Genomic DNA, 130,761 nt, shown 5'->3' on the forward strand with positions numbered 1-130,761 from the left:
TAAAGCTTAAGAAAAGACTTGCTGTCTATTTTGGGCCTGTTAAAGGATGTGAATCCTGATTACTTTGAACTTGTGGAGAAGCTGTTAATTATGCTGAGGCCTGTAGCTGTGGAAAAACGATGTGAGGGATATAATGTACATGAATTAATTTGTGACATCTTCAAGAAAATACAGCAGCCTTTGAAAATACATTGTAACACGTTCAGAGAGACTCAATGTTAATTGCATTTTGTTGTTTCATAGGGATTAAAGGATATTTGTGTGCTTATTTTTATACAAATTGTGTGAAATTGTCTTTTTTTAAAACTGTCAGACCAGCATTATTTTAAAATACTATTCTGAAGGACAACTGGAACAATCCTTTCTTTACATATAAAAATGTAGGAAATGTGCTGCACATTGTAGGCAGTGTAAGTAATACAAATGTTTGCCCAGATGACACTGGGCAAATCCCCAGATAATTTTAAGAGACATTTCTACTATTTTATTGAACTCCGTTTTAATGACTTGCAATGCTTATAAAGGCCTGAGCTTTTTATTTCAAATATTTATACCCTACCTTTTTACAACACACACCTTAATGTGGTGAGGGGCTTTGTGTGTGTCAGCAAAGCGGAGAGCAATACCTAAGGAGTTTATACCATGTCAAGAGGCTAATATCCTAGCATAGTTGCTCAAGGTGAAATGGTCACAGCTGAGACACCAGACTCAGATGCATCCACCCCCTTCAAGAATCAAAATCACATCAGCAGAAGAGAACAGTTCCAGTGGTGATGGGGGTAGAGGAATCCTTGAGGGGAAGCTACTGGGCAGCAGCCGTAATGGTAGGTGACAATGGCAGAGGATCTTTCATAGACAACGGCAGTGCCACTTCAGCTAACCCTGGTTAGTACTGTGCAGAAGGCAGCAATGGTAAACCACTTTTGATCATCTCTTACCTCAAAAACCATATGATGAGTCAATCTAAAATGAAAAAAAGATATAGTGATAGAGGATGGAGCCTCTAGGTTGGATAGCACTCAATCAACTACTGGGGAAATGCTGAGGACAACTATGAATAGCGCTATTTTTAATGATGCAAGTGGATTGAAGCGGAAAGGATTTTCAGTTGTTGATGTGAATTGAAGCAAAAGGAAAGTCCAAAGCTGTTCAACATATATAATAGGAACATGGAATGTGAGATGAAACAAGATAAGCACAAAATCATAAAACAAGAAATGGAATGTTTAAATGTTGCAATGCTGGGAGTGAGTGAACTAAAGTGTCTAGATTAGGACATTTACAGTTAGAACATTACAAAGTGTTTTACCCAGGAAATGTCAAACACAGAAGATATGGAGTTGCTCTAATAGTGAGGCGAGATGTGGCACAGGCAGTCAGGGGCTATAATGCAAAGTCTGACCGAATAACATCAATCAGATGTGCTTATAATCATAGGCAACTGGAATGCAAAAATAGGAAACAAGGTAGAATCAAATATTGTTGGAAGATTTGGGCTAGGAGCATGAAATGAAGCAGGAGAGTAACTCATAGAATTCTGTGAAGACAACTTGTTCATTGTGAACACATTTCAGGCAACCAAACAGACAATTTTATACATGGACATCACTGGATAGGCAGTACAGAAATCAAACAGATTACATAATCAGAAGCGGAAGATAGAGAAGCTCTATTCTCTCTGCTAAAACACCAGGAGCTGATTGTAGTACAGACCATGAATTGTTAATAACAAAACGTTCATAGTGCCAAAACACAAACTAAACAACATTCCAAAAGACCATATCAAGAACAGATTTGATTACTAACTTCAACTGAATGAGAACTAGAAGAACTATGGGTTGAAACCAGAGATATCAAGGAAGAATGTGCAAAGACTATTCCTGTAGCAAAAAGAAATTAAAAGCCTCAATGGATGATTGTTGAGACCCTTAAAATAGTTAAAGACAGACGAAAAGCAAAAGTAAAAGGTGACAGAAAGAGAATCAGAAGTCTAAATGCAGCATCCCAGCAACTTGCACATAGAAACAGAGAGAACTATTATACTAGTGTTGTTCTTTGATCTTGGGGGTAAGCAATGCTGTCCTCGGTCAGTTGTTGGCCTTGAACCCTGCTTGTTTTAATATTCTTGAAAAGTAACCCCTTCCTGCACTAAGCAGCCATTTATTATTTACCAAGGGCTCACAAGTTTGCTCCGCATGCCATCCCCATAGCTTATTTCACTTGAAATATTTAGCAGTAGTTTGAATACTTAATGAGCAGTGTCCTACCAGAAATGTGGAAATGATACCTGATAAAGCAACAGCAAGACCAACCATTCTTTTGAATGTGTGTGAAGGTAGCCAAAATCAGATTCATAACAATGTCATACCCTGCCTTTCTCCAAAGCAGCTTACACCAGCCCTACATTTTATCCTCACAACAACCCTGTGAGTTAGTCTGGTTGAGCGAGTACAACTGGCCCAAGGTCCTTCATGGCAGATTGGAGTTTGAAACTGGGTCTCCTTGACCCTAGCTGGACATTCTAACCACTACATCACACTGACTCTAATAGGTTAGGGGAGTTATTAACCCCCCTTTGTTTTGTAAAGGAGGGGATATTTTCCACCCTGCCTGTCTCTGTTGCCTCTACCATCCTGGCTTTTAGCCAGTCAACTGTCCTTTCCATTTCAAATAGTAGAGGGATTTATTTCATTTACACCCCACCCCACCCCACCAAAGCAGCTTACATCATTGTTCTCTCCTCCATTTTATTCTCACAACAAACCTGTGTGGTAGGTTAGGCTGAGTGGCCCAAGGTCACCCTAGCAAGGTTCCCACGGGAGAGTGGGAATTCGAACCCAGGTCTCCTAGATCATAGACAGTCTAACCAGTACACCACACAGGATCTGATAAGGTCAGAGAAGTTGTCAAACCCCCTTTGTTTTGTAATAGAGGAGATATTTTCCACCACCCCTGTCAGTGCGACCTCTGTCTTCCTTGTTTCTTGTAAGTAAAAAATTGCTTCCATTGCAAAAAGCAGAGGGATGTACAAATCTGGGCCAGGCTATTACAATCCCCTTCGTTTTTGGCAATGCAACTCCCATCATCATCCTGAATCTGCTGGCCAGGTCTGAGGCAGTTATGCCTGCCAAAAACAAACAACCTTAGCCTCTATTGCAAAGAGGAGCATGAGGGAAGTGTTCTGAACATAATCTGGGCCAGTAAGTTCTGATTCCCTTCATTTTTGGCTATGCAGCTCCCATAATCATCATGAAGCTCATGGCCAGTTTGGAGACTTGAGTCATAGCTTCATTTTCTGATTTTATGTCTGTCATGGACAGATAAATCCTTTTATTATTATTTTACTTCCTTTATACACTGCCTTTTCCCAATGGGAACCCAAAGCAGCCTGACATAATTCTTGTATCCTCCCAACAACCCTGTGAGGTAGCTTAGACTGTGTGCGTATGACTTCCATGGCAGAGTGGAGATTCAAACCTAACCCTTCTGGATCCTAAGACAGTTTATCACTGCACTACACTGGCTTTTTATGTGGTCACACACCTGTTAATTGTTCCTGAACCCAAATCCATTAAGACCTGTAGATTGATGATTTCATCATTTTTGTGTAAAACTCTTTGATAACATGGAAAGTAGCCTCCAAAGTCCTCCAGGGCACTTAGTTGGCCATGGTGTTATATGAGAAGTCCCACTCTGTTCAAAGGACTCACAAGGAAGGAGCCCAAGGAATGACAAAGCAAGAAAGTGGCAAGTTAGTAGCCCCAAAGGATCACTACTTTGACAGCAAAAAACCTTCTCCTACCCCCCAAGATGTTTTCCCAGTTCATCTTGTTTCAACTGAAAGCAAACCGAAGAGACTGTGGGTCAGAGGTAGATCATCTGTTTTGTATACAGAAGGCTCCAGGTTCAGTCTCCTGCATCTCCAATTAAAAAAAGGATCAGGTAGTAGGTGATGAGAAGGGCCTCCACCAGAGCCCCTGGAGAACCCCTGCTGGTCAGCTCAGACAATATAGACTTTGATAGACTGATTCAGTGCTAAAATATAAGTTCGTGTAACAACTGTGCCCGATTCCAGAGAAATAGCTACCGGTATGTTAGCCCATTGCAGCCAAAACCTTAAGAGTTTTACAGCACCTTAAAGAGCATCCATAGACCAAAGCCCACAACGTCAGATTCTCTACTTCTTACTCACCTTTCACAACAGCCTGGTAATGCAGACTTGCTACTATTCTCACACTTTACAGGTGGGAAAAGTGGAGGCTGCAAAATCCTGAGTGTAGCTGAGACTTCACATATCCACGGTTCAAATATAGCAATAAGCTACTGGACAACACTGACTGTACCAACTTGGAGGGGTTGCCAAATTTCCCCCCAGAAATGCCTTCTCTGCTCTTAATAAATGCATAATGGAAGCCAGCCATAGAAACTTTTCTGAGCATGGAGAGTGTAAGATGTTGCAATCCTCAAATCACACGGTGCGCCGAGTACTACCAATGGGGCTACTCCAGTGTTAATGTGTACATTATTCCCATATTACGAGATGGAGATGATTAGAGTTTAGCCTGCAATTGTTTGCTTTGCACTATTGGTAAAAAATAGGTAAAGGTCCCCTGTGCAAGCACCAGGTCATTCCTGACCCATGGGGTGACGTCACATCCCGACGTTTACTAGGCAGACTGTTTGCGGGGTGGTTTGCCAGTGCCTTCCCAATCATCTTCCCTTTACCCCCAGCAAGCTACTACCTCTTTTTGAAAGAGCCATTCAAGTTAAGAGTTGCCTGCTTTTTTGGACAGGACTCCTGTCCTGAGCCTATGTCTGTAGAAATTAAATAGATGCAGCTATTTCTGAGTGGAGGGAGCAATTAGGAACACTTCACCTGTTGCATTTCTGCTTCTTGAGCTGTTAAATGTGGAGTGGGGGCATAACCCTGAACACCGTGCTAGTTCGTGGTTGTAATAACCAGTTAGTGGGGTGGGGGGGTTGCTGACACCAGTAATATGTGAATGCTTCAAGATGTTAATTAGAGAACAGACAGTATCTAACCCACAAAAGTTGAAGTATAAACCTGGAGGGAGTTTTTAGCTTTCCCCTTTATTCCACATTATTTTTCTTTTCTCCTCCTCTCTGTGCTAACTTGTTCCTTTTCTTGAAAAATAAAGGTCTGCTCTTGTGATTTTAACAACAGCTTAAATGTTCCTGTAATGAAAAAAATAAGTTCTGCTACAAAAAGCTTTATCAGCTACATTTCTATATGCCGGTTGCTATTAAAGGCACAGGAGTAGGGACAGTTAAAAAAAAAATACTTTATTAAAACAAACCAAATAAAAACAAGGGTCTAAAACACATTGACATCAAAATATATAAGCTCAAACTAACTGCACACGGGAGTTTTTTTTTTTTTAAAGAGAATCCTACTTTGCAATTTCACTTCTTCCCACAATGATCTCTCCCTCCTCACCTCTTTTGATGTTTGTTTGATAGAGGCAGTAGACATGGGGAAAGTGAGAAACCTTGTTATTAAAGCCAACTGGGGAATTTCATTTCTGCCTTGAGACTGTGAGCTACCTAGTTAGCCCGCAGCCCAGGAGAGAATGCCACCCTAGGAGAGGAAGCCCTGGCCAAAAGCACCTGCCTGGCGCAGAGTCTCTTCTTGACAAGAGCTAGGAGAAAATCTCCCTTCAGATATGCAATGCATTTGTCTAACTTTCCCAGGATCTTTGTGCAAATTCTTTATTGCACTACAGGTACATGATAAAAGATAACTCTCTAGGGGGAAGCTGCAAATTATTATTTCATTTGCAAAAAACATTAATAATAATAATCTAATTTATCTGTCACTAGAAACTCTGACTGATTTTAACTCTGATTTACTTTTTAAAAGATGCCTGACTTTTTAGGGATGAGATGCTTCAGAAAAAAAGGTAGGCTATTATATACGTTGATTATATACATGTATATATAAAGAAAGATATGTATATAATATATGGGGGGCATCATTTTGTACTTTTGCCCCCCTTTAAAAAAATGCATATCCAGCCCTGAATTCTGGCACTGGTATTCAGAGGTTTTCTGCTTCTGGTAGTGGAAGTTGTCTTTAGTCACCATGACTAGTAGCCACCGATAGACCTCTCTTCCATGAATCGGTTTAACCCCCTTCTAAAGCTGCCTATGCCTGTGCCCATCACTACATCGCACGCAGGATGTTTACAAGACAAAGCCTTATCGTGGCTGAAGACATCTTGTCTGTTGACTGCCTTGTCTTGACTGTTGTGTGTCATTTTTGGTGGCTCTTAATAAACGGTATTATGTGACTTTTGGTTTTAGATTTTGCTCTGCACCAAGGCAGCCGGCTAGTGCAGCCTCTTTCCAGGGTGAGAGTCGTGACCCCCGGCACCAATTCTCCGTTGAAAGAACAGCGGCGACCTCCTCACGAGGCTCGGCGCGGAAGGGGTCGTCCCTGTGGTGCCTTTGCTATTTGCCAGGAAGGGCGACCCACCGCCCAACTTCACCCACCGACCGTTCTCAAGCCCCACACCACCACCACCCCGCCTCCTTCCGCAATCAGCTCGTGCGGGTGCCCGCGAGGGAGGCGGGAGCACGGACGTCATGGCGGCGGCGAAGTGCTTCCGGGTCGGCAGAAGAAGCCGCCAACATGGAGCGCCCGGGGGTTGAGGGGCCTCCGGGAGGCCGTTGAAGGGGGACCCTTTTCCTGCTTGGGCGGAGGCCGGGGGAGGGGGTGCGCGCATGCGCGCAGACAGAGCCTGGCTGAATCTCCAGCAGCAGCAGCAGCGGCCGCTGCTGGGGGGAAGCTGCTCGCCGCCCTCAGCCCTTCGAGGCGCCTCGACTCCTGCGGATCCCCAACTTTTGCCCCTCGTCGTCAGTCCCAGGCCAGGCGTTGGCGGCGGCGTTGGCGCAGGAGCAGCCATGTCTTTGGGCGAGTACGAGAGGCACTGCGACTCCATCAACTCCGACTTCGGGAACGAGTCGTCCAGCCGGAGCGGGCCCGGGCCTGCGCCTCCTGCCTTAGGCGGCGAGCAGGAGGAGCTGCATTACGCTCCCATCCGCGTCCTGGGCCGGGGGGCCTTCGGGGAGGCCACCCTGTATCGGCGGACTGAGGTATTCAACGCGGGCTCCCCCGCAGTCTTCCTCCCCCCTCCCCCTCCCCTTAAAGACGTTCCTCAAGGGTAGTGAGGCTGCAGTCCTGTGCCCCCTTCCGCGGGAGCACGTGAAGAAGTTAGGCTTTAGTTCGTGAAAGTGAGCAGAACTGTAGATCTGAGCCCTTTCTGAACTTCGGCACAGATAGTCCACGAAAGCTTATGCTGGAACAAAATCTGGTTAGACTTTGGAGGTGCCACCGGAGCTCCTCTGTTTGTTTATTTTTTTGCAGCAACGCTGCTGCTCATCCGGAATTAATATGTGAGAGTACACTCTGTTGAATAAAGTGGAGCTCTGCTACAAATATACATTTCACTGTAAACCTCTTTCATAACTTGCCTCCCTGCTACAGTCCTAACTCCAGCCTACCTAGAGTGATGCCTTGAGATGGAGAGAGACAGTGATAGGGTTGCCACTGCTCCCTGCAAAGCTTTTCTCCGATGAGTGGGGAAAGCCGCACCCTTTGAACTTTTGCCTGTCATGTAGTTGATTAAAGTGCAGGTGTTCAGCCAGGAAAAGGATGATGGTATTGAAGTGTAGCAACCGCAATGCCCTTCTCCAGGGACTATTTTCCACTGACCTGACCTGGATAGCCCAAGCTAGTCTGATCTCATCAAATCTTGGAAGCTAAGCAGGGTTGGCCCTGGCTAGTACTTGGATGGGAGACCACCAAGGAAGTCCAGGGTTGCTACTCAGATGGCTAGCCAACTCTGTTCATCTCTTCCTTTGAAAACCCTGCTACTTCCCACAGAAAAGTTGTGGCTGCCTCAAATATTTTGTTAAAACCTTGTTGTTAAAGGGAGATTGGGGCATCGCCATCAAAAGGTTCCTGTTTATGGAGCATTGGAGAACTTCTGCTGTATTTCTTTGTTTGAACTTTATGCGGCTGGCTCCAATCTCAGCCACTTTGCAGTTAGTTTCCAGTTCTAGCTTTGCATTTGGAGAACTGGGGAACATTGGAATTTGGGTGTTTGAAAAAATAAAATGTTGGACAAGAATGCGGGAACATAGTTTCATCTCGTTAACAGCTTTCACTGGCAGAAAAAGAATGACAGGATGACAAAAGAGAGACAAAGAAGGCAGCTGTACAGCTGTATCATATTTCTTCAGGAATTTGCAGGCATATCACTTACCGTTCATAGAGACTAATAACAAAGGGTTCTCAGGCTAATAAAGCACAAGAGTTAAGGAAAAGAATTTCAGACAAGTGTAATAGTGCAGTCTTTTTATGGCATATCCAGATGAGCCTGGATTGTTGGATGTCTAAGAAATTCAGGTACCAACTGGATTTGCTCTACCACAACCTATTCATTGGTTTAACTGGTTTACCCCAGTTAGTTTAAAAGATGCAGCAATATCTAGTGGTGGCTCTCTAAGGTGGAAGTGGTAATATACTGCCAAATCTGTATTTCCAGACTGTCAGCACAAATTAAACAGTTTCCAGGAGAGTTCTCACATTTCTTCTTACTGCTTTTTTCATTCTGTTAAATTTTAATCAACTGTGGTAGGTTATTACTTCAGCACTTTTTATGAAAAAGCATCTTGAAGCATCCCTGCTCAAATATTGGTATCTTTAATATGGTATCAAAGGAAGTTATAGATTACTGATATAGCTCCAGAAACTTGGATAAAATCATAGAATGATGTGAAATCTGAATAACAGGGATGAAATGTGAATATTAAATTTGGAGACATATTGTTCCCCTTGGTCTGTGATGTCTTTTCTATATAAATGTGTGGCTATACTATCTAGCATTTCCCATGGGTCAGGTTTTCTGTTATGGAAAATAAGCTATGTCTGAGTGAAGTTGTGTGTGAAATAACACCATAATCTTTCCCCTGAAAAGCTTATACCATTTGGTGATTTTTCAAAAGAAAGAGAATACCAGTTGCGGATAGTGATTCTTGGCATCAGAAATAGTTTCATCTGAATTCATTATAAATATTTTGCCAAATCCAAACAGAATGTTTTAAAAAGTTTCATGTAAGAAAGATATCCAGCCTTGTGAAGCTGTGCAACAATACATTTAACTAACAAGTTTTATTGTGTTCCAGGATGACTCACTTGTAGTGTGGAAGGAAGTGGACCTGACCAGACTCTCAGAAAAAGAACGGCGTGATGCTTTGAATGAGATTGTTATTCTTGCTCTGCTGCAGCATGACAACATCATTGCCTATTACAATCATTTCATGGATAATACCACACTGCTGATTGAACTAGAATACTGCAATGGTGAGGGCTTTCTCTCATAAACCACAAACACCCTTTCTGTCTTGGTTTCTGCTGGAAAGGTGGAACACAGAAAGGCTGTGTCTTGTTTATAGCTGTAGTGGCAGTGCTAGAAACATAAACCAGATTGATCTTGGAGGACTGCCATTTATGGTTCATGGATAAATAATCTGAAACATACAGTGGGAAGCAGAAATATCTAAAGAAGAGATGTAGTGAAAATTGGACAGTGTCACATACAAATAAGAATATTTGCAGAGTAAATAAAGGAGAGACTGCATTAAGTGAATTATCTACTTTATTTGCTCTGCAAATACTCTTTTGCTTGAAAATAAGCCGACAGTCATTGCCTAACATACTACATGAACTGTTGGGCATTGCTGTGGTTGGATTTGCAGTGCCATATTGCACATACATGCTTTAAGTGATCACAAAATGAAGAGGTTTGGCAGACCTCAAACATCTTTGAGAAAATAAAGCATAGAATATGTGGCACAAGTACTGTTCTTGAGGTTTTCCTGATGAATGTAGATGTTTGTTTGGTTTTGCTCTTTTGAGTTCATGGTTGAGTTGGGCGTTGTTTTTAGCCCACTATAGAACCTTCTAGTCTGCCTTCCTAATGAAGAGTACAAACTGCACTAAATTAAGTATGAACTCTTTTTGCTTTGGATCTGAATTGCATTCAAATTCAGAAGATTTTTTTGTAACATCAGTGAAGCACGTTCACTTCTTCTTAAAGGACTTCCTAGTGAAGACAAATCTGAAAGAGAAGAGGTTACTTTAAAAGCTACACGTGTTTCTTGAAGAGCTGTTGCTGATGTTGGAAGAAACGTTAATTTTTTGAATTTTTGTCCTGCAAAGCCCCTTGTGCTCTGGTTAGGTTACAATCAGCAACAGTTGAAGAACATGAGGGAAGATGGACTAGTTTTTCACACAAAAGAGGTTTGAAGAATACAGTGAATTCTTGGAAGGATTTCTAGTAAATACTGATAGAGCAATTGTAAGCAATAACTAAATATTTCTCTCAATTACAGGGGGAAACCTCTATGATAAGATCCTGCGGCAGAAAGACAAGTTGTTTGAGGAAGAGGTAACTTGAACGGTAGTGGGGTTTATCATGCTGCTTCTGCTGTGGGATCTCCCGCCTTTACACCCTTTCATTTTTTTCTTTTTCCTTGCCCTTCAGCCTGTGTTCTTCTAACAGTGCAGTCCTGTTCAGAGATACACCTTTCTCATTCCATTCACCTCAATGGACTTAGAAGCATGTAACTGTTTTTAGGGTTAAACATAAGCACTGACTTCAGTAGACTGAGAAAGGTGTACCTCTGCATAGGATTGCAGTTTGAATGTGGTGCACAGCAATGAAATAAGTGCATATCTTTATTTTTAGACATAATCATGTAATGTAATGTACTCATTAATTTTCAGTGCATTACATTTTGATGCTTGTATGCTTGTTATTAATCAAACAAAAGAAAAGAGGGTCGCACCAAACCAAACAGAGACAAACAGCAGCAGTTGGTGCAAGGGAAAAGTATTAATAATTAAATTGCCCCTATATGTTTCGCATATGCTTCCTCAGGGAGATTGATTAATAAAAGATACAATAAAATGTATTTCCATATAAGTTCAAACATGTCTATAAAATATCTAAAACAATAATATAAATATAGATCAGTTACTTTATCAGAATACAAGTTACTTATGCATTAAAAAACTATTTGACCTTGCACCAACTGCTCCTTTTTGCCTCCACTTGTATGCTTGTTACCAAGGGATTTATGAATCTCCCTGACTGCGATCACACAGCAAATAAGAAGTATCAGCTGTAATATAGAATTTGGTAATTCCTGCCAGAACCCTAACCTTTCTCTTTTACTTTTTATAAAAAATAACAAAATACCTACACTCTTCAATCCCACCTTGAAAACTAGTAAGCAGACAAATGCATGTATTGTTTGTTTATTTGTCACTTTTACAGTAAGTTGGTACTCAAGGCAACTTGACATTTTGAAAGCCTTCATACGGAAATGGCTAAACACAGCAGAATAAAACAAATGTCTTCAGTTTCCAGCAAAAGCCTCTGCAAATGAAACGTTTTTCCTTTGCTGGTGGGGACTATATAATGAGGAAGAAAAGGAGTTCCACAATTCAGGTGTCACAGCAGAGAAAGATCTGCATTGTACCCTCTCAGATCTAACCATAACAAATGATAGAATACAAAACCAAGCTTCTTCAGAAGCAAGTATAGAAATACACTTCTTAACATATGCAGGATCCAGACTAAGATCAGTAAGGACCTTTTTGCTTTCCAACTATCCTGGAAATTCATCAGCTGTCACTCCTAATTATTATTAAGGTACCAATTTCTTTAGCACTTCTACCCCTGCATCTTGGAGACCACATGAGCAAATTCTTTTGGAAATAATATTCCTGTAAAAAGATCAGAGTTCTGAGATATTCCTAAGGGACCAATGTCCCTACATTCAGTTACTTTTCCTAGGAAAAATGCATATTTTGTTTTGGTCATATGCAAATATTCTTTCTTTGCAGATGGTGGTGTGGTACCTGTTTCAGATTGTATCAGCGGTAAGCTGCATCCACAGGGAAGGAATACTTCACAGGTAGATGTGTTTAATTAAGATAGGGCTAATAGTGACCTAGTTTGTGATAGTAAAACGTGACTGAAAGACTGGTTTTTTTCCTCATGGTGCAGTTCTTCTTTACTTCGGTAAAAGCAAGAAGTGGATTTTTTTCTGTGTTCTTTGAAGGGCTGTCATTTTTTTCAATTTACCCAAGCGTTCAATGCAATTGCTTGAATTTCTTATTCTGCATGCATCTACAACAGATGGGAAGCTCAGCACATCGGCTGCAGCAATGCTAGCACTGCTCAATTGACCAAATTTAATTTATGGAGAAAATGTAGATGCAAAGTAGGTCCTAGTTTTCTGAATGCTTACCAAAAATATAGAAGCAGATGAAACAGCAGCATAGCAGGAAGGAAAGAAAGAATATTATCTGATGGCAGTTTCTCTGTCTGAAGTATGTAAGAGCAATCCTGAGTCTCTTTCTTATGAAACTCTATGTAACAAGACCCTATGATGCTGAGGGAGACTGAACCCTAAGAAAAAGACTGCCCACGCAAGAGCCGGCATGGTGTAGTGGTTAAGAGTGGTGGACTGTAATCTGGAGAACCAGGTTGGTTTCCCCACTCCTAGCTTGGGCTAGTCACAGTTTTCTCAGAACTCTCTCAGCCCCACCTACCTCACAAGGTGCATGTTGTGGGGAGGGAAGAGAAGGCCATTGTAAGCCACTTTGAGACTCCTTACGGTAGAGAAAAGTGAGATATAAAAACCAACTCTTCTTCTATTGTGAGACGTAGATTAACAACAACAACCTATGAAATAATTCTCAGTCCAGGTCCCCGTAGCTATGTTTCACTCTTTAGTATTCTGAGAATGCTCCATTTGCTATGATCAGCCTAGTGGGAAGCAAAATTTCACAGCCCTAATTGGAATACAGGTTTCCTTATAAAGAGGTTGTGGGTATGAGGAAGGAACCGTTTGTGTCTTTTCACAGTAGTAATTCAACTCCAGGCTTAAAGGAACCAAACCTTTAGTTTTAGTTGTCACGGGAATCATCTCCTCTCTGTAAGGAGCTTACCATAACATTAGTATACCATTTAGTTTATATTTAGCTTCTTTATAATAACAAGATAATAATAGCGCTCAACACAGAAAGCCTGCCTCAAACCAAAGGCATACTGTTTGTACTTAGCTCTCTGTTTTGACATTGTGTAAATAGTGCATATTTTAGCCTGTTCCCTTGAAAGAGTCTTACTTTTTTTCTGAAGTCTAAAATCCTGCGTTACTTACTATGAAGCACAGGAACTACATTATTGACAAAAGGCAGGCAGAAGCTCAGACTGCAAATATTCTTGTATCCTGGAGGCTCCTAGTTCTGCTGCTGCCATTTCCTACGGAAGAAATGAAGACGTTACTGTTCAAAAGTGATTTAAAACGTTTTTGATTTCTAAGGGCTGTACTGATCATGGCTTTCAATTAAAATGCATTCTTCTGTTCTGTATGGCTGCAGCAGATATCTTGACAAAATACAAGCAGTATATTTTAGTTGCTGTGAATCCAAGTAGGCCAAAGTAGGATTCCAGTGGCCAGGGAGCAGATCTTTTGTTACATGAGTTGACCTTATTTTTCTACTCAAGCACACTTGTTGCAACTCTAAACAGTTACACTTTTCTAAACCCTTTGACTTCAGTGGACTTAGAAGGGTGTAACTCTTGTTAGGATTGTCCTGTTAATGTTCTTCTTGCTCCCTTTCTGATTTACAAAAAAACATTACTTGTTAAAAAGCTAGGGTAGATTAAATGATGCAAATGATTTGCTCCACATATCTGAGCATGGAAATTGAATTCCCTGATGCAGGTTTCGTATGATAGCCCCCAAGCGGAGGAGTGTAATACAGTTATCCAGTCTGCCCCCTATTCATATGGTGCTCAGTGGTTAGTTTACAGAAGGTCCCAGTTAAAAAGAATCTTGGATAGCAGGTGTTGGGGAGATCCTTTCTCTAGAGGAATATATGAAGCTGCCTTATATGGAGTCAGACCACTGGTCCTTTAGTTCAATATTATCTATTCTGCTTGGCAGCGACTTTCCAGAATTTCAGGTAGAGAACCAACCTGCTTTCCTGTTAATTTTAACAGAAAATAGCAGGGACTGAACCAGCCTCTGGATTGGCCTGCATCTTTAAAAAAACCTGAAAAATGAAACTAAATGGGTATAAAATTACATGTATAGAAACATGAGTTTTATTTTTGTTTCTGTTCACATGATGTCATGCAACGTAACTGTTGGTTATTGCAGTGAAATTTGGAGAAACTCTAAACACGGAGAGGAGTTTAAACTTGTAAGAGTAAAATTCATGAAAGATGAATTGGTAGCATGCAAGCCCTAAGCATGGTGAACTGAGGAATTGCATCAAACTTTTTATTCTTTTCCCCCCTTCTTCTGTAGAGATATAAAGACATTGAATATCTTCCTCACTAAAGCAAACCTCATAAAACTGGGTGATTATGGTCTGGCGAAAAAGTTGAACTCTGAGTATTCCATGGCTGAGACGGTAAGTAAATGCTCTCTGAGTTTAAGAGGATTTTTTCCCATTTCCCATCTGGGATATTATACATGTTGGCAAGATTTGGGAGTCATGAACACCTTGTGCTTTTGTTCTTTTTGTACTTCCATTTTGGATTCTCTCATTAATATTTACATACTGTTCTGTTGCTAAGAAGGTCCTGTTGGAAAATATCATCATCTGCTCAGCAGATTTTTCTTGATATCTGTATCTTATTTCTAAAATTATAACTGGTGTGTCATTCCTGACAGTGAACGGCGACCAGTCCCTGCTCCCCGACAAGTATACTGGTGTATTTGTTTGCCCGTAGCATTTTAGGTGTACTTTTACAAAAAGAAAAATGAAAGAAATGAAGCAGACCCAAAATAATTTATCCTAGAAGGGGAATTTTGTACATGGAATCTTGCAGTTCGTGCCATCTAGTTTACAGCAGGGTCTGTCTCATTTCATTGTCTCTGTGAAACGGAATGCACTTTCTTGGGCATCCCTTGAATGAAACAACTGAAACTGATCAAAGCCCTAGTAGTACATGATGCATCCAAAAGGTTAGATGGGGTCAGGGCTTCTAATGCTTTGTAATATTTCCCTTGGCATCCACACTTGCACTTGCAAATCCCTGCATATATTGCATCTCTGCATAGCTTGCACTATCTGTCCACATCGTGTCACTGGTTTCCTGCCTTTTTTTGTTTGGTTTGACTCATTCCTTATCCATCATTATGTTTCCATTATCATGCATTCAGCCATTTATTTTCATTTTGATATTATTCGCAATGCATTTCCAGTTGGTTGAAAAAATTTGATAACTGAAAGGGAATTTCCCAGCCATTTCCCACTTGTTAACAGGGTGGTAAAACCCAGTAGTTAGTTATAACACCACAATCTGAAAATCTAAGCATCGTGTTTTGGGGTTGGGTGGGGGCTGTATATCAAACAGAAAACTTGCCACTTGCAGGAGTAATGTAACTCCTATAGCCTAAACTATGACTGATGAGGAGCTGGGTAGAATATCTCTAACATCTTTGCTTTTGTGTAGTTGGTAGGAACCCCATACTACATGTCTCCTGAGCTCTGCCAGGGAGTAAAATACAATTTCAAATCTGACATGTGGGCAGTTGGCTGTGTCGCTTTTGAGCTCCTCACTCTGAAGAGAACTTTTGATGCTACCGTAAGTCACAACTGTGATGCTGCATAGTTTTCTACTCGCTTAGTTTTGTCTCATGCTATTTGATTGGAAGAGACTAATCCAGTGTTGAGAATTTATGAAGTGAGAGATCTAGGTATACTGGGCCTCTCCTCCTTAGGGGTGTTGTTGCCTTTTAGTCTGTTCCTGAAGTCCATTGCTGATGTCCTGCTTGCCTACTTGGAATGGTGGGCTATCGCTTGCCTTCAGCTTATTTAGCTATTTCCTTTTTTTAGAATCCATTGAACCTCTGTGTGAAGATTGTGCAAGGCACCCGGGCCATGGAAGTTGATTCCAGTGTTTATTCTCTGGAGCTCATTCAGATGGTGCATTCCTGCCTCGATCAGGTTGGTGAGATAACTGCTGTCTGTCAGCTTTGGTGTCCATAATTCTCGTCTGTAGAGTGAAGTGGAGACCGGTCTTGTAAAGGCATCAAGATTGGACTTCTGTAGGCTTTAAGTAAATTTCTTGGTATTCTGTGCCTCTGAACTCTGAATACCTCCATTTAGTATTCTTGGCTGACTAGGAACCCCAGCAACATGGAAATAGCTACAGCAATGGCCTTGACTTTGGAGAGCTGAATCTACAGTTTAAATATTCCGGTTTAAAGGTTCTTGTAGGTTATCCGGGCTGTGTGACCATGGTCTTGGTATTTTCTTTCCTGACTTTTCGCCAGCAGTTGTGGCAAGCATCTTCAGAGGAGTAACACTGAAGGGCAGTGTCTCTCAGCCCCTTTTAACTTTTCACTTTCTGCCTAATACTTTGATGCTTTAGCTTTTGGGAAAATGGAAAGAGATTACAAGGCTGTGGTTAGCTGTTCTGCCCTAAGACTTAATTGTTAAAAAAACAATCCCTTTCCTTAAGGAGTGACCTGTCCCTCCCCTCTTTCAGGATCCTGAGAAGAGGCCTACTGCGGATGAGGTGCTCGATAGTCCCCTTCTCATCAAATGCAGGAGGTAAACAGTTGTACATTTCTTGAACATGAACGTTGAGTTTATTTTTTATTTAATTCATCTGTGCCCCATATTTCTCCCAAGTGGGCATCCAAAGCACTGTTATACCTTAGAGTCTCATATGCTATTAAAAAAATAAAAATAAAGGAGATTTGTCATAAAAGACTTCCTAGAGACCATTTTTGGAAAAAGACAGGTCTTAACAAGGAAGAGAGGTTGTCTAATGGTGCTAGGAATTTTAAAAAACTAAACACAGTATTTCAACCTCTGTCTTGCATTATAGAAGTACAATAAGCTTTCATAAGGGGATAATACTGACCTACTTTACAGGGGTGTTAAAGTATTTCAGCAAGGAACTGTACATGTGCTTTAGAGTTGTCAAAGCAATAAAATAATGCAAACTCTTACTAGTAATAGGTATGTGTGACCATTTGTGGAGAACACCTTTTCAGGGAGTTAATGGACGTAAATAGTGAAGTGGTACAAAAAAACCTCTCCCCCCACCACTGTAATACCAGAATTCTGTCTGGGAGACTATGCATCTGTTTTAGACTCACAGAACCAAATTATTTACAATACAAATACCTTTATTGGCATAATATGTTTAAAGAACCAAATTATTTACTGTATGATGTATATAAAAATCCACCAAATGCTGGGATACCTGATTGTCAAAGGACAGTTGGGCTGGAGTTATGTGTCGGGCAGAAACCTCAGAATTCTCCACCCAGTGTTTGCTGTCAGTGGGGGTAGAGCATTTGCAGGAGACCAGTTGTGTGTGAATATATAATTTTTCTCATTTGCCACTTCTCCTGTGTTCTCCCCTACTTGTTTTCCCAACTATATTTGCTGGGGTGAAAAATAGATGGGGTAGGGATTACAAAGGAAACGTAGGGGAAGGGTTAACCACGGTTCCCCCCCGGCCATGCACATCTGCTGCACGCACATTGCTGGAGATCCATTGGGAATCTGTTGTTTCCACCTAATGTGTATTTCCACCATTAGCCTACTGAAAGGAGCATCTTGGATGACTTCTGCAAGTTAAGGGGAGCAGCCTCAACATTCACCACATGGTGCATTTTAAAATTTTTGCTCACATATCCACCCACGCCCTTTCTTTTAAAGTGTGAAAACTCAAGACAGCTAAAGTAAGAAGTGTAAATAAATGCTGTGTTGCACTTGCGCAAGATTTCTGCCGCTTCCTTATTTCCACTGCAGGACCCCACTCTGTTTTCACTGACCCCCCCCCCACACACACACACAAGCTGGATTTCAGGGAGCACAGCAGGCTATTGCGGGATGGGGGTGGGGAGAACTGGCACTAAGGTTTGATCGTACTTCACCACTGATGGCGGTGCACCAGTTTGGAGGGAGTGATTTCTCTCTCTGGCTTGCAGTGTTGGTTATGCATATTTTGATCTTCGATGAGAAGTGCTGTAGTAGTAGACGGTTGCTGTTCTTTTTAACATTTATTCTTTCTTCCGGCAGGGAGATGGAAGAGAAAGTTGCATTGCTTAATGGCCCAAACAAGCGACCAAGGTAATGGGGGGGGGTGTTTGTGTGTTGAAGAAAATCAGTCCCTAGACTTTACTCCTCATTTGGATGGAAGTAACAGTGAAACAACGTTAAGTTTAATGACATTTTCAATGTATGATGTTATAGCGTATGATAATTATCATTTCATTGAAATTAAGGATGTTCTATAAATGGATGTCCCTTCACATTAAGCCTGAATTGACTTCCCACCAAATTGCATTTGCCTAGTAATTCAACAGCTGTGTAGTCTTACAATAAATTGTGCTTTAATTCACACACATCCTTTAATTTTTGTTTGTCTTGGGTACAAATGCTGCTGTGGTGTTTGATTCTCTCCCCACTCTGAGGTGACAGTCAGTTACCAGAAGAGAACTCTTCATAATGGAAAGCGATAGATACTTGTTAATATTTAGAAGATGGTAATATTCTGAACTAGGGTGCCAGACTGTGTATTCTATTTCTTATTCATGAAGTTTGTTCGTGTCAATAGTTGCAGAAATTCAAAAACCTTGTATGTGCCATCAGGTTAGATTGCAGTTTTTATCGGAATACATTGGTGATACTTTCTGCAGTATTTACTCACCTGTTCTTGACCGCCCTATGTTGTTCCTGTATCCTTTGAATAAGACTTTTTTTCCCCAATAGGGAAAAGTCATCAGGATTTCTTTGCAGAATCTGGACCCTTATTTCTCTTCTGACATGTCTGCTGTTATGAGACTTGGAAAGGGATTTATGCTGAACAGTCTTGACTGTTCCTTCCTCTCTTGTATTTTATAGATCGAGCACCATGAATGAGGCTCCCATTGCAGTGGTGACCTCACGCAGTAGTGAGGTGTACGTATGGGGGGGTGGAAAGTCCACTCCTCAAAAGCTAGATGTCATCAAGGGTGGCTGCAGTGCACGACAGGTCTGTGCAGGAAACACCCACTTTGCTGTGGTGACAGTAGAGAAGGAGCTCTATACATGGGTGGTAAGTAAAATGGGTTGGAAGAATTTGGGAAGGAGTTGTAGAATGAACTACTGTGTTTGAATTTCCCCCTTCCCCCAGTTCATTAATCTAATAAAATGAGGACAGGGATACATTCGGGTGCATGAAGATGGTGGATGAAAGCATAAGAATATGTGAATTTGTATTTTTATTTCATTTTGACATAGTGCAGTGCCCCACTGTTGATGTTCAGGTATTGTGGCACAAGTCCTGAGTGGGGCTGGCCATTTCATCAGTCAAAAAAGATTTCTTTAACTCACTGAATAAATATTGTCAAATCATTACGTTTATTACAACAACCAAAAAAAGATGCTGTGGGTCGTCAGCAAGGTTGGTGCTTATAGTCATTACAGAAAATGAATTCGTTAACTTATTGTGAAACTTTTAAGAAACGTTGCAATGAATTATTATAATGCCAGCTAGGTGCAGTGGTTAAGAGTGGCAGACTCTAATCTGGAGAACTGGGTTCAATTCCCCACTCCTCCACATGAAGCCTGATGGGTGACCTTGGGCCAATCACAGTTCTTTCAGAACTCTCAGCCCATGCAGATGCAGGCAATGGCAAACTACCTCTGAATGTCTCTTACCTTAGAAACCCTATGGGGTTGCCTTAAGTCAGCTGTGACTTAATGATACTTTCCACCACCACTAATAAAGCTGCTGTAAATGTGAACATAACTATTCTTTTTGCTTTATTTCTGTACTGTTTTCTCTTTAATCAAAATTGTATGGTAGCTTTTTCTGTCCCATATAAAGCCAAAGAAAAAATTGCTACTTTTAAAATTAATGTTTTTCAAAGGCAATTTTGAAGGGGGGGGGGCAATTCTTCCTGTTTAGAGATGGCCATATTTATGAAGGGAGACTGAGAGAGAAGTTATACAATGCTGCTAGGTTTATCTTCTGGTTGCGGAAGAGTTAGGGGTAACAAGTGAAGCCATAATTAAATAAAAGGGTTCAGTGGCATTCTTGGCTTTGTGGAATATTTGGCAATATTTGACTGTAACCCCACAATTGCCCGGTCAGCTAACTGGCATGCCAGCATCAGGAACGGGAGATAAACTAACACGTGGCATGCCCAACCACTCTCTTTCCCCCACTCTTTTTGCAACCTGTTGGCTTATGAGTGACCCTAATAGTGTTACACCCATTCTGAGAGTGCTGCTTTTTTCTGCTTACGAAAAAGGCTTTTTTGTTCCCACCTACCAGTGATAACTTTCAGCTCCTGAAAATGCTCATCTTCAATGGTTGGCCATCTGGAACGGCATCTCATGGGACAAAAGAAGTTTATTCCCCTCATTATACCCCACTATTCTCCCCAGCAGGGACCCAAAGTGGCTTATGTCGTTCTCCTCTCTGCCACTTTATCCTCACAACAACCCAGTGAGATAGGTTAGGCTTAGAGAAAGCAAGTGATTGGTCTGAGGTTGCCCAGCAATATTCCATAGCTGAGTGGGGATTTGAACCTGGGTCTCCCAGATCTTGGTCCAACACTCTGACCACTACACTGGCCATATTCACCTGCAAGTGTGTGCATGGAAGTGCATTGGAAGCATTTGTGGCCCTCTCTGGATCTCACCAAAAGCCTACTTTGTTCTTTAATTTGGTTCTGACTGGGAATTCCAGGTACACATCCTTCAGTATCCTTCACCATACTTCTGTATTTTGCAGAACATGCAAGGGGGCACCAAGTTGCATGGCCAACTGGGGCATGGAGACAGAGCCTCATACAGGCAACCGAAGCATGTGGAAAAACTGCAGGGCAAGGCCATTCGCCAAGTGTCTTGTGGTGATGACTTTACTGTGTGCATCACGGGTGAGAAACAAATATACAGCAAAGTATATAGACCGTGGTAGAATTGAAACTTTGCATTAACTATAAAAGAGAAAAGAACCTTTGCTAGTGAGAGCATGAAACACAATGACAGTGGCAAAACGAGACAATGCACACTGAGTTATAAAGCAGCTTGGAGCTCCTTGGAGAAAAGGCAGGATAAAGATGTGCTACATTAAACACATGAAGTTGCTTTCTATAGAATCAGACCATTGGTCCGTCAAGGTTGGTATTGTCTACTCAGACTGACTGCATCTCTCTAGGGTCCCGGGTGGTGGGCTTTCACATCACCTGCCACCTGATCCTTTTAACTGGAGATGCTGGGGATTTAACTTGGGACCTTCTGTATGCCAAGCAGAGGCTCTACCGTTGGGTCGTTATCTCACCCCATTATAGATATGGAATCCACATAGATATGAAATCCACTAGTCTCATCATGTAGCTGACTTAGTTTGATTTGAATTGTTAGGTTCTTTTAGATAATTATAGAATTAGGTTACATTATATTTTAACTTTGCTGTGTTAAAAATGCAGATAACCTTGGGCAGCCTTTGGCTTTCAGTTTAGCGTACCTACTAAGTAAACTGAGGTACACGTCCTGTCTAATTCAGTTGATCCCTCCTTTTTTGCAGATGAAGGTCAGGTCTTTGCCTTTGGCTCAGACTATTATGGCTGTATAGGTGTTGACAAGGCTTTTGGCTCTGAGGTTCTGGAACCTGAGCAGCTGAACCTCTTTCTCAACAATCCTGTGGAGCAGGTATCTTGTGGAGATAACCATGTGGCTGTGCTGACTCGAAACCGAGAGGTCTACACATGGGGATGTGGAGAATATGGTATGTGATTTCTTTTCTGTTCATCCTTTATTGTTTGGGGGGGGAATGGAACAAAGTAAATAAAAAGAGACTTCAAAAGATACATACCGACTTCTCAAGTTTCAGAATGGGTAGCTACTGTGTAGTTGCATATCAAAATAATTGGAAGATGCTAGTTGCCAGTGACAGGATTATTTTTCCATGGAGCAGAGGTTGTAGAAGATTCAAGAGGAGTCTATTCTGGGAAAAATTGGACATTAGAACCATTTCCCATCAGATGTCTGACTTCAAGAAATGGTTCAGTCCTGTTTCCTCAAAATTGGGCAGTATGCTTGGAATTTAAATACCCACAGTCGTTTCTCCATAGTCATGTAATTTTAGCATGAGAAATTAGGATTCTTTCTGATTGCATCTTTCCAAATACAGGACGCCTAGGGCTGGATTCAGAAGAGGATCATTCCCTCCCACAGAAGGTAACACTGGTTGGTCCTTTGTCATAACTTGCAAACTGTAGGCAGGTTCACTGTATCTGTTTTCCAGAGCATTTTTGCTTTGATGGGACAGCAAAATTGCTGCTTGCTTATTCACGTTGTTCTCTATTAAAAAAAATTGTAAATCTGGAACAGTTATTTCTACAAAAATGGTAGGATTCAGATCGTTAAAAGTGATAAGCAATGGAAGAAATCAATTTTAAGATCAGTTCAATTCAATGCATTATAGGTGTACCTTCTGAAGTATTAAGTGCATCAATCTGTCTCTGAAACAATGATTGTATTCTGGCTGAAAGATTTTATTTCTTTACTGCTGTATAATACCTAGTATTCAGTTGGTGTTTTGATGTTTTGTGTGCCTCTCTTTATGGTGTTTGATGTTGTTCTTCATAGGTGGAAATTCAGAAGACCTCCAATATTGTTTCAGTTCAGTGTGGCAGTGATGGAACTTTTCTGCTCACACAGGCAGGCAAGGTCTTAGCTTGTGGTCTGAATGAATTCAATAAGCTGGGCCTGAACCAGTGCACTTCAGGGATCATTAATCATGATGTGAGTAGCATTTCTGGGATAACACTAAAAATGGGAGATGTTCTCTTTGAGGGGGGTAATGTGGTCAGCTCTGTTCATGTATCTTTGGAGGAAGTATAAGATATAAGTAAATGGAAACGGCAAGGAAGTTAGGGAGTGTCTCTTACTTAGGATCAAGTCAGAACAATAAAGGGAAAAGGGGAGGGGGACAACTGATTTCCCAAATCCAGCAGTACATTTATTTCAGTTGTGCAGTGTTACTGCATGTTTGTGAGGAGGCTATACAAAAAAACTAGAATTTGATCTAAGCAGGAGTTGGAAGGACTGACTTATATGGTACCTATTTATGTATCTGTGTGGCTTACTGCATAAATGTATCTTGACTAAAAATGTATGTGTGTACTGGATCCTGGTATTAGATTTGTCATCCTGACTTCTGTCATCCTTTAGGCTTACCAAGAAATTCCCTACACCACCACCTTCACTTTGGCTAAGAAGCTCTCATTCTACAAGATTCGCACCATTGCCCCAGGAAAGACACACACAGCTGCTGTTGATGGTGAGAACTGCTCCAACTGCATTCAACCCTGCAATAAAGTCCTACTTCTGCATAAGTATGCTAATTTCTTACAGGGCAGAGTCACTGAAATCACTGCAGTCTTAATTAAACACCGTATCTTCAGTCTGCTATTTAACCTAGTTCTATAAACCATTGTTGATAGAATGGTCTAGTTTTCAAAATTGTGTATAGAACCTTAGGGAGGGAAGGCAGCATGGTATAGCCTGATCTTGTCAGATCTCGGAAGCTAAGCAGGGTCAGCCTTGGTTAGTATTTGGATGGGAGACCACCAAGGAATACCAGGCTTGCTATGCAGAGGAAGGCACTGGCAAACCACCTCTGTTAGTCTTTTGCCTTGAAAACCCCATAAGGGGTCGCCATTTGTTGGCTGTGACTTGATGGCACTTGACACACACTGACGTAGAACCCTGAATGGTGAAATTCTTTGCAGTGATGCATATGAGGGGATGCAGTAATAATGTCTGCATCTGACTATGGCTTCTGTGCTCTAGAGTGCTAAGGAATGATGCCTACAGTATTACTTGCTAGTCAGTCAACAGTAAGGGAGCTTCAGAACTTTTCAGGCACAGGCCTATGTATTCATGGGTCAATTACCATGGCATACACTGATGTTCTTGCAGCCCAACTGATTCTCTAACAGTTTAGCAACTTCCTGTCTTGATATCTACAATAGCTCTGTGCTTGTTTTTGTTTTCAGAACGGGGCCGTCTGCTTACTTTTGGCTCCAACAAGTGTGGGCAGCTGGGTGTCGGAGACTATAAGAAACGTTTGGGTATTAATCTGCTTGGAGGACCCCTCGGGGGAAAGCAGGTTATCAGGGTTTCCTGTGGGGATGAGTTCACTATAGCTGCTACTGATGGTGAGTATGGCCACTGGTGGGCTGGTAATGTATTTCTGTGGGCTTGAGTTTGTAGGGTCCTAAAGATGGTTCCTTATTTTCTTGGAATTAGTAGCACAAAATGGGAGGTAATTCCAGGAAGCTTTCTCTGTCAGTGGGAACTTCCTTATACTCAGAATTTGTATAGTCAAAAGTGCATGTACAGTGGACTTGATGATTAGAGTTTCAGAATCTAGTAATTCAAACAAAAGGAGTTTGAGAGACTTTATCAACTGTTGGGCTTTAGACTGATAGATGTCTTCTCTTCTTCAGATAACCATATCTTTGCCTGGGGTAATGGTGGCAACGGTCGCTTAGCAATGACACCAACCGAGAGAGCTCATAGTTCTGATATTTGTACATCGTGGCCTCGCCCCATTTTTGGCTCCCTGCATTATGTTCCCGATCTGTCTTGCCGTGGCTGGCACACCATCATAATTGTCGGTAAGTACAAAAAGCCAAGGGATCAAGAGCTTGTCCATGGATATGTGTCTTCTTTAACTAGAGGTTACTTGGAAGGGTGGTCATATTCTTTCAGAGGAAGCATATCAGCATGTGTCAGCTTTCCCAGCTTCTTCTGAAACCCATTACTTTTAAAATCCTTTTTTTCTCCACAGAAAAAGTGATAAATTCTAAAACTATCCTTCGTTCAAGTAGCAGTGGCCTGTCCATTGGGACTGGTAAGTAATTACTTTTTGTCTCTTTAAAGGTTCTTCTTCAAATTAAGAACTCCAGGCTTTTCTTGACCCCAATCTCCTTCAGCTGACTTTGGATGTTGGACTTCTTGCCGGTTCAAATACAGGCAGGGGTCACCCCACTTCTTCCCTTTGTATCTTGGAATGCATGTCAAGTTAGGCTTTATGTGGGTGCATGTGGAGCACCATAACTCCTTTCATAAAAATAAAAATTCAGAAGGAATGGCATACAGTTTAGTGAAAATCATCAAACTACTACAGAGCGAAAACAAAATAAGCAATAAGTACTATGCTCTCTCTCTCTCCCTAGGTCTAAAACTCTTGTTTTTCTTCAATGTGGTTATTTTAAGATTCTTCTCAACACTTGTTTCATCCTTTTTGTTCTCTAGGCCTTCTCATAAAAACACTTAATTTCACTTAGCAGCCTGATTAGCCCAGTTTGGCCTGAGCTCACCTGGCCTTGGGAGATAAGCAGGGTAGGCCATGGTCAGTACTTGGATGGGAGACCAACAAGGAAGACCGGGGTTCCTGTGTTGAGGAAGGCAATGGCAAAACACCTCCACACATCTTATGCCTGGAACACCCTGTAAAAGGGTCTCCATGAGTCAGCTGTAACTCGACAGCATGTTCTTTTTCTTCATATCTTGATATGTGCCATCCATTCCTGGCATTTTCCCAGCTGAATGTCTTTTAAACCAAAGAAACGTTTCTCATTTAAGCCCGTCAGATCCTTCTACTTATGGGGAGATGCTGATTTCCAGGCTTCAGGATTTGTTGATTAGCTATTTCAATGAGCCGGGCCAGTCACACTCTTTCAGCCCACCTCACAGGTCTGCTGTGAGGATAACATGGAAGAAGGGGTATTGGCGTTGTTTGAAGCGCTATACAGCTCAATAATCGAGTGAACACAGCAGACTCAGCACGTATTAATAAGTGCTCTTTACTCACAGTGACAGAGTGCTCCGCTTGGTCTCCACAATCCACAACTATACAAGTTCTGTACAACATATATACATTTCTGGCCCTGTCCAGCAGACAATCAACAGTTAGCTGCCCAGTGGTCAGATCTCATCCTGCTTAAACCAGTTCAGTCCAGCTTTACTGCTAAGTCATCAGCAGTCATGTGACACCAGCTGTCAACTGGCTGTCACTCAGATTACAGCAATCTACATGCTTGCTATGACCAGTCTGAAATTCCAACAAGGGGTAGCAATGTTGTAAACTGCTTTGGGTCCCCATTGGGGAGAGAATTGGGGCATATTTCTCAATAACATAAAATTTGTGCTGCTCCTAGAGCCACAGGAAACATCTCTGTTGGCTACCTTTTTAACCTTCGAATGGCCATCCTCTCTATCCAGGCAGACTGAATGTTCCTTGCAAAGATTGTATTTACATCCTTTTGCCATACCTTTTGAAGGTGGATTTCGGTTAGTGTCAAGAGTTGTAATTTTTTCACAGTTGTGGTGAAGTGACACTCCAGCCCACAGATAAATGAGATCACCTTTCTTTTTTATATCATGGCTATCTTGAGAATGGAGAGCAATCTGCATTCCCCAGACCAGGAATTTCTGCTGAACGAGTAAGGGAAATAGTTACTGATATTCTAGTGTTTTCTGCTAGTGGCTCAGAGTTCTACAGCTGAAGGAGGAGAAGATGAGGAAAACGAGCGGGAGTCTGAGACCCCTGATCCCAGCAGAGGTTTCAGAGGAACCATGGAAGCAGACCGCGGAATGGGGGATCGGATCAGTGCAACAGAAGACATGGGAGATAGTGCTGCTGCCAGCAGCTCTTGCCCTAGCTGGCTGCGCAAGGTAATCACTTCTAAATTGATTTTTCTGTAGTCTCTGGCTTGAGAGGATGAAGGAAAAGCAACCTTTCCCCACCAAACACCCAGAGGTTCTGGGTGAAAGGCTCATCTCTAGATATGAATGTCTTATGGACAGTTCTTTAAATGATCACAGGAAATCTGTTTCAGAATCTCTTCTTTTTAGTCTTTTTTTTTTTTAAAGGTAGTATACCGTATTTTTCGCTCCTTAAGATGCACAGACATTTCCCCTCACTTTTGAGGAGGAAAAAAGTGCGGGGAAATGTCTGTGCATCTTATGGAGCGAATGTGTGTGAATCCGGCCCCCGGGGAGAAGGGCAAAGCTGCGAGAGGCCCTGGGAGCCACAGCCGACCCCCGGCTGCGGCAGCCCAGCGCAGAGCCGGCATGCCCCGGGAGCCAGCTAGGAAGCCGCCAGCCAGCTGGGAGGTGGCAGCCGGCTGGGACACCGCCAGCCAGCTGGGAGGCGGGAGGCCCTTCCCAGCCGCCCAGCGCAACCTCGTGACTGGGAAGTGCTGGGGGGAGGTTAAAGACCCCCCCCCCCGCTGAGCTTCCAGGGAGTCCCTAGAAGCTGGGCGGGGGGGGGGGGGTCTTGAAAGTGCTCTGTGCAGCCTGGGATGGCAGCACGGAGGAGTTTAAAGATACCCCCCCCCCGCCGGGCTTCTAGGAAGTACCTAGAAGCCGGGCGGGGGGTCTTGAAAGTGCTCTGCGCTGCCTGGGATGGCAGCGCGGAGGAGTTTAAAGACCCCCCCGCCGGGCTTCCAGGGGCAGTACACCATTTGATTCAGAATATATTTTTTCTTGTTTTCCTCCTCTAAAAACTAGGTGCGTCTTATGGAGCGAAAAATACGGTAGTTGGTGCCCTGACCTGGATGGCCCTGTTTAGCCTGATCACGTCAGAGCTCAGAAGCTAAGCAGAGTTGGCCTTGGTTAGTACTTGGATGGGAGACCACCAAGGAAGACTATGCAGAGGAAGACAATGGCAAACCACCTCTGTTAGTCTCTTGCCTTGAAAACCCTACTGGGTCACCATATGTTGGCTGTGACTTGACAGCACTATACACACACAATATAGTTGGAATTGCTCTACAGATGCAGTTCTTTGACTAATGTGTACCAACACAAAGCAGATCTTACTTGGAAAGATGATCCATCTGGAATTTCAACACAGGATCAAGAGGGAGTCCAAAGAAGGAATCCTGCTGCTGCTACTTTTAACAGCTAGTATGTGTTCATAGTAATTTTTCCAACATTAGAGAGAACTCCCTGACTAAATAGATTTCTGTAGTAAGTTAATGGTGCCCTATCTAGGATACTTCCAGTTTGGAAGCTGTGTACCTAATGCTGGGATGAAGAGACAGGACTGGGATTCTGTTGGTGTATCACCCACCCCTTTGCTTAGTAGTCTCCCTGCCTGATCTAACAGAGGTGGCCTCAGAGAGTGGTACTGAAGACTCCTAGTGGACTCTAATCTGGAGAACTGGGTTCGATTCCCCATTCCTCCACATGAAGCCTGCTGGGTGACCCTGGGCCTGTCATAGTTCTCTCAGAACTATCTCAGCCCATGCAGAGGCAGGCAATTGCAAACCACCTCTGAATGTCTCTTTCCTTGAAAACCCTACAGGGTTGCCATAAGTCAGCTGTGACTTAAGAACCATTGAGTGTTCGCCATCAGGACATGGAGACTTTTAGGTTTTTATTTTTCCCAGTATCTCTAGAACGTCATCTCTTAATTTGACTTAATTTGACTAATTTCTTCAGTATTCATTCCTGACAATAGTGGCTGTGGCCTGGGTACCTGCCCCACCCTTTCCACAGTGAACACAGATGCTAAGTCTTCATTTAGCTTCTCTGCCAGTTACCTTTAGCAATCCTTTTATTTCTTGATCCTCCAAAGGACCAGCTGCTTCTATAGCTGGTTTCCTGTACTGGATATATTTTAATAAATAAATGTTTATTATTTCTCTTGATGCTCTTAGCAATCCATTCCTCAGATTCTCTTTTTGCATGACTAATTATTAACTTAAGCTTCTTTTGCCAGACCATGTGCTCCCTTCTGTGCGTTTCATTGTGGCATACCTTCCACTTTTTAAAAAAGAAGGTTTTTCTCTTTCATGGCTTTCTTGTTATGGGTTGTTAACCATGTAGGCATCCTTTCAGATTTAGCCCTACCTTTCCAACCCTGGGAAATGCATTCTACCAGGGCTTCAACTAGTGTGGTTTTAAATAGCTTCCAAGCACCCTCTAGGGATTTTATTCTCTTGTATTCAATTCAATTCAGTATTTACCTATCAGCTTTCTTCTGACTAGTTCCATCATTTTTGCAGATATTTTGAAATCAACTGTTACTGTTTTTGCCTTTGCGGGTAACTTTCAATTGATATGAATGCTGAACTTAATAGCATTGTGGTCAGTGATCCCAATCTGTGCAACAACAACCTCTTGCAATTAGTAGGTGTAGAAAGAGGACTCATGATCCAAAGCTGAACTAAGGCACAATTTACTTTCTATGCTCATTATCTGTTGGTAAATATACTGACTTCCACTATGTTTATACGTAGACGGTGACTGCAGCCCTTTCAGCATTCATGGAAAAGTTTTCCACCTTCTAGTCAGAAATCTTCCTGTATTTCTGGTTCTTATTCTTCAGGTGGTAGGTAACAGTGTAAATAAATGCTGATACAGAATTCTTGCACTTTCTCTGTGAATAGGAGCTGGAGAACGCAGAGTTCATCCCCATGCCTGAAACACCGTCTCTTGTAAGTCTAGCCTCTTCAGGATCTAAGAAGGAGACCCTTCCCTACAAAGAGCTGAAAGGACTCCACTTGGCATCTCCTCCTCCTGCTGATACCAAAAAGTCCACAGCAGAGTCTTGGGTAATGTAAACCTTTGTCATCTTATGGAACCGTTCATAGTGGTTTGGGGCTAGGGGCAGTAATCATGTTCACAGTGATTGGCTTAAAAGAGTGTTTATCTAGAAGGAAAGGGTGAGGGGCATGCTATTGATCACCAGTGTGGTGTAGTGGTTAGGAGCAAACTCTAATCTGGAGAACCGGGATTGATTTCCCAGTCCTCCACATGAGCGGCGGGCTCTAATCTGGTGAACCGGATTGGTTTCCCCACTCCTACACATGAAGCCCACTGGGTGACCTTGGGCTAGTCACAGTTCTCTTCGAGCTCCCTCAGCCTCACCTACTTCACAAGGTGTCTGTTGTGGGGAGAGGAAGGGAAAGAGATTGTAAACTTGTTTGATTCTCCTTAAAAGGTAGAGAAAATTGGCATATAAAAACCAACTCTTCTTCTAAAGTGAGACTACTAAATTGACAAGATTCACACAGTACAGTAAGGTGAGAGAACTCAGACGTGGCTGAACATGGACTGTACATGTGAAAGTGTCTTCTTTAAGGACAGTTAATATGGTTGGTGAAAAATTAACCCCAAGACCATTTGATTGAGCAAAGACCAGACTAATGAGGGTATTTAAGAACATTGTGGTCTGTTCTATCCTACCCAAAGGAAATCTTTATTTTTTTCTCATGTTTATAAGATCAGAGGGAGAGGCCCTCTTGACAATTCAATCAAAGAAGCTCATGTGGTGGACACATGAGAGCAGGCCTTTTCGGTGCAGCCCCACAATTAGGGAACAAACTCCTCAGGGAGGTGCACCTGGCCCCTCATTTTCTATCTTCAGGAGGCAGTTGAAGACAGTTGCATTTAGGACTGCATTTGACTAATTTTTATTCACTGGCTGTCCTAATGGAGATTTTCAATTGTGCTCTTTTATGTGTTTTTTTAAATCATTGTTTTATTTGCATTGTAAGCTGCCTTGAGTTCCACAAAGAAGAATGGTGGTTAATAAATGTTTTCAATAAAATAAATCAAAATTCAATCAAATAAATAAATAGAGACCTAAACAGAGTTGAGGGAGGAAATGAATTTTTTTAAGTTGCAAGAGACAGCAGCAGCTACAAATGAACCCTTGATATTATTCCCAAAGGAGGGTGTGATTCAGGTTTGTGGCTGGAGAGCTGGCGACAGTTTGTCTTTGAGCTAATGTTTTATGGCACCAGTTTTTCAAGAATCTCTGACCTTGTGACCATCAATTTTATTATGCCAGCAAAGGTTATCTGATTCTGATTTTTCAAGAATTCTGATTCCGCTGTTTAGTATTTTGATCTGTGTCTCCTCCGGATCCATGGTGTTTTACTATGACTTGGGCAGTCATTGGCCTTGAAGGTTTCATGCATTTGTACATACTGACAAACTTATCCCTAAATCCTCTTTCCTGTGTAGCAGCAGCTCTTTGATACAGCAGAGGCCTGCAGTGGGGAGAAGACATCTTTGGTACCAACGGCATGCAAGTGCAGCTTGTTGCAGGCTGAACTGCAGCGACTGAATGGTTTGGTATTAAAATGCTTGGCAGACCAGCAGGAGCTGCAGCAGGAAACCACTCGTCTCAGTGCTCAGCTTCAGAGTCTCTCTAGGGAAGGAGGAACACAGCCGGTAAGGATGCCTTCTGAGGAAGATGGCAGATTGCATGTCAGCCGTTAAGTGTTCTTGCAGTCCACTGAAACGGATCTGGATTCATATCTTGACTTCGAACAGACCTCATAGGATAGGATGTAGCAGTCACTGAGTTAAGATTTAATGATAGTCGATTGCTAACAGGCTCCCTAAAAATGTAGTTTCTTCAGACTTGTGCTCTTTACATTTCTCTTGCTTGAAAGGGTTGACTGAGATAAGGCAATCGTGGTTTAACTGGAAGATGGCAGTTTTTCCATCAGTTGTCGTCTGGGGAGCTAATGTTAGCCTGAACTAGAAACAAGCTGGGTCTTCCTTTGTATCATTCCATGTTCGTTTTTCTTTTATGTAATAGCAGTCCTAATTGAGATTTTAAATTGTGTAGGATGTTGTAGATGGACAGTCAGGGAAAAGTTATTATAGTAGAATAACAGTAGCTTTTCTTTTCAGTTCCCTTTCTTATATACAGCTTGAGTTGGGGAATTGTCCTGTTATTTTTTTTTAGGGAATTTTTATGTCCAGTTAATTTATTGATGCAGAGGCAGACTGTCCACCATAAGTCTCTGAGAAGCAGTAGGGTTCTGTAATACTCTATTGACAATCTGGGCAAAACGGTGTTAGTCTTCGCCCTTGAGTATATGTTACTCTGTACATTTTGGTGTACAGCTGTAATTAACATGGATATCCAGTTGATGGAGTTTGTGTTGTAATAGGTCAACTGCAACTTTACTATGTAGAGAATGATTTTCTTGTTTATCTGGACAGTTGGAGGTTCACACCAAAGCCACACAAACATCCAAGGAAGAGATGGAAGCGGATCCAAAGCCTGACCTGGATTCTGACTCCTGGTGTCTCCTGGGAACTGATTCATGCCGCTTCAGTCTCTAGTCTTTTGAGCCCACTGGAATCCATCCAATTTCACAGCACACTAACTGTATGCAAGAGCAGCTTTCCAGACAACATGTCCTTTGTGAACAGGACATTAGATTCTCCAGAACAGCTTCCCTATAGGTGTGTGTGTGCTTGGGGGGACCCTCTTAAGCTATGAGCCTAGGAGGAAATTTAGAGAGTGACAAAGCTCCAAGCTCTAGTCAGGGCACACTTCAGTATCACAACTGCAGCCAGCTCTTGCAGCCTGCCTTCGAGGTCAAGTAGCCGCAGGAATTACCAATTGCTGTAGGCTCTGCATTCTTTCATAACTTCCCAAGGGCAGTATTGAGCCCCTAACATTAGTCACTTCACCTTCAGGCAAGTAAAAGGAGAGAAAACTATGTATTGAAACTGGCTGAGCCCCAACATTGCAGTCTGGCTGAAAATGTCCTGAAAGGTTAAGGGGCAGGCCCCCTGCCTCTGTGGGAAGCCAGGAAAAGAGCTTGCTCTGAACGTAGATGAGAGCTCGCAAAACAGAAATGGCAGCACTTACATCTTTTACTTAGGATGCATTTCTAGCCCTATTTCCTCCAGTCTATACCGAAAGTGTTTTAAAGCTTTAACTTAAAGGGATGTTTGGGAGAGGCTCTCAGGCACCCATTCATAGCACTTCCTGCTAAGCAGAAATAAACAAAAAAACCAGCTGAAGCTTCCTGTTATCCAAGAAGGGGTCTCTAGTTCTAGAGGTCACAACAGCTGTTTTCAAGCCAGAGAAGGAATGTGTGGCATTAGCATTTAGACAGTTGTTTGTTCCATCTGTTCAGCTTGATTTGAGTACCAGAACTTCTCTGTCTGTGTGCCTAGTTTCTTAGAAGAGCTGTTGAAAGTCTTCTATTCCCACCCCAATTTTTGCTTCCTGTTCAGTGTTGTAAGCCCAGAAGGCAGCTGTGCGGGCTTTAACAGAATGCACCTGACCATATTCCTGGCAGTGCTTGGCCACATGTCACTTCAAAGCATTTTGTATACTATCAGTAATAAGCTGTATATGAAGTAACTTTGATGGCGGGATAGTCCATATTCTCGTTAAATAATGAAACTGATACTTTTGCTAATTAGTTTGCCCAATTGATTGAACTTTGGAGTAGACATGACTCCTTGGAGTTTCATCGGTGTTCCTCCCCAGGGTTCCTCAGTCTAACCTAACCTTCTAGAACAAGTCACTGTATCTTCTTGATATTCCTTACTTTTGATCTGGTCATTTTGTATTGTGATCTTAGTCTCCCACACTCCTGTCTCTAAGATCCCTAGGTATCTCTTATCTTCTAAAAATATACTCAAGCTGATTAAATATTTTCTGGCTGGAGATGGCTGCCAGAGCATCCTTCTAGGAATGGCAGATTTTTAAAAGCTTTACCTGGTTCAGTTTCAAAACAGTATATAGAAAAGAATCAGGCAGTCTTTTCCATGTTCAGCCCCAAGAGCAAGGAGGCTTCCCTTCCTTGCTATTGGAAGGAAGAGCTCGAAGAACCTGAAATATAATTAATTCCAAATGGTTCAGCAAATGATTGTGCCATTTGATTGTTCTTTATACATGGGACCTCCTGTCTTCTATAAGTATTGGAGTGGCTTTGTATGAAAGTTATACCCTAGGGACTGAGAGAAAAGAACTAAAACTGGGCTATGTCCATCAAAGATTCGCTGACCTGATGGGGGTAGCTCTCCTGCTGTCTATTTCTCAGTGCTCCGTGTTTGGAGAACAAAGTGCATGGGGTTCCCCTTGGAGCTACTGGAGTCGTGGATTACTAAACGGAGGGTGACTGTACTGCTCAGCAATATGTGCCTTAATAAAGGATTCACGCTGTCCAATATGTGCCTGTTACAGACCACGACTTATGCACCAACTATTTTATGCAACCAAAGAAGCATGTTACAGGCGACCTTGTTCTGGACTTGAGAGTGAAGGACAAGTGGGCCAGGGTGCCTTGGAGCTGTTTTGGACCCACATCCCTTCCCCATCCAGCTGTGCTAACCATGCAGATGTTGGTCTCTTGCTAGCATTGTTGTCAATCTGTTATAGCAGAACATGACTTATATCTGCACTGACACTAGCTGAAAACTAGTTTGTCATTATCTATCTTTGAGACGTTCAATGGTGGAATGGTTTGAAGTTTTCTGTTTTAAATAAACATTGACACTTATTAGCCTACATGTCCTGACTCTTTTTAATAGAAGTGAGATGATGCTTGCCTGCAGCTCCCTGATGGCTATGTCAGCATTGGAGTTCTTATTTTGCTAAGATGGAACAAACTTGCTCCCTCTAAGTTTGCTTGGCTCTACACTTGCCACAGTTAGAAATGCTAACATGAAAGTGCCCATATTCTCCGGTAAGAGTGTACCTCTTTACTGATGTACACTTTAACTGTCACTGAAACATTGGTTCCCTAACACAGTTAACCTCCCCAGTCTACTTTAGTCATGTGAATAGTTTATCAGCATTGTATACCATTAGTATTCACTGCATTAACATGACAGGAGTAACCTATTGGTGAGATGGCACTGCTTTAGTTAACTTGCTTTTGATAGGTTTTTATATCTCAGACATGGAATCGAGAAGGGGTTATTCTTTCTGAAAATACTTGGAGATGGTATATGCCCTTCCTGTTGTGCATGCTTGGTAAAGAGTAAGCAGGTACGGTATATTTACAAGAGATACTAGGAGTACACACTCTTATCTGCTGAAGTTCAATGTGTTGGCCTTAGCCAGTAAACACTCTTGGGAAAAGGCTGTGTTACAATAGAATAAACATGTAGCCCAATAACTGGCACTCAAATTTGGTTGAATTATTTTATTTGTATCATGAGGAAGGACAGGAATTCCTTTGAAGCAGGATACTAAATGTAGACTTCTAGAGACCTGGGTGATGCCAGAGTGTAGACTTATGTATAAGCAAATGAAACTGCCTTATACTGAATCAGACCATTGGTCCACCAAGGTCACTATCTACTCAGATTGGCAGCAGCACTCCAGGGTCTCAGGCAGAGGGCTTTTGCATCACTTATTGCCTGATCCTTTCATGCCGGGGATTGAACCTGGCACCTTCTGCTACTAGAAGTCTGGCTACTCACAGTCCTAATATTACTTATTTTCAGATTTTAATATTTTAATGAACTTTTGTTCCCAGGATTCTACTTAGTAGCAACCGAAAACACCAGGCTTATTGAAAACCACTGTAGAATGTAATCTGTCAAAAGGCTCATTATGAGACAGGAGATTCATAGATTGCCACTCTTGTGTGCAGGTTTTTTTTTAACAATCATCCACATATAGATAAACCGCTGCTATTCCCATTATCAGAGAAAGAAATGCCTGCCAATCTCTGTTCAGTATGTGGCTTGCAAGTTGAACAGGTGAGAAGGAAAATGGCTGCATTATGTCTGGGGACAAGCATTTTTATGAGAGCCAGCATGGTATAGTGGTTAAGGTATCAGGCTAGGACCTAAAGGAAGAAGTGTTGGTTTTTATACCCTTTTCTCAAAGCGGCTTACAATTGCCTTCCCTTCCCCTCCCCATAATAGACACCTTGTGAGGTAGGTGGGGCTGAGAGAGTTATAGAAGAACTGTGACCAGCCCAAGGTCACCCAGCAGGCTTCATGTGAAGGAGTGAGGAAACAAACCCGGTTCACCAGATTAGAGTACACCGCTCATGTGGAGGAATGGGGAATCAAACCCGGTTCTCCAGATTCAAATCCCCACTTGCGCAATGGGAGCTTGCTGGGTGACCCTGGGCCAGTCTTACTGTCAGTGCTGACCCTGGCTAGTATTTGGATGGGAGACCTCCAAGGAATACCAGTGTCCTGACGTGGGGGCAGGCAATGGCAAACCACCTCCCAACATCTCTTGCCTTGAAAACCCTACAGGGTTGCCGTAGGTCAGCTGCAACTTGATGCAACCCTAAACATTTTATTTGGTTTAATCTGAGCCAGAGGTCAGTCATAAATGTAGGGGACCACACTTCTAAGTGTGTAAATCTTCCCTTCATGCATGCAATACTCCACAGAATTGGAATTAAGGGCTAGGTTTTAGAGAGACCAGAAATTTAACTGGCTTTGCTGGGAACAAGGCAGGGGTTAGAACTACATTTTCTGGAATACCACATAACTGCAGAATCCAGCATGGTTGCCGTGGTTTTCACTTTGTACAAAGCATGTTTCTAACTCTTAAAGAACACCTTTATTGAAGAAATCCTTTGATTTATTAAAACATTTATATCCCTCCTTTCCTCTTCAAGGCGGCTTACGATAGTAGTTAAAACATCTCCAGCTCAAACCAAAGATAAAATAACAAGACCCAAATCTCTCCCTCCCCTCCTCTTAAAAGATGTCTGCTCCTCAAAAGCCCTGGCAAACATGTAGGCCTTGCAGCACCTCCTGAAGACCTCCAATGAGGGGGCCCCTCACCTCTTCAGGGAGCCCATTCCACAGAGCCGAAGCCACGATGGAAAAGGCCTAGGCCCTGGTGGATGCCAGATGGGCCACCCTAAGTGGCGGGATAGCCAACACAAGTTCTGGACTATTTTGAAACTGTTTGTGTCATATTCCCAGTACAAAAGTTTCTTCAAGGTGCACACTCCTGAATCATACAGCCTAAGTTTTCTCAAAGTCAAACACTTCAGTGTTCTCTCCAATATACTTATACAACCAGGAAGGTGAGATAAGCTTGTGGACACCACCTCTTTTAAACCTGCCATCTTTAAAGCAATATATCAAAACTACACACTTTGAAAATATGGGTCAGAGAAAATCTTTAGGTATTCTTACCAACCACAAATTCTGTTAAAGTTTTGCATTGCATAAAGTGAGACTGGGAAGGTAGGCATTTGGGTGAGCTATGCTCGTGCCACCAAGTTAGCATTTGAGACATCTGGCCAGCCAGAGAGTGTATGGCAAGCGAGGAGAACAAGTTCAGTAAAAGCTGTGTTGAAGTGTCTGTTTACTAGTATTTGCAGGTGAACCAAAGACCTTGGCTTTAAAACCCAGATGTGAGAGGGATGGCAGGAGTTATTTCAAGGAGGTATTGCCCTTCCCTGTCCTGTTATGCCTGTGACATTCAAGATGGTTAAGGATGCTCCTTACTACAGTGGCCAGCCTAGGTAATTGTAAGGCCATTTCTCAGTTTTGAGAGCTCAGTTGGCTCTGCTCCTGGCAATGCTACTGCATAAAGGAACAAAGAACATTTCTCTTAAACACATGTCTTCAAAGAGCCTAAAATTACTACAAGGATTTAATTAAGTCTGGTGGAATACTGGTCTTCTGAAATTTTTTAGTAGTATCTCTGCCGTAGTACACTGATCCAATGTGTCAAGAGCTGCACCAAAAATTCAAGTGCTTCATCTTAAAGTGAAAGGGATTCTTGTTAAGAAATGACCAGAAGAAAGGACTGGGATGAGTCAGTGATATTAGGGATATGGAAGATACCACCTTACACCTAGTTAAACTCTTCTTAGGATGTATTGACCCTAATATACAACATGAGGGATTTAATAATCTACTCACAGCTTGTAGGTTTACAGACTTCACACACCTGTTTAAAAATAAAATAACGCCACAGCAACTAGCATACTCTCTGCTATTTGTCCTGTCAAACTGAGGGAAATGGCAGGGGGTCCCAACGTAACTACTCCAGTTGAGGTTTTCACCTGGGTCTGTTATTAACAACGTCTCTTTTGCTGTGGGGGTGGGGGTGGTCTATTCTTAATGTTTTTGCACTTTGGAATGTGTCTCTCGGCCACCTTAGGAGCAAACTGACGTGTGCAGTATGGGCACAATTTGTAGTCTGGATTCTCCATGGGAGGTGCTGGAGGAAGGTCTGAGGCCTTTCCCCCTTTGGAGATTACTCGCTGCACCTCACGAGCCCTACGCAGTGTGTTGATGAAAGACTCATGCTTCTGTCTCCAGTTACTTTGCTTAGATTGCATACTGCTTTGCTTGGAAGCATCAGAGCCTTTCGTCGAAGTTCTTTTCTGTAGTGACAAAGAGGAGAAGGAAAGCCATTAGTATAATGTCACTTTAAAGTGTACAATCTTTCCTGCCAGTGTTCTTGATGTAAAACCCAAATCAGTTGTCATATGTCTGAAAGTGGGACATTTCTAATGCAGTAAATTCCCAGATCTTTGAAGCAGTTAAACAAGTGGAGCCCCATGATGCATGTGGATGACAGGTGGCCCCGGCTGGGCTGGAAATGGGACATATATAGACAAAGTGTTTTAAAAAAGTCATGGTAGCTTCCTTGCAGTCCCGTTGCAGGTCTACACTTCCTCTCTAATCCAGTGCCACCACTATTTTTAATATGTGAATATTGTGGTAGGAGTGCAGATGAAATCACTTGACCTGGGAAGAATTTAACAGAATTAACTTTGTGAAATTGCAGACTTTCTGAAAAAGTAAGCTTCCTAGCTCCACTAGTCTGCACTATAATCAAGTGTGAATATTTTCTTCATCCCCACGATCCTTTGCTGTACCCTGCTAAGCTCCTGACCTTAATGCTGTTTTGTTAGCATAATTTTTACAGATTAATTGTGGGTGACTCAGCTTGATTAGTTATGGCACTTCCTGTGCTATGAAAGAAGCTATACAACCTATACTTCTAGTCTTGGTGTCTTAAATCCAAACCTTACTGAATCTCCAGTTATTTTTTCAAACTGTTTGCTCAACATAATTAATGTCTGGCAGTCACTGTTCATGGAACTGCATTTAAGTGGGTAAGTGGAGATTAAAGGGGCTTTTGGATTATCAAGGTGTATAAGACATTCTGAGAGAGAAGGCAGCATGGTATATAGCCCAATCTCACCAGTCCTTGGAAGCTAAGTAGGGTTGGTACTTGGAGGAAGACTCTGCAGAGTAATGCAATGGCAAGCCATCTCTGCTTCTAACTTGTCTTGAAAGCCCCTTGCTGGGGTAACCATAAATTGGCAGCACCTTGCCAGAACACCCAAGGGTTTAAAGATTACTCCAAGAAAAAGAAGTGGACCAAACCTTAGCTAGGCAAGGTGGGGACTAGAGGGTGGACTGAAAGCATTTGATGTTGTTACGTTTTTAAAGGGTGGATCAGAGATATCTTGGCAGACCCATGGAAATCACTCTGCTTCCCAGAAAAGAAATAGTATATCAGTAGTCTTACCTGAGAGGTATCTGAGCCCATCAAGAGATTATATGTCTCTAATTCAGTGCCCTTTGCTCTGGCTTTACTTGAATCAAATACTTTTCTCTTGGAGCCATGATTCTTGCTGCAGATACTTATGTGCTTCTCCAACCTGGAACAGTAAAGCTTCCGCCCACAAAACCTGCATTCGCCCCAGTCTTCTACACTGCTTGGTGAATCCATGTATGGTGATGGTGGTGCTGCAGCCATGCAGTCAGTCTGTCCTAAAGGGGCTGCTTTTGGAGGCTGGTCATGCCTGGAAGCCAGCTCTGGACAAGGAGCTGTTGTATTTTCCTGGGAAACGTTTTCTCGAATTTTACTGTTGCTAGCCACCAACCGTTGCTTTTTGAGCCTTTCCATGGGGAGCTCTGAGGGAACTGGGGTTGTCTCTGCAGAAGCTATGGGGCTATTTGCAACATTTTTCCTTTGACCATCACTTGGCTGGGCTGTAGTTCTGGAAAGATGCCCCCAAGAGATGTCTGCTGCTTTCCTCTCAGGCATCCATAGCCCTCGCTCCTTTCTTGCTTTTGCCTCTGCCTGCTGCCTCTCCCACTGGATCCTCCGGAGCTCCTCTTCTGTCCTCATCAGCTTCTCCCTGAGGAGGGCCTCCTTCTTCTGAATCTCCTCCTCCAAGTTCCTACCAGCAGCCTCCAGTTTTTGAATGTAGCCTGACTCTGCTCTTCTTGGATGAGAAGCTGCTCTCTTTGATTGCTCTTCTGAAAAAGAAAAAGGCACTCCAATGTGCTGGGCCTTGACTGCATGTGATCTTCTTTTTTTCTCTGAGCTATTGTTAGGGGAAAGAGTCTGTGTAGCTGGAGGGCTCACATCTCGCCAAGAACTAGGTGTGGAACCATTCCCAGCTTTTTGTTGAAAGACTGGTTTTAGTGGGTATGCCCTGTCTACACCTTCTCTCCGCTTGGCTCTCCAGTGGGAGGGCAGAGTGCTGGCTTGGTGCTTGAGGTACCAGTTGTGAGGATCAGCAGACCAGAAGCGTGCACTTTCTGAAATTGGCTGGCTGCTTTCTGCAGGCTCAGAACAGGAAGCACTTCGGCCTTTTTGGATGCAAACATCTTTCATCTTATCTTTGTTAGATAGGAGTTGTTGCTGGATATTAGTCCTCAGGTGTTCTAACCTTGGTTGTTCTCTAAGAGCCTCTGAATGACATTTCTCCTGGCTTGTTGCAGGAAGATTGGGACTGGATGCCATTGGATCCACGTGGGAACACACAGAAAGCTGTAATTGAGCCATTCGGCATTTATAGCAAAGCCTGGGGAAATACCACAAAGTATGTGCTGTGATTAGGGCTCTCATTCTACTGTTTTGTTTCCCCTATTATATTAAGAAAAGGAGATGAAAAGACTCACCAGTCCTAGGGGGGAATTTATAAAGGTGTAGAGGATGCCCATGGCCTTGAAGAGTGATCCACAAAACACATATTGGAAAGATATTACATCAGTACAATAGCCAGGATCCCAACATTTGCACAAATGTTGCACAAGCACTCCCAGGCAAACTGGGGGCCCGTTCTCCAATGGTTTTGTAAATTTGTCAACATTTTGAACTGAGGGAAGGGGTAAGAAATGGGGGGATGAGATTTAGCACCTAATCACATTTATTTATTAAAATACATACATACAGATTTTCCTACCAAACACAATTTTTCAAGGTAGCTTATACAAAACCAATACTTTTCTTTTTCCATTACTTGACCTATAGGAGACAGGAATATACACGTCCTTGCCTCCTGTGGTGAGCCTCCTTAGCTACTGTTTCAGAAGGTTCTTCCTGTTTGGCTCCCCTGCCTTTATTCAAGGGCCCAGAGGGCTCTCTCGCCTGGATTTCTCCCCTTTGACCCTCTATGGCTGAGGATGACAGTCTAGTCTCCATCTCCACATTGCGTTGTTTGTCCATATCTATTCATGTTATGACCCCAGGTAGGATCTCTCTTTATCCAACTGGCTGCCTCTCCCTTCGTGCACTTAGTCTGGCCAGTTACTCCAAACAACAGAAGTCCCTCTAGCCCAGCATCCTGTTTCCTACAGTGAAACACCAGATGCCCCTGAAGACCCACAGTGGGGACACAGAGGCCAAAGCTTCCATCTGCTGCAGCCCAGAGCGACAGGCATTCAGAAGTATCCTGTCTTCAATCCTGGAGATTATGTTCAGCTGACATGATTTACAGCCATTTCTCTAATCCCCGTCTATGCTAGCAACCATCAACCCCATTCCATAGAAGCAAGTTCCACAAGTTAATTCCTCCTGTCAAGATTTTTGCTACACCCCAAGAATCTTTAAGCTGACTTAAAATCTACACATACCAAGTAGAAAGTATCCCATTAACTCTAAAAGCATTGTTATGATTGTACAAGACGGGTGAGATATTGGATTTAATTTTTTGTACGGGCAGATGTTTGGTGATCTTGTAAGAGGTTTAGTTATTGAACCTGTGCTATGGTCCGATCGTTATCTGTTGAAGGCACAGTTCGTGGAACTTCCCCCACTCTGAAGGGTGGCAGTCCACTTAGAGTTGTTGACCCTCAGAGGTTGATGGACCCAGTTGGATTCCAAGATGCTCTGATGAATTTTGAGACCAAACAGCAATTCGACCAATACTCTTATAACAGGCTGGAATACTGGCTGGATGAGGCAATCAACAGGAGAGTGTGACTAGCCCAAGGTCACCCAGCAAGCTTCCGTGGGACAAGTGGGGATTCAAACCTGAGTCTTCCAGATACTAGTCCGACACTCTGAAACACTACACCACAAATACTTCTGCTAGTAAATTTGCTTCATTTAAACCTTGCCTCTCTCCCTAGGGGGGGAATCTCCCCTATTTTTATCCACACAATAATCTTGTGAAGTACAGTGTGACTGGTGCAAGGCCACCCAGCGAGCATCCATGGCAGGGGGGATTCTAACACAGGTCTCTACCCACAACCCCCAAACTGAAATCTAGAGCTTCATTAGATATAAAAGCAAAATAGTTCACAAAATAATGCTCACCTCAGGCACGTGCCCGTTCAGTTCTGCACAAGGAGCAATAACGGCCCCGACCTTCCGCACAGAAACTGAAGGATGTCAACGGAGGCTCGGTTGCTATGGCAACTTGTTTCGCCAGGCCGCTCCAAGACACCTTCCTTCTCTTCCGTCCCACGCGCCGGGCCCCGTCCCGCCCTCCGGTTCTCATCCGAACCTCGAGCGCGAGGCGTGACTGTTTACCACAATTGCCTAGCAACGTGCACGCGGGCGCTACATCCGGTTCCACTACAATATTTTCCTGTCTTTCGCTTTTCCTGAATGTGGTTATCAGTCTCTATGATTCGGGTTATTCGCCGTTCTGGCCTGCGTTTTATCCAAGAAAAGGGCCCCCCAAGGAGCTTGGCTCTACTATCACCAGAGACGCTGGGGCCTCTCTAGCCTCCGGAGAAGCCGGCAACTCTATGATGATGGGATGTAAGTGCTGAGCCGTTAGCGGCGGTTGCTCTCGTTCCGCGCGCTGGCCCTCGAGTGGCTCGCTGGGAGGGGAATCCCCGCATTGCGGTGTTGGATAACGCTTGGAGCAGCCGCTCAGTAGGCAGGTCTTGAGGCTCCCGGCCTTTACTCTGTTCACGGGGCTGCAGCAATGGGCGGAGTCTGCAGGGCCGTCCCAGCTACACTCATTCCCCCTATACACCTTTGCCCTTCAACCTTCCCTGCCTTCGCCATGCCTGCCCTTATAGGGGAAGGCCGTCCAGTGTCTCATGTCGCCTGTGGGCTACGCAGCCGGCCTCCTTATGCTGCAGTCGTTGGAGAGTGGTCGCGGGCGTTTCGTGATCCTGCACTGGAAAGGGTGGAAATGGAGCTGGTCTCTGCACGCTTTAGTTTGTCTGACTGTGTTTCTGCTTTTGATCCAGGAGGTACCTGCTATGGCTGAGGGAGACGGCCTCGTTTCAGTGGATTATGAAGTGTTTGGGAAAGTCCAAGGAGTGTTTTTCCGCAAACACACACAGGTGAGTTTGCTCTGCCTTAGTGTCTGGGGGCACCCTTTCTTGTTTGGCACCTATGCTGCTCAGTGGTGAGAATCTAATTTTGAGAGCCCTGAAGGCTTTTTATATTATGCATTTATTTAAAATAAATTGTCTTTCCCCAAATAGCATCTGAGGTGTATTACCCCAACTGGACCCAGAGAAGGGGAAATTAGCTTTAAAAAGGATTCCCGAAAGGAATAATGAGCGACTTTGTATTCTGTGTATACCAGGGTAGATCTTGGTAGGAATATCCTAAAACAGAATTATGAAATGAGGGAGAGAGAATGATTGTAAATGCAAACAAATAACTTTATTATGTACAGAATAAAAAAGACAACCTATACTGAATACCTGAGAACTGACTCCTAAGCACTCACACACACACTATGAGGATAGGATAAGGGAAGGGAGGACGTTCAGATCGGCAATAGGACCGGATCCACGGTGGATGAAAAGCAGAGGATCGTGGGGGTCTGTGCAGCAGAAGTCCAAGGCAGGAGAGTATCAAGGAGAGAAGAGGCGCCTGCAAAAGGGTCTCCAGGTAGTGGGGAGGACCTGACATACTTTCCACTGACTTGGGATGGTCTTTTTATTGGGAAGGGCCCCATAGCTAAACATGAGACCCCACTTTCCCAGGGTCGGGTTTGGTGCAAGATATGAAGTTTGAATTTGACTGGATAGTTTGAAGGTAACTGCTGTCAAAATCTGGCAGGAAGATTAGAAGGGAAATACTTGATATTCCAAGGTGAGGTGATGGTTGGATGGTTAAGCAAATTGATAAAGGAGCAGGGCGTGAATGATGCACGTAAATGTCCTCATGAACACATGAAGCTGCCTTATACTGAATTAGACCCTTGGTCCATCAAAGTCAGTATAGTCTACTCAGACTGGCAGCAGCTCTCCAGGGTCTCAGGCAGAGAGGTCTTTCACATCACCTACTTGCTTAGTCCCTTTAACTGGAGATGCCGGGGACTGAACCTGGGACCTTCGGCATGCCAAGCAGATGCTCTACCACCAAGCCACAGTCCCTCCCCTCTTGATGGCTCATCCTGGGGGCATTGGATGTTAGGCTGTCTTTATCAATAGCTGGATTGGATACTGACAGGTTTCCCAACTGTGTGTAGTTGGAAATGATTTCACATTGCCTTGAAGAAGTATTCCTTGGAGGCAGGGATATGATTCTATTAGGCATGGAATGTAAATGCTTTCTGCATTCCAGTGATGCCCTGCCTCCAAGCTGGAATGTGTTCTGGACCAGATGCGCTCTCTGAAACTTATCCCAGGGATCCCCATTGCACTTTGTCTTTCAAGGGGGTGCTCCTCAAAACAACTAACAGGAAATTAGGGATCACATTGGGGTGTCTCCACGGAGGAGAGGACAGAGGCCTTACAAACATAAAATACAACACAATATAAAACTTTTTTAAAGTACCAGTAAAAACAAAATGGTAGGTACAGCTTATTCACTTTGTATATCGGGTGCTATCAAAGAGAAGTCGTAGCTTCATATTCAGACTAACTGCAGCGTCTGTTTTGCTGTAAGTACCTATGTTTTTGTTTTGTTCAGGCTCAAGGGAAAAAGTTAGGTGTGGTTGGCTGGGTCCAGAATACAGACTATGGCACTGTGCAAGGACAGATCCAAGGCCCTACTTTCAAAGTGCAGCAGCTTAAAGAGTGGCTTCGGAAGACAGGAAGTCCCAAGTCCCACATCGAAAAAGCGGATTTCCGCAATGAGAAGAAGATAACCAAACTAGAATATAGTGACTTTTGCATTGTGAAATAATAAGAGCATTACATATAGGAGAAAAGATGGAAGCCCATCTTACAAAAAAGATGTCCTTTCATTTTCTAGTCACAGTCAGAGATTCCTTCAGTTTTAGGTGCTATGTATTTCCATTGTGTTGTTATTGAATTGACTGTGCTGATATGAAGGTAAATTTGCTGATCTAAGGATGTAATATGCTAATATATAAAATATTAATAAAGACATTGCTTAGATATATCTGGCCCCAACATACGATCAAAAATGAATTTGAAACACTAAATCGGCTGGGAGGTCATAAGAGGGCTGGGATTTATTCCCATTCCATCTAAATTATGGTGGTTTTGTTGTAGACTATTGTTTGTCCATGTTCATATATTTATTATTTTGTTTTTAGTTATGTAAGCCGCTTCAGGTTCTCTGTGAGAATGAGTAAAGAAATGGCCTATTCTTTAGAATGAATTCTGCCTCTAATTTGTTTTGTTTGTAAAATTTGTTTGTAAAAATTAGTCCTCAACATTCAGTCATGCTCATAATGGCCAAGAAATGGACTCAAAACAGCCTATGCAGGTAAAGAGACAATGCTGTGAAAGGGACAGGGTTAATTCTCGGTGGTTGGGAGATCGTAGGGTGGATTGTAGGTTTAATCTTCATTACAGTAGCGGCCCTGAATGCACACTTTTACTTTCTCTTGCACAAATGTTTAACTTTCATTCCTAGGGTGGAAATAAAGTTCTACACATGGGAATACTGTTGTGGTGAAGAACAAAAGCTATCCTACTCTTTCTTGAAACTGCATGCTACTGGGCCTATGCCAGGGGTCCTCAAACTTTTTAAACGGGGCCAGTTCACTGACCCTCAAACACTGTTGGGGGCCAGACTATAGTTTTTGCAGGAGGGTGGTTGTGGCTAATGGGAGTCGGCACGGCTCTCCTGTCCTCGTGGCTTGTCTCTCTTCCCTCTTCCCTCCCGTGTGTAGAAAACTGGGAGGAAGTGACCGGTCGTCACATGAACACATGAAGCTGCCTTCTACTGAATCAGACCCTTGGTCCATCAAAGTCAGTATTGTCTACTCAGACCGGCAGCGGCTCTCCAGGGTCTCAGGCAGAGAGGTCTTTCACATCACCTACTTGGAACCTGCTGCATGCCAAGCAGATGCTCGACCACTGGGCCATGATCTCAGGCTGAGGTCTTTCACATCACCTACTTGCCTGGTCCCTTTAATTGGAGATGCCGGGAATTGAACCTCGGACCTTCCGCATGCTGAGCAGATGCTCCAGCACTGAGTCAGGGCCCCTCCCTTGATCTCTGTCGCCTGGACATCAGCTGTAATCCCAAGATATCTCAAGGCCGCACCTGGAGGGTGGCAACCCTATTTTAACCCCCCCATTGCACACAAAGAGCCCCGCCTGGTCTCCCCCCCAGGGATCAGGGATCTCCCCCTCCCTCCCTCCCTCTGCCCCCGTCTCACCGGAAGCGCCTCCCGCAGTGCTGGCACTGGTTGCCCACCCAGCCGGGCTGGCACTCGCACTGGCCGGTGCCGGGCTGGCAGCGCCCTCCGTTGGCACAGGGCTTGTCGCACTCCTTTGCCTCCGTCGAGGCGGCTGCCGGAGCCAGCAGGAGGGCGAGGGCGCCAAGCAGGAAGGCGGCGGCCATCATCGCTGCTGCGTTGCCCGCCGGTCACGGCCACCTCCGGCAGCGTCGCTCCATTGACTCAGCTCAGGCAGCGGCTGCTGTGAGAGGCTCGGCGGTCAGTCTGCCGCGGCTGGCACACAGATGGTGGCTGGCGAGGGCTCCCGCTGTGACGCGGCCTCCCGAGAGCTACGGTGGCCGGGCGAGCTCATCCCCTCCCGCGCTAAGCTTCATTTTCTTTTTACCCCCACAAAGTGGGGGAGAAAAGGTCGTCGCTCTGCCCCGGCGCGTCCCTCGGGGATCAACACACTTCCAGCATTACCTTGCAGCTGCAATTTTTTAAAGGGGCCGGGTTCAGGACCCTGACGGGCCGGATCCGGCCCACGGGCCGTAGTTTGCGGACCCCTGGCCTATGCAATATATGTATACCTTCCCTCCATACGCTGTCATAATTACTGATTAAAACAGAGTCTTTACTGAGGGCAGCAGAAAACCTAGCTTACTTTACACTATGAAAGAAGACAAGTCGTCTTGTACTTTGTATAAACATAAGCCCTCGAGCTTAAGTTATTTGGTTTTAATAGAACTACTTGGGGAAAGCATTGAGCTTGTTCACTTAATGTAAGTGACAAGACTGATTTATTTCATGATTTGGTGGTTCTGTTAGAAATCGACAACAAGAGACTAAGAGCAGAGACTGGAAGGTTCTGGGGAAACCAAGCTTTACTTTTCATACCATTCCTGATTGCTGCTGCTCCATTATGTCTCTGATTTCCTCACTTGTTGTGATAATAGAGTCCCACTTGCTAAGGTTCATCACACCACCAGAAAAAGGTAGCTGCCCTTAGAATTATAAAATGGAACTATGGGCCAAAGGAAACTGGAAGAAAGGATAAAAGAGGAAGAATATTACTTAAACTATTTATATACTGTGCTTTTAATAAATCTACTGCCAAAGTAGGCTTGCCAACCTCCAGGTGACACCTGGAGATTTCCTACTATTGGAATTGATCTCCAGGTGACAGAGATCAGTTCACCTGGAGAAAATGGCTGCTTTGGAAGGTGGCATTAAACCCTGTTGAGTTCCCGCCTCAGGGACCAACTCCCAAATCTCCAGGTATTACCCAACCCAGAGCTGGCAACTGTTCCAAAGGGGGATGTAAATACTTGGGCTTAGTTTCAATAGGGGGTGGAGCTCAGTGGTTGTAGCAAAGGCTTCATGGAAAACTTGGTTTTTGAGAAGAGGGTGCTTTCTTTTTGTGGTTTCCTTTTGCTGGAGCAGCTGCTGATACAGCACATCAGCAACAGGGCATCCACATGGCAGGTTTCTCTGCCCAGTCCCCCAGCAGCAGCCACCTCTCCTCCCTGGACAACCAGGGATTTTGCATTTAAAAAAAAAATCAGCACTAGAGCATCGTTATATCAATATTTTTAAAGTCTCTGACCCCTTCAATTGTAGAGATACCTTTCCACTTGTATATCTACAGCCAAAGGGGGTAGAGACTCATTTTTAAAAAAATAAAATTTGGGAATGCAGAGAACCTGGTACTGTTTTTTTGTTTGTTTGTTTGTTTTTTGCTGTCACAGCTGACTTATGGCGACCCAGTAGGGTTTTCTTGTTACATTTGTATAACAATATTCTAGTACTGGGTTGTTGTTTTTAAATAAAAGTTGCCCTGGAAGCAGGGGGAGGAGATGACCACTGTAGAGACAGGGTTAGAGAAAATGGCTGCCATGTAGGTGGAAAAATCTGAATTTTCTTACCAACACAAAAGCCACCCGTGCTTTACTGCTGTCTTTCCCAAAACTTTGAAGCAAACCTGGTTTGAGAAAGATTAGAGAAAAGCCAAGGAGACCGCAGGAGGTGCACAAATGTGCCACAATAATGTGAAGAAGCACACTTCCCAAAAACATTGAACATGGCAAATAATCAGTGCAGAAATGGCCAGAATTTGAAGGAAGTAAGAGGTGGCATGCTGGTTTTCTGGGAGGCAGTTCCATGCAGCAGCAGCAGCCAAAGAACAAAGGAATGTGGGATGAGAACAGCATTACTACAGGAAAGATGAAGATGAAGAACAACACCACAAGTTTTTCCAGAAGATTATCTCAAGTTAATAAAAGTCTGTTGAGCAATGCAATAGTTGCATGTGGATAGCCATGTAGTAGGGGAACAAAATTTGACTCCAGTAGCACCTTAAAGGCCAATCCCCCCCTCCCAAGGTATACGTTTTTGTAAGTCAAAGCTGCCTTTGTCATATACAAATGGAATGCCCTTATATCTAGGTCAGAATGTGGTAGGGGTGTTGCAAAGGAAGGCATGTTGGAGTCAGGACACAGATTCAATGCAAAATCTAATCTGCTTGATTTAAACTAGGAGAGATGCATAGAGGTGTACAGAATTACCATCTGTCATGACATAATAATCCTTTGTCCCTACTTAGCCCTTGGGAGATGGACTGACTCAATAAAGGAAGCCACAGCCCTCAGTTTGCAAGATCTGAGCAAGGCTGTCAAAGATAGGACATTTTGGAGGACTTTCAATCATAGGGTCGCCATGAGTCGGAAGCGACTAGAGGGCACAACACACACACAGCCCTTGGGGGTATCATTGTCCTGAACTTGTTAAAGAATCCTAAATTTGGCAATCTTGTCATTATGATCTCCCTCTGAAACTTCTCTGTAGAACTGCTACACTTAGGTCAGTAATGGAATGTCCTAGAAGATAAAAAATGTTTCCTCGCTGGTTTCTGAGTATTGTGGTTTTTAATGTCAGATTTATGTTCATTTATTCTTTTGTCTAGTGACTGGCCTGTCTGTCAGATGTAGAAAATAGAAGGACATTGTTAATACTTGATGGTAAATATAAGGGTGGAAGATAAACAAGCGAATGAACCTGAGATGGTTTGGCTGGTGTTGTTACAGGAATGGTGATTATGTTGTTAAAGTGTATATGGGGACAAAGCTGACATCTTGGTTTACTGCAAACCCTGGTCCCAGAGTCTATGTCTATAAGTGAGAAGTTGTTTAAGGTTAACAGGAGCTGAGGGCAAGAAATCGTAAGTAACTAATGCAGCTTCTATTAATTGCTTTCCATTATGTTTTGTCTGAGCAAGGCTGTCAAAGATAGGGCTTTTTGGAGGACTTTGATTCATTGGGTCGACATGAGTCGGAAGTGACTTGACGGCACTTAACACACACACACACACACACGTAATGTCTTTAGAAGATTTGGACTCATTCTGAATTATGATCAGGTGAAACATTTAAGGTCACCATCAAACCTATCTAATGTTTATAAATACATTGGACACATATGACATTAATCATAGGCAAGGCTACATTACATGGTTAGGGCTCACGCGGTAGGAATGAATATAAAGAGGCTCATGCCATAGATTTTTAAAAAATATTGTTATTACAAATAATAATCTGCAATGCAAAATATTCCACAACTTACGTAAACAACGTAATTCATTGCTTAAAGCTAAAGGAACGTTGCTGTTCTACCCCAATGTGCCTTTTCCGCTTAGGACCAGGCTAAGTACCAGCTTATTATCATTGGCTGGCAACACGTTTGTGGCAGTAGCAGGATTCCGTTAAAGCATATCGACAGGCACAAAATCCCGCAGACGGTACAACGAGGGCTTCGAAAAAGTCAACCGTTCCCATAGTGCATTGCAAGTCATTTTAGCGCACGATGGGAAATGAAGTCCACAGTTGCACCTAAGATTATGGCGCGTGTCCTCGTCCCTTCCCTACAGTCCGGCGAGTTACACAGTTAATAGCGCCAGCGCGTGCGTGTCTGTGTGGAGAAGCGGCCGGCCTTGTTACTGCGAATGGGACTGTGTTCCTTTTCTTGGCTTGAGGGAAAGCGGAGCGGGAAAACAACACGGGAGCTGCTGTGACGGCGCCTGGGATGAAAGGAAGGAGGAGACAGAGACCGTAACTGCTTCTGTTGTGGCGCGGGGCGAGCGGCTGATGGTGAACTTCTAGCTGGCGCAGGGCGACCTGCTCCTTCGAAGCCGGTCAGGCTTGCCTGGGACCGGGCTGGGACACCAACAGTCGAGGAGCGCCCGTTTTTCCTTCAGAACGGCTCGTCGCCCTGACAAATAGAGGGTCCCCTAAGAGTACGGGTTTTTGGAAGCCGTCTAAATGATTAGAGGTACTCAGTAGTTCCTTTTCTGTGAGGTCATTTACCTGACAGAGACTGATCAAGGATCACTAAGTTGTATTGCTGAGCGGGGATTTGAGCCTCAGTAGCCGAGAGCTGAACACCATTCCACACTGCAATATCTCCTACTCTTCCTGTTTTCTGGTCCCTGGCCCAGTCACTTGCTTGTGTAACCCAGTAGTTACACTTGCTTATTTGTTTATTTATGGTATTGAAAGGATAGTCCAGGCTAGCCTGATCTTCTCCGATCTCAGAAGCTAAGTAGGGTCAGCTCTGGGTAGTATTTGGATGGGCAACCTCCAAGAAATACCAGGGTCCTGACATGGAGGCAAGGCAATGGCAAGCCACCTCCAAATGTCTCTTGTCTTGGATACCTCACATGGGGCCACCATACGTTAGCTGTGACTTGATGACATAAAAAGAGAGAGGTGCCAGTGTGTTGTTCTTCAGGGTTTCGAGGCGCAAATGGATGCATCTTATCTCTAGTGCTCGTGTGCACAAATACATACACACGAATGCTAAGCTACCTCGCAGCACATAGCCTGCCATTTCACACACTAGAGCTAATGAGGTATGTTTTAAATGGTTGGTAACATTTGCAAGACCTAAGCAAGGCTGTTAATGATAGGACATTTTGGAGATTAATTCATAGGGTTGCCATAAATTAGAAGCTACTTTTGACGGCACTTAACACACACACACGCACACAAACAAAAGACAGTTACGGGTTTTTTGAAAATATATCTTTAACCAAAGAAACCGCCACCCTCCTGAATTAAATCAATGGAGGATTTGCTGTTGCAAAGTGAAGGAATATAGCAGGCAGGATGTGAAGTAGAGCCCTCAGCAATATGTAATTGTGGTAACTGGATGGCTCAGGCTGAGTGAGATCCTTGTTGTGAGTATGTTGCAAGTAACTCCCTGTTATCATCTGTGAAATGAGGGGAGGCAGGCACTGGCTGTATGGGCAGGCTGTGGTTGAAATATATTAAAATCACAATGAGGTTTGCAGGGTGCTAATCAGACGAAGTGGCTGTTTTAACTTTAACACAAACTCCAGAAATTATAGACAGCAATGATGAATAGATCTGAGGAGCATAAGACAGAATGAATATTAGTGAAATAATGTATTTCCCAATACCAACCGTGTGCCAGCTCAGTTCTTGCTCTGGCATTCTGCATATCACAATTATGTGCCCCAGTGCTGGTTAGAAAAGGTCAGGGAGAGTAAACTTCTGAATATATTTGGGCAAAAATAAACTGTTGTAGATAATAGTGAGATGCATGAACTGATTCCTTTTGGCAGCTCATAAGTGTTATAATTCACAATTATCAATGTTTAACATAGCTTACTTTCTGATATTGGTCATTTGGGGTTTATGTATTTATTGTAGATGTTCAAGTTGGATAAAACATATAGGGATAATTAATAAGTTTAGAAATGAGGAGTATTAATCTGCAGCTGTTTAATTTTTTAAAATGGAAATAGTATTTTGCTGGCTAAGGCAACAAAAGTGACCACTGAGGCATTGTAGGAAAAATGTTAAGGGGTTTATGAGGACTCTGGTTAAAAATAATACATATTTTTTTCTTTTCTGTCTGTTTTTTTTTTTAACAGGAGATTCATAGAATGAGAAAGTGCAATGCATCTCCAGTCTCCTGAGTTGTTCATCTGTCTGTTTTTGTCATGATCAAATGCTTGACTGAAGAAGTGCAAACCAGTTTGCGTTCTGGAGTGGCCATCACTTCTCTGGGGCAGTGTGTTGAAGAGCTTGTCTTCAACAGTATAGATGCCAAAGCAACATGTGTGGCCATTAGAGTGGATCTGGAAACCTTTAAAATCCAGGTGGTAGATAATGGCTCTGGGATGGGAAGAGAAGACCTCAGCAACGTGGGGAACAGATACTTTACCAGTAAATGCTACTCAGTGGAAGACCTAGAAAATTTAACGTTTTATGGCTTCCGGGGAGAGGCTTTGGCAAGCATTGCAAGCATGGCCAGCATAGTAGAAATATTGTCTAAGACAAATAAGATTGCAGGAACCTTTTTGAAATTATTTCACAATGGAAAAGGACTGGAAGTTTCTGTAGCAGAATTGAATAGACCAAGTGCTGGAACAACAGTGACTGTGTACAACTTATTCCACCAGTTACCTGTGCGGAGAAAATGCATGGATTCCATAATGGAATTTGAGAGGGTGAGGCATAAGGTAGAGGCTCTTTCACTTATGCATCCCTCTGTCTCTTTTTCATTAAGAAATGATACTTCCTGTTCTATGACGCTTCAGCTACCCAAGACAAAAGATGTGTGCTCTCGGTTTTCTCAAATTTATGGTCTAGGTAAATCACAGAAATTGCGAGGAATATATCATAAGTCTGGAGGATTTGAGATAAGTGGCTATATCAGTATTGAAGGACATTACAATAAAAATATTCAATTTTTGTATGTGAACCATAGACTGGTATTAAAAACAAGATTACATAAGCTAATTGATTTTTTATTAAGAAAACAAAGTGTAATATGTAAAACAAAAAGCGGATCTGTCACTTCGAGTCCTGTTCGCCATCGTTCTGGCCCAGAGCTCTATGGAGTCTTTGTTATGAATGTCAAGTGCCAGCGTGATGAATATGATGTGTGTTTGGAACCGGCAAAAACTCTAATAGAGTTTCGCAGTTGGGATTCTCTCCTGCTTTGCATTGAAGAGGGAGTGAAAACCTTCTTAAAGCGAGAACATCTGTTTATTGAGCCATGTGGTGAAGACGTTAAAGAATTTAATGAAAACAATGGCTTTTGTTTGGATTCTGCTATGGCTTTACGTCCTTCTCTTCCTGAGGAGAAACACATGCAGGAGAACTTTAAGAGAGCTTGTGATAATATTGTGGATTCTTATGAAATGCTTAATCTGCAATCCAAGTCTGTCAGAAGGAAAATAATTCTTGAAAAGGAGACATCAGATCACACAGGACCCACTAACAATATGAAGGAAACAGTTGCTCTCCCAGATTTGACTATCACAGAGCCAGTTCATGAAAGTTGTAATAAAATGGAAAATCCTCTGGCTAACAAAAATGGCACCACTCTTGATCTCCCAAAATTGAGTAACCTGCACAAAGAGCAAAATGTATGTGGTGATCCAGAGACTGAGGTAACAAATTCCAAGTGTCCACAAGAAGGCTGTGGGCAGGACTTGTCAAATGCTTTAGAAATAGACAGTGATAGTGGGGCGTCGCTTTGTTCTGAGACATCTGGCAAAGACACAAACAGCCTGCATGATCCAGCATTTCAGGAAAGTAGCTCCAGCTCTGCCACTCTTGGACACGTTGTAAATGTGAGAGATGTTAATGTATGCAAACATCCATTTCTTTTAAGAAGTGCTTTGGTGAGAAAATGCAGGATGGCAGAAGAGGGCAGAGGGCCTCCTACAGAGTTAAATCCCCATGGAGAAGCAGCAATGGGAAAAGAATCTATAAAGTTGTGTTCTACAGGCCTAATAGTACACCTTATGCAAAGTCAGCCACCAGATAAAACAGCAGATATTAACTATTCATCAAACATACCGTGTGTACTAGGTCCAGTAAGTGCCAGAGATGTATTTGACAAAAAGCTTACATTGTCAGGACAGACCTCAAGTACTCAAGAATGTTTGAGAATGACCACAGGAGGTATATACACAGGAAATGGCTATGAACACATGGAAATTGGGCATGCGTCAGGCCAGAAGGATGAGGTGGATTCACTTGCAGCTGTTGGCAAACGTGACATCATGAGACAATGCATCAAACAACTGATTTCCGTTGCTCCATCCGGTTCTGTTCATAATGTAGATAATGCAACCTCAAAAAAGCAAATGCCTGAGAATGTAACTAGAATCGGGCACCGTCCCTTTACAAAACTAAGCTTGCATCCAAAACTGGGATCATTAGATAAATTCAGGCGACATTATGGGACCATAAAGAATACACAATCAATAGCTGCAAAAAATGTGGATGAGTTTGCAGGCCTGGCCTGTGTCAGGTCTCTCACTGATAAGGATAAAAATCATGAACACTCAAGCATTTGTGACCTTCCAGCTAAAGAGCATGTTGGATGTAATAATAATGGCCACGATTGCCTTCTTCCTTTGGAAAAGTCTCAGTTCTCTTCTGAAGAAAGCAGGAAAACATATGTAAGAGAGAACCCTCTGACCCTGACAGATTACTCTCAAAGCAGAACAAAAGCCCCAAGAAGCTCTGGATTCACAGGTACACTTGCCTCTAAAGTGTCTAGAATGAAGGGAAGCCTTAAAGGAACTATACATTCAGAACCCAGAGGGCAACCTTCTGAACAGTCTCAATTAAATTCAAGCCCAAAAAATGAAGGCAGATGTCTCTCACCTCAAAATAATCTTTTGCAAAGTAACTATTCTGTATCTCAGTTGTTCACAAGAGGAATAGGGACAAAGAGCCACAGTTTTGCTCCACGCTCTCCTGTGCAAAGTAATCCCATGGAAATTGCTAACACAAGAGCAGTAGATATGGAAGATACTGTCAGCCTTTGTTTCATTGACACTGATGGGGAATATGTCACCTCCCAAAAGAGAAAAGTGGCATTGCCTAATAAAGAGGTATGCCCTGAAGACACCTGTGAAGATACAAGTGCTATGGATGGATCTTCAAACCAAAATGTGAACATTTGTGAACCCATAGTGGTCCTGTCAAGTATCAATGAAGATACAGATAATGCAAATCCAGCTCAGAATGAGGAGTCACAGTGTAATCGTTCCAAGTGGTTTGATCAGTTCGATGCATCCTTGGGTAGGACAGTATACATCAACAGAAAGACTGGACTGAGCACCTACAGCGCTCCTCCTAGTGGGGAACCTAAGGCTGTATGTACTAAAGATATAAGTACAATGGCTGTAAATGTCGTGGAGAATGGTAAGTTCACAGTGTGTAACTATGGGATCAATTCTAAGCAGGTCCACTTAGAACTAAGTTTTATCTTATTCAGTGTGGTTTGCACCCAGGAAAATGTTCTTAGGATTTCAGCCTTTGTGTTTCATCTAACACGTGTAAAAAATATACTTGCAGATATCAAGTCGTCAAGGGCAACAGCATAATCTGGGGGTCCTGTAGGCTTGTTTAGTACATTGTTATCCCACCCTTCGTCCAAGGGCAGTGTACATAATTTCCCCCTCCTCCATGTTACTTTCACACAATCCTGTAATGTAGATGAGGCTGAGAAAGAGAGTGAAAGGCCCAAGGTCATCCAATCAGCTTCCAGGGCAGAGGCAATTTGTACTTTGGTCTCCCAGATCCTAATCCAACACCGTAGCCCAAGGGTCCCCAATGTGGGGCACAATGGTGCCCACCAACCCCTTTTCTGGTGCTCACCAAGTGTTTTTAGGATTTGGACAGGGACAGGTAAGGCTTTTGCAAGGATTCTGATCACTATTGGAAATTTGATTGGCTGTGCAGATTTTTTTTTTTAATGTTGCTTTGTCACCAGCTGCCACCACAATTCAAGGATCTGAAGTTAATCTGTGGCAATCATTTTGTGACTGGCTCCACCTCCGGTGGCAGCCATTTTTCCCCCTCTGCCCACCATGCTGTGTCAGAATTCCAAATATGCCCGCAGACTCAAAAAAGGTTGGCAGACCCTGCCCTAGTCACTACACCATACTGGCTCTGTATCCTGTAGTCTTCATGCAGTCAGTTTCTATTAGTGTAAGTGTAGTTCTGATTTCATTCTGTACTCTTGTTTTAAGAATTCTTTGGGCCACATGGGAGATAACAAATTTCAATTTAAATATACAGAAAGTTGGGGCATTGGGGTTCTAATTGTAGTATTTCTCAAACTTCCCAAGCTGCTTTATAACCTTCCTCTATATTTTGCCCTCCCCCACCTTTTCAGTAAGCAAGCATACACACACACGAAGGTGTGAAGCACTAATTGGCACTAGTTAGGGTTGCCAGCCTCCAGGTGGGGCCTGCAGTTCTCCCAGCATTACAGCTAATCTCCAGGCTACAGAGGTCTGTAGCCTGGAAAAAAACAACAGCTTTGGATGGTGGAATCTATGGCATTACACCCCAACAAGGTCCTTCCTCTCCCTAAATACCCGCCCTCCACAGGCACTTCCCCCAAATCTGCAGGGATTTCCCAGGCCAGAGCTGGCAGCTCTAGCATTAGTAGAGACCATGGTATCTGTCCATTGAAACTGGCCAGCTGGGAAATGAGAGAGAAGCTGCTATGGCCAAGAGCTCCCACGTTCCCTGCCTTTCTGCAACTTCTATGGTTAAGAAAGGGTTAATGCCTGCTAAACCGCTGCTGCTAGGAGGAAAGTAAATTTGTCTTCCAGTTTCAGGCCACAATCTGGGCAGCTGCTGTCCTGTTGCTCCTGAACAGTTCATATGAACTTTTCCTTAGTAATTTCTTATAACACAGTGCCTGTAACTTTATTTCTCCCTTGTAAGGCATTAAAAAATGTATAAATCTGTTCTGTTTTTTTGCAGAGCTAATCACTGTTTGATCTTTTAATAGTAAAAATAACAGGATGAATTTGCAAACTTATGTTTGTAAGAGTATCTACAGAAGTAATTCTTTCATTGGCTATTTAGGGTTCCAGAGCAGATGTCATCCTTTTAGAAGTGAGTTTATTGTTCCCTTCCTTCCAAGACCTCAGAGAGAGAGGCATTTGGCAAGCCAAGACTTCAGAGGTAGGCCCAGTTTACCAGGACATGGAGTACTATATGAAATAAAAACAAATCAAAGAAGCCTGCCAGCTGTCCCAACAGGAACTTGGAATTACTCCGGGTCTGTTAACAATGGGACTTGTATGACTCACTTAATGTGTGAAATTGGAAATAACTCTCGTAGGTCAAAGTCAATTATTGGGCGAGCATGGGTACTATGAGATGCCCAGTTCCATAGAAAACTCTATCTGTGACTTGAGGAGAAATTACTTAATCTCCTCTTTTGAGTATGCTTTCATTCTTGGCTGGAAATGGCATCAGATGTAATTTTTAAGATCCAAGCAAAGTTGAATCATTGTTCTGGTATGTGTCTCTTTCCAGTGGGAACAGAATGGGCAGCTAACTTTGTGTTCTCTTAGGGCATGGTGGGTAGTGCTAAAATAAGGCTGCATAAAGAACCAGGTGCCGCTTTAACAATCCTTTCCAAAGATTACTGATACCGCCTGCTCTGGGTAAAATAATAGAGACACATTGAAGACAGCAAAGTTGACAAAGATTTTGTGAGCCAGAGCCATGAAGTGTCACATTCAGTTGACAAAGAGATTTAATCCCAAAGCTGCAAACAGAAGAAGGTGGTGGTTGTGATGGGGAGTTATTATGAAGAATGCCCAGAAAAGCCCAGTGTCACAAGGCAATGTATGATGTGTTACATTGCAGAGTTCAGGTGAAAATGAGTCCAAATAGAGTAAATTATTTACTTATAATGGCCATGGTCCTCCTTTACCTCTTGATAAATTGCATGAATTGGATAAGTAGAATAACTCTGAATAACGTACATATAAACCTATAAGGAAGAACAACTATCATTTGTAATGAGCTAACCATCCCAAGTTGGGCACAAGTTTGATAGTATCAGATTTGCATATGAATTCCAGCTTGTCAGCTTTTCAGTGGTCTCTTTTCTATTTTTGGTCTATTATTGAATGTCTAGGACCTGCCCCACTGGTTTTTTAAAAATATCTGATTTGTCCATCTGTTCTCTTGCATAGACACTAGGGTGTGCATTCGGATATGTCAAACTGAAAAAAACAGAAAAAGGCATTTCGGCTTTTTTAGTTTTTTTTCAGCTGAAAAGAAGCCCTGCTAACTGGATGAAGCTGAAATCCCTTTTTTGTCTTTTTTCAGCGTTTTGGCTTTTTCACGGCCCGGGTAAGGGCATGTTTTTTTTGTTTTTTTAAAATTCTAAAACAAAATTAAAGCCCATTCGTGAGGCTAACAATTGGGCTTTAAATTTTAATACACCCCTTTAAACTTACCTTGGCTGGTGCTCAGTTCAGATTCCAAGTGGGTTCTGCTGGGCTGGCAAAGGTGGGGCCTCCTTTGCTGGATTGCTGTGGAAGGAGCAATCTCCTGTTGCCCTTTTCTTGCCCTTTGTCTGGTATCCAGGGCACCAGGAGGGAGGGGAGAGGCATTGTGAAGGGACAAATAGGAGAGCTTGTTGGAGCGTTCCTATTTGGCCAATAACTGAAATGCATTTTGCATTGCATTTTTGCTAGGCTGCTGCAATTGAGATTATATAAAAAGTTAAAATAAAAATGAAAATAAAAAAAAGTCCCCTACCCCCCTTTGTGCTATGTGCTTACCCACCCCCCGTTGTGACTTCCGGAGAAGCACCTCTTAGCTTTATATTATCCACTATAAAATTGAATCTTCTTTACAAAAATAGTTTGATTTCATTTACAGCTCTTCCACAATCTTCATAAAATCAGTCTTTGCTGTGTCAGCCCAGTGCACAAATGCCTTATGCCAATCTCTTTTGAAGTCTTCTACATCACCTCCATGTAGACTATTAGTTAATTTGGCCATTTGTACAAAAATATAACATTTTGTCTCTCCAATATTTTAAAAGGAGCCTACTGTCTCCTTTCCAGGTTTTCGCTATTAATATTCTTGCGGCTGCAAAACTATAATGACAAATTGTCTTGTCTGATTTCAGCATTACTTTGGGTAATAGACCTATTAAACAATATTCCAGTTTTCTTTTTATGTTGCCATAAATCAACTTATTGGTTTCTCTTATAACCTTTTTCCAAAATTTTTAACTAAATCGCAAGTCCACCAAACATGAAGAAATGTACCTTTACATTCTTTACATCTCCAGCATTTATCAGAAATAGAATTATCCATCTTAGCCAATCTTTCTGTCAGCGAGGGCATGCAGTCGAGCCCTGGATAGCAAGCTCCGTGTCTCCCCCCCCCACCTTTTCTTCCCATGGGAAAGTCTCTTCAGTTTGGGAGAAAGGTGCTATAGCCAGAGGCCCCCTATACCCCCATTTCAAAGTAACTTCCCTATTGTAATTCTGCTCTGATCTCAAGGTGTGATTTCACCGGAACCCTCTCTCTCTTGATGGTTGAGAGACCTCTGATGTTTTGCATTTCAAAGCCTTCATGTGTAAACATTTCTAGTGTGTGCATCCTATAAAGCTGATCTCTAAATGCATTGTCTTCATTCTAACCTTAAGTTGTGTAGACTACTGAATTCGTTTGTTTTCCAAATAAAACTTTCAAACTCTCTGCAAACGCCTGGAGTGGAGTTTATTCCTGAAATGCAACGGAGTCCTAGAGTCTGACACTTTCTGGAGTCATATGCCACCTATAAAACATCTTATACATGTTCTCTCTTATACTACTTGCGATTGTAAGTTTAAATTCTTTTTTCCACAGTCTTTCCCAATCCTCCAGCTGGATAGCATGTCCTACATCTACTGCCCATGCAATCATAACCTTTTTAACTCTTTCTTGTTCTAAATTATAAGTTAATATTAATTGATACATTTTAGCTATCATACCTTTATTTTCTGATTCTAATATTACCTCCAAAGTTTTCTTTTTATCTATAAACCCTAGCTTTTGATCTTTTTGAAATATATCATTTAATTGGAAATATTTAAACCAATCTGAGATACCTAGCTCTTCCTTACTTTTTAATTTCCATTGGCCATTTTCATATTGTAAATATTCCCTATACATCTTACAATATAGATCAGGATTAGGTCCTCTTCTTGAAAAGGCCTCCAAAGGTCTAAGCCATCCCGGCGTTTTAAATTCAAAACCCTTTTTATATCTCTTCCAGACTTGTAACAAACTCGCTCTAATAATATGATGCTTAAAATCTTTATTGTCCTTATTCTTTTTATACCATAAATATGCATGCCAGCCAAATCTTATATTGTGTCCTTCCAAGTCTAGGGTTATCAAGTGTAATCCACTGTTTTAGCCATACAAAACAAGTGGCTTCATAGTACCATCTTAAATCTGGGAGGGCCAGACCTCCTCTATCCTTAGCAACTATAAGATTTATATAAGAGATTCTATGTTTACCCTTACCCCAGATAAAGTTTACCAATACTTTTTTCCACTGCTGAACAATCTTAATACCTTTCAAAATTGGTAAGTTCTGAAACAAATACAACATCCTTGGAAGAACCATCATCTTAATTATGGCAATTCTTCCAAACCAAGAAATTGGCAATTTCCCCCAATTTATTAAGTCTTTTTTAATTTTTCCCATATTTTCACATAGTTGTGTTGAAATAAATTTATAGTACACTTGGTGATCCAAATACCTAAATATTTAATTTTACTTTCTATTTTACAGCCCACTATTAAAGATAATTCCTGTTGTTGTTTATCAGTAAGATTCTTACCCAATATTTTGGATTTATCTCTATTTATTCTAAAACCTGAGAGGTTTCCATAGGCTCTAAGTACTTCCATCCATTTCCCTGCATTATCAATAGGGTCGGCAAGGATACATACCAAATCATCCGCATAAGCTCTTACTTTGTATTCAAATTTTCCCACTTTAATCCCTCCTAAAGCTCTGTCTCCCCTAATTTTCTCATTTAATATTTCTAATACCAAAATAAATAATAATGAAGAAAGAGGACAATCCTGTCTAGTACCTTTCTGAATCTCTATCTTCTGTGTCTCTTCCCCATTTATTAATAAAGTAGCTGTTTGAGAATTATATATACTGTCTATAGCCCTTCTAAATTTAGGGCCGAAATTCATATATTGCAGCACTTTTCCCATAAAATTCCAGTGGACATTATCAAATGCTTTTTCAGCATCGAGAAAAAATAATGCTAATTGCAGGTCAGGTTTTTGTTCTGCTAATTCTATTAAGTCCAGCACTACTCTAACATTGTGACTGATTTGTCTCCCTGGTAAAAAAAATCCGCCTGATCTTCTTGAATTATCTCATTAAGTACAATCTTCAATCTGCTTGCCAAAATATCAGCAAACAATTTGTAATCATTATTTAGCAATGAGATAGGCTTATAATTTTTAACTTCTGTATGATCTGTTTCTGGCTTTGGTATAAGGGTAGTATTGGCCTGTTTCCACGTTTGTGGTATCGTTCCTGTCTCCATACTAGCATTCATAACCCTCAATAATAGTGGACTAAGGAGATATTTCAAACATTTATAATAACTAGCTCTGAACTAGCTGTGTTTTGGTATGGTTCTGTAGGGCTTGGGTTGGTTCTTAGGGTGGGAGGCATTGACCTGTGGTTGCTCACAAGCATGACACTTTGCTTTTCCCCTGGAGGAAAAAAGGCTGTTTTTTCCCTGCATTGGAAACAATGGATGGGGGCCAAATGGAGGAAAACTGGGTGTTCATAGAATTGGACCCCCCAACCCAAACTTCACCAAACTTGGTGGTTCTTCTGAGGAGAGTCACCAGCAGCTGTACTGCAAATTTGGTGCCTCTATCTTGAAAAACAGCCCCCCAGAGCCCTGCAAAGACCTCCCATTGAATGCAGTTGGAGCAAAACAGTCCCCCTCCCCCATTGAAGTCAATGGTGGGAAGTTTTCCTAAGAGATGCTCAGGTGTGACATTGGGCCATAAAAGTCTATAGGGAATTTTGGGGAGGCTCTGAGGAGGCTGTTTTTCAAGGTAGTGGGGCCAAATTTGCAGCTTAGCTGCAGGTGACTCTCCTCGGAAGAATCCCCCAAGTTTGGTGAAGTTTGGGTCAGTGGGTCCATTTTTATGGGCCCCCAAAGGGCTGTCCCTACCTTCCATTGGAAACCATCAAAAACTTCATTTGGTGCCTCTACCTTGAAAAACAGCCCCCCTCCCAGAACCCCCCCAAAATTTCCCATAGACTTTAACGGAGCCAAAAATTTTTGGATATTTGAAAAAAGCTGGAAAAAACATTTACCAGTATGGGTATTTGGCTTTTTTCGGCTTTTCTGAAATTTTTTGGGTCCAATAAACCCAAATCCAAAAGATACCGGGGGAAATGGTGCATATCCCTAATAGACATGGTCCAGTTTGGCAATGTAAATGTCAAAGGCATTGAAGAAGAAAAAGAGTTGGTTTTTATATGCCGACTTTCTCTACCACTTAAGAGAGACTCAAACCAGCTTACAATCACCTTCCCTTCCCCTTCTCACAACAGACACCCTGTGAGGTAGGTGGAGCTGAGAGAGCTGTGACTAGCCCAAGGTCACTCAACTGGCTTCTTGTGGAAGACTGGGGAAACCAACCCAGTTCACCAGATTACTGTCCGCCACTCATGTGGAGGAGTGGGGAATCAAACCTGGTTCTCCAGATCAGAGTCTAACGCTCCAAACCACCGATCTTAACCACTACACCACACTGGCTCTCCACTACACCATTGCTGACATATAATAGCAGGCATCATATTATGAAACATGCAGGTCAATGAGTCCTTGATGGTGTAGCTTAGGGGTCCCCAACCTTTTTGAGCCTGCAGGCACATTTGGAATTCTGACACAGCATGGTGGGCAGAGGAACAAAATGGCTGCCACAGCTTAACTTCAGTAACACTGTGCAGATCCTTGTGCTGTGGTGGCAGCCGCTTTCAAAGCAGCATTTTAAATAATCAGCACAGCCAAGCAGAACCCTTGCTGGGCAAAGCCCTACTTGGCCCTGCCCACTATCTACAAACACTTGGCGGGCACCATAGCGCCTGTGAGCACCATGTTATAGCTAATGTTATGGAGTCATGTGATGATGTTACTTCAGTGGATATGAATACAGAGGTAGCCCTGCAGTTTATTGCAGGAACTAGCCCCTGGATTTGTATTTCCATTGGGTGATCCATTGTTGCTGGTGAGTAGTTGCTTTAGAGTGGGTGAGGGGATCTGACTTTAACCTAGGGTCAGCAGACCCTCAAGGCCTATGAAAGGCGATGTCATCTTCCAGATATAGATCCTACATGATGCACCAGACAAATTTTACTTGTTAGCTGTTTTACCAGTTCCCTACTGAGTTACTTAAGTATCAGTTTGGGAGATGATGGGAAATCTAATTCAACACTTCTTTTTTTTCCTTCTCTAAAGTGCAGTGAGTGCCTAGTCTGTGTATTTGCAATGAAACACTTCGCTGATACACTTCAAATTTTATATCCAGTTTTCTTTCATGCAAGAGAAACATCTGAGGTGTGAAGCAGCCTTCAAAGTTCAAGACTGTATTTGTGTTCTGTTCTAGATGCACAAGGAGAATCTCTTCAGTCTGTGTTTTCAGAATGGGACAATCCTGTGTTTGCTCACTACCCAGAGGTGGGTGGCATTAGGTAGCAATGATTTGGAGGGAATTATTTCATGTTTGTATTATGTTGTGACTTTCTGGACTGATATAGGGAAAATTGCTATTATAAACAGTTATTTTATGTGTGCCCAGGGATTATTTTTGCTATTAATTTAGTCTTTTTTTATGATGATCACTGCGGTTTGGAAGTTGGTGCTATGTTGCTCAGAGTTTTTTTCCTTTAATTTGGCAGCCAATAAATTGGTAAGCCCTGCTTATGTTGTTGAATCAATTATCTTGAGTTGAGGAAAATGCACTGCCCCCTAAAATGGTTTTTCCCCATCTGGAAATTAAAAATGTCAGTGTATTGTGTTGCTAACTTTGATATTACATAGCAATGTGATTAGTACTGTAAAGCTATCTGGACTCTTACATGTGATGGAATCCATCCATTTATTCTTCCCCCTATCAGTCCATACTGCGGACACTCGTGTGTTCCTCTGGTTTACCGAACATTCAACCAACATTAGATCCCCCTCTGCTGTCAAAAGAGCCTCTTGCATTGGTGGAAATTTCCTTACTCTAGGAACACAGAATTCTGGCACAGCAGAATGGGCTGGTGGGATCCAAGTAACTAATGACCATATGTACTGCAATCCTACATTATGTTCCTTTTCCTCATGAGAAATATTATCTTTATTCTCATCGTATTTGCAGTGTTTACAGCTGAATCTAATTGAGATTCATGGAACTTATTTCCAAACAACTTTAACATAGATGTGTTTGTAAATGTACAAAATTTGTGTTGAGGCGCACATGCATATTTTTTAACTTGACTACACTGACTTTTTTCAAATTTGGAAACAAAATCTCACTAGACAAGGAACTTCTCTCTGAATAGATGAGTTACCTTTAACATGCATTCCCTTATTAATGATGATGTAGAGTAACAGTTAGAGCAAGGTCTTGTTGTGGTGGTGCATGCCCTAGTAACATCTAGATTAGACTACTGCAGTGTGCTCTGTGTGGGTCTGCCCTTGAAGAGTGTCCAGAAGCTATAATTGGTACAGAATGCTGTGGCCAGAATTCTGGCTGGAGTGGGTTGTAGGGACCATATCACTCCAGTCTTCTTCCTCCTACACTGGCTCTCAATTTGCTGCTGGTCCCAATTCAAAATGCTGGTACTGACCTTTAAAGCCCTATACCATATGAACCTATCCAACCACTATGGTTATCTTTAGAAGCCCTGCTTCAGGTACCCCTACCATCTGAGGCTAAACAGGTAACAACCCAAGAAAGGGTTATGGCACCAAGATTAGGGAATTCCCTCTCCAGGGAGATTTGTCTGTCCCTTTCTATCCACCCATGGGTGAAGACATGACCCTGTCTCCTGTTCATGTGTTTGTGTTGTATATATATATATAAAACAAAGTATATATTGTTATTCCTTTGGGCATCATAAGATGTTATTTTATATTCTTTGTTTTGTAGGTTGCTCTTAATGTGAGCAGCGGACAGGCTGATAACCTTGCTGTGAAAATCCATAACATCCTGTATCCTTACCGGTTCACCAAAAACATGATTGAGTCAATGCAGGTAAACCTCCTAGTGTAAGCCTAAATGGCAGTACTATAGCTGTAACTAGACAAAGAACATTGTCTTCATTGTTGTTGAGATGTAGATTGGTACAGTCACAGATCTTCTCATTCACTCGCACATCCTCTATGATAAATGCTGTCATGTGCCAGCAATTCTGCCATTTACACTGACAAAACTGGACTATGTCTATGTAAAAAAATACCAGACCTTGCAAAGGGACTCACAGAAACAAGCAGGTAAGCATTTCATAGCTCAGTCCTAAACAAAGTTACACCCTTCTTAAATCCATTGTGGGCTTAGAGGGGTTTAATTGTTATTAGGGTTACACTGTCTGTCTCCATGGATATTCAGTAACAGATTTGAAAGTGGCCATATTTTACCAAAGAAATTTCAAAGGGTGACACCAGTGTGAAACTGCTGAATTGGAATTTATATGCAGATTTGTCCCTATTAGACTTGAGCTCAATAGGAACTAGGGTCATTTATGCATGGTCGCTTTAACCTCCTTTATTCCCCATTTCAGCCAAGATCAAAGTAACCCGGGTTGGGGGAAACTGTATGTATTGGCTGGAATGATCAGGGATGAAACTGTGTGCTAATGAAGGCATGAATACAGAAAAGCAGTCTCTCAAGTTCAAATCAAGTCACACCCCTTTAAATGCTGCTCTGTAATTGATTGACTTTGCAGTACTCACCCTGAGAGAAGATTTCCTTCCCCCCAGACACAACTGCTGCATAAAAAAGCATTTTAAGAACAAAAAACAAAAAACTGAGCAATCTGAAAGAAGGGGGGAGGAAGAAATCGAAGCCTCGTTTTAAAAAAGTGTTTCTTTTGCTCAGAAAGATCTCCGAGGTAGCAGGAAGCTATTGAATCCCTTCCTCTTTACACACTGCTTTGTCATTGGCTGTGAGAGAAGCCAATCTTCTGTGCTTCCCCTGTTTGGCTATCTGCATGCTGCCTTGAAGAGGGGTTTAGAAAAGGGTGGGGCGAAGCTCAACCCAAGAACAGAGTATGCATGCTCTGTGACTCCGGAATGAGCCAGGATGAATGGTTTAATTCGGGCCAGAAGAGGAATGGGAAAAGCTGGGTTCGTTTTGCGTTGAAACAGCGTTAAGCTTCCAAGGAATGAGGTAACGTGCATACTGAAAAATTTGATCCTGGCTGAAACAGGGAATAAAGGAGGGTAAAGCGACCATGCATAAATGACCTAGGAATGGGTAATTCACTACAAAAGTAATTGCCTCTTTAGAGGTTTAAATACACTGTTCATATAATTTGCCAGTTCATCATAAGTGATCCATACCCACTCTCAGTGGATTGTTTATCTTTTTAACTAGTTTTTGTTCTTTGTTTGGCAAAATAATGCAACATGCTGATGTCCTCGTTGCTGGGTCTTCTGGCTTTGCTATTCACTCTTCCCTCTGCCCCCTCCCTTTCTTCTGTTTGTATCTCTGTGTATATTTCTTCCAACCAAATGTAACTCTTCATGCAACTGATGAAGTGGGTGCTGGCTCCTGACAGCTGTTTGAATTTAAGGTGCCACAAGAGACTTTGCTATTTTGGCTGCAACAGGCTAGCACAGCTAACATTCTACAACAAACTTAGACATTTAGACAACTCTAAAGTCTTCTTGTTGAATGTTTACATAGTTACTGTCTGGAATTTTTAATTTAACAATGATCATTTTAATGTGTTACAGGTCCTTAATCAAGTGGACAATAAATTTATTGCTTGTTTAATCAACACTAGGCCAGATGAAAACAAAGAGATGGGTAAGAGTTTTGACCCCTCTAATTAACAGGGATTAAACTTTTTGACTGGACTTGGAATGGGAACAGAAGAAGTATATCAAATAGTCCATCTTCCTTAATATTCTTGTTGTTTCCCTGCCATTTTAGCCCATGCCAGTTCCCACAGATGTACTAACATATATAAGATTTGAATTGTCAGTTGTGATTGTTCACTGCAAATATTTAAAAAACAGCATTTGTAGAAAGAGGTGAGCCAAAAGCCAAATCTTGTGCTAGACAGCACTTGCTTACAACTGGCTTAGCACAGACTGAAGCTGATGACAGACATATAAGCACAGCTTTCTCTGACACTATGATGTGAGTAGGTTGGCACACACACACAAAAAAGGGAAGAGTACTTAACTAAAACCCCAACAATGCAAACTATGGTATATAAATTGCAAAATATATTGCTTTAAAAACTCTAAAAACATTATTAAAAAATAAACAATGCCATCCAGCAAATGCGCTGGTGGTGTCAGTTCAGAGCAGGATAAGTAGAACAAGTCCATGCAAAGTAGCTTAAGAACATGTGTAAATTCAAATTATGAGAGTCATTTACCATATCAATTGGTGAAATGTTACCTAGCATTGAGTATACTGTTCTCCTGATCCCTCAGTACTAAAAATCATGTTTGAAATGAGGACAGTTTTCATTCCAATCTGCCTCATACAAAGAGGGCCTCTGTAGTGTACTGGATAGAGTGCTGGATTAGGAAATCTCAGGTTCAAGTCGCCAATCGACCTAAGGATTCTCTGGGTAACCTTGGCCACTTGTCTGTCTTTATGCCCTCACCCTCTAGACCCCCATTTTTAGCATGGCTCTGCCCCCCCATTTTGAGCCCATTCCTGAAGGGGGGGCAAAGCCAGCTTAGGTGCCACTTTATCAAGGAATAGAGTGGCATCTATGCCAGCATGGGGGCATAACGCTGGTGTCCAGGAGCCGCGGAGCTCTGCCAGCCCCTACTGCCAGCGCAGCCACTCTGGAAACTAAATCCCAGAAGAGGATGTCCACACCAGTGTGGGGGAGGCAGTCCAGGGGTGTTCCCAGGGGCAGTGCTGACGCTAGTCAGCCTCCTAACCCCTCTCGCCCCAGGAACGTCCCCTCACACAGTGGCATTGCTACGACACCTTTTTTGGTGTCATAGCCTCACTGTTCTCAATGGGGCATCTTTTCCTTTTCTTCTTTTTCCTTTGTGTTTTTTAAATACCTTTTTTACCTCCATGGCGGCTGGAAAGCCTCTGAGGATGTGGGTGTGCTGCTCCCAGCCGCTGTGGAAATACCGCCCCCGCCCCCCAGAATGGGCTGTTTGTACACGTGTACACCTCAGCGTGGGCCTAGGATTGATAGATAAGCCTGAATTAAACTAATATCAAAAAGCAATGAGTCATGCCAAGAAAGGAATCCAGGGTAGCTCCTCAATGTATCATGCAAATACCCACCCTAAGAGGGATTCAGTTGAGGGCCATTTCCCCTAAGGACCTCAGAGCCTCTTTCCAGATAATTTGATCCTAACTCATGTCTCAGATTTCCAAAACAATAAGCAATGGGCCTATTCCAGCAATTTCCCAGCTATCTCAGCAACTAGACAGAAAAATCTTGCCCTTCCTCAATCACTTCAAGTATCTGGCCACAGATGCTTACCTATGTAACTTCCAAATCTCCCAAGGGAACATATTTGATACTCTAATGGCAGAATGGGAAAATTCCCCTCCACAATACAGACAAAGGAATTCCTTTCTTGCTGTCTCATCTTCAAAATATAGCATTTTTATTATTTCCATATCCAGTGCTCACACCCCTTCCTCTCCTTAGTCTCAGCAAAAAGATATAAAGAGTTGCCCCTCAGTCCAATTTGAGTAGCCAGTTTGGAATGCATCCTGTTACCCCAGCCTTTTGGTTGGCCTCTTGCTTCTTTGTTCCATGGGCCTGACTGGGCATCACCTTCCCCTGCCTGGTCAGTTTCATCACCCCCTATGCTGCTTCATTGAAGTTGAGGACAGCCGCCCTTCTCTCCAGGAGCAGGCTCATATTTCTTGTTTCCCCCCTTTTAGTTTTATTCCCCAGTATGTAGGCAGTTGTTCTAGGGAAAGATTTGTGTGTGTCATTTACCACATTACTCTTTCCTTTCTGTAATTTTCATTGCCATTTTTCTACTTACATAGATTAATTTGTTCATGCTTCCTGTTTATAAATAAAAACTCTTTCTGTTTAATGGTCTTCCCCTCCCCCATTTTTCTGAGTGTTGATCTGAATCTAGACCTTGGTATACACAGGTTTAAGATCCCAAGTATATTAAAATACCCAAAATACATGTGTTTGTTCTGTGCTAGCAAATTTGCAAATTACGGTTGAGACACGTGTAGACTGATTTAGGTAACTCTCTCTTATCCTAGCCTCACAAGGTGGGAATAAAATAAAATGAAAACTGTAACACGTTTATGCTGAAACATATGGTAGAAATAAAGATGATGATCCCCTTTTTTGCATTTCCAGATGGAAACCTTCTTGTGCTGGTGGATCAACACGCTGCCCATGAACGTATCCGCATTGAGCAACTTATCATAGGTACAGATTCAGTTAGGCGAGCACAGTGGCTTCCTTCCTGACAAAATAATGTGGGGGAAGTACAAACTGTTTCTGATCAGTTGTAATGCCCACGTAATTAATTGCAGAGAATGGAAATATTGCATTGGTTTGATTGGGTACTTGCTCAGGGATGACCAATGTCCCCCTCCTGCAGTGACAGCAAAGTGTCTGCTGGTTTCTTTTGTTCTCTCTTTACACATCATAATTTTAGCAGAATGCAATTTGCTTAAACTCCCTACGAGGGATGCGGCTGCTTCAAGCCTCAGGAGTTTCTGGCCAGAACTTCATAAAACTCAGCAGTAGTCCATTGTACATGTAACAGTTCATTGACCTCTTCATCAACAAAAGCTATAACTTTCATACAGAGAAGAGTCCAAGAGAAACCTCTCTGGTTGTGACTTGGCAGCAGAAGCTGCTAAAGAATGTGAAATGCCCTCTGGGACTGAGGGAAGTGTTTGTTGAAGGGTTTAGTAATAGAGTCATACACTTCTAACAGTTCACTCTGTTATATTGTGAGATGGTCATTTGTTGAAGGAAATGTTGTAATAAGTCTTGCTTATTAGGATGGCTGCAATTGACACTGGCTGGGAATTTGAGTGTGTTAAGGAGGCTGTTGCTGAAGGCAGAGAATAGTACAGAGAATATTTCTATTTCTGTTTCATATAGTGTAGGTGTCCTATCAGTTGCCAGAGAATGTGGCCATTTCTTATTCCATATGTGTGCTCTGTTCCCAACTTGAGGGATGTGGGGTCAGACAGTAAGGATGGTTCTTGTATGCCAGTTAAAAAGCAATGCATTTGTTCTACCCTCAGATTCCTATGAGAAGCAGTCTGAAGCATCAGGCAAGAAGAAGTTGTTGGCCTCCACTGTGTGTCCACCACTGGAGATTGAGATAACAGAGGAACAGAGAAGACTCTTGTGGTTAGTACTAGCCACAGTGTCAAATATATTGGATATATCTTCAGAGAAAGTACTGGAGTTTGTCCCATTCTGTGCTGGAAAGATTATGCAGTTCATCAGTTGCAGCGTGAAAGAGAAAGACAAAGAGCTAAGGGAGTCAATTGCTGGAAAGGAGCTCTGAAAAGGAGCTTGTGTTTAGCCTACTGAACAGAAGGTTGGGGGTGACTGGAACACATTGCCAGCTTTCTAATGTTTTCAAGGATGTCAGAAAGGAAGAGGGGAAATAATTGTTCATTATGTCTGCCTAAGACAGTACAAGAAGAATAAGTTTACAGAGGCAGGGGGATGTATAGTAAAGCACTAGAGTAAAGGCCTTAAATAAGAGCACCTAGAGACTTTCCTGTGGCTTGGGTACCGAACTGCAGTGGTTTTTCTCTGAGCTGCCTCACAATATGATTTTCCATTTGCTGTCCTTCTGTGGTTTCTTTGTCATTCCTCGGTGTTTCTTAAATCAGATCAAAAATGGAGAAACAATGAGAAAACCACAGAATGCATGGAGAAACAATGCAAAAACCACAGAAGGGACAACAAATGGAAAATAATGTTGTAAAGAAGCTTGGAGAAAAACCCCTTTAGTCCAGCACCCAACCCATGGGAAAGCCTCTGTGTGAAAGACACCAGTGTAATAAACAGCTTAGGAAAAATGTGGAATCCTGTTATTCAGATATTTGCACAAAAAAACCCCCAAAAAACCCCAACTTTGCATAGACATTGACGTTTTTAATTTTCTGCAAGCAAAAAGAAGAATCCTTGATTATACTTCGGGAATATTGGGGTGATTGATGTTTGGGAGGGAAGACGGCATGGTGTAGCCCAATCTTGTCATATCTTGGAAGTTAAGAAGGGTTGGTACATCGATGGGAGACCATCAAGGAAGAATCTAGAGAAGAAAGCAATGGCAAACCACCTCTGCTTCTCGCTTGCCTTGAAAGTCTCTTGCTGGGATCACCATAAATCAGTTGCAATTTGATGGCACATACATAATCATTTTCTTCCTCATACAGTAATTGTGGAGGCCCTGAGCAAATATTTCTCAGCCTCATTTCAGGTTTATCAATAAGATCCTTGTATTCTTTGCTTTACAGTAAAACTGCACATCAGCTCCAAATTAACCCATTTTGTTTGTTTCTTATTCTATTTGTTAAGATCCTGTTGTAACAGAATTGTAATTAAAATGACAAGCACACATTAATTTGTTATTTAAATCATCTGCTACATTAGTTTCAAAACAATTCTATCATATATGGGGCACCACAAAAGCAGACACCACCTTTCAAGGGAGAATGGCTTTGATCTCTGAACAAGTTCAGTGCGCCTGAGATAGTCTGTGCCATGGCTGTGCTTCCTTTTCTGCTAAAACTTCTGTTTGTGCATGATCAATGGTTTTCAGTGGGCCCTTGCACAAACAGGAGTTTTAGCAGAAGAGGAATCACGCTTCACTGCAGAAGACTATCCTGCACAGACAGAACTCATTCATTAGGATCCAAGCCAATATCCAAATTAGCAAGAACCTTTTCTCTGTAAAAGGTACTCAGGATATTTATATCCGACTTCCTTGTGAATAAACAGTTCAACAGATAATGTGGGAGATGCGTTACTATAGCCTGTTTTGTTTTTGAGAAACTGTAGTAAATATGGCTTGGGATATTGAGCACCCAGAGGAAGGGGAATGTCTGGGGCTGATCTTCCATTTCTGAGGCTTGTGCTTAAATTTTAATTTGCAGGTGTTACCACAAAACTCTAGAAGACTTGGGCCTTGAATTATCCTTTCCGGAGAACAATCCCTTGCAGATTCTTGTAGGGAAAGTGCCACTGTGTTTTGTAGAGAGAGAGGCCAATGAATTGCGCCGTGGAAGACAGACGGTGGCTAAGAGCATTGTGCAGGTGAGAGGGAGAGGCAAGAAATGTATTGAATAGGATCCAGTGATGCTTGAGTGGGAAGGAAAGTGCGGTTCCACTTGTGCAAACAGCAATGCAGCAGCAGCACTGTCCTTTGTATTCAAACAAGCTGAGGACAGCTGCCTTGAACCACAAGGAAAGACGGGATATAAATGTTTTAATAAATAATGTGAGATTTCACACATTTCGTTTAAGAGATTCTGGTCATGCTCACTTGGAGGGGATGAGCACTTTAATATTGTGTCTGTGAATTCATTACGCAGAGCACTTCTTGGTTTCATCCACATACTTTCCCTTGAGGCCGCTAGTATATTATAATCTTTATATCCTCAAAGTGACTTGTATAGATTCATTAGATTTTGAATTGGTTGTTATCTGAGGTAATGATAACCACTGTGATGGATAGATGACTAGTAATTGTGAAGATGAACACAACTACATTGGACTGATTTGCATCTTTTACTGTTTTATTTTAGGAGTTCGTTCGAGAGCAAGTTGAGGTATGTTATCTTTTAAAGAAGAGCACAGAATTGGGTAGATTTCCATGCTACCTTCCTAATTCAGGGATGTATATTTTAGTTCATGCTTTAGAATCTTTCCAATCATTGCCAGATCAGACAAGACTGGATCTTCAGCATGTTTTTCCTTTGTGAATAGCAGGCACAAGAATCCCCAATCCATATTTGGACTACAGTTTGAGATAAACGTGCAGGGCGGTGCAGTAACTCTCATGTTGCTTTCCAGACCTCAAATGACACATTCCTAGAGCTGATATTTGCACTGTTGGGGAATCCATTCCAGCATCCTACAGGAAACTTATATCCTAACCCAGTCAGGGCAAATCACAGCTGTCCTACCTGGTGAAGTATTTTGAACACTGAAAGCACTATATAAATGCTAAGTGTTGTTACTGTTGGAGAAGGGCCATCTAGCTGTTTCAAAGCTAATGTTTACTCTGGCTCACTGATAGGAGGGAGTTCACTTCCTTCTTTGAGATTGTACAATGTAGTCCAGCAGGAGGGAAGCTTCCAAAACAAGTACAATAAAGAACAATCCATACAAGGGAGTAGAAAGATGTTCATTAATAACATAATTCTTCATTAGGTGAACCGTATATATCTGTAACTGGGTAGAGAGAGTTAAAAAAAGCATTCTAGACGCTGCATGGGTTGAGATTCTAAATCAGGTGGGTGGGAAAGAGGATGACTTAGATTTGTTTCCTCATTTGAAAGGTAGCGTGTAAATCTTCTCTTAGTCTGTATAGCAGAGTCACTGATCATAGGGACCAAATAGCCAATGAGTAATTCCAAACAAGAGTTGACTCCAGGACGTTTGGGGGACTGTAGGCAAGATGGCAGTGGGTGAGCCCCTCACCCCACTGCTGAGCAATCCTCCTCCCAGCTGTCACCAAGGAATGAGGCCAAAGCCCTCCAGTTCAGCTGCTTCCACAAGGGGGTGCCAAAATCTACCCCGCCACAGTAGCAGCAGCAGGTGGCACAGGAGCTTTCTCTCATTGTTGGGATGTTTGATCAGTCTTGTTTTATAAGCAAGATGATGTCTTTCTGCTTCCAGCTACTACAGACCACGGGAGGAGCACAAGGAACACTTCCTCTAACCATTCTGAAGGTTTTGGCTTCGCAGGCTTGCCATGGTAAGGAAAAATATTCTCCATGCCACCTGACTTCTTCCACAGCACACTTTCTAGCCCAGAGGTGTCGAACTCATTTGTTACGAGGGCCGGATATGACATAAATGTCACTTGGTTGGGCCAGGCCATGCCTCGCCAGCCCAGAACGGGACTGGGGGGAGGTGGCTGTCTCAGCTGGCTTGTGGGCCAGATAAGATCTCTCAAGATGCTGGATCTGGCCCACGGGCCATATGTTTGACACCCGTATTCTAGCCCTTTCAGACAGCTCATGGATAACTTTGTTAAAAGCAGACTAGTAGAGATTATGACAAAATGGTACTGCAAACATCATTCTCCCTTTAGGGTCCAGTAGTTTGGAACCTGGGCCAGCCCAGTAAATTCCAAGTTCCCTCTGGTAAATAAAACAAGCTGCCCTGTGGGGACCATCCCACCACAGGCATCTCTCATACCTCTCACAGAAGAATCTGGGGGCAAAATATTATGATTTTGTTGTGTTTTATTTAGGAGGATCTTCCATTATTTTTGGAAGGCATCTCTGAATACCAGACATAGGGGGAAAGGAGATATCTTTCACTCTGACTTGTAAATCTGATCTGGCAAGACAACTCTTATGCTTTCGAGTGTGGAAAGGGCCAGGCTCTCCTCTGCTTTTATGCAGCTTCAGGGTAAAGAGGGAGCTGCCCCTGCTTGCAGAACTTCCAAGTTTCATATTTTCCCCCCTCTCTTGCAGGTGCTATTAAGTTTAATGACACTTTGACTTTTGAGGAGAGCTGCCAGCTAATGGAAGGTCTGTCCTGTTGTCAGTTGCCCTTCCAGTGCGCTCATGGAAGACCCTCCATGTTGCCTCTTGCAGATACAGACCACCTGCAGCAGGATAGTCAGGTACATGCTGTGAAGCTGATTAAAATGCACAGATGCTTTAACTGTGTGTGTGCCCTGTGCAGATCCCATACTGACAAACAACTGGACCTAGTTCTCCTTGTCTGGTTCAAAAGCAACATGTTCTCCATGTGGCACAGAGATAATGGTTAACTGAGGGCCTTTTCCATATTTTTAAACTTGTGGGAGTGCAGAAAAAGAGGGGGAAATGGGGGGTGGGGGCTTCCTGAAAACGTTTCATTAAGTATAAAAGGAAAATTGTGTATGATGTTTCCCAAAAGATCACTTTTCCAAATGGACCACCTAGGTGGGGATATCATGCTGGCAAGACCCCAATTGAAACATTTGCCTGTGTTTTTGTGGTATAAAAAAACCTCACCTTATTTCTTACAGGATTACATACAAATAAGTAAAATACAAGACTCATAGTGCCATGGCAGACAATCTGGCTCAGTGTCTGAAGTGATGGATTTGGACCCAGGACCTTCTGAATTAAAATGCTAACTCAAAAGGTTTGGGGCCCACAGTGCTAGAAGCAACTGTCATCCTTCCCTGAACTCTCCCACCAGAAGGACAAGTGGCAGCTGTAGGTGCTGTTCTGTGCTGGACCTTCTCCAGACCTGTCTTGGCCCTGCACCATTCCCAGCTGCTCCCCTCCCCCACTCATCCAGAGCAAGAACATCAATGGGGCTCCAAGCAACTTTTGCTCATTTGTTGCACTTTTGAGTCAGATAGTAGCTGCAAAACAACTTTTCATGCAGCATGGGACAGAAAAACAACAACCTTGTCATAGATTTTTACTAAATACTACTTCTCCCCTTTTCATCTAGGTTTGCGCCATCAATATATCTAATTCTCAACATGTCCAAATCTGTGGATAGTTAAATCCATCAGTTGGACCCATGAACTGAGAAGACAGGTCTTTCTACAAACCTGAAAAAAGCCCCAGCATTGCAGAAAAATCTGAAATCTTAAAAAAATAATAATGGGGGGGGGGGGGTTAACCCACCCCCCAAATAATAGAAGCTTTAAGACCCAAATGCCCTCACTGACCATTGCAAGGCAACCACAACTGCATTTCCAGCCCTTCAAGCCTCAGTTTTTGTTAGCAAAAGGCAAAGGGAAGGGCAGGGCCCTTTTCAGGCTGTTCTAGCCTTTGAGGGAGGACTCATTAAGCCAGGCCTGGCAGGAACCAGCAAATGCCTTGATAGCACCCAAATTGCATGACTTAGCCAGGGCTGACTGCTTGCTACTGTTCCACAGCAGCCACCCCACTAAAGGCAATGTGGTATAGTGGTAAAAGTTACATACTAGGACCTGGAAGATCCAGGTATGAATTCCCACTCTGCTGTGGAAGCTTACTTGGTGAGTTTGGGCCAGTCATACACATTCAGCTGAACCTACCTTACAAGGCTGTTGTGAAGATAAAATGGAGGGGAGGAGTAAAACATAAGCTGCTTTGGGCCACCATCGAGAAGAAAGATGAAGTATATATGAAGCTAATAAATATAACTGAAGATGGGGGAGCAGATAACAGATAGGTTGTTTGGTGGGTGGGAAGGAGAGAGAGAGCCAGGGAAAGGTGATATGCTGGTTGCCAAGAAGAGGGAAAGAGGAATCATTGTGAGGAAGGAGATATGGGGGAAATGAGGTGCCCCCAGCAAGTCCACATAAATTCCCCACTGTGCAACTGGGCCCATCCTAGCACTGTGCAACTAGGACATAGTTTTCCCGGGTAAAGGCTGCCAGGGGAGGGAAGGCTGAAGATGGGGGAGCAAATAAAAGGTGGGCTGGCTGGCAGGTGACAAGGAAGTAGGAAAAGAAGACATTCTGTGGGGCCTTTCACAGAAGAGAAAGGAAAAAAGGGGGGAAGGAAAAACGAGACATCCCCCGCAAGCCCTTGCGGGTCTTCTGCTTTAATTTTGTACATACAAAAAGTACTTAATTTTCACCTTTACAAATTATTTTTGGGGAGGGAAGATATTTGTGCGATATTCCTACAATGAATATCCATTTGTATAGAACATATTCATAAATAGGATTCTATACTCTCTGTTGAGGCAAGGCGGTATCATATCATTCAATGCTCTTTTTTCTCCCCTCCAGCCTAAGCCTAATCTGGCTAAATTAAGAAGAATGGCTAAAGCCTGGCAGCGCTTTAGGAAAGAAAGGGATGTAACTAGGAAAACATGAGCCCTGTCTCAGTGCTTCATTGGTTCCCAGCATCTTGTCTCCAGCAGCTCCTCCTCCGGAACACAAAGTGGTGAGGCCCAGATAGTGGCCTTGAAAGCACAGCAGCAGGAAGCACTTCAGCACTCTGAAGGCAGGAGCAGCCCCAAAACTTAGTTCTTCAAGTATCCCTGCTGGAGGCAAAAACTAATTTCTGCTTTCCTGGGGAATGTGGAAAGTCTCCATCTTGCACTACAAATGTGTAAGTAAAGGCTTTGGAACAATTATTCTAATCAACATCATACCCCTTCACTCTGAGGAAGCAGAGTACGTGACCACAGTTTTGATTACAACTGTTGCTTAGGCCAAGCAACATTACAATCTGTTCTAGTTTTTTTGATATCATCTGCAGCCTGAGTTGTATTCAGATGCTAGTTAATCATGGGGAAACGTATAATGCAGGCTAAGGTTTCTGTGTGAATTGTCATAAGAATCCAAAAGGGCTTTTTATGCAACTAATAATCATAGCAGTACATTGCTATCTGCAAGTTAAGGTAATCTGTGTTGCCCTTTCTGTAAGGTGTAAAACGCCCTCTCTACATAAAACAAAAAAGGGTCAAGAAACCGGACTGTGTTTGTTTACAGGTCCTGGTGGAATTGAAAAGCTCCTCCCTGCCCCCATAGCTGCTGCTTCAAAAAGTCAAGTGGAAGACTCAGAGGGGCCTCTCACTAGGGCATTTAACAAACCAAAGGCAGCTTTTATTGCCAGTAATTCCTTATACAGTTAGACTGTTACTGAGCTGTATCCACCATTGAATGTTGCACAGTGATGCTCATCCAGAATATTTTCAAGGAAAGAATTATTTTATGTCGCATAATAAAGTTGAATGAACACATGCAGCTTGAGTGCTTTTGCTGACAGTGAAAAGCATGGTCAGAGGACAGCCTGTTTTGAAGACAGCAATGTCTGTTTTTTGCTGCCTAATGTTTATTTACCTATTTCTTCATGGAAATCAACATATAAATGTATTATGTGATAAATTATGCCATTAGTTCAGAGCTCACGGTCATCCGGGTGATAGAGCTCACTCATGAGTCGATAAATATAGGAAGGAGCGTTGCCTCCAATGTTCGAGATGAAGAGAGTGATGAGTTCAGGAGGAACATAGTCAAAGACTGGACAATGAACGCTGACCTTAGACAAAATCTCTCCTGAAAGAAAAACCGTGTTGAAAAGTGAGCAGAAGAGAACAAAAAGCATCCTCATCTTTTCATTGGCACTGGTCCTCCATATGATATGCAAAGAAACAGCTCACCCTGTACGCAGCAGCAAGATGGCAGAACAAACACCTTGCCAATTGTGCTTTGTGCTTTGGTCATTGAGCACAGAACAGTTGAGCAGCAGCAGAATCCTAGGCATGTTTACTCAGACTAAATTCTCACCAGGTCAAGAATAGATTTGCAGCATTGTAAGCATGCTTACAATTGCAGTTATGAATTCTGTCATATTCTGTTTGGGTGATCAAAGTAAACCTTTCAAGTGGTGGTGGAGGACAGCATGTCAGGGTGCAGCCAACTTATAGTGGCCCCGTAGGGTTTTCAAGGCAAGAGATGAACAGAGGTGATTTGCCATTGCCTGCCTCTGCACATCAACTCTGGACTTACTCGGTGGTCTGCTGTCCAAATACTAACCAGGTCTGACCCTCCTCAGCTTCTGAGATCTGATGAGATTGGGCCAGCCTGGCCAGATGGCATATCATTGCCAGGTTAGTTATGGCAGTTCATTCTCCTTGAAGACTTTGGAATAGAAAACCCACTAAAACAGGCTAATTGTTTTCAACCAGGTACATAATATTTCATTAAAATAATGCACCAGTGCATATTAGAGACTTAGCATAATTTAATTATACAATACTACACTCATATTCCATCAAGTCCCTTATATACTATACAAGTGAATGTGCCGGAGGAGGCCAGACTCTAATATTTTTTCAATCAGTTAAACAGCAGAGCAGTTAATGGTCAAAGTAGTTGCAGAAGAAAGTATTTACTAAGTTCATCCCATAGTATTTACTAAGTTCATCCCAACTTAATTCCTGAGGAGTTCCAGAAGCATTAAAAGATGGTGCCATGGGTAGATCCTCTCAAAAAGACTTATTAAACAAAGGATGTTTACCTTCTGTGAAAGGCAGTACTTCCTGTGGAGAGACAAACTTATGGAATGAATCTTCTTCATTAAGGAACTGGATGGAAGAGAGAACATCAAAGGCAACATCATTATCTTATGTTTGATCTCCTCTGACAGAGCCTGCCTTCACAGTTTTAAAAGCATAACAATTGCAGGTGTTGGGATTCCAAATACGGTACCCAATACCAGTTTCTACTTATACAGGGCAATGGGCTACATATAACTCTGGCAGCCACAAACAGGATAGACAGAAAAGCGTTGGCACAGCTATCTTGGAGTGCCTCCTCTTTTTAGGTACTACTAGAAAACTACCTTGCTTGCTCTAACAAAGGCTTCATAGACAGATTTCTCCTCCAGCACCTGTTGCTCATTTTGAGCATGAGTGCTACGCACCTACCTGTGGTGTGAGCTTGAACATGGGTGCACACACAATGAGAGGAGTAGAGTGGTGTTTGGCTGCTAATGCCAAGGTATGAGTCCCACTGATGGCTATCAATGCACCATTGGCCAAGATAGTCTTTGTCCCAATAATAACCTACAAAATACAAATGAATATTAAGAAAGAGTGCATGAAAGTGAATTGGGATGAAAGAAAAAGTGAGTTTCTAATGCTGTGGCATGACATGTGGTGATGAGGATGACAGTCATATCCATATATGGTAGAATAATAATCTAGGGCAAAAAAAACACTGTTTCAGTAGTAAGTCTAAGGCTGGTTTCCAGTTATTTTAATCAACAAACTTCCCCCTTGATTATGGGGATCACAGGACATCCTGCAGACAAGCAGCCCACCCTGTTCTCCTGTTTTAATATCTCCAAAAGTAGGAGAAACTGTCTGTTAGGAGGTCGCCCAGTTGTTGGAAATGCTGTCACCATAATATGCATATTCCAGTTAAGAAAAACAACACCTTCTCCAACAGCAGCAACTTTATATTCTATTCAAAACAGACTCTCCATTCAGTGGCTTTGATCAGCATCCTTGTTCCAACATGTTCCTTAAACCAGGGGGTGGAGTGTCTTTTAGATCATATGTACTGAAAAGTATAATCTTGGGTGTGCTTGGCCAAGATGTGCAAAGCAGATCTCTCCCTTTTTATGGATTTGTAACACCCAATGGATATTAAGATTTCTGTTGGACCAGTCTCTCTTTCTTGCATCACCTCTTTTCATACTGCCAATGAAGCTTAAACAAACAGACTCTCTAGATTTTTCTCTTGGGGAAGGAGAAGCATAGGAGCAAGCAGTCTGCTCATGCCTACCTTGTTGACTCGAGACATAACAGCAAAGATGGCTGCATCACTCATGACTGTGGTTTCTATATCCTCTTTGGCCAAACGGACAGCCATTTCATGGCCCTGCCCAAAAAGAGAGAGAGAAAACTGAAGATTGTAGAGGGAGAGGCCGGGCAAGACAAGTTTGTGCCACGCAAAGTCACATCAATAGTCCTCCAAACTCAGCATTCCTTCTATCAACAGGTAGCCAGATAGATGCCATAGCATAATGGCAACAGCAAGCTCCTTTTAATCATAGCATCGGCTGACCAGATGTCTGAAAACGGAGGCACACTTTCAGCTGCTAGTGCTGATCATCAACATCTATCCTTCAAGCATTCCTCATTACTTAAAAAAAATTAATGCTAGTTCTTTATTACAAAGCCACATGGCAATGAATTCCATAAATTTGTTGTGCTTTGTGTGAGGAAGTATTTCCTTGCATCTGAAAAGTGCTGTTTATTTTCTCTGAATTTAGATCACGATAAGTAGCCATGTTCATCTGTCAATAGCAGTAGAAAAGAGCAGGAGTCCAGTAACACCTTAAAGACTAACAAAAATTTTAACAGGCTCATACCCTGCCATAAATTTTGTTTGTCTTTAAGGTGCTACTGGACTCTTGCTCTTTTCTCTGAATTTGTTTTTGAAGACTGTATTTTCTAATATTTAATTTTTTTAATTACACAGTAGTTCCTCTGGGAATACTTGCTTGAATCAGCATCCCTTGCTGGAAAAGGTGGCCAGTCCTCCCCAGCCCAATTTCTGTTTACACTGCCTATTCATTCCCTCATGGGAAGGATACATCTATAACTGAGGCAGCACTCAGTGATCAGTACCCAATAGCAAACACATGCATCCCAGACAACAGACTTTACCTGGCAGAAGGGTGCACATTCAGCCACAATGACATGGAATTTCCTCTTGCGTGCTGCCTCCTTCAGGAATGCCTCCACTGTGTGCGAATAGCCAATGGTCATGATCACCTCGTTGGAGTGGATGTGCTCCAGTGCCTGCATAGCTATGTTGTCAGTTGTACCCTCTGCAAGAAAGAGTAGTCCATCCATGAGAGGAGATCCAGGCCCAACACATCTTCACTGAATTAACTAGAAACTAGGACCACAGTTAAAATAGCATGAAAACTCCCACCCTTTCCTCCCACATCTGAGCCTTTAACCTAATATACAGACTGGGTCTTCTGGTATTAAGGAGGGAGAGCATGTGCGCTGAATACATAGTATTAGATAAGCAAACGTCGAAGGTTTGCAATTACATCATTCCATTCTAGCTTTTATAAACCCTGCAAGGTACAGTTATTGTTCCTTCCAAGAAAATCATACTTCCCTATGACAAGTCTTGAAAAAATTTCTTTGCCTCCAGAAGCCAGTCTAAAAATTTAGGAGCCAGGCTGATTGTTTCAGTCTCCGTCATTTTGTATTTTTATGATTGTATTTACTAATCCTGGGTGCCACAATGAAATTTTTAGGCACCATGGCGAGCTGGTGCCTAGGATTTGTCAAGCCTTGCTGTGTCCTAGCTGGCCTGCATCTGTGCTACTTACAATTAATGAGCCCCAGTGTCCTCTGATCATTCTACTGGTCTCCTTTCACTGCTGATCTGGCAGGTAGGAAGACAGCCCCTCGTAGGGATCTGGGATGCAAAATTTCAGCAAGACTCACTACTGGAACTGTGCCTCTCTCATTGTATAGCAATTATCTACTTCTGAGTCCCCAGTTGAACATATAAGTTCACTACTGCCTGTTCAGACTATCCATGGCTCAAGGATATCAAACCCCTAATACTGGAAATCTTAATGTCAGGTGCTAGCGGACAAACCTGGAATCTTTGGCACCCAACGGCTATGTTTTACCTCTACAGTACAGTCTTCTCCTTTTATTTCTACTTGCACCTCTTACCTAATTCAATCAACAGCTCACTAATAGCTTCAATTACATTGGCCCTGAGAGGGCTATAATGGGTGTTGAAGTCCTCATTGAGACCTCCTGCGGTCAGAAGTTTGTGCAGCGACTCCTGCTGGTCACTCTCCTCACTGCGTCCTCGGAGCCTGAGGAACCAACAGGATTTTTCAGATCAGGAAAAAACAAGGAAACATTACCTTTTGGGAGGGTAGGGGATCCCATGAGGGATTAGGAGGAGCAACATGGCTTCCCACCCAGGCAGGTAAGAAGTCATATCTTCTCCCTATCCTGAGGAGCATCACTGAGAAATATCCTTAGCTTGAAAAAGTAAAAAAGAAAGCAAGAAATGTTTTAGAGCTGCTCTACCCTCCCTTCAGGTCTTAAAAAAAAATTAATCTTTAAAAAAAAAAACTCTGTCTCCGAACAAAGTGAGGGAAAGACAATGACTGTACAGAGAAGAAAGCAGGCTTTGGGACTGCTTTTGAGAACTAACATGGTCTAGTGGTTACAGTGTTGGTCTAAAGCTTGAGATCAAATCCCCAATGGCTGTTACCGCACTTGTATTCCCAGCGATGTATTAAGAGTTTGAAAATGTTATAAAAAATACTGTTCGCACTTTGTTTGGCCCCTTTAGCTGTAAAGACGTCTTCCAACCATTTATAAGCCGTGGTATCCAAAAACCCTTTTAAAGCGATGTTTTTTACAACATTTTCAAACTCTTAATACATCGCTGGGAATACAAAGTGCGGTAACCCCCATGGTTATAAAACTCACTGGGAGACTTTGGGCCAGTCACCCATTTGTTGCGAGAGGTTGTGGAAGGGGGGCGATGACACATACACTACACTGCCCAGTCTCCTTGAAGAAAGCAGGATAAAATGTATAGACAGAGAGACATAGGCAGAGCTCAGGAGAAGCTTTCTGCCGTTGTTAACCAATTGAACCAATGGTTATGTTTATAATTTGCTTCAAGAGACTAGGAAGCCAGAGAAACTAATCTTTATACTCAGATGTTTTTAAATTCTCCAAAGTGTTGCCAACCAATTACGTGCACTAGAAACCGAGCCTAGTGATCTCTTCAAATCCAAATGTTATGAGCAACTTTATCCACACTTCTATTAAGGAAGCCTATTGGGCAAAATATAGCACATGCAAAGCAGTCTTAATGCAAAAGAAATACTTTTATCAGGCAGAGATGCAGCACATACACATGGCAACTCAGTAAGAAAGGGGTCTCCTGCCAAAGACCTTCCAACAGACTCTGGATGGCTATTTTTAAGTCGTTGGTGAGGTCACCTTTATTAGAAGAGGTTGTTGGATTTTGATCACAAAAGGCCACCAGTGAACACATGAATCTCAGAGAACAAGGACATACATAGCCAACAGAAGCAGCTTCACCTGCCATACTCCTCCCGAATTATCTTCAGCACCCGTCTCACCATGTTGCCCACAGTGGTTTCAGATGGCTGCGCTGCCGTCATTCTCTTACCTTCCTTACGGATCAAATCCATCAGCTCTCCTAAAAAGAGTAGCAATGATGATTTGGTAAAGTGCAGGATTTGCCCATTTACTTCCAACAGTACACATTCAGAAAAGATTTCCACACATTGTATTTCTCTGCCTGTCCACACAATTAGCAGGGAATTGCATGGCTATGTGGCATGCTCCTTCACCTTACCCTTTTTCACATCAGTCAGTCATGAAGCAGGGATACACTTCCTGAGCTCCATTGCATGCTATAGTACTGGCTTAGAAGAGCAGGAGGTTGGCATTATAGAAGCAGTCCTATGTTCCAATCCATCTGCTTTGAAACCTTTAAGCAGATAACTATCAACTTTGTCCCTGCTTTATTTTCTAATGAAACATGTCACTTTTAAAGTGGAGGACACCCCTTGCACCTATATAGTCTTGCAAGCAAAAGCTTTACTAATGAAACTACAAAGGCCTGTTCATATCAAAGTGAACTTTCAAAAAAGTCCTACATTCAGTCTTTCTGCAAAATCAGAACTGACTATTCTATGGGAAATAGTATTTATTTATAGTTCACCTTTCTCGCTGAGACTCAATGAGTATTATAGAATATAAACAGTGCAATCAGATAGTATAAGATAACCAATGAATGTTGCAATAGGAGTAGGATTACAGCATTAGAGAACAATGCAAAACAACAAACTGTCTAAGGCAAGGTATACTATAAATAATACAGAATGAGGATTACAAGGTAAAAAGGGGGCCAAACACATGGCTGAGGGCAACAAGTTTCCATCACAGCTGGCCTCCCTTCCCCTTCCTTTCTCTGGGTTGTTTTATTCGGGCATCCTGACCATTCACCTCCTGGCTGGGTGCTGTCCTGTGTGCCATGAACTAGGTGCCAGCTGGATTTTAGAGTTAGGAATTATGGTTTTAATTGTAAATTATTTTGTATGTTAATATAACACTGACTGTGTGTTGCAGCCAGATACATCTATTGTCTCCTCTTCAACACGTGCACCTTACAGACTTTGGGTTTTCTCACCCTACGTGACAAGCTATAACCTGCCAAAATTCCCTCTTCTATAACTGCTAAAATGAACTGCTCTACATAATGCTTTAAAGGCACAGACTTCCATGATGATCTTTCAAGAATGGGTAGCTGTGTTAAGTCTGTTGAAGTAAAATTAAACGAGTCCTGTGGCACCTTACAGACGAAGACTAACACCACTCAGAGCTCACTTCATCAGATTCTGTGGAAAAGAATAAAAACGGAAGCCACACATCTACAGTACGATCCTATCCAGAGTTATTCCAGTCTAAATCCATCGTGGCCTTAAACTGGAGTAACTGCATAGGATCGCACCACTGTGGAAAGGCATGGGAGTCTCATACTTCCATTGCTCCTGGCCATTCTAAGGCGAAAAGCAAACCATTTGTAGGGAAACAGATTTAACAGGTGCGAGTGGGTGCGTTACATGCATAAAGATATGTATGGCCAATAATACATGCGTGTGGAATCTGAGACAACTGAAATAACATCCTCGGCGAAGAAACCACTGCCATCCAGGGGTGGGGGGGTGTTGGGGGGGGGAGTCACGACTGCGAAGCACGTCTTTCTGCAAGACGGGGTCTTTGCGCGTGCCGCGGAAGAAGCTCCGCCCCCGCCCTGTCGTGCTCACCCGCATTGTCCCAGCGCCCGTGAGCCACGATCCTCCGCAGCAGCCCCACGGTTTGCCGGGCGGCCTCCTCCGAGCGCGGCCGCTCCCCGCCCCGCTTCAGCAGCGCCACGAAGTCCTCGACCTGGCCGGACAGCTCCGACTCCTTCTTCGTCGCTGTCATCCCCGACGTTTCGGCGACGCCGAAGGAGGGTGGGGGTGGGAAACGGTTCTGCGGCGGAACTGGAAAGGAAAGGACCCGCCGCCGGACGGAATGCCTCCGAGACACGGACGTCCTTCCGGTTTAGGACTGTTCCTATTGGCCGAGGGCATGCACGCGCCCAGGCTCATTACAAGCGATCTGTCCAGTGGTGGGAGGGGGGCGGAGGGCGCTGCTCTGAGCTTCTTGGAGAACAGGCAGAATAAAAATAGATATGTATTATGGGGAGCTGAGGGGGGAAAGAAGTGAAGCGGGTCTCGGGTTGGGATTGATCAGGCCAATTATGCCCGGGATGGTTTTGCCGCTCTCCAGATGCCCATTTTCCCCATCCAAATTCTCAGGACTCAAAAATAAGCCCCCATGCAGAGTGGATTATATGCGGCTCCTGAAAGCAGAACACTTTTGTTGTGGTATAAGCCTTCGCGTCCGAACTCACATAGGCTTAAGCCTCAACGAATCTGTTCTTTAAATACCATAAAAGCTTACACACACACACACCCTCCACTTCCAAAGCTGCCACTTTTTTTCGTGGTAGGGGCCAAGGAAACCTTGCTACGTTGCTGCTACATGGCTATAAAAGGGATGGCCGCCGTTTCCAGATTATGGCTCCTGTGTGTAGGTGAGGAATGTTGGCTGATGCAGCTTGTGAGAGTGCTGTGCTGCAGCCAGAAGCTGGAAAACTTACGCTTCCATAAAAATTTACTCGGGGTAATACCAGACTGACCTGCACACCTTTTGCTCACCCATTTATTCCAGAGTTGTAACATCACCCCCGAACATTGCCTTCTTGTATTTTTCCATTGTACTCCCAATTTTTCTTCAAATGTTCATTTATCATCTTCCCTGCCCCTTGGAGGTATAAAACTGCTTTGCAGTCCATTCATGCGTGGTGTAATAGCTATGCCAAAGTAGGATTAGGATCTGGAGACCTGGGTTCAGGTCTCAAAACTGATATGACTTTTGCTGGATAACCCATTTAGTGCAATGCTAAATAGGTCAATGGCCTCAGATGGGTGTTGCTCTGTTTAGAATTACATTGATTCTCTTTCAGCCTAACCTGTCTCACAGAGGATAAAATGGACACTGTAGAACCAAGTGCACTGCTCTGAGCTTCCTGTAGAACAGGCAGAATAAAAACAAACATGTAGCCTTGTGTGTTTTAATTAGCTAAATTATGGCTCCTTTGATCCAGTGCTGAGTGATTAAAATTAAATTCCCTTCTTTCTACCAGATGTTTCCAAATGAAAATCTTCAATATGTTGGGATTATTCAGCTGCTTCAGCATTTTGGATGAATGTGGATTGGTCTTCTCTCTTCCCATGAGAGTGGAGAAACTTCTCTGCAGATGAAACCAAGGTTTGTCTAGAACATTTGTACTGCTTTTACACAAATGATGCCTATTTTACTGAATAGGACTCCTAATAAAATCATAGAAGACATATTTTCTTCTAAGTGGTTTGATACAAAGTAATAAAATTACCAGTGGACAATTAAACAACCTTATGGGTGACAATAAAGAAACTGAAGTTGTTAAAGATCTTCTATTCCTTGTCTCCATCATCAATCAAAAGGGAGACTGCAACCAAGAAATTAAAAGGAGATTGATATTGGGAAGGGCAGCCATAAAAGATTCTTAAGCGTAAGGATGTGTTGCTGGTGACCAAGGTCAAGATAATTCATACAATAGTATTCTCCAGTACTATGTATGGGTGTGAAAGTTGGACAGTGAAGAAAGCTGACAGGAAGAAAGTTGATTCATTTGAAATGTGGTGTTGGAGGAGAGTTTTAAAGATACCGTGGACAGCCAAAAAGACAAATGAGTTCTAGATCAAATCAAGCCTGAACTCTCTCAAAACAAAATGACTAAAATGAGGCTATCGTACTTTGGTTACATTATGAAAAGACAAGAGTCACTGGCAAAGACAATAATGCTAGGAAAAGTTCAAGTCAGCAGGAAAAGAGGAAAGCCCAGCATGAGATGGATTGACTCAATCAAGGAAGCTGTGGCTCTAAGTTTGCAAGACCTGAGCAAGGCTGTTAACATTAGGGTGTTTTGGAAGTCATTAATTCATAGGGTTACCGTAAGTTGGAAGCAACTTGACAGCACTTAACACACACACATATAATAAAAGGTAAATGAGAAAGCAAAATGTTGTATGATTTCTCTTTACCAGAGTAACCAAATTGAAATGGGAAAGGGAGTGGTTAAAGAAGAAAGAGTAGAGCTAAAGGGGAGGGGCCAAATGGAAGGAGTGGAGTTAGAGAAAAAAAGGGCTGTACCAAAGGTGAAAAGGGCCCCAGTTATGCTCTGCAGCCCAGATCCCACAGAAACCTGGAACTGGCCCTTGCAGCACACATCATGAATTCGCTGAGGGCTCTGTGGTATAGTTGAGTTACATTTTAATGAAATTCTCAGACTGCAATCCTACTGTGCACATTTTAATTCATTTTTATTGTATGAAGCTACTAGCTGGAGATCTCCTGCTATTACAACTGATCTCCAGCCAATAGAGATCTGTTCACCTGGAGAAAATGGCTGCTTTGGCAATTGAACTCTATGGCATTGAAGTCCCTCCCCAAACCCCACCCTCCTCAGGCTCCGCCCCCAAAACCTCCCACCAGTGGTAAAGAGGGACCTGGCAACCCTAGTCAGGGATCCTGGAGGTTTTTTGTCTTCCTCTGGGGTCACTAGAGGAGTGGGGAGGAGCAGAGGTCACTGGAGGAGTGGGGAGGTAGTTGTGAATTTCCTGCGTTGTGCAGGGGGTTTGACTAGATGACCCTTGAGTTCCCTTCAAGCCCTGTTTCTATGTTTCATGCACCTGCAGTGGCAGCAGCTCATCTTTCCTGTGGGTGGTTGCTTTCCCCTAGGGCAGTGATACTCACAACAGCTCATGGAAAGCCACATTCGCAGTTACCATCAACCAAAAGAGCCACAACCCTAGCATGAAGTGTGTACCTCAGGCAGGCGCTCAGCTTACCCACTTCTCTGGCAGGAGCTATTTCAAGGTGGGAATAATGTGCCAACCACAAGTCACACTATGCAATGGCTTTGCCCACTTTCTTGAAACATGGAGCAGGTGCCACATGGAGAACAGTGCTCAGAAGGGCCACAGGTGGCATGCCAAAGAACCACATGTGGGTCCCAAGCCACTGAGTATCACTGCCCTAAGGGTTTAGGAGAGAGCAGCAGGAGCAAGCCAGCATTATGGCTAGGATATTGGGCTTGGACACTGGAAATTGGGTTCAGATCTGTGAAGTTCACATCCAGCGACCAGATGCAAAAGAAGACAGGACTACACATGTTTAGCCAGATCAACTGCATCTTTACTTGGTAGTAAGTTCCCCTACATTCAGTGAGGCTTTACTTCCAAGTAATTGGGCAGAGGGTTGCAGCCTAAAAGCTATGCAGAAGGCAAAAAATTGGCAAGCGTGACTTGTCATGCAAAAGTAAGGGACACATGATCTTATCCGTGCTGAGCTACGTTGGCTAGTCACTGTCTTTCTTCGTTTAGGCTACCTCACGGGGTGTTGTGGGGGTTCCTTGGAAGATCGATGGAATGAAAATGTAATAAACACAATTCTTAAAACCACAGGGATCCTGTTTTTTAATACGCCTTGGGTAAGCCACTGTCAGAACTCCTCAGTAACTCCTCAGGAGAGCCAGCATGGTGTAATAGTTACAAGTGGTGGACCCTAACCTGGAGAACTGGGTTTGATTCCTCACTCCTCCACATGAGCGACGGATGCTAATCTGGTGAACCAAGTTGGTTTTCCCATTCCTACACATGAAGCCAGCCGGGTGACCTTGGGCTAGTCACAGTTCTCTTAGAGCTGTCTCAGCCCCACCTACCTCACAGGGTGTCTGTTGGGAAGGGAAGGTGATTGTAAGCCGGTTTGATTTTTTCTTAATTGGTAGAGAAAGTCGGCATATAAAAACCAACTCTTCTTCTTCTCCTCCTCCTCCTCCTCCTCCATCCCATAATATTAGTTTTTACCTATATTCTAGCATTTCCCCCAGTTTCCTTATATTTATGGTAAATCCCAAATCTAGCATTGAATCTGTGGTAGGGCTTATGGTTGCCAACCTCCAGGTGAGTGTGTGTGTGTGTGTTTGGGGGGGGTGCCTGGAGTTCTCCTGGAATTACAATGGATCTAAAGAATACAGACATCTGTTACCCTGGAGGAGATGGCAGCTTTGGCACGTGGACTGTATGTCATCACACCCTACGGTGCTCCCTCTGCAGCCTTCCCAGCCACTGCCCCTCAAACCTACAGAAATCTTGCAAGCTGGACTTTGCAACCCTATGGGAGAAAATGCTTCCCGCAAACCTGAGTGGTACACTCAGTAGTAGCTGGTAGTAAACAATCATATTTTGCCTCTTGGAGTCATTAAACCAGATTTCTTGCAAAATAAACAAAAGAAGAGAACTACTTGAGCCCTCCACTGGGAGCCTTTTTTTCACCCCAATGAGATAAGGTAGCTACAAAGCTAATTTGGGAAGGGTGGGATGAGCCTTGAATTGCATCTCCCTCCCACAGCTTCATCTGGGCAGTTCTCAGGAACTTGTATGTGTGTGGGTTTTTTTACCCAGAAGCCCCTTTGGTGTTCCCTGATTCAAATAGTAACAATCCCACGATTTCTCAACTGAAGGAGACGTTCCTGAGGTCATGCTCCTTCCTATAGATACGTCAGTGGAGAGTGCCTGGCGCCTCCAGCTTGGTTCTGATTGGCTGGGCTGGTTCCAGGCCAGCCTGGTCTCAGTCTGGTCTGCCAGTTTCCCTCGGCCTTTCAAGAAGAGATGCTCCTTGCAGTTGTCTCCAGGCCTGGTCCCCACTTCTTTCTGAGTCTAGCGTCTTTCCGATAGGCTGCAATATCAACGTTTTGGGTTTTTATTTCAGCTGGGGGAGGCTGGCTCCCGCATAAACTGTCTGAGAAAACCCATCTGGCGCATTCCCAGGGAAGATTACTGCAACCTTGGCATCAAATGCCCTCAAGAAGGAGGGGAGGGGAGAGGTGATTGGGGCACAGGGAAGTACATTCCTTCCGTCCAGATACACCAATTCTCCACTCTTTTCCCTTTCTGCCATCAATCTTCTAGGGACCACAGAGGCCAGAGTACATTATAAATGGGATTCAGTAACTGATGCATTTTTCTTACCAGTGTGAACAAAGATTGTGGCTTTTCGTCTTGTCGTTTTGTTGATACTATTCCTGTTGTTAAATTTATATAATACTCAACATAAACACTGAACTTTACATGTTAAAATAAGCACAGAAGGAGGTTTGTATCCAAGGCATTTGCAATCTAAATTTCAACAACCTGGGCACCCTCCAGAGAGAGGGAGGACAAGAAGCAGGGAAAACAAGGGATGAATGAGAGCAAATATTTAGGTTTTGTTTCAATTGGGGATGAGGAGAGGTGAACTCTCTTTTGAAACACTGTGCAGCAAGAAGCGCATGCCCTATAAGGCTCTCCCAACTTTCACAGCTCAACAAGCTGTGAGAATTTGGGGAGCCCAATAAGGCATGTGCAGCTGGATGTGCTCTGTTTCAGGACACCAAGTGAACAAGGAGGGAAGGAGCCTGACTGTGCACTGCTAAGGAGAATGACGTCTTTAAACCCATTGACTTCAATGAACTAGAAGCCTGGAGATCTCTATCAGTTCACCTGGAGAAATGGCTGCTTTGGAAGGTGGACTGTATGGCATTATACCCCATTGAAGTCCTTCCCCTCCCCAAACCCCACCCTCCTCAGGCTCCACCCTCAAAATCTCCAGGTATTTCCCAACCTGGAGCTGGCAACCCTAAGTACTTTGATTAGGGTTGCCAACCTCCAGGTACTCAGTATTAGAAAACAGCACTCTTGCTCACAAAATTAATATTTTTGAAATTGGAGGAGGTAGCTCCTACTTCTTTAACTGGCAGGCTATATGCACAGAAGGAACAGTGTCCACGTTTAAAATGTCCTTTAACATGGGATGTTTTAGGACCCTACAGAACATCCGACCTAGTCAAATGATTTCTAAGGGAATTAGTATTTCTCACAAAAAAATAATAAAAAGTGTGAGGGAAACACTTTTTTTATTTGCCTTATATGTTTATTACAATGTAGTAATTATATAAGTGTGAGGGATACACCTCTTTCCTAGGTTTTATATGTTTATTATAATATGCTTTTTGTATGATTGGGTCTATTAGTATTTTGAAAATTTCCTTTGATTAATTTTGCAAGCAAGAGTGCTGTTTTCTAATACTGAATAACTATTCCAGCACCATAGTGTGTTCTTCTAAATTGTAACTGCACAACCTCCAGGTACTAGCTGGAGATCTGCTATTACAACTGATCCCCAGCAGATAGAGATCAGTTCACCTGGAGAAAATGGCCACTTTGGTGATTGGACTCTATGGCATTGAAGTCCCTCCCCTCCCCAAACCTTGTCCTCTTCAGGCTCCGCCCCAAAGAGGGACCTGGCAACCCTAAGTACTAGGATCCTTTTTACATATTTATCATTCGTGTTAACTGGGCTTGGGCCCAGGAAAGGCCATAAAGGAGTGGTGGTGGTGGTGAATTTTGCCCAAGACAAGAGGTTTGAATTTCACACATTAATTGACAATAATCAGCCATTCAGCCACTGTCTGCAAGACTGAAGCCAGGATAAGGGCTCCGTGTGCCAAGCAGCAGAACCAAAGGTAGTATGGGAAGGGGGTTGTATAAAGAAGCAAGAGGCATCTGTATGACATGGAGGTTGCAGGGAGTAATGCCAGGATCAAGCACCAGGCGAAGGCTTACTGGGGAAAACACTGGGTTTATTTTGGAGAGTGCGATATGAATGCAGGGCCAAAGCAAATGAGGTGGGAGAGCAGCCATTCCTGGCAGCCTGAAGGGTTGGATGGCCAAAGCAAGAAGCCAAGGCAGCCCCTTCCTTTCTGTGCAGTTGCTGGAAGACAGAGGATGTTGTTCAGGCAGCAGCAGAAGTCAAACTGTTCTCACCAGGGAGAGCCTCTGGCCCCCAGCCTGCCACCCTCCCTCTTTTCCCTCCCCCAAGGGTGCCCCAATCAAACTTCCTTTCCCTAGAAGCCCTGGCTAAATCCTAATTTTTAATAGAGGACTCTGGAGTTCATGCCGTCAAACAGGAGGCCATGAGCTGCAGACAAATACTTACAAATAAGCAAATGGAAGAATGTTTTGGCTCCTGGGTGTTTGTTTTTCTTTGTGGAAATCGCGGCACCGCCACCCCTTTTCAGCCACTGCCCAAGGAATTGCCTTCCCGCAGCTGGAGCCTGTGTGTCTCTGGAGCCTCCCTGTAACTGGCTGTATTGCCAGTGGCAGCAACAGTCAGTTTAAAAGCGGGTCCCACTCTTTTCCCAGGCTGCAGAGTCTGCTGTGCTGGCCTGGCCTGGGAAAATGTCCAACAGTGGCACTGCCAGGTCAGCTAATGAGATGATCTTGGCAGAGTTTGTTCACTTCTGCGCCGCTCCATGCTCGTGTCTGGTTCAGGCTCTTTGTGCGTGTTGGGGTTGCCAGCTCCAGGCGTTTTGCTAGAGGCCATGTTACCCGAGGCAGAGATTCTTTAATGGATTTGGGGGGTCAAAGAAGCTCAATGAGGCAAGGTACCTTGGCAACGCAAATGTACTTTAATTATGGCAAAGAAAGCAAGCCAGAATATGAGGTTTGCCAGATCCCTCTTCACCACTGGCAGGAGGTTTTTGGGGCGGAGCCTGAGGAGGGTGGGGTTTGGGGAGGGGAGGGATTTCAATGCCATAGAGTCCAATTGCCAAAGCAGCCATTTTCTCCAGGTGAACTGATCTCTATCGGCTGGAGATCAGTTGTAATCTCCCGCTATCTGCTGGAGATCAGCAGGAGATCTCCCGCTAGTACCTGGAGGTTGGCAACCCTACACTATATGAACAAAGCGGTTTCTTTTGTCCCTTTAGCTTCTGGGGGCTTCCTATAGCAACAGCTGTTTCCAGCAATTCCAGTTAAGCCCACCCTTTGCTTCTTTTTCTTCCCTTTTAACCTCCCAGGACTAGCAATACCTGGCAATCATGCGACTTCTGGTTAATGTATACATCTAGAACTCCCTTCAGCAAGGCTGAATAAATAGGAGGAAGTAATCCTGTAGCCACCTTGGTTATGGAACTCAGTTGCCAACATGCTTAGGGCTGCCAGCTCCAGGTTGGGAAATACCTGGAGGTGGAGCCTAAGAATGGCAGGGTTTGGGGAGGGGAGGGACTTCAATGGGATATAGTGCAATAGAGGCCACCGTCCAAAGTGGCCATTTCCTCTGGGTGAACTGATCTCTGTTGCCTGGAGATCAGTTATGATAGCAGGAGATCTCCAGCTACCACCTGGAGGTTGGCAACCCTAAACATACTGGAAGCCGGGGTGAGATAAGAACATAAGAGCGGCCCTGCTGGATCAGACCAAGGCCCATCAAGTCCAGCAATCTGTTCACACAGTGGCCAACCAGGTGCCTCCAGGAAGCCACTAACAAGACGAGTGCAGCAGCACCATCCTGCCTGTGTTACACCGCACCCAAAACAATAGGCATGCTCCTCTGATACTAGAGAGAATAGGTATGCAGCATGACAAGTATCCATTCTAACTAATAACCATGAATACCCCTCTCCTCCATGAATATGTCCACTCCCCTCTTAAAGCCCTCCAAGCTGGCAGTCATCACCACATCCTGGGGCAGGGAGTTCCACAATTTAACTATGCGTTGTGTGAAAAAATACTTCCTTTTATCTGTTTTGAATCTCTCACCCTCCAGCTTTAGCAGATGACCCCGTGTTCTAGTATTATGGGAGAGGGAGAAAAACATCTCCCTGTCCACTCTCTCCAAACCATGCATAATTTTATAGACCTCTATCATGTCTCCCCTTAGCCACCTTCTTTCCAAGCTAAAACAGCCCTAAGCATCTTAACCGCTCCCCATAGGACAGTTGCTCTAGTCCCCTAATCATTTTGGTTGCTCTTTTCTGCACCTTCTCAAGCTCTGTAATATCCTTTTTTAGGTGTGGTGACCAGAACTGTACACAGAAGTGTACCATAGGGCAGTATGATATCAGCAGTTTTATTCTCTATTCCTCGTCTAATTATGGCCAGCATGGAATTTGCCTTTTTTACAGCAACCGCACACTGGGTTGACATCTTCATTGAGCTATCCACTACCACCCCAAGATCCCTTTCTTGGTCTGTTGCTGCCAGCACAGATCCCATCAGTGTATATGTGAAGTTGGGATTTTTTGTCCCAATATGCATCACTTTACACATACTCACATTGAATCTCATTTGCCATTTTAATGCCCATTCTTCCAGTATGCAGAGATCCTTCTGGAACTCTTCACAGTCCGATTTTGTTTTAACCACCCTAAATAATTTGGTGTCATCTGCAAACTTGGCTACTTCACTGTTTAACCCCAACTCCAGGTCATTGATGAACAGGTTGAAAAGCTCCGCTTGACCATATCATTCCTTGATCTCCTGGGGGGTTCTTCCACAATGGCACTACACCAGGAGAGTTGCCGGGTCCCTCTTTGCTACCAGCGGGAGGTTTTTGGGGCGGAGCCTGAGGAGGGTGGAGTTTGAGGAGAGGAGGGACTTCAATGCCATAGAGTCCAATTACCAAAGCGGACTTTTTCTCCGGTGAACTGATCTCTGTCGGCTGGGGATGAGTTGTAATAGCAGGAGATCACCAGCTAGTACCTGGAGGTTGACAACCCAGGGAAATTCCTGGAGCTTTGTGGGTAGAGCCTGGAGGGGGACATCAGCAGGATATAATGCCATACAATTCACCCTCCAAAAGCAGCCATTTTATCCAGGGGAAATTATCTCTGCCATCTGGAGATCAATTGTAATTCTGGGAGATCTCCAGGCCCCACCTGGAGTTTGGCAACCATGGGTGCGTCATCCAGTGCACTGTGGCGACTAACCACATTAAACTGTTTCTACCACAGCCACAACTTCTGGTGAAGTCCATGTAAGTTCCTGAGGCATATTGATATGGCACCATTTATCCCTGTGGAAAAGGATCTGAAAAACGCAACAGAAGTCAGAATGCCAGAGATTCTGACTTTATTTTACTTGCCTTTTAATTAAAGGGAATAGGCTCAGAGAAATAAGGAAGAAAGAATCAGAGATAACAAATTCCAAAGGCCTTTCCAAGGAGAATAACTGCACAGACTGGCTATGTCTATTTTTCTGCAGATCTGTTTTCCAAACATTTATTCAGGCTTCATCTGTCTTTGAAACACTGGTAAATCATATATTAATATCATGCCTCTGGACAGGAACCCTGAGTTTGGGAGTAGACGTTCACATACAATTATTATCTCATTTATACTCACAGCAGTCCTGCAAAGCAAGTTAGGCTGAGAATGACTTGCCCAAGGCCACCCAGCGAGTTTCATAGCAGGTCGCCAAAGGCTACATTATTGAATACTTTCTTGGTTTCACCACAGAGACACCTGTTTTAACTCAAACAGATGCTCCCCCCCACCCCGCCAGTCCACATCCCTTCTGCTTCCTACTTGTACACGTTCCACAATATCTCACTTTGGGTCAATATTATTATGATTGATAAAGCCAGCTGTATCCAAATGATAAGCAGAGATGCTGAGCTGGGATCATAGACCACTGGAGTTTCTGCAGCCTGGTCTGGGAATCACAGGTGCCTGACTACGGCTTTCTGGAAGGAAAGGACAGATCAGCTTTGCCAACTCTGGGTTGGGAAATTCCTGGAGATTTGGGGGTGGTGCCTGGGGAGTGTAGAGGTTGAGGCAGGGCAGGACCCCACAAGGATATAATGCCATAGAGTCCATCTCCAGAGGAACTGACCTCTGTCATCTGGATAATCAGTTTAATAGCAGGAGATCTCCAGGCAGCACCTGGAGGCTGGCAACCCTATCAAACCCTATCAACCCTATCAAAGATAGAGGGTAATCCTTGGCTACTCTCTCCTTGCTGGATGAGAGTGAAGAACACAAGGGCCACAGGGGACCACAGGCATTTCTTTGGCCCTTGCACAGCAAACTCTTTCCCCAAATAGATAAGACCGCTGGTGAGATGAGAGAATTTCCCGCCTTTAAGAGTTTCTCTGCTGTTCTAATAAAATGGTGTCCACAAATACTTATACCGAATTAATCTGCTTTTAAGGTGCCACAGGATTGTTTTCTTGTTTTTGTTCTTTTGTAATGGCTACCCTACTAGAATTTGGCAATGCAGCTAGTAACCTGAATATTCTCAGGGCTGCAATTCTACACAAACAGAGGGAAAGTTTGGCAAGCGGTACAGGGCGCAGAATTCAGCTTCCTGAGGATCTCAGCTTTTCAGACAAACGGAAACTGTTTCTAGCCCTTGTTAAAATGTGGGCAGTACTTACTGAAATTTCCTTAAGTGTGGTGGCATGGGGCATCCTGCATTGCTCCTTATCCTGACTAACCACCCCCAATTATGTACATAGCAAAAAAACAACCAGAATACCTGGTGCAAAAGAGAAGTGCACAGATTTGTGCAGAATTTATGCAGGTTGCAAAATATCGCTTCTCTGGGGAGGTGCATAGGATTCAGAGCACCTGAGTTCAGAATTCTTGTGTATTTTTAGGCATAGAGTACACACAGCGCTTGTCCCAACCTCACAAGCCCGCACCACTTGGGGAGAAGGGCTGTCCCTTTGTTCCTCAGCTTAGTGGAATCCCTCCTTCCCTGCCTCCCTCCCTCACCCAGCTGCTTGTTCAGTTGCTCCCGCGTGTGTAGTTGTGACAGCTGCCCTCCTGCACATGCTGCAGGATGTGTGTGTGTGTGCCTGCATGCACATGCAATATAAACAGTGTTTGATGGCAGCACAAACACAGCCCTGCCAGACACCCTAAGCTTGCTCTCGCTATGGTAACAGCCCTGCTCTGTTAGCTGGCATCTGGAGCCTGCTGTTTGTTTTTGTCCAGGATCAAGGCTCTGCAGCCGATTAAGCAAAATCACCATGGGAACCAGGATTTCTCAGACTGCCAAGCTCCATTCATGGGGTCTGCAATCGTAGCGAGACCTTTGTCTGCTGCAGTCCTGACTCATGCTAAACGGAGGGAAGTGACTCTCCTTGTGACACTGCCCTCCATGTCTCTTTTTGGCGACCTCAGATGGGTAAGATAGTGAATTAGGGTTGCCAATTAACCAAAAACAAAAAACACCAGGCCTAGCCTGCAGGTTTATCTGCAGAAATCAGCAAATGACCATTTTTACAGCATGGATGCAAATATTATCACTTTGCTAATGTCTGCCCATTATTCTGTTACATATGGCACAACTACAGAGGTCAGCAGAAGGTAACAGTCTTAAAGGTGCCAGCTCCGGATGCTGAGAGACCATCTTCAGTAAAATACAGAAACCTGCCGGTGGCAAAAAGAGACCTGGCAACCCTAACAATAAGGAAGCCACAGGAAGACAACAAACCTTTGCAGGATGGACCCAATGATCTTTTAGTAAATTGAACTAATGGCATAGGAAATCTGAAACAATTTAAGAACTACATAAACTTTGTTCATGGGCTGCTTCCACAAGAAGTCCCCCCCAGCTTATTTATTTGTTTTTTTGTGTTGCTATGCCCCCTTCCTAGGGAACCGGCCTATGGTAGCTTCCAATCTGGAGTGATTTTTTTTGCGCTTCTTTCAGCATCATGTCCTGTTCCCAGGATTTCCCAGTCCTCCATATGCTCTTTCTGCAGATTAGTGTGTGTGTATGTGTGTGTGTGTGTGTGTGTGTGTGTGTGTGTGTGTGTGTAAAGTGCTGTCAAGTCGCAGCCGACTTATGGCGACCCCTTTTTGGGGTTTTCATGGCAAGAGACTAACAGAGGTGGTTTGCCAGTGCCTTCCTCTGCACAGCAACCCTGGTATTCCTTGGTGGTCTCCCATCCAAATACTAACCAGGGCTGACCCTTCTTAGCTTCTGAGATCTGATAAGATCAAGCTACCCTGGGCCACCCAGGTCAGGGATACAGATTACTTTACTCTGGTCTTTTTTGGAAACAACACAGTGCAGGCTTATGTTCTAGAAGGAATGGTGTATGTTTGCTCTACAAATATCCTGCCCACATTAGTACCATTTCTCCTCTGGCAACCCCTTTCCCCAGCATTTTTCTTCTGCCAAGCCACTGGAGGACTTTTTGAAGTTTTTTTTAATCAGTAATTGCTGTAGTGCAGTGCTATAGCATTATAACAATCTATGGCCATTTATTGATTTTGAATGTTAATAGACCTGTTATAGCACATTCTTGATTGCCTACATGTCCATGCACTGAGACGCTGCAGAGGCATCAGTTCCTGTTTTTCATTTCCTTTGGGTAAAAGATCACTGGGGACTTCTTAAGGAATCCTCTAAAACTAATCTCCCATTTTGTTAATAACGACCGCCACATTTCCCCTCTGCTCTTGGCAGAAGAAGAAGGAGAAGAAGTTGGGTTTTATATGCTGACTTTCTCTACCACTTAAGGCAGAATCAAACTGGCTTACAATCACCTTCTCTTCCCCTCCCACAACAGACACCCTGTGAGGTAGGTGAGGCTGAGAGCTCTTAATCGAACTGTGACTAGCCCAAGATCACCCAGCTGCCTTCATGTGTAGGAGTGGGGAAACCAATCTGGTTCACCAGATTAGCCTCCGCTGCTCATGTGGAGGGAATCGAACCCGATTCTCCAAATCAGAGTCCACCACTCCAAACCACCACTCTTAACCACTACACCACACTGGCTCTTTAAGGGACCTGTGTGTTCCATTTGGCAGGAGAGAAACATTTGGACAACTGTAGTTGTTTATATTATACCCCCCTTCCAAATTCCTCCAGGTTGGAAGCCCTCAGTGTTAATTTACTTTGTTGGTGCTAAAGAGGGCTTAGGGGCACAAGCTCCCCAGCGCCCTGACCACTCCCAAGCCTGCGCCCCGAGGTGCTGTACAAGAGAGGAGGGGAGTGTTGAGTACTCCTCTACTTATCCTGCACATAGGGCCTTTGCCCGATCTTTCTTGCTGTCCTGCATCTGTCTCCCTTGCCTCTATGGCAAACAGGAGAGGATGGGATTGTCCCACTCTTATACAGGCTTCATCCCCTTCCCCCAAATCTGTCACAAAGAAAGCAGCATCCTGCTGTTTGTCTCATCCTTCTGCTACTGTGGCAAATTGCGCTCCTTCTTCATAGGATTGCTCCGGGTTGGGAAATACTTGGAGATGTTGGGGGTGGAGCCTGAGGAGGGTGGTGTTGGAGAGGGGAGGGACTTCAATGCCATAGAGTCCAATTACTGAAGCAGCCATTTTCTCCAGGGGAACTGATTTATATTGCCTGGAGATATAATAGCGGGGGATATCCAGGCGCCACCTGGAGGTTGGCAACCCTACTTCTCCAGCCTCTGACCTGTGGATTCAGGAACTGCCCTCTGTGGCTTTTGTGTTTGGATTGTGGCATCTTTGTAACATTCGTTTTATTTATAAGTAGTGCATAGGTCAGCAGATCTGCTACCCCACATCAGTTACCTTAGGAAAGAGTCAGGTCCTGCACTGCAAAGCTTTCTCTCTCTGCTTGTCTCTTCCAAATCACTGTTTATCACACACACCTCCTGCACACATCCTCCATCAGCTGGGAGTGGGTGTCATCTTTTCCAAGTCTAAAGGGTAAATCACTCAAACATACACATGCTCCAGCCCACCTATGAGAAAATAGTCTCCTAATCCTTAGCTCATGTATCAGCTGACCGTAATTAGGTGAAAACAGCAAGAGTCTAATAGCACCTTGAAGACTAACAAAATTTCTGGCGGGATATGAGCTTTTGTGAGTCACAGCTCACTTCTCACGAAAGCTCATACCCTGCCAGAAAGTGTGTTAGCCTTTAAGGTGCTATTAGACTCTTGCTCTATTCTACCACTACAGACAAACTAACACGGCTACCCATCGTGATCATAACTAGGTGAAGTATTTTTCTTGCTGTAATTCCATGCTGGAGGGAAAATTCATACATTTGAATACAGCAGTTAAAAGTACAGGAGACTTAGGGAGGGTTTTTTAAAACAGGTTATATCCCGATTGGGGAAGGCAATGGCAAACGACCCTGTAAGCCAAGTCTGCCTAGTAAACGTCGGGATGTGACATCACCCCATGGGTCAGGAATGACACGGTGCTTGCACAGGGGACCTTTACCTTTTATATCCCGACTACGATGTGCCATGGTCTTCATGGAAAAGATGGGGGCACAAAAATTGATTGGGCAGAGTGGCCAAGACTGGCTGCCACGGGGCTGAACAAAAGCAAAAATGCCCGAGATTCTATGACCCTGGGGCAAAGCTGACGCTGCTCCTGTGTGGAAGCTAAAACATATACCTTATTGCTCTAAGCAACAAAAATAAACAGCAGTGTTCTGGCTGTGTGCAGCAGCTGGAGGTGACTAACTGCCTGGAGCTTCCTGCTATTGCTGAGAGCAACAAACAGCAGTGTCTGTGGCAATGGAGATGAACAACATGAGATCACTTCCCCCAATTGTCAGCCTCCTCAGCAAACAGGACCACAGTCCACCTGGCCTGGAGGAACCTTGCGTGGTGTAGGAATTTGCACTTTGTAGCACAAGAATGTTCTGACATCACTGGCTGAGTTGATAGACGTATATAATTCAGATCTCTGAATTAGATAGGCAGGTGGAAGGAAGCCTGGGTTTCCCCCCTACCCAGAGAACTGAAAATTATTTGAGGGTGGAATCGCTAGTCATTCAATTTTTTCCCCATCTTGTAAACAAGTGTCGCAAGTTTTTGTATCATTTCAGACACCTGCAAAATCTATTTAACTGGATGTGAATTTAAAACCATAGGAAGGTGTGTGAATTCCATGGGCAATGCTTCTCTTTTCAGTGAATCTACTCTCTCTTAAAATCAATGCCAGTTAAAGCCTACAAGGATGATTGTGCTTCAGTTAGTGATACCTTATCCTGGTCCATACTTTGATCTTCAAATCCCACTCCTTGAGCATATGAGCACATGAAGCTGCCTTATACTGAATCAGACCCTTGGTCCATCAAAGTCAGTATTGTCTACTCTGACCAGCAGCGGCTCTCCAGGGACTCAGGCAGAGTCCTTCACCATGGTCTCTTCTTTCAAACAGGTGTGGAGCTTCAAACCACCCCAGCTGGTTGACTTTAAACTGGAAACAGACAACAGTTTTTAGGAAAGCTGAAAGTGGCTTGAGAGAAGATGTAATACAAATCTTTTGGAATCTGGCCCTGAACGTGGACTGAACACCAACTACAAATAAGCTTAGTTATTCTGAAATGCTTCATATATGTTATCTCATTGATTATTAACACAGAGATCATGAAGGTTGTAAGGTAAACCAGTGTTACTATCTGCTTACATACAATGAAGCTGTGATCCTGGAGGTCTGGTTCAAATCCCATCTCTTGCAAGAGCTCACTAAGTATGCAGGCCATGGCTGTTTCAGCTCCATATCTATCATATGCAGGCCTACTTAACAGGACAGTTGTAACAATGACAAGTTAATGCGTGTAAGTAAAACAGTTTGAACACTGGAAATGCTAAGTATGGTATTACAGTGGTGAGAAACAGTGGCTCATGCAGAGATTTTTTTGACTGAGAGAGATATTTAGTTCATAGCCTATAACAGAAAAACTAGGAGACAACAGTGAACATAAGAACATAAGAAAGGCCATGTTGGATCAGACCAGGGTCCATCAAGTCCAGCAGTCTGCTTACACTGGCCAACTAGATGCCTCTAGGAAGCCCACAAACAAGACAACTGCAGCAGCATTATCCTGCCCGCGTTCCACAGCACCTAAGATAATAGGCTTGCTCCTCTGATCCTGGAGAGAATAGGTATGCCTCATGACTAGTATCCATTTTTACTATGTAGCCATGAATCCTCCATGAACATGTCCACTCCCCTCTTAAAGCCTTCCAAGTTGGCAGCCATCACCACATCCTGGGGTGAAGAATGAAGACTGATATGTAGATTCTAGAGCTGAAAGATATTAGGATAAGTGAGGCCTAACATCACCTGAGCTTAGGGTTGCCAGGTCCCTCTTCTCAACCAGCGGGAGATTTTGGGGGCGAAGCCTGAAGAGGGCGGGGTTTTGGGAGGGACTTCAATGCCATAGAGTCCAATGGCCAAAGCGGCCATTTTTCTCCAGGTGATCAGATCTCTATCGGCTGGAGATCAGTTGAATTAGCAGGAGATCTCCTGCTACTACCTGGCAGTTGGCAACCCTACCTGAGCTACTACCAGAATTTACTTTTTTTTTTTAAGTAAATGCTAAAATACGGAGTTTGGGCGTGGTGGTGGTGTTAGACCGTTCTAAGCCCATTGACGTCAATGGACTTAGAAAGGTGTAACTCTGCTTAGGACTGCACGGTCATTGTGCTTTGCTCTTGCTAGTTTCCAGATTGTCCATGTGCCCCTATTACTCAGTTTACTTACAGAACGTATACTATGCTTTTTGGCCTCGTTAGGGCCACCAAGGTACGAACAGATTATAAAACCACATCTTAAAAAGCACTGCAATCAGCAAAACCACATTATTCAAACAATTAAACAGCTAAAACATACATAAAGCATAAAAATGAATTAAAACGCAGAGCAGTGAGGAGGAATCACCAAGGGAATGCCAACATAAATAAAGAAGTCTTAATACTCTGGGCAAAGATAGCAACATAAGGAGACAGATGAGTTTCCCTGGGGAGAGAGTTCCAGAGTTTTGAGGTTCCAGTCGAGAAGGGTTGCCACTCGCCTGATCTCAGATTCCGGTGGGGCCAAGCAAAGCAGGGTTTCAGAAGAGGTCACAGTGGTCAGAGAGGTTAATCAGGGAGTAGGCATTCCTTCAGGTATGTTGGTCCCAAGCTATATATACCTTGACTTGTGCCTGGGAGCAGCTTGGGAGGTAGTGTAGATGGGCCAAGAATTGAGTGATGTGGTCCCTATAATCAGTTGAAGACTTACCCAGGCTGATGGGGACCTGCTGGCAAAATAGTCGACAATGGGGACCGGAAACAGCTTACAACATTCTTCTCTCCTCCATTTTAGAACAATCCTGTGAAGTAGGTTAGGCTGAGTGTGTGACTGGTCCAGGGTCACCCAGCAAGCTTCCATGGCAGAGCGAGGATTTGACCCAGCGTCTCCCAGATCTTAGTCCAATACCCTAACCACTATACCACATTGGCTTTCAACAAGAGCCATTGTCTTGTATTAGCTGTTCTGTCTGCAAGTACACCTTTGTGCTCTCTTAAGGAAGGTGCTGGAACGTGGGAAGAAGGAAGTGCCCCATATGCACCTTCCCTCAGAAACATGAACTGTCATATAATTCCAGTGAGACCTCCCAGAATAATTCACAGTGGGTAGCCGTGTTAGTCTGTCTGCAGTAGTAGAAAAGTAGAAAAGAGCAAGATTATCTGAAGAAGTGAGCTGTGGCTCACGAAAGCTCATACCCTGCCAGAAAATATTTTTGTTAGTCTTTAAGGTGCTACTGTACTCTTGCTCCTTTCTACTTTTCTACTCCCAGAATAAGCATCTCTACTCTTTTTTTTCTCCAGGGAATATGCATTAGTATTTTCTTAAACTGCTGCTAAATCTCCAGTGAGTTTTGAGTTGGTTTCTCTTTCCAAATGCTTCTAAAGAATGTTAATGGAATGGAAGTTATTCAGAAGGGATTAACGTGCTGAAATTTCACCACTGAAAGAAGACAGAAGTGATGCCTAGTAAAGAAGAGGACTATATCCTTATCACACATACCTACCTACATTCATCACCAGATCTGCAGATAACATTCCATGGGATTGAAGGCTTTCTGTCCAAAACATTGTACAAGAACAACCCTCCATTTAAAGTACTGGTTTCCTCTTTTTCGCGATTCCCAAGTTTCATATTTCCCCATTCCTGCTGTTTTACCTGTGATAGCTAGTTTTGGAACCTGAATTTAAAAATAGGGTTGTTGTTGTTTTTAATTATTCAGTCAATCAGTTGGTAATAGCTTTAATAAACAGAGGGAGGCTACTAGGAATTGTGGGAGAGGAGGGGTAAACTATTTGGACATTTCTTCCCTGCACCCCAATCTCTCCCTCTAGGATGCTGTATGTTCTCAAGGCTTCTGGGATGTTGTTTTCTCCCTTTAAGTGACTCTGCATTTTATGTCTCCTGGAAGATGCTCAGTCCTCATCAGTCCTTTTCTTGTGGGGGGTGGGTCTTTCAATTTTTTTTAAGTCATATGTTTCTGCATACCTGGGAAGTCCTTTGAGCAAACAGAAACTCATACCTTGTCTGTTAGAAGCATCCTTTTGTGATGGGCACAAACCAACCAGTTTGCTATTTGATGTACTGTTTTTTTCCTACTTATCAGTGAAGATCACCCCCTTTTATTTACTCATCTTCCTGCCGAATCCCAAACAACATTTAAAATTGCTTTTGGTTTGAAAAAAGAGTTGTAACCATGGGTGGGGGGCTGCTCTTTGGATAGGGTCACCAGCTCCAGGTTGGGAAATACCTGGAGATTTTGGAGTTTGGGGCAGTCATTTTCTCCAGGTGAATAGATCTCAGTTGTAATAGTGTAAGATCTTCTGCCACTGCTTGGAAGTTGGCCAGCGTGGTGTAGTGGTTAAGAGCGGTGGACTCTAATCTAGAGGACCAGGTTTGATTCCCCAGTCCTCCACATGAGCGATGGACTCTAATCTGGTGAACCGGGTTGGTTTCCCCACTCCTACGCATGAAGCCAGCTGGGTGACCTTGGACTAGTCACAGTTCCCTTCGAGCTCTCTCAGACTCACCTACCCCACAAGGTGTCTGTTGTGGGCAGAGGAAGGGAAGGAGATTGTAAACCGGTTTGATTCTCCTTAAAAGGTAGAGAAAATCAGTATATAAAAACCAACTCTTCTTCTTTGGAAAATAAACAAGTCTATACTGCTCTTCTGAAAATAAGAGTTGTTTTTGTGGTTCTTTAGTTCTTGGTCATAATGAATTAATTTAATTACTCACTGTGACACACCAAGAGGTCCTTGGGTACAGTATGAAGTGCAAGAACCTGGGAAAAGACCTAAGAGAACTTCTCTATTAGCTAACAGGATGAGGGAAAGGAAGGACTCAGCCCTGAGGACACCTAAAAAGCAGGTAGGTAGGTTTGCCAACCTTCAGGTAAGGCTTGGAAATGTCCTGGAATTACAACTGATCTCCAGACTGCAGGGATCAGTTCCTCTAAAGGAAACGGCTGCTTTGTATAGTGGAATTTATAGTGTTGTACCCTGCTGAGGTTCTTCCACCCCCAAAATCTCCAGAAATTTTCCAGCCCAGAGTTGGCAGACCTACTAACTGAGGTGGGACAAAGGCTGCCAGGATTAGCCTCTCTGGATTAAAGACTGCCATAGCAGTAAAAGACCAGACTATTTGAATAAAGGCACAGCCCAAAAGAGCCGGGGAGTAGAGTTGCCAGCTCTGGATTGGGAAATACCGGGAGATTTGGGGGGCGGAACCTGATAAGGGTGGGGTTTGGGGAGGGGAGGGACTTAAATGCCATAGAGCCCAATTGCCAACGCAGCTGTTTTCTCCAGGTGAACTGATTTCTATCGGCTAGAGATGAGTTGTAATAGCAGGAGATCTCCAGCTAGTACCTGGAGGTTGGCAATCCTACCAGGGAGTGAGTGGATGTGGCTGTTGCAGCAGAAAGGAGGATAAAAGGCCAGGGCAGGGGGCAGGCAGATCTCAGAAGCTAAGCAGCGTCAGCCCTGGTTAGTACTTGGATGGGAGACCACCAAGGAATACCAGGGTTGCTGTGCAGAGGAAGGCACTGGCAAACCACCTCTGTTAGTCTCTTGCCATGAAAAACCCAAAAAAGGGGTCGCCATTAGTCGGCTTGACGGTACTTTAGTCGACTTGACGGCACTTTACACACACACACACACACACACACAGGGGGCAGGCAGGGAATGAAAGAGCTGGTTGGAAAGTTGGCTTACTAACCTCTAAGTGGGGCCTGGAGATCTGCTGGAATTACAATTGATCTCCAGGCCACAGAGATTCCGTTCCCCTAGAGAAAATTGCTTGTTTGGAGGGTGGACTCTACGGCATTATACCTTGCTGAAATCGCTCTGCTCTCTACACCCACTCTGTACAGATGCTACCCCCAAATCTCCAGGAATTTCCCAACCTGGTCTTTGAAACTGTACTGGAAAGGGTAGGAAGAGAGACAGCTGGAACAGTCTGGAAGTTCAAGAGGGACCAGATATGCAGCGCTCTTGGCTAGAAGAGCAGCAGGTTATTCTCTGGAGGCCTGGCCACCTTAAAGCCTAACCCTGTGTTGAGGGTGCAGTGATTAGAGGACTCAGTCAAGGAACTCTAGGCAATAACTCAGTCCTTGGAGTACAAGCAGAATCTTGATGTAGACAGGTGGAGAAGATAAGGGGACAGGCAGACCTCCAGGCGGTAACCTGGTATTTGAACCTAGAACACTGTTGGGGAAAACAACAAACAACACAACCATTCCCCTGGTGTCGTCCCGTTACTGGAGAGTGGCCCTGTAGAAAACCAGCCCCTGGCTCTGAGGGCTTCACATTAATCCGGTCTCTACTTTGCCCTATGGTTATCATATTTTTCCATACATTTATATAAATATATGTGTGTGTGTGTGTCCCCTTTTAGAAACTTGTATACTGATAGTGGGTGAACCTGCCTTCTTTCGGAAGTAACATTATGGAGTCTGTTACTAATTATTTATATTGCTTACAATCGGTTCTCGCACTTCTATATTGGGCTGTTATGGAGGAGGGGGTTCGCAGGTGGTAGGCAGGGAATGCAGTTCCTGACATCCATGAGGTGTTTTTCCCCATGCAGACATCTGCACAGTTTAGATGTTAACCTGATGATGTTGAACTGAAATTAACTTTAAACAAGAATCCATTAGTCATACTTTGGCATTAGCCAGGCGATGACTTTTGTGCACATTACGTGCGATTCTATGCGTATAGCTGAGGGCTCTCTTCCTTAAAAATTTGCTGACTGCCATCAGTTTCTCTGCTTGGTCTGCTACATCTGTGTCCTAAATCATCCCCTTCTTTTGTCTTTATGTTGCCATAATCTACCCCATTCTATGCCATTCCCTGGAGGCTGTTATGTTTCCCAAGGATATGATACACATGAAGTGCCCAACTATCTAACTGGACTTCAGAGTAAGCTCTGACACACCAATTGTGATATCCAAGTTTTTAGGCCCTGAAACAGTTAATGTTAGAAATGTCCAGGCTCAGATTCAAGAGCTCCTTCAAATTATCAGGGGGCTACATGGCATGAATGACAGAATTGCACCACTGCAGAATGCACACATTTGTTTGAAAAAATCTCAAGCCAAAATTTCCCTGCGCATGTCAAACTAACAACACATCAGGGAGAAGGATAAACATTCCATACACAGCCTGAGATGATGCAGTTGCGCTAATGGGGATTAGAAACAGCACCTTTGAACCAAATTTCCTTTACAAGCCCTAGCTTAATTTTGTAGCTCCTGAAGAGAGTGCACAAGTTTGCTACCATACATTGTACCCACCCACTGGCCAAATCTGCAGGGCTAAAACAAACACATACATTAAAATGTGTGGAATTTAATGCTACAGCCACAGGCTTGTGAAATTCCAAACCACAACTGAATTACATTGTGTGATAAGTAGCAAAGGACATTTTTTAATATATTTGGAGCCAAGACAACCCCCTCCATCCGTGTTTGTACAGCACAGAGCACAATAAAGCCCTAATCCAGATCTGGCCCATGTACAACTGCTGTTTAAAGATGATTAGTAACAATAAATATATACAAAACAAATTATTTCAAGGCACATGTCCAAGGGCAGCAAAGTTGAAGATTGAGCTGACTTCTGAGAGCTTGATTTCTTAATGATGTGTAGCAAAAGAGAGATGTCAAGGTGGGGAAATCATTACAAGGATTAAAGAGACATTGAAAGAGAGCTGTAAAGGTATAAATTGAAACCCCTTATATGGTCTCCTGCAGACAACCATCAGGTATAAGGCTAGGCTGTTTATTTCCAATATTTAATCTTAAACTTTGGGGTATTTTTAAATTTCCTGGATAGTCACATTTCTATTGAATACAACCAGCTACACAGCACTCTGAGCTATGGATGAAATATTAAATCCTGAACTGAACAGCCACACACTGCCTCATTACTCAAGCGTTAGCATAGTCCTTAACTAAACTACCTCCCCGGAATGTTGTGAGGTTGAAAGAGGAGACAAGTACACTGCTGTGAATGCCTTAGGGCCAGAGTAGGCTTAGGGTTACCAGCCTCAAGGTGGGACCTGGAATTCTCCTGGAATTACAACTGATATGGAGATGACAGAGATCAGTTCCTCTGGAGGAAATGGCAACTTTGATGGAGGATTCCATGGTATCATGTCCGCATTGAGCTCCCTCCCTTCCCTCCCTTCCCCAAACTCTGCCCTCCCACTACCTCAAATGACCAGAAATTTCCCAAGTCAGAGTTGGCAACCCTAGATAGGACACAAATGTAGTAAGGAAATTCATTGAATTCATTGAACACTTGCACCGGGCCTCACAACTATGGGAGACATATTCATCACAGACACCATGTGAATCTAAGGAGGTCATTTAATAGCATATCTACTACTATTTGGATGCCATTCATTTTGTATTAGCAGAGGGGCTGTGGCTCAGTGGTAGAGCATCTGCTTGGCATGCAGAAGGTCCCAAGTTCAATCCCCGGCATCTCCACTTAAAGGGACTAGGCAAGTAGGTGATGTGGAAGACCTCTTCCTGAGACCCTGGAGAACCGCTGCAGGTCTGAGTAGACAATACTGACTTTGATGGGCCAAGGGTCTGATTCAGTAAAAGGCAGCTTTATGTGTTCATGTGTATTTCCTGTTCCCGTTCACCTCTGACTAACACAAATGTATAAGTCTTAATATGCTAGGTATTAGTTTAATCTAGTGGTCCCAAGTCTTGTTGAACCTGTGTGTGCATTTGGAATTTTGGGAAAGTGTAGAGGGTGCCAAACACAACATGTTGAGAGGTTCCAAGCCAGATGATGGAGGCAGCCATTGCTAGTTCTACTGTTATGCAAGGCAGTGGCCTCCGGTGGATTTTAAGTGGCATGAGCCACCTAGCTGTCAGTAATAAAGAATGAGACCCGTCTGAACAATGGAGTGGCCTAAATATGTTAGAAGTAAATGGAAGGTGCAGGTGAGGAACAGACCTCTCCCAGGAAGGAGTAACACACCATTACAAACTACAGGATCCAGAACACTGATGGCAGGCATGGATTATATTGAACTGTAGATCATATATTTTATGAAACAGGAACCATCTCATGCCGAGTAAGACTGTAGTTCCAGGAGTTCAGTACTTATACCACTTTTCAAAATGTTCCAGGAATACATTTCCCTAAAAGACAGCTTGATAGCACTATTGATATCCCATTATAAGCTACTGCCCCAGGGGAGTAGTGGGTGTGTCCTAGGCCCCAGAGCAAGGGTTCTCAATGTGATGCCCATGGGCACCATGGCACAATTAACCCCTTTCCTGCTGCCCCAAATGTTTTTAGAAAGTAGGTGGGGCCTAGGGTTGCCAACCTCCAGGTGATGGCTGGAGATCTCCTGCTATTACAACTGAGATCAGCTCACCTGGAGAAAATGGCTGCGTTGGAAAGTGAACTCTATGGCATTTTACCTCATTGAAGTCCCTCCCATCCCCCAAAGCTGCCCTCCTCATGCTCCACCCTCAAAATCTCCAGGAATTTCCCAACCCAGAGCTGGCAACCCTAGTTGGGCCAGATGGGGCTTTTGTCCAGTAGGGCTTCTGATTGACCATAGGAAATCTGATTGGCTGATCAGATTTCTTAAAAGTTGCTTCAGTAACAGCTGCCACCACAACACAAGGATCTTCACTGTGTAACTATGTGTGTTCATTTTAATAGGGACCGTTAACCAGAGCTTCTCCCTGAAATGTTGATGATTTGTTATTAGAGTTGTGCATAAACTCCCTGCCATTTTGTGGTTGGCTCTGCCTCCGAAAGCAGTCATTTTGTAGTACCACCTTCTACTCTTTGTCAGAATTCTATAGGTGCCTGCAGGCAGGAGCCCTAAAGCACAATCATAGTACACGCTAGTTAACTATGAGGCCTGGAGGGGATGCCCTGGGACACTTCTCAGAATCCTCTGCAGGGAGTTCATTGTAGACATGCACTTCCTTAGTATGTACATTGATGTGGAAAGTCAGATTTGAAAACCACTGGTCTACTCTGGCAGGCAGCAGACCTCTAAGTTCTCAGCAAGATCATTAACTTGGAGACTAAAAGGACTGAACCAGGGACTTTATACACGTAAAGCATGTGCTCTATAACTTTCATGGCTCTTCTCCAAGCTTGGTTTTTAGTACACCAATGTGTCATATGATATAGTGTGAAGCAGAGGTTAACAGTGTAATTGAGAACCACAGGAAAACATTTATCCGTTGATTAAATGAACTGCAGGACTGCTCCAGCTAGTGAAAGCCTTTCCCATAATGACCTCTTTCCTCATGCCCCACAGCAGCCCTGAACATAAGAACATAAGAAAGGCCCTGCTGGATCAGACCAAGGCCCTTCAAGTCCAGCAGTCTGTTCACACAGTGGCCAACCAGGTGCCTCCAGGAAGCCTACAAACAAGACGACTGCAGCAGCACCATCCTGCCTGTGTTCCACCACACCCAAAATAATAGGCATGCTCCTCTGATACTAGAGAGAATAGGTATGCAGCATGACCAGTATCCATTCTAACTAATAACCATGAATACCCCTCTCCTCCATGAATATGTCCACTCCCCTCTTAAAGCCCTCCAAGCTGGCAGCCATCACCACATCCTGGGGCAGGGAGTTCCACAATTTAACTATGTGTTGTGTGAAAAAATATTTCCTTTTATCTGTTTTTAATCTCTCGCTCTCCAGCTTTAGCAGATGACCCCGTGTTCTAGTATTATGGGAGAGGGAGAAAAACTTCTCCCTGTCCACTCTCCAAACCATGCATAATTTTATAGACCTCTATCATGTCTCCCCTTAGCCGCCTTCTTTCCAAGCTAAACAGCCCTAAGCGTCCTAACCGCTCCCCATAGGACAGTTGCTCTAGTCCCTTAATCATTTTGTTTGCTCTTTTCTGCACCTTCTCAAGCTCTGCAATATCCTTTTTTAGGTGTGGTGACCAGAACTGTACACAGTATTCCAAGTGTGGTCTCACCATAGATTTGTACAAGGGCATTAAAACTGAAGATTAAAACTGAAATTGAAATAGACATTGTTTTTTATTTGCAGTATAAGCCTTTTGGTGACTTCCTACCTTATTTATTTCTTCCCAATGGAGGCCCAGAGTGGCTCGTAACATTCTCCCCTTCTACATTTTATTATCACAACAACCCTGCGAGGTAGGTTAGGCTGCAAGTGTGTGACTGGCCCAGTCACCCAGCAAGCTTCCATGGTAGTGCAGAGATTCAAACCTGTGTCTCCTAGATCCTAGTCTACCACTCTAACCACAACACCACACTGGCTGTCAACACGGGATACTTGTTCCACCTCTCCTCCTTCTTTGCTTGCTATAATTTGGGTTTCTAACTGTAAATTTATTTGTGGGGTCCTGAACTATTAATAACTTTAGTATTCTTGAGTTCCTTGACTTCACAGGATCGAGAAATCAGACTTTGGACTCATCCTTAAATATCTGGGGTTCAAAACATGAATTTTATTACAGGACTGGTGGTGGCCCAAGTGAAATCAATTACTCCAAGAAGGACTTGGAGATAAAGCAGCAGCGGGAATCACTCATGTCAGTGTTAAGGTAGAAAGGAATAACTTAAGGTATATTGACACCAATGGATGCACCAACATACGGCTGTGCCCACACACTGTCAAAAGCATGACTGTGTCCACACACTTGATCTAATATTGCTCAAGGGCACAAGCAACCCTGGGAGCCAATTTATCTGCGCAAACAGTCTCTAGCTGCTTGTCCAAGCCTTGGGAAGCTGCATTTGGCCACAGCGTCTGAGTACACCATGTGTACACAAGATTCACCTCCCTACTTGCAACCAAGAAGGGGTTTCGCGTTACACAGACATACCTTCCTGCCAGTTTCGAAAGGTGTTAGGAGGCCCCTGGCATCAGGTTGCACAGGGACACAAACTTGCAGACAAAGCTGGCACTGCGCCCCAAACATCCCGCATGCCACGTAACTGACGGGAGAACAGATGAACCCACGCTCACACACCCACGCACCATGCTGCTCGTTCCTTCACACCCGCCCTGTCACTTTTGCACACCTGGACAAAGAGGATTACAAGCCGGGACAGGCTCAGAAGGTGAGTGTGTGGCCATTTACGCATGGGAGGGTTTGATTTGGATTTGCCGCTTTCTAGATGCCCATTTTCCCCATCAGAATTCTCAAAACTCTGCATGGGGGCTTATTTTTAGTTTTGAGAATTTGGATAGGGGAAATGCGCATCTGCAGAGCAGCAAATCCAAGGCAAAACCTCCCATGCATCAATGGCCTGGTGTGTATAAATATGCACAACACTCCTGCAAGCTGTGCAGCGAACGCTCCCTGCAGGGAACTCCGGGGCCATTCATGCACGGGAAACATAAGAAAGGCCCTGCCGGATCAGACCGAGGCCCATCAAGTCCAGCAGTCTGTTCACACAGTGGCTAACCAGGTGCCTCTAGGAAGCCACTAACAAGACCACTGCAGCAGCACCATCTTTGCCTTGGATTTGCTGCTCTCTAGATGCACATTTCCCCCCATCCGAATTCTCAAAACTCTGCATGGGGGCTTGTTTTTGAGTTCTGAGAATTCGGATGGGGAAAATGCGCATCTACAGAGCAGCAAATCCAAGGCAAAACCTCCCATGCATCAATGGCCTGGTGTGTATAAATACGCACAACACTCCTGCAAGCCGTGCAGCGAACGCTCCCTGCAGGGAACTCTGGGGCCATTCACGCACGGGAAACTTTGCCTTGGATTTGCTGCTCTCTAGATGCACATTTCCCCCCCCCCCATCCGAATTCTCAAAACTCTGCACGGGGGGCTTAATTGTTGAGTTTCGAGAATTTGGATGGGGGGAAAATGTGCATCTAGAGAGCAGCAAATCGAAGTCAAAACCTCCCATACGTAAATGGCCTGGCAGAGCACTAGCGGGACGAGTCGAGGCGCAGACAGCCCCCCAAATCCCCAAATCCCCTCCGGCCTGAGGTCAGGAGCGTCCAGCTCCCCAGACTCGCTTGCACGAGGCTGGCCTCCACACGCGCGGCTAACGGAAACACGAGGCTCCTCCCCACCCCGGGGCCCGAGAGCCAAAGGCGGGAAGCCAAGCGGGCCGTGGGAGGAGCTGGACGGCGGGCACGTGGCCCCGGGGCAGCTGGAGGCGCAGCCGGCAGCCTGGCTCAGATCCGCCCGAGCAGGAGCCCGAGCCGGCCTCGCTCTCGCGCGCCTCCCCGTCGTGGCCCCTGGGAGCGGCGCCTGCTTCGGGGGCGCGGGAGGCTCCTCTGGACTTTGGACGGGGCGTCCGGGCGCGCGGAGCCCGCCATGCCCACCCCCGGCGCCTTCCTGCTCGTGGCCCTCGCCCTGCGGGGGGTGGTGGGCGCCAAGGTGAGCCATGCGCTGCCCGGCCCGGGGCAGGTGGGATCCGGGGCCAGCCCGGGGGGGGGGCGGTTTGCCAGCCGGGACCCCTCGAAGCCGGCGGCGCAGCTGCTGGGCGTGGCGGGAGGGCGGCCGAGCAGCTGCTGGCTCCCGGCTCCAAAGAGCCGTCCAGCCGAGCGCGAGCGGCCGCTGCCCCGCTTGCGACCCCCGAGAGGCGCCGGGGTGGAAGCCTTGCGGGGACGCCCTCTCCCCTCGGCCCCCGAAGCCTGGTCCCGCTCCGGGGCGGCCGGGCAAGAGGATTGGGGGGAGGGCGCTACCCGTGCTGCAAGACCCCCAGACAGACGTTTTCGAGCCAAGCGCTGAATAAAGAGGTTCCGGGGCTAAACCCTGGTGGGTCTCCGCGTGAGTTCAAAGCCCTGCTGCCTTCATGGTATTCTGTAATAGCGCTAACCCTGGGGGTCCCTTCCAACTCCCCTGATTCTAACGGGCCGGGGCTCAGGTCCTCGTAATAGCAATGCCTAGTGATCCGGAAGCCTCAGTGGGAGGAAGACGCTCTGTGCATGTTCAGAGCCACTGTTGTTATTTCCCATATTTCAAAGCAGAGCCTTGGCATGGAGTAAACTGCTTCCAGGGCTTTAAGCCCAGGTAAACTGCTTCCAGGGCTTTAAGCCCAGGGACGAAATAGGATCCACAGGGGAGCGTGCTGTGGCTCAGTGGAAGAGCGACTGCTTGGCAGTCAGAAGATCCCAGGTTCAATCCCTGGCGTGTCCAGTTGAAAAGGACCGGGCAGTAGGGGCTGTGAAAGTCCTCTGCCTGAGACCATGTAGAAGAATGGGCTGGCTCATAAAAGCAGCTTCATGTGGATATTCATTTGTGCCTCACTGGACAAGGAAGACCGGAGGGTAGGTGATGACCATAGTGCAATATTCCACAATGTGTGGATCCAGGAAGTGGCCCACCACACAGTGTTGCCGACAGTTTTGTTTGCTTCGAAGCTACACCTCCACCCCTGCCACAAAGATGATTTTTCCCGCTGTGCAAATGTCCCTCTGCTCAGTGGGGGAGAGGGTCTTGCACAAGAGAGATGCCGGAGATAACTCCTGGCCTCTGCTCAGCCCCAGTGAAGTCTGCGAAGCAGGGGCTTGTTTCCCTGTTTTGCAGGTTTCTCCTGGCAAAAAGGAGAGGGAGACTTTCCTGTGACAGGAGAGGCTCGGGGTAATCTCTCCAGTCTCCTGTCCCCAGCCTGACTGGAGCTTGCAAAGCAGGACACCAGTCCTTGTTTCACAAGCTTCCTTGGGGATTAGTGGAGGGAAATTCCACCTCTTCTTCTGGTTCTGGAGAAGCATTTCTCTCCCACATTCCCTTTGGCTGAAGGGAAGCAAATAGTAAACTGCAGGTCAGAGCAAGGGTTTGCACCTTCACTGTTCTCATAAGCATGCCACCATTCCATGGTAGCAGGAGGGACTCATTCATACATGCATGGTCCTGTTGTCCCCAATTTTGAGGGATTTCCCTCTTGGGAAGGTAAAAGGGGGCAGGCAGGCATGTTTTGTGTGCGTGCCTGGTATGGAGAAACCTCCCTCTTTGTGGCGTTCATTATCTGCAAGGGGTTGGGGCACTTTGATATTAAAGGGTCTGATGTGACGTGTCTGGGGAAGGGGGATTCCTGGCTGGTGTTTCAATTCAGGTATGTGGTTTGGCGAAGGATGTGCGTGGTTACAGTGTTAGGGAAGATATCAAGGGTCTCCTGTCCAAAATCCTTGATGCTGATTCAGTGGCACCCTTATTGCGCAGTTCTGCTCACAACCCAGGATGACTTTTCTCTGGAAACGACATCATTAATTCACCGAGTTGTTACAGAGAATCTAGATGACATCACTGGCCAAACCTTTGCAACCAATTTTTCCCTTTGTTGGCTTCCTGTCTCTTTTTCTTCCAACACTAGCAGTTTTCTCTGGAACTGAAATCATCCATTTGCTCATAGAATCATAGAGTTGGAAGGGACCACCAGGGTCATCTAGTCCAACTCCCCCCACATAATGCAGGAATTTCACAACTACCTACCCCACATTCCCAGTGACCCCTACTCCATGCCCAGAAGATGGCCAAGATGCCCTCCCTCTCATGAACTGCCAAAGGTCATAGACTCAGCATTGCTGACAGATGGCCATCTAGTCTCTGCTTAAAAACCTCCAGGGAAGGAGAGCTTACCACCTCCCAAGGAAGCCTGTTCCACTGAGGAACCACTCTAACTGTTAAAAAATTCTTCTTAATGCCTAGAAGGAAACTCTTCTGATTTAATTTTAACCCTTTGGTTCTGGTCCGACTTTCTGGGGCAACAGAAAACAACTTGGCACCATCCTCTATAATATGACAGCCCTTCAAGTACTTGAAGATGGTTATCATATCCCCTCTCAGTCTTCACCTCTTCAGGCTAAACATACCCAGCTCCTGCAACCTTTCCTCATAGAACTTGGTCTCCAGACCCTTCACCATCTTTGTTGCCCTCTGGACACTTTCCAGCTTATCTACATCTTTCTTAAATTGTGGTGCCCCAAACTGAACACAGTACTCTAGGTTTTGCCGAAGGCTCACCTGGCTTAGAGGAGTTGGTGATGGTGAAGCCTCACCTTTCTGCATTGCTTCCCCGGCATTTCCTGATTGCTCTATCACTTATTTGCTCCTACATCCCTGGAGCCCTTGCAGAAAAGTTAAAATTCTGCAGAACAGCAGTTCAGGAGACCGAGTGGGGAACTAGACTCCTCCCACCTTCCTGCCAAACAGCTTTGTATGTATAATGAATAAATGAACTGCTGCTTGGTGGGGTTTTCATCTGCACATTGGCTGCTTGTACCCAAGGGTGGACCAAAGTTCAGTGCTAAGATCTGTCCCACATAGAGAGCGCTCATCATGTAGAGAACCTCAAGTTGATGTGCAGTCCCTCTGATTTTATTTATTTATTTATATACGTCAATGGGGACCCAAAGCTCCTTAAATCGTTCTCCTCGCAACAAACCAGTAAGGTAGGTTAGATAAAGAAAGTGGGACTGTCTCAGGGTCACCCAGCAAACTTCCATGGCACAGTGGGGCTTCAAACTTGCCTCCCAGATCCTGGTCTGACACTCAGATCACTATGCTGCACTACTCCATTCTTTCCCCCTTCCCCAGTAGTGCTGACTGAGGAAAGAGGCACGGGGGGGGGGGGAGGAGTTTGAAATGGGCTATCCTTGTCCTTTAATCTGGTTTACTTCTTTCTTTCTGTTTGGGAGCATTAGACATCTTAGGTGGTTAAAATTTTGAAACAAAATTCTATATTAGTCCAGCAAAAGATACCTCCTCCAAAAGTTTACCCAATATCTCTAAGAATTACTGTTTCTGATATATAAATACAGGAATTTAGTCCAGTTAGATATTGTTTTGACAACCATCTTTACAGCACATCAGAAAGGGCAGCGCTGTGCAAGCAGGAGCAAAATATAGGGTTCAAGACAGCATTTTTAATGCTTCCAGCTATCTGCTTATCCAGTTCAGCTTGGTTATGAATGTCGATTCTCTGACACTGCATTGACACTTAATTTCATTTGTAAAAAAAAAAAAAGCTTTCATAATCCAGTCCATTTTCTGCTGGAATAACAACTTTTGAGCTTCTAGTTTGCAGTCAAATGCGCTAGTGACAATGGATCCAGCACAACCTTCCCTTTAACTTTCTTTTTGTTTTACTTCATGTCTCCTAGATCTGTTGAAAAAAATTGCTTTCAAAAGTTTTTTTTTTTAACATGGCTTTTGTTATATACTGATTTAGACTGGTCATTAAATGCTCACGGACCTCTCCTGTTTGGTGCACCTTATTCACTCCTGTCCTTTTTATTTCTGTTTCTCAGTTCAGAGGGCATCACTGTCTGACCACCTCAAATTTGTGCTAGCTTCATCCTTCGTTGCGCGAACCTTTATTGGATTTTGAAGGCACAGGAATGTGTATGCACTAGAGTGACAGCTGATGGTCAGAAGCTGAACTGCAGTTTTGCTATAATTCATTAAATTGTATACTATTCCACGGAACCTGTAGGAAGGCATGACAACATCACCGTGAGTCATAGTGGGGCCGGAAAAGTACTTCATTTCTGAAATGAGAGGTGTTGCAACTAAAGCTTGCCTGGAAATAAGATCCTTTTACTTGGAAATCTTTTTCTCTCTAATCCCAGATTTGTGCAGATGGCTTGTATTTAGTCATTGGTGAAGCAGAAACTCTTGGTGCATGCTCAAAGGGATTTTCTTCATTATTATTTCACATATTCAATGTCTGGATCTAATATAAACATGAGTTTTTTCCCATTGAGGAAGTGGTTTTAATATAGTATTTATTTTATATTTGTATTGCGAAACACCTTGGTAGTCCTGATATGTAGAAAGGCAGAATATGAATTAATTAGCAAAATGAATGAATGTGCTGGGTTACTTTTTACTTTACTAAGTTTCTTTTCTCCCCTCCCTTTCTTTCTCTGTCTAGCAGGAAGCGTTGTTTCTTCGAAACAGCACCCCTGAAGTGGGAGGTGAGTGTGAAGCTTGTCCCCTTCGTGCAGTGTTTTGTCACTGTGTGATGCCATTTTATGCTTTTTAAAGATTTCTGTAATCCTCGTTCTATTACACTGCTTATTAGATATTTCATCCTATTGATTGCATTGATTTATGCTGTGTCATCTAAGTGCTGCATATTTCTCTTTCTTTTAACATATTTCTCTTTCTTTTAGTGTTAGTTGGTTCAGACAGGTGAAGTTTTTAATACATTGTTATTAGGATGTCTAAGGGCCTAACTATACAGTACACAGTCCTCCTGTCACATCCTCTATGACGACATACTATCAGATGTCTGCTGAAACTTCCCTTTTGGGGAGCTCAATTCCAAGGAGCATGAAGGGTTCAGTTTGGATCAGGATCACTTTGTGCTGTTTTCCTGGCTTGAAAGAGCTCTGAGGGGGGTGCTGTTTTCCCCACTGGGCAAACCAGTCCATTTTGAGTCCCAAAGGGAGCAAAGAACACCCTCTGGGGGTGTTGCTAGTTGTGGAAATGGTTCAGGGGGGAAGGCTTAAGTACCCTCTCAGCAGCCCTGATCCAAATTGGACCCATGTGCCCGAGAAGAGGAATGCAGCACACATAGAAAGTTCTTGTGACCCTGATGCAACACCAGGATTGTGCAAAATTTATTGAGGCCGTACAAGTCATGCACAGGGAAGGAAAGATGGAGGCGTATACCTTGGACATATATGGCTAAATGACCCCTTAATAGCACAAAACTAGATCCTTGCCTGGGCTTCCTTATGTAAAAGACATGCATCCCACCACGGATGCAATCTGGATTAATCTGGATTAATCAGAACCACTACTGTTTTAATGGGATGCATGTCTAACCTTTGAGACATTTTTGCAGTATAGTGGGACATCACTCCCCTCCGTCAATTACTATTCCTTTTTTTTTGCCATCAAGTCACTGCTGACTTATGGTGATCTGTGGGGTTTTTAAAGCAAAAGACATTCAGAAGAGGTTTGCCATTGCCTGACTCTGCATTGCAAGGCTTGTATTCCTTGGTAGTCTCCCATCCAAATATTAATCAGGGCTGACCCTGCTTAGCTTCTGAGATCTGCTAAGATGGAGCTAGCTTGGGCTATCCAGGCCAGGACATCATTATGACTGCTGAAATCATGATCTCCTTTTGGCATCTTTTCCAGTCCTATCATTTTATGATGTTTGGAATCGCAGCTCCTGCCAGCCCATGGAAAAACTGGTTTATATTGTGTCCGAGTACCCCAGTGAGGTGGAGCACATGTTCAGTCCTTCCTGCGTCGCCCTGCACCGCTGCAGTGGATGCTGTGGAGATGAGACCCTTCAGTGTGTCCCAACAGAGATGACCAATGTCACCATGCAAGTAAGAGATTGTTCTGTGCATTCCAGGTTGTCATGAAACCACAACTAAAAGATTTTGTTTCCTGTCCCACCTTGCAACAATAGAGTCTGCACTTCTTGACTGTACTCCTTCACTGAGCTGTGAACATTTGGGGAAAGAGAAAGTAACCGAGGTTGAATCACGAGTCATTTCAAACATTTGGTTCAAATGTGTCTGGAGGTTCATTCTCCAGATGTTCCAAAACTTCACAAATCCACAGTCCTAGCAGGACAGAGGCAGGCAGGCCTACTGTGAGTACAAGTGAGGCAATTGCATGGGAAAGCAGGTGCTGAATGTCATGGTGGGAGATAGAGGGGTTTGACACAAGGGGCACAATCTACCAGGAAGTTTTCCTGCACAAGCGCCACTGAAATGAATGGAAGATCCTCTGTTCCCCATATTAACTAGTGGGTCAGTGGAAAGTGGCTGCCACTTGGAATTTGTGACTCATGTAACTGAATGTATTTGGCTGGGGCTGTAGTAGGAACAGAAGAAAAGGTAGTGACAGTATAGAAAGAGATAAAAAATACTCAAGGGAGTGACACATGTTTTGCCCTTTCAGCTCCTAAGGATGACATCAGGGGAGCAGGCATCCTATGTGGAGATGTCATTTGCTGAACACAGGAAATGTGTGTGCAGGTATGGATCTTTATTGGGGCAGACTTGAGTACCCTGTACTTTGGATATCCTGCTAATAGAGTTTGAATTCCTACTGGATCAAGTGATCGCAGCCTTTTATCACAACAAGCCTCTTTAAGACACACATAGAGACATCTTATAGTTCTTCCCTTCTACCTAGTAACCTTCCTCTCACAGGCAGAGACAGGGCCTTTCCACAACAACTATGCTTTAGATTTATCCGGTATCTTGCCTGTAGAAGAATACCAGCTGTCTGCCAGTGAGGCTTGGTAACGTTTGGAGACTGATGTTGAAAGATCCTGGGAAGGGGCTGTGGCTCAGTGGAAGAGCACCTGCTTGGCATGCAGAAGGTCACAGGTTCAGTCCCTGGCAACTCCACTTAAGGATTAGGTAGGAGGTGATGTGAAAGGCCTTTGCCAGACCCTGAGAGCCTCTGCCAATCTGGGTAGACAATATTGACCTTGATGGACCAATAGTGTGATTCAGTATAAGTCTGATTTAGTATAAGGCAGCTTCATGTGATCATGTGATGTGATCATGTGAGAGCACTCACCGTTTTTCTCAGCTAATCTTGAGGGTACACTTCTGCTTCTACCAGTTAAGAGGTCCCTCTTTTTATAAATGTTCATTCTTGTAGTACTCACTGTTCTCTGCTTCTGAAAGACTATATCTCTTCCTATATGAACTTAATCTCTAGCTGTGCTCTGCAAATCAGCTACTGCTGGCAATTCCCCCTCCTAGGGTTGTTCCATCATCCTTTGCCAAAGCTGTTCCCTCTTCGGTCATGGCACCATCCTCATGGGATGGCCAACCAGAGTGCCCCTTCATTTCTGATTTTTCAGTAGAGGTGCAAAGCTGTTTTAATTTTGGGGAAGCTTTTCATTGATGTCCATGATTTTTTCAGATGTTCTAATGTTTTATGTATTCTAATGTATTGGTGTGTTTTTATTTGCTATTTGGCTTTAGTGTTGATCTTACCTTTTGTGTATCTCTTCCGTGAGCCTCCTTGAGCCCTTTTGTGGAATGGTGTAATATACATCTTTCAGATAAACAAAGGAATAGATTTGCACAGAGTCTGAAAGCCACTTGGCACTCTCTTTTATCTCTAACCACCATGTTTTCCCAAGGTATATGGGCAATTGATTCATGGTGGATAAAATGGAGGAGAGGAGAATGATGTAAGATGCTTTGGGTTCCCACTGGGGGAGAAAGTGGGGTACACATTAAGCAAATAAATTAATTAATGTTGCTCAAAGTGAGACTTCACTTGGGTTTTGAGGCCCAGAGAAATGATTGTAAGCAGAACGAAGTATAGTTCAATTGCAGAAAACAGTGGAGGATCCTTGGCAACTGTGAGCAATAAAAAGCAACAAAAGGTGGGGACATAAGCCAACTAGTGTAAGAGAGAGGGGGCCCCTGAATGACCGTGTCCATCATGAGGATGAGATCCTGACAAAAGTGCAAGCTCTTGTGCTCTTTATTTCTGTAGCATCAGATCCCTTAATACCCATGAATTTTGTAGGCATCATACCTTTTATGTGACTGTGTAACTTTCTTCTCCATAGGCTTCGCCAAGAGGTTCCAAAGCCAGGGAAGTAAGTAGAATTTATAGGGATTCTGGGTGGTAGGGCTCTCAGTGGTGTGATCTTCTGCCCACTCTTTTTTCTCTCTCTTTCACCATAAAGGAGGAGGAGGCCCAAGGGAAGAGGAAGAGGAATCAAGATGAAGCGAGCGAGACACAGACTGAAAGACTGATCTCTATGTGACTGAATATCAACACCAGCGACCTGAGTCATGGGTAGAGAAGGACAGCTTCTAGCAGTGTCTGGTTCCAGGATGCAGGCCAAGATTTGTATGGATCATGTGCAGCTAGTGGATTCCACTGCACAGAATTTTTTTTAAAAAAAAACTATTACCTATCTGAAAACCTTTTTGTTGTTGTTGCAAAAAAGATTAATAACATCCACATGGCTTCTGTGCGTAGACATGACCATCCCCATAGCTCTGGGTTATGGCTTTGGTTTGGTCATGCACCAGCAGGTTCTCAGACCAAATAAACGTGATTGTTATGACTTCTGCCGCTAGAATAATTTTTGAAGTGCACTTTTTCTTCATTGCAGTTTCCAGTTAGTTAGCTAATACCATAAAGTACAAGTCTGGTGTGGAAAGGCTGTTGGCTCAGTGGCAGAAACAGGCTTGAGATGTACGAGTTTATGACTGGCACTAAGCAAATGATGCATGGAAGCCTCAGTGAACAGAAAGCAGAAGGAATGTCCCCCATCCAGCTAAAGATGGTCATATTTAAGTCCCATTGAAATCAATGGGGTTTAAATTAGTTGTGGCCAATTTATCCCATTTATTTCAGTAGGGCTTGAGCATGACTAACTTTAGCTGGATTATGGCCAATGATGACTCCTCCATGCCACATGCCTTTGAACACCCAATGCCTTTTCGTCCCCAGAGGCTCCTTCAGAAATCTGGAAGGAGGAAGGTAATTCGTTCTCTCACTAGAATTCTTTGGGTCTCAAAAAAGGATGCTTTGTATTGAAAATCTTTGCTAAGCACTGCTGGGATACTCCCTTTGGGGTGTGTCTTCCCACAGAGTTTTGCTAGCATCAAGGTGCAACTATCTTCATTTTTATATAACAGACCTTAGAATCAAGATGTAAACCATCAGGTATGTCTACTGGCATATATTAAAAATAGAAGTTTTTGACTGACTAAAATATTATTTTGTTGGTTGACTATAGGGTTCTTTAGAGATGAATTGATTATGTTTAACTTGATTGCAAAATCTCAGTGAGAGGGTGTCTTTTGAAGGACCCTGAGGGATTAGGGCACTTTTAATTAAGGGAGAAGTAATTTACCATTTCAAGCTGTCTGCCAGTTTTGTGTACAGAACAGAAAGGAAAACCATCTTCAGATGTCTTTTTCATTAAACCTGCAGCAAAGAGGGCGATGATGATGCACTTCTGTGGCCCTTCAGGATTCCCACGACCCAAGAGATTTTGCTTGGTTGCCGGCCTCTCCAATTAATCAGGGCAAGGGTGAAACTTTAATCTGCTGCTAAGCCTTTTGTGGACGGTTTGCACTGGCTAATCAGTTAAAGGTTGCTCCCCTAATTAAAATGCATTTTGTTTGCTATTTATATCTTTAGAGCTTGCCATAAAATATTTCCATTTCATAAAGCATTCAGAGCCTTGGGATTGAAAAAGAATCAATAGCAAAGGGCTGAGTGGTTTGTTTGCTTTTGCTATCCAGAAAGTACACTTTAACCTTACAGGAGGAAAAATTAAAATGATTGTTTGTTTAAATGGGCTGCAAAGTTCTTAAGTAAGGACAAACAACAAGGAATCCTGTGGCACCGGTAAAGCCTATAAGATTTATTATGGTATAAGTTTTCCTGGACTAGAAATCACACACCACAATAAATATTTTTAAGGGGCCACAAAACTTGCTGTTTTTGCTATAAATGAGTAATACCACTGCCCCGCTGAAATTTATCTTCAGAGAAAAACAGGTTTGGGGAAGGAACTGATGATCACTGGGAGTTTTCCAGTGCACCATATTGATAAGGGCACATGCGGTGTTTCTATGTTTGAGGGCACAACTTTGTTTCCCCAGATTAGAGGTTCTTCTTTTAGAATCTGCACCCTGACCTTGTAGTGTCTGTGAACCTCCTTTGCCTAAGAATAGCACGTATTAAGGCAACATGTTACCTAATGAAGGCTGCTGTTGGTAGAAAGACCAGATATCCAGAGACTGTCTGGATAGAAACACTGATGTAAATTCAGTGGTAATGTGACTTTTTGTTTAAGTGCAGAGTTAAGGCATAAGGGCCAGGGTACAAAGGGCTGCTTTAGGTGCACGCAGGTTGGGTTTGCCCAGTGGTGTTTTTAGCTTTTCCCCTTTAATCAGCAGACTCTCAAACCATATTACACACTACTTTTTGAAAAATTCTGATTTCAGAAGGGGATTGAGTATGACATGGGGGGAGCTGCTAGTCAAGCCTTAAGCCTCCCCTTTCCAATGAAGGATAGACTCTCCTTCCACACTGCACAGTTCAGCTATTCCTTTCTTGCAGCTTGCTGCAAGAGGAATTAAAACTGATCCCACATCAGTAAATACAGTGCTGTATTCCCCATAAAAACGTAGTGTTCTATATGTTTATTTGTAAATGTCCCATTCAGCAAAGGTTCTGCTTCTCCATTAAACTTTAATTAAATTTTGGTTCTTCCCTCTTTGCATTGTATAGTTACTTCTGCTTCTCAGTTTAATTAGGTACTTTCTGTTCACTCACCGTGGCTGCTGCATTTATAAATCAGCCCTTAACTAGCTTGGGTGTGGGTATTCATTACTGCATTGTCATGCAGCTACAATGATTTCTCATTAATTTTTATGTAATTGTTTTATAATTGGAATGTTGCAATTGCATGATCATAAAACCTTCATGAGCAATTGCTTGGGCTACAAAGAAGCAGGGAATTAAAAACCCATTAATGATGGATTCAGGAATGCCTTGGTCACTGCAACTAAACAGAAAATAACTAAGCTGAAAAACAAAAGCTACAGTAAGTAAGGTAAGAGGGAAGGGACAAAATTTAAAGAGACAGTAGCCACAATAACAATTTGCCAGTCTAGACTGAACTGAATTGTTCTGCAATTGCACTGTCAGTTTTAAAAAATGGCCACAAATTAGATCTGAAAAAGACAAAACAGAAGGCACTGAAATGCAAGAGATTGGCACAATATTATCTAGATTCTCCATAAAATTTGAGTGAATGGGCAATGTCCAGTAGCTAATGTGGAAGCAAGCTAAACCAATTATATGCAGAACAGAGCAATTCCTGCCCTTAGTGGACAATAGCCTTAAACCCTTTTCCTGCAAACTATTCAGCTGTCTTTAGAGACTCTTTGGTTTATTTACTCTGTAACGCTGAGTGCCTTTCCCAGCCCTAGTTATATTGATAGCTTGTTAGTCAACCAAAAGCTGTAATTCTGTGTACACTTACTTGAACTTCATTGTACCTACTTCTGTGTAAACATACATAGGATTTGGCTGCAAGGCCATCTGTGAAAAGTGTCCCACGTCCTTTGAAAAAACTCAGTACTGAGTATCCAAAGCCTTTTGATATGCAAACCAAATTGTGCACCCAGGAGATGGTTAACTGGAGGAATGCTATTTTCATTTTTTTCCTCCAGATGTTAATGTTGCATTTACTGAGTGTTTTATAATGTGATTTTTGTATTTATGTTATTGTTATTTATTGCTTTAACTGTTAACCACATTTGATTGTTGTTAAAAAGTGGCATATAACTTTAATAAATAATTTTTGACACTATATAGCTTGTTAAGTTCTTTGTGAGCAGAAATTGATTGCATCCTAGGGCTGACAAACTTGTCTTTTGGAATGGATAAAACATTATGCTTCATCATTTTATTAATGAGCACCTATTTATTCCCCAGAGTTTAATACTGAATCTGTCAGCCAATACTCACAGCCTGGGAAAGAGGAATCAGCCAACATCCAATATTTACAGAGCTTTCAAACTTACACAGAGTGACATTTATTTTTTATATTTGTCTTGTGGGCAATCCCATGTTTTGGATAGATTGTAATATATTGGAAAGGTTGTAAAATACAAGCCCACCTGTTGTCTTTATTCCAGATGTATTGCATTGAATCAGGAAGTAACAGCATGAGAAGTACAGTTGCAGGTGTGAACACAAGAAGCAACTGCACATCATTGGTCATTCTTGGTCAGTATTGCCTAATCTGACTGGCAAAGGTTGTCCAGGGTTTTCGGTAGAGGTCTTTCACATCCTCTGCTAACTGATCGTTTTAGCTGGAGATGCTGGGGATTGAACCTGGGATCTTTGTATGCCAAGCAGGCGCTCTGCCTCTGAGACAGGTCCGCACCCTATCCACTTTCCCTGCATGTAAACTTTAGGCATAAAAACTGTTGAAGCGTTTAGCCAATTCTCGTCATTTGAAGGTTAGCTACTTTTGTCAGCAGAAGGCAGTACCCCAATGCCTTTTTTAACTCTTTAACACTCCTGTACACATGAGCCCGTTGTGTTTTTGATAAATTATGTGGAAAGTCATAGCAGCTCAAACATTTGCTGCTCCTGAGCAAACAGGAATGGATGAAAACAGCATCATAGCAGGAATATATGGGGCCAACATGAAGGAGACCCTTGTTCAGTTGTATACAATTGAACTAATGCACGGCCAGGCCTCTGCAGCAGATGGAGAGGAGCCCCTTGTTGGTCTGGCTCCACCCCAGGGTATGCATTGCCAGTAAGTAGAGTCCCGTGGCGCAGAGTGGTAAGCTGCAGTACTGCAGTCCAAGCTCTGCTCACGACCTGAGTTCAATCCCAACGGGAGTTGGTTTCAGGTAGCCGGCTCAAGGTTGACTCAGCCTTCCATCCTTCCGAGGTCGGTAAAATGAGTACCCAGCTTGCTGGGGATAAAGGGAAGAGGACTGGGGAAGGCACTGGCAAACCACCCTGTAAACAAAGTCTGCCTAGGAAACGTCGGGATGTGACATCACCCCATGGGTCAGGAATGAACCGGGTGCTTGCATGGAAGGGGACCTTTACCTTTTAAAATAATAGTAGAAAAGAGCAAGAGTCCACTAGCACCTTAAAGACTAACAACATTTCTGGCAGGGGGTGAGCTTTCCCGTTAGTCTTTAAGGTGCTCCTGGATTCTTGCTCTTTTCTACTGCAATTGACAGACTAACATGGCTACCCATCCTGATGCACTAACACGATACCGTTAAACACTGGAACGTGTAAATTCCAAAAAAGGTCCGGTCCCTGGCTCCTCTCTCTAGAAATTAGCTTGAGAGAGGAACAGGTGTAGTAGGTATGATGATAATTACTCTGGGGCAACAATCACAAGGCGCAAGTTTCATTCCCATTTTTTCTCTTGAGTAACGGCCATACCCGGGCCCTGCTGCTATTGCCATCGTTTTGTTTCTTGGAAGCCCCTCCCAGATTTGGACACATTTGGCTTCAGTGGTCTAATTCTAATCTATACATCCCCCCCCTGGACATCACATGTGATCTTTCCACTGGACATCACAGACTCTTCTGCATACCACACCTAATCCCATCACGCCTGCTATTCCCATTTACATACTAACACTTGTCTGAATTCACTCTCCTTAAAGAAAGATGGATTCACTTTCTAGCTGTATCTGAAGAAGTGAGCTGTGGCTCACGAAAGCGCATACCCTGCCAGAAAATATTTTTGTTAGTCTTGAAGGTGCTACTGGGCTCTTGCCCTTTTCTACTATCCCCCCCATCCCCGCACATTTCGCAGGTGAGACGACTACTGGAGCCTCTTTGCCGGGGTTGCCCCCGCTCCCCTCTTTCGAGCCCTCTTTGCCCCACTCAGGAAAGCCCCTTCCAAAGTCCCACCCCCTCCCTACGAGATCAAACGGGGGCTCCCCGCTTCAGCCGCGTCACTCCTGCGGCTGGCCCGGCCGCCCCTTTCAGAAGCGCGGCGAGAGCCGGGTGGCCGGGGATTGGTGCTTTCCGCCGAAGGCCGGGTGATGAGCTCATCTGCAGCCAATCAGGAGGGCCGCGGACCACCGCTCGCCCCCTCCTCTCCCGACACGCTGCAGCCTCCACCTGACTCGCAGGCAGGCAGGCAGGCAGGCAGGCGGCAGGCAGGACGGGTCCCGGCGCTGAGATGGAAGCGGGCGAGGAAGCTGGCGGAGCCTCCCCGCTCCCCCTCGGACCACTTCAGACGTAAGGGCCGCCTGAGGTACTGCCTTGCCTTTTCTGCCCCCGGATCCCACCGGTGCGCACCGCCTGGCGTCCATCTGCGTCAAGGTCCCTCCCTGCAAACCGCAATGCTGCCTTCCCTGGCTAATCGAGACCCGAGGGCGGGTGGGGCTGGACTACCTCCCTCGCTTACCTTGCAATGCCTGCTTGCGTCTTCCCGCTCTCCTCTGGGGGGCGGTGGAGGCTCGGGACCAGGGATGCAGCCATCTCATATGTCCTGCAAAAGCTAGCAGTGGATGCTCCTGCATAGTGGTGTCCTCTTGGCGACGGTTCATGGTTGAAGCCTGCCGGGATGCCGGCACTGCAAGGTGCTGTCATGATAGTGTCCCTCCCTGCCAAGCTTGGGGTGGGCCTTTGCATGGGAGGAAATGGGAAATCTAGCTTGGGCTGTCAGCATCTCCACAGTACCATCATCTTCTCTGAATAGCAAGTCAATTGACCGTGATGGGTTGAAAGGCCCTGAAGAGGGACCCCTTACAAACAGCTTGTAGCTGTTTTGTTTCCTGTCTGCTCCCCACAGACCATAAGGAGAACCAGAAATAACCACTTCTGTGTTTCATTTCTGCATCTGAGCAATGGCGGCTTCTGCAACATAATATGAATCTTAATCAGTCTCACTCAGGTGGCCCACACTCCTTTTGCTCTTTGCAGTCAAACATCCTAGATGCAGTTCTGTACAGCGTGGCGGCCGTGTCTACTTCCTTAATTGCCTAATCGATGTAAAACCTTCTGATTAAACCTTAATTGGTTAGATTAAGCAATTTTTAATTTGGAGTTACAAAATTGCAGAAGCAAAATTGATCTTTAAAATAATCCATGCAAATAATTTGAGAATAAGATATTTCTATAATCCACTTTGAGTCTCAGTGAGAAAGATGAACGGTAAATATAACACAGAAATATGAGCACAGGAGAAAAAAAACTCATCCTATCCCAGTTAATAGTCTAAGTGTAACATGTATAACTGATATCTTATTTCCATAGAGCATAACTCCATGTGTCATAACAATATTTTCCACTGTAAATCTATTTTAAGCAACCCATTAACTGATTTTAAAAAATGCCCCTGATTACCAGGACAGAATTTTTTAAAAGTTTATTATTTTTAATAATAATAATTACAAAATTATAATAATTACAAAAACGGCAAGTAGCGGATACTATCTTAGAAGAGGTATTCTTTCTTGTGAGAATGAGAAATGCTTCTTCTGAGATGGTGGTTGCTTCGGCACATGTGCATAAAACAGAGAAAATGGCCCTGTTC

General features: G+C 43.7%; 6 protein-coding genes across 7 annotated transcripts; 4 read left to right on the forward strand and 2 right to left on the reverse strand.

The window, feature by feature from the left end:
• The first annotated feature begins 6,915 nt into the window (after positions 1-6,915).
• NEK9 (NIMA related kinase 9) lies at positions 6,916-32,365 on the forward strand. 2 transcript variants are annotated; one of them, XM_056852190.1, is made up of 22 exons: positions 6,916-7,116; positions 9,211-9,388; positions 10,420-10,475; positions 11,939-12,009; positions 14,416-14,521; positions 15,570-15,701; positions 15,953-16,063; positions 16,608-16,672; positions 18,158-18,208; positions 18,983-19,175; positions 20,862-21,006; positions 21,657-21,857; positions 22,263-22,309; positions 22,721-22,876; positions 23,306-23,414; positions 24,133-24,294; positions 24,586-24,756; positions 24,930-24,992; positions 26,628-26,818; positions 29,542-29,706; positions 31,124-31,333; positions 32,117-32,365. In XM_056852190.1, the coding sequence occupies exons 1-22, from the start codon at positions 6,925-6,927 to the stop codon at positions 32,237-32,239; spliced, it is 2,898 nt and encodes a 965-aa protein (XP_056708168.1). In that variant the 5' UTR covers positions 6,916-6,924; the 3' UTR covers positions 32,240-32,365. The 2 variants fall into 2 exon arrangements, with proteins under 2 accessions (XP_056708168.1, XP_056708169.1); XM_056852191.1 differs by having other exon boundaries at positions 31,127-31,333.
• A 5,564-nt stretch (positions 32,366-37,929) lies between these two features.
• Positions 37,930-40,681, reverse strand: ZC2HC1C (zinc finger C2HC-type containing 1C). Its single transcript, XM_056852197.1, has 2 exons — positions 39,399-40,681; positions 37,930-38,241 (listed from the first exon to the last, which is right to left on the reverse strand). Exons 1-2 carry the CDS (start codon positions 40,665-40,667, stop codon positions 37,930-37,932), a joined length of 1,581 nt encoding a protein of 526 aa, XP_056708175.1. The 5' UTR covers positions 40,668-40,681.
• Positions 40,682-43,159: 2,478 nt separating this feature from the next.
• ACYP1 (acylphosphatase 1) lies at positions 43,160-45,242 on the forward strand. The gene is made up of 2 exons (XM_056852202.1): positions 43,160-43,408; positions 44,994-45,242. The coding sequence occupies exons 1-2, from the start codon at positions 43,160-43,162 to the stop codon at positions 45,207-45,209; spliced, it is 465 nt and encodes a 154-aa protein (XP_056708180.1). The 3' UTR covers positions 45,210-45,242.
• A 7,424-nt stretch (positions 45,243-52,666) lies between these two features.
• On the forward strand, positions 52,667-77,825 carry MLH3 (mutL homolog 3). The gene is made up of 12 exons (XM_056852189.1): positions 52,667-55,907; positions 57,588-57,686; positions 64,185-64,255; positions 65,715-65,819; positions 67,523-67,595; positions 70,111-70,182; positions 71,016-71,124; positions 72,888-73,047; positions 73,539-73,562; positions 74,635-74,713; positions 75,441-75,592; positions 77,696-77,825. The coding sequence occupies exons 1-12, from the start codon at positions 52,679-52,681 to the stop codon at positions 77,780-77,782; spliced, it is 4,260 nt and encodes a 1,419-aa protein (XP_056708167.1). The 5' UTR covers positions 52,667-52,678; the 3' UTR covers positions 77,783-77,825.
• Positions 77,826-78,804: 979 nt separating this feature from the next.
• On the reverse strand, positions 78,805-86,453 carry EIF2B2 (eukaryotic translation initiation factor 2B subunit beta). The gene is made up of 8 exons (XM_056852200.1): positions 86,286-86,453; positions 84,532-84,652; positions 83,131-83,279; positions 82,093-82,256; positions 81,206-81,301; positions 80,344-80,481; positions 79,935-80,001; positions 78,805-78,970 (listed from the first exon to the last, which is right to left on the reverse strand). The coding sequence occupies exons 1-8, from the start codon at positions 86,443-86,445 to the stop codon at positions 78,813-78,815; spliced, it is 1,053 nt and encodes a 350-aa protein (XP_056708178.1). The 5' UTR covers positions 86,446-86,453; the 3' UTR covers positions 78,805-78,812.
• Positions 86,454-118,094: 31,641 nt separating this feature from the next.
• On the forward strand, positions 118,095-124,750 carry PGF (placental growth factor). Its single transcript, XM_056851850.1, has 7 exons — positions 118,095-118,139; positions 119,629-119,671; positions 120,846-121,042; positions 121,623-121,699; positions 123,265-123,294; positions 123,385-123,461; positions 124,647-124,750. Exons 1-6 carry the CDS (start codon positions 118,095-118,097, stop codon positions 123,452-123,454), a joined length of 462 nt encoding a protein of 153 aa, XP_056707828.1. The 3' UTR covers positions 123,455-123,461; positions 124,647-124,750.
• Positions 124,751-130,761: the final 6,011 nt, after the last annotated feature.

Source organism: Euleptes europaea, chromosome 6 (genome assembly GCF_029931775.1).
Source record: "Euleptes europaea isolate rEulEur1 chromosome 6, rEulEur1.hap1, whole genome shotgun sequence".
NCBI classification, from domain to species: domain Eukaryota; kingdom Metazoa; phylum Chordata; class Lepidosauria; order Squamata; family Sphaerodactylidae; genus Euleptes; species Euleptes europaea.

Coding starts and splice junctions, on each gene's coding strand:
- NEK9 (XM_056852190.1), top strand. CDS start 6,925: ATGTCTTTGGGCGAGTACGAGAGGCACTGCGACTCCATCAACTCCGAC. Junction 16,064..16,607: donor TGCATTCCTGCCTCGATCAG/GTTGGTGAGATA, acceptor CCCCTCTTTCAG/GATCCTGAGAAGAGGCCTAC. Junction 21,007..21,656: donor CTTTACTGTGTGCATCACGG/GTGAGAAACAAA, acceptor CCTTTTTTGCAG/ATGAAGGTCAGGTCTTTGCC.
- ZC2HC1C (XM_056852197.1), bottom strand. CDS start 40,667: ATGGCTCAATTACAGCTTTCTGTGTGTTCCCACGTGGATCCAATGGCA. Junction 38,242..39,398: donor TGGGCTCAGATACCTCTCAG/GTAAGACTACTG, acceptor TTGTCACTACAG/AAAAGAACTTCGACGAAAGG.
- ACYP1 (XM_056852202.1), top strand. CDS start 43,160: ATGTCGCCTGTGGGCTACGCAGCCGGCCTCCTTATGCTGCAGTCGTTG. Junction 43,409..44,993: donor TTTTCCGCAAACACACACAG/GTGAGTTTGCTC, acceptor TGTTTTGTTCAG/GCTCAAGGGAAAAAGTTAGG.
- MLH3 (XM_056852189.1), top strand. CDS start 52,679: ATGATCAAATGCTTGACTGAAGAAGTGCAAACCAGTTTGCGTTCTGGA. Junction 57,687..64,184: donor GGCAAGCCAAGACTTCAGAG/GTAGGCCCAGTT, acceptor GTTCTGTTCTAG/ATGCACAAGGAGAATCTCTT. Junction 74,714..75,440: donor GGCTTCGCAGGCTTGCCATG/GTAAGGAAAAAT, acceptor CCTCTCTTGCAG/GTGCTATTAAGTTTAATGAC.
- EIF2B2 (XM_056852200.1), bottom strand. CDS start 86,445: ATGACAGCGACGAAGAAGGAGTCGGAGCTGTCCGGCCAGGTCGAGGAC. Junction 80,482..81,205: donor TTATGTCTCGAGTCAACAAG/GTAGGCATGAGC, acceptor TGTATTTTGTAG/GTTATTATTGGGACAAAGAC. Junction 80,002..80,343: donor TGTTCAAGCTCACACCACAG/GTAGGTGCGTAG, acceptor TCTTCCATCCAG/TTCCTTAATGAAGAAGATTC.
- PGF (XM_056851850.1), top strand. CDS start 118,095: ATGGGGACCCAAAGCTCCTTAAATCGTTCTCCTCGCAACAAACCA. Junction 121,700..123,264: donor CACAGGAAATGTGTGTGCAG/GTATGGATCTTT, acceptor TCTTCTCCATAG/GCTTCGCCAAGAGGTTCCAA. Junction 123,295..123,384: donor GAGGTTCCAAAGCCAGGGAA/GTAAGTAGAATT, acceptor TTCACCATAAAG/GAGGAGGAGGCCCAAGGGAA.